The following is a 143,736-nucleotide window of genomic DNA, read 5'->3' as shown; positions in this document are numbered from 1 at the left end:
GAATAAAACCCAATGGTGACTTCTACAGCTTCGACGCAATCTTCTGCAATGTCAACACATCCGGTTACTATCAGATCTATGAAAATTACATGTGCACAGACACTTCTGATTCTGACTTCATGAAGTGCCCAGTTTCACCTACCACCAACTTTCCTTCGACCGTCCTGTTGCTTACCTTCGTTGAAATTGCTACTGCTGCACGGATTTATCTTCCTTCTCAGCAATATCTTTGAAATGGAGAGACGAACCCTTGGCGATGGAAGAAGTGTTAAGTTGGGGGTTTTTAAAACAGTAGGGGTAAGTTACGAATTTTTGAAAAATATAACAGTCAAGTGATATCACGTGTAAACGGTTTATGATGGAAGATTAAAGATGAAAGAGGTTTTAGGCAATTGTCAGAAATAGTAAGTGTTTAACTAGTCAGAATAGAGTTAGTTAATTAATTAAACCATAAGGGTAATTTAAGAAATTTGCCTTTTATTCTGTTATAAATAGGGGGCCAGATGAATTGGGTTTTATCAACCAAAATCTTCAAACCTGGGCCAACCCTTTTAGGTTGAGCCAGCCCGCAGTCCCTATCAGAAAGGGAGAAAAGGAAAGAAAAGTATATAAAAGGTGCAAATGGATTGATCGAATCCAATATAGTTAAATCCAAATTTGATTGGTTTATATTTGAATTCAAATCTGATTCTATCCATTGGGTATTACATAGTATATATAAATTAGAAAAATATTATATATTAATAAAATAAATTTAATATTATGTTTTTTGAACGTAAATACAACATTCAAATCAATTTTAATGATAAATATAACATAATTTTAAGTATACATGATATATTATATCATTGAAATTGGATTATATAAGATCAGATAGGGGTGAATTTGTATTTGATCCAATTATAAATGGACCGAATTCGAATTCAAATTTGAATAATCGGATACTGTTTGCAGTCCTAGAAAAGTGGTTAATTAACTGTTGGAAAAAGCTCATGCCATGCATACAGACACAAGGAGCATATCAAATGTTTATTAAGGAGACAAGCTAGAGCCAGAACTTAACAGTGTTCTACAAAGTAAATCATCCCTCCATGCTCCATGGGGGGAAAACAACTTATGGCTTCCCAGAATTATAGTCAATATGCACCAATTTTTTGTGTGCAATTCTTAAAAATCCCACATATGAATGGATTCTTATTTATTTTGAATCAAAGGAAATTATCCAATGTTCCCAAGCATCTAGAGTCTTGAGAGGGGTGAATTGGATACAGTTTTAAACCTTGACATAGGACTATACAATGGGAGTTGCCCATCCTCCATCCCCTTAACACCCCCCAACCCTGCTAATTGAGTCACCAGAAGTTGGTAATTTGAGATTTTATCATTTCACCAAGTCATGACCCCTGTTTTATGGAACAAAGAGAGTCCTAATTTCAAATTAGAGGGATATCAAATCGGATCTACTTCAATAAGCATTATAACTCTTTAAGACTCTTTGCTTCACAACTTGGTGTATGTCTAATGTTTACATCTCCTCGATTGCAAGTTGCAATTACTAATTGATTCCTCTTTATTGAAGAAACATGAGGTCAGCGATGCTAAGAATTCGTCAAACACGTGCTCTCCTCAGAGTCCCCACACAAAGGAGTTGGGAGTTGGGAGGAGGAGGAGGTTCCTTGCAACTCAACACAAAGGACAAGCTGCAGAAACAATCAAACAAATCTGGCATCTGAGTGAAGGTGACGTTGGGTTTTATTCTGTTCTGTTCTGCCCCTTTTGTTTTAATTTCTTGATTGTGAACCACCCCTTCTGTTGATTCTTGGAAACTTTACTTGTGAAGATTGGATTTTAATTCTACCTCCATGCCTCCATCATCATCAGTTGCTAAGTACATGAATTAAGCTTGTAAAGATTGACTTCTTTCCTGTCTTTGGCTTTCAGTTCACTTGCTGAGTACGTTTATCAAAATTATTGAATCTTTTACAAAAGTCAAGATTCTAGAATGCCTTGTAATTTTGATGGGTTCTTCCTTTTTTGCCAAGTAAAATTTCCATTCAACAGAAAAATCAAGGGAAATTGTTATTTTATTATCCTGAATTTTGGGTAGTGTCAAGTTAGTACCTAAACCTTCAAATATGTCACTGCAGTATCTAAATTCTTAAAAAGTGTCAAGTTGGTCCTTGTCGTTAACCGATCGTCAGTTATCTGTTGAAAATGTCAAAATTATCCTTCAAAATAAGACATTGTTCATTGTCTTTTACCTTGAGACTGAACTGGTTATCTTCAAAGAACAAAAGAGAAAAAACATGAAATATGATAGAGGGAAACAATAACTGAAAGCAAAGAAATAACCAGACAAGAATGTGTTTCAGATCAAAAGGTAGAGGACAATGACTTCATTAGTCTAGAATCTCAAACACCTCAACCGGTTCAGTCTCAAGGTAAAAGACAATGAACAATGTCTTCTTTTGAAGGGTACTTTTGACATTTTCAACAGATAACTGATGGGTGGTTAACAGCAGGGACCAACTTGACACTTTTTGAAAGTTTAGGTACTGCAATGACATGTTTGAAAGTTCAGATACTAATTTGACAGTACTCTCAAAGTTCAAGGTATTAAAGTGAAATTTTCTCAAAAATCAAATAGAGACAGTCCCAACAAATTTAATATGAATTTAGATTGAACTACCAACACACAGTCCCAATAATGTCCCAATCTACCTTATAGCCATCAGGTGCAGAGCTAGGATTTTAAGTTTGGGAGTGGGGGGGGGGGGATACTAATGAGCATAGATTGGGAGCCAAAAGTTAAATAATATAAGGATGAGGGATCAAAGTATAAGTGAAACATCAATAGAAATTGTAAGGATTTTCAAGGCATAGGGAGGCCATGGCTCCACCTCTGGTAGTCGTATATCAGATGTTCCCTGTTGGGAGAGTTAGGAGCGTTTTGTTGGTAAGAGATCCCTACCCAACTAATACAGCCTACCAAACAAACAGAGAAAGCAACAATGCACTAAGGGGGTTTTGCCAATGTGACTTTTTTGTTTTCTAAAATGAAAACAACTGCCACATGAGAAAAAATTGGTCTGATCTGAATTAGGAGTGCAATTCGGGTACCCGAGATGAAGATTTTACATTGCATATGGCTTCCAGGCCCATTCAAATTTTAACAAAAGGCTAAGCCTAAGCATGCTCAAGTTTCACCTCCGAGTACCATGGATGAGATTGAATGTGAAGTCAAATATTAATCAATCAAAATCTGGATCTAGGTTTCTCAGTTTAGTGTATGAGGACCGATATCTAAAGTTACGTATCGGTGACCTTTGATATGATCCGATACTCTTATTATTTTTTTTTACCTTTTCCATTTTTTTAAAGCGTTAGATGGATAGGATTTATCATCCCAAAGGTTTAGAATTTTTAAAAGCATTTTTATGCATCGATGTTGTATCCATGCATATCTAGTTGCACTGATATGGATGTGATACACCCAGTTTGCATCAATATTTTGATCCTTAAGCTGTGTTTGGTTATAATACAAATAAGCTGCATTGATGCAAAACCATGGCAGTGCAAATGATTTAAGTGTAAATTTTGACATATTTTAGTTATAAATTTTAGTTTAATTTGTTTTATTGCAATACAAATGAAGTAAATTAAGACATGAAGCAGAATAAAGTAAAATTCAAAATAAAATTAAACAAGAATTTGCATTCTTATGCATTTGTACTAGTGCAAATAAATTTGCACTGCAACTAAATACAGCCTTATATATCTATTTGTAGTAAGTCAGTATCTGCTACAAACAAGACGTGTACATTTGAGTTACAAAACCCAATTAGAGCTCAACACCATATTACTTATCAAGTGCACATCTATTGTTATCATTCATGGGGATATATTCCCAATGTACGGCTGCAATATAATGTCCTTTGAGGTTGGTGTGAGGGTCTGTTGGTGTATAAGCTGTAAACTTTTGATTGGATTATCAAATTTGGATCTATGCCATTCGATCCAATCTGTTGGTGCTACAAATAAGACATTAGGTTGTGAAATCCAACGAAGAGTGAATACATCAGTGATCTAAACACCGATCAGATTACGGGTTGTTGATGTGTTTTAACATTGATTGGGTTTTGTATCCCCATGTGCACGTCTTATTTGTGGCGGGAGTATTTCATCTCTAAATTAGAATTGTGTCCAAAACCCAATCTGAATTCTGTTGGGTTAAGCTTATTGGGCCTGGGTTGATAAATTTGTATTTGACTGAGTTAGACAAGACCGAGCCCAAGATTTGCATCACGAAGGTTGGACCCGAGTTTAATTGCCTGATTTAGTTATACACCCTACAAACAAAGCGAAGGCAACACACCATAGATCTGAAAAGGGATTTGTGTCAGTTATAGGGTGCTTCAGTCACACCTGATTCTTGTTGGAGATAAAAATTGTCTTCTATTTTTGAACCCTGATAGGGATGAATTTTTTACGGAGACTTAAATCCCCAAAATTCTTTAGTTATATTATTTTTTAAAAAATAAATTTATTTAAAATAAATTTTTAAACTATAAATATTATTTTAAATATATTTTGATACATATAGACAATATAAATATACTATATATAATATATTTAATAAGATTCTGAATAGTATTTAATATTATAATCGGAGTTAAAATGAGACGGGACCTCTTTCCCATTCCGACCCGATGAAGTCGGGTACCCGTCGGGAATGAAAAAATTGCCATCCTTAATTGGAATGTATTTTGTTGGCAGCTGATCCGGACTCACATAGTCACATATTTGAAACTTAACAGGTCCCTTCGTTTTTTGAAAAGTGCCAAACCGAAATCAAATTGAATATGTTTGGTTATACATAACGAAACCAAACCGACAACCGAATTTTTAAAAGAAGAAACCGAAACCAAACCGATTCGGTTGTCTTGGTTTTTCGGTTGTTCATGAGTGCCCCTAGTTTTCGCTCTTACGTCTTATGAATCGTTAACAACCATAGAAAAACGTTTTGACTAAAGCGACTTTAGTTCTTCACTGTTATTCATTTATATTATCGTCGTCGCTCTCCTCTCCCCTTCTCTCCCTCTCTCAGAATAAACAGAAAGGAAAAATGGAAGAGGATTCAGAGTTAATAGCCGTCGACGTGAAGCGGATTCCACTCATGGTGGGCGTTACGTGCAGTACAACGTTAGCGGCTACCTATTCGAGGTCTCTGCCAAGTATGTTCCCCCGACACAACCCGTTGGGCGCGGCGCTTACGGCATTGTTTGGTAGTCTTTGCTCACTTCTTCGTTTTCTTTTGAAATTCTATTTTTTTCTTTTTTAGTTATTACCTCCCGTTTATAGTTCCGAATGACGCATTCGATAGATGGCATAATTGAATTGGTTTGTGTCGTTTTTTATGATTTGGGTTAATATGTTCACACGTAATTTTTCCATATCTAGCTCTTAATTTTCTGTTTCTACTTTCTACTACTTTTACTACAATTTAATTGAATTGTTTTATACGGTTCCTGTGTTAAGGTTTGTTTGGGTGTTTCTAATGTTAGTTCTCCGCTTAGGGTCTTTATATCTCTCCATTTGCTGTTTTGATACTTTCCTTGAGGATTCATATGTCAATTTGCGATTGGTGAGACTCATGATTGTGCATGAACCAAAGCCAAAAATCACAGTGATTGAATGTTCCTAACCATCTAGTTAATCCTTCTATCTAGTGGTATTACGTGGTTCACTAAGCCAAAAATTAAGATCATCCTCAACAAAGACTGTCTTGCTAAAATGCATGTACTATATTCCTTTTTTCTTCTCAACATTTACTGTATTCTTTTTATTATTCATTTTGTTATTTTTTTTATCTAAGCTAGTTTCTCTTTCTTATTACAGCTACGCAACAAATTCTGAGACTAATGAAGAGGTTGCAATCAAGAAAATTGGGAATGCGTTTGACAACAGGATTGATGCAAAAAGGACACTTCGTGAGATCAAACTCCTTTGCCATATGGATCATGAAAATGTACTACTGGAAGTTGCATTTGCTGAACTTAGTTACACTGTTTCCATGTACATCAATTCAAGGTTGGCCTGATAAATTGACCATTGCACTACTGCAGATTATCAAAATCAAGGACATCATACGGCCTCCAGAGAAGGAGAAGTTCAATGATGTGTATATTGTGTACGAGTTAATGGACACAGATCTGCATCAGATAATACGGTCATCCCAACCATTGACAGACTATCACTGTCAGGTAAGTTGTCTCTTTTGCTCTGTAGTAAATAAGCAGTCATTTTAAATGACTAGCGTGATATGATATCCCCATCTGGTACTTGAAATTTCATTTGAAGAAGGAACGAATTTAAAATGCTTTGTATAATTTTGTCTTCTAAAATTACTGTAGTGGCTAACTGCTCTGATAGTATGACACTGGAAATTCGAAAATTGGATGCCTCAATTGGTGTTTCGGTAGTTTTAAAAATCTTATGATTTATGATGTCAAATCATAGTTTGAATTATGGATCCCAAGGGTTTCAATTTGAACCTTATGTTTGAATATTTTCCTGCAAAAAAAGTTTGATTGCTGGTTGAATCCTTGGCTGCAGTTTATGAATTTAACAATTTATTACAATTAATGCAATTCAAATCAGTTGACTTAGTCTGCTCTGATAGTATGACACTGGATTGGAAAATTGCATGCCTCAATTGGTGTTTTGGTAGTTTTAAAAATCTTATGATTTATGATGTCAAATCATAATTTGAATTATGGATCCCAAGGGTTTCAATTTGAACCTTATGTTTGAATCTTTTCCTGCAAAAAAAAGTTTGATTGCTGGTTGAATCCTAGGCTACAGTTTATGAATTTAACAATTTATTACAATTAATGCAATTCAAATCAGTTGACTTAGTTCTCTGCTTTGTCTTTTTTATTTTTCAATAGACTCTTTTTGTAAAGTCCTTACTAGAAAAGGGACTTATTTAGGTCACTTAAGGCCTTTTGGGAACCAATATTGGATTTCATATTTCAAAAAAAAAAAAAGATTGGATTTCTTTTCCATTTTATGTAGGTTAAAGAGCCATTGTATGTGGATTGTTGACTTTGAACTTGAAGTTGATTATATCATATAAGGCTTCTGGTGCACAAGTAGTAGACTCTATTGTTTTAGGTACATAAATGGTATAGGGATAAACCACTTTATATCATGTTTTTCATTTCTGGCAAGTCCATGAAAAACAGAGTCAATCATACGGTTCATGAAACAATTCACAATTTGATTCAATTCAACTTTGTACAGTTCATGACATGATTACGATTTTCAGAACATTCCAATATAAAATGGTAATTTCATTTTTACATACTCATGATAAAGTACCACTGTATGAGAATGGCCAATATTTTTCTCAATGGCATTTTTATATAGAAGATGGCATAGATCTATCAACTTCTCAGTAACCCCTTTCACCTAAGGTGCATGGTTCACTCATTGAAAGTTTAGTTGAGATGCAGCAGCAATTCAAAAACATATTCCATTGGCAATCAAATGAAATTTTTGGCTTCTTACTCTTCAATTATACATGACTTAACCACAAGAATAGTGGAAATGGACATTAGGATAAATTTCCGTGGTCTTTGTAACAATTCAGATGGGGAGTATATTTCATATCTTAGGAGACTTCATTTCAATTCTACCTTCTGTCATTTGTGGAATAGAACATTGTAATTGCTACTTTAGATGCTTCCCATCGCAACCTGCTATAATCTTATATCTAATTCCTAACAAGGTTTCAACTAAGGGGGTGTCCAGTAACACTGAAAGCATGTCTGACATCAGAAAAAAAAAAGTGATTTCCAGAGATTAGGCATGAACCCATTTCCTTTTAGGTTGGAGTTTTTCCTTATAAGATTAAAATTTTTCAGATGAGAACTGCATTTCTCATCTTAGGGGACTGTAGTTGGATGTCATGTTCTACTGTTTGTGGATTGAATATGATTAGCGCAACTTAGTCACTTTCTTGAGCAACATGGTTTAATCTTACATCTAATTTTTAAGGTCTTTTACTGTGAGTAAAGTCATTTGATTTAAGGTTAACAACTGATGTAATGGTGGGCTATGCATGTATCAAAGAGAAAATGATATTTTCTGCTTGGTGGTAAGTCCTGCAAGTTGGTGCCCTCCATTGAGGTGCTGCTGGATGTTGAATTCAAGTAGGTTTGTTGTGGAAAATCAAGCCATTTGGACATCATGATGATAGGCTGTTGGTTCAGTAGCTTTCAGGTACCAACAAGAAACTGATTGTCATAGAGGAGCTTTAAGGCATTAGTTTTGAAATAGTGTGCAAATGTGTGATTGGGAAGATAGTTGACCATTCTCTGTGAATCCAAAAGACTTTATTGTTCTATCTTGAACACCTAGTTGGCCTTGGGTTGCTCTAAATTGGCTTGCTAGGATTGGGCATAACCATTCTGGTCTTCGCAATCACTCTTTAATTTATGGTTTATACATATAGAAATACAATTATGTAAATATGAAATAATGGATTTATTAACCATAAACTTTATATAATTATATTTTATATTTAATTAATCTCGAATCTTAATTGGATTGAATGGGGTTAGATCCGCATCTGATTTGATTATTAAATAGACGCAAGTTTCAAAATCCAAATACAATCTATTCATGTAAACAGATCATCTGAGTCCAAAACAAACAGATTGGATCAAGTAGAATTGCTCATGATCCAGATCCAACTTAATATCTGAACTGACGATACAGAAATGGAAAATTGCCATGTATTTATAAGAAATGTTGGTTTTTATAACATTTTTAACCAAACAGGTTTTAGTTCAAGTCTCTTGGAGGTCAATTTTAGTTTATTTTATTAATGATATATAATACCTGAATCCATTTCAGATCTGACAAGAAAATTTTGATCCAAATCTGAATATTGGTTGGATTGAATTCAGACAGGTACTTTATGAATCAAATGGGTTGAGAAGATCTCACCAATATTGTATATTCTTAATTTCTTACACTGGAAAAAGTTATTTACTTTGTTATCCTGTTGTGTTAGAGCTTACATATTTCACATCATTGATTAACTTGTAGGAGCAATACATTAAATACGTTAGGGTACCAGTTATATGTATCTTTTAGGAACAACAACTAATGAGTTTTCAGCCAAAGACTTCAATTTTTAAGTGGTTATTGGATTAAGTTGTAAAGGGAATAGCTTAGGTTGTCCTTTTTTTTTGGGATTTTGGCAGTTCTTTCTATATCAGTTATTGCGAGGGCTCAAATACATACACTCAGCTAATGTTTTGCATCGGGATCTGAAACCAAGCAACTTACTTCTCAATGCAAATTGCGACCTCAAGATTTGTGACTTTGGGCTTGCCAGGACAACTTCAGAGAAAGTTCCGATGACTGAGTATGTTGTGACTCGTTGGTATCGAGCACCAGAGTTGCTTCTCAATTGTTCTGCGTATACCGCTGCAATTGATATTTGGTCAGTTGGTTGCATTTTGATGGAAATTATCAGGAGGGAACCATTGTTTCCTGGGAATAGCCACGTTCAACAGTTGAGACTTATAACTGAGGTTCGAACCTATTTCCAATTTTTCCAGAAAAATGGATATAGTGTGATGTGGGTACATCTTTCATCGTCAGTTGTGGGCATTCTTAAGTACCATTGCATAGATGGGACATCAAGACAGGTGGCTTGCAGTGGATCAGGACCCAGCATATTGGTGGGTTCAGCATAGGATATTTCCTAATTAAGATTCATTGAACGGGTGGATGCTGATTTCTGCATATCCACTATGCCTCCTGAGATCTACAATAACAATGTCCACAACACTTGGATTATGATGGTTACATTGATGATAGGTGAAACTTTTGTTTACTGAATTTCTGATAACAGATGATAGGTTCACCAGATGACTCAGACCTCGGGTTTCTGAGAAGTGACAATGCTCGAAAGCGTGTAAAGCAGCTCCCAAGAGTTCCAAAGCAACCTTTCTCTCAGAAGTTCCCTGATATGTCCCCCTTAGCCATTGATCTTGCAGAAAGAATGCTTGTTTTTTATCCAAGCAAGCGGATTACTGGTACATCCCATCTGATATTTCCAACTTAATCATTTTCATTCACTGATTCCATAGTTTCTCTCTAAGATGCTTCTTTTTTTCTGTTTTTCTTTTTTCATATCAAGCTGATGAAGCATTAAACCATCCATACATATTGAGTCTTCACAAGATCAATGAGGAGCCCACTTGCTCATCACCTTTCAATTTTGATTTTGAACAGTCAACTTTAAGTGAAGAAGATATAAAAGAGCTTATATGGAGGGAGTCTCTAAACTTCAATCCGGATAAAATGGAGTAGAGCATAATTTTGGATATCTTTCTTTCTTCCCGTTGCTTAATTTTTTTTCATAATCAATGTCTGGTTTGGCTCGTAATGTAAAGTTGATGGATTACATGTGTTTTGGCTTCTGTACGAGTATATTTTTTCATGAGGGCTTCTTACCTGCCGAAAAGATTGTAAATTGAGTTGGTAAAGTGGTGAGTAACCACCACTTGTGCTCCAGTATAATGTGGGGAAGCTTTGGGGTTCAGTTTCTTGGCGAATCCAATGCCCCAACTCCAAGCATCCTTCATCCGAAAATGTTCTGTACATTATGAGTTAAGGTATCAATACAAAGGACTGAAATTGCCAATATTTGCAACATTTTGTGGTTGATCTGAAAAGATGGATGACAACTCTCTTTGACATTGATTTGATTTCCATCTGTCCCAGACAAGGTCCAAAAACTTTTCTTTGTTTCATGCTGTTGACTTGTTAGTTGTTGCTTCACAACTTGGTGCATGTCTAATGTTATTATCCCTTCTTCCCTTCCAAGTCGTAATTACTAATTGATTCTTCTTTATTTATGTTGAAACATGTGATGATGTTGACTGTTGAGAATGTGTCAAACGCATGCTCTCTTTTAGAGTACCCACGTACTCTCGCCAGGGCCTAGGGTGGGAGTAGGAGGTTCCTGGCAACTCAACACAAGGACAAGATGCAGAAACAACTCTGGATAACGTTGGGTTTTACTCAGATGACCCAAATCTATGCTGTTCTTCCCATTGTTTTAATTTCTTGATTGTGAAATGTGAACCACCCTTCATGGAAACTTACTACCTGGCTTTCAGTTCACTTGTAAAGATTGAATCTTTTAAAAATGTCAAGTTCTAAAAATGTCTTGTATTTTTGATGGTTACTTCTTCCAGTGAAATTCCATTCAACAGAAAACACAAACACAGACAGTACAAGCTACATTGCATTAAAACCAGACAAACTACTAAAATTTACCAGACATTCCTACCCACTTAACCAATAAGGGGACCCAACAGTCTCTCCTCTATAAGTAATCTGCAAGAAGCATTTACAGGATTAGTACTTGTATCATTAAACAAATAATCATTTATTCTCAACCAAATACTCCAAGCTATTTCACATGACAGAACTAGCTGTTTTTTATTTTCCTGGATATGGTCATGTCTTCATCCAGCCATCCTTCTGAATCATCTATACTGAGCCCTAAAGGACTCCCAAACATAATGGATCAGACATGATAGATCATGTTCCAATTCTTCTTGGGCATGTCCAAACTAGTTTGAACCGGGCCGGGGTGGAAATGATCACCTCTACTTGCAATACAATGGCACCTACTGAACGAATTAGAAAATATGTATTTATCTACTAAACAATCGACCCAATCAGTTGGATCGGTTGATCCATCACATGGCCAAGAATTCGGGTACCTGAGTTGATGGTTTTCAATTGCATCTGGCTTGGGCCTTCAGGCCAAGCCCTGGCCCATTTAAAATTTAACAAAAGCTAAACCTGAGCCCGCCCAAGTTTAACCCCTTGGTTCAAATAGATAAGATTGAATCTGAGTCCATATACTAACCAGTCAAATTTTGGAACAAGGTTTTCTCCGATCAACAGAAATAAGTCAAATGGTGATTTTAGTTTCAGATACTCTTCTTGTTTTAACGGAGCTCTTCTTGCCAAATTGGCCTAGAAACTTGCTTCTTTGTTTGCAGCTCTAGATTAGAACTGAGTTGGCTCAGAAACTGATAACCAATCAACTGGTATTATCCAATTAGTAACCAATCAATTGGTATTCCTTCAAATTCAGATTCAGGTGGGCCTCTAAAGTTCTGAAAATTTCAGGTATCATACACTTCCCAAATCATTAAAAAATGTTCGGTTTAAATTTCAAAGTTCAAAACTTCAAATCAAAATCAAAGCCAACTAGAGGGAAGTTTATGGTGACGGGTGGCGTGGTGACCACCTCTGACCTCTCCACTGAAGAATAAACTCGATAAAGTTTAGGCCCCTCTTGGCCTCTTCACCTCTCCACTCGAAATCCCGCCTGCTTTCTCTTTTGCTTTCACTCATTCCTTTACAAAATTATTTTTTCCCTCTTTGAGTCTTTCTTTTTCTTTTTTCCTTCTTACAAAGTCTTTGAAACAAAGGCAGCGCACAAATCCCTTTTCACTCTTCTGACTCGTTGGAAAACAGAAATAATGGAGAGCAACGTTTGACTTCAAAGCTCCTTCTTTCTTCTTTTCATCTATATTATCCTCGCTCTACCTCTCTCCCTCTCTCAAAAAGACAGAAAGGAAAAATGGAAGAGGATTCAGAGTTCATGATCGTCGACGAGAAGGGGCTTCCCACTCATTGTGGGCGTTACGTGAAGTACAACATTCTTGGCAACCTATTCGAGGTCTCTTCCAAGTACGTTCCGCCGATACAACCCGTTGGGCGCGGCGCTTACGGCATCGTTTGGTAATCTTTGTTTACTTCTCCGGCTTCTTTTAAATTCGAATTATTTTCTACTTACTGAGTTCGTGATTCTCGTTTTATAAATGGCATAGTTGAATTGATTTTGATGATTTCAGATTTGGGTTACTATGTTCACACGTAATTTTTCTGTTTCTAGTTCTTAATTTTCTGTTTCTCGTACTACAATCTAATTGAATTCTTTTACACGGTTCCTATGTTAAGGGTTATTTGGGTTTCTACTGTTATTCTCCACTTAGGGTGCATGTAGCTCTCAAGTTGCTTTTTTGATGCTTTCCAATAAGGCCCATATGTCAATTTGGGATTGGAAAGGTTCATGATTGTCCATGTTTTTTATGAGGCAATGAGTCAAAGCCAACTTCATAGTGATTGAATGTTTCTAATTTTCTCGCTGGTCCTTCTATCTAGTGGTATTATGTGGTCTACTATGCCAATGATTAGGATCATCCTCACCAAGGACCGTCTTTCTAAGAGCATGTACAGTGGTGCAATTAGCACCATCCACAGTGTCATATCTTTGGTTTACTCTTAATTATGCTTTTCTTCGTCAAATAGTTATGGTATCTTTTTTCTGTTCTTTATGATCTAAGCTAGTTTCTCTGCCTTATTACAGCTGTGCAACAAATTCCGAGACTAATGAAGAAGTTGCAATCAAGAAAATTGGGAATGCATTTGATAACAGGATTGATGCGAAAAGGACACTTCGTGAGATCAAACTCCTTTGCCATATGGACCATGAAAATGTACTAATGGAAGATGCTATTGCTGAACATAGTTACACTGTTTCAATGTACATCAAATCAAGGTTGGCCTGATAGATTGACCATTGCACTACTGCAGATTATCAAAATCAAGGACATCATATGCCCTCCAGAGAAGGAGAAGTTCAATGATGTGTATATCGTGTACGAGTTAATGAACACTGATCTGCATCAGATAATACGGTCATCCCAACCATTGACAGATGATCACTGTCAGGTAAGTTGTTTCTTTTGCCCTGTAATAAATAAGCAGCCATTTTAAATGACTAGCATGATAATGATAAATTCATCTAGGACTTGAAATTTCATTTGAAGAAGGAGCAAATTCGAAGGTCTGTCTATAATTGTGTATTCTAAACCGTTTGCACTGGCTAACTTCTTTGATAGTATGGCATGGAAAATCGGAAGATTGCATGCCTCAATTAATGTTTCTGTAGTTGTCAGAATCTTGTGATTTACAATTTGAATTATGGATCGCAATGGTTTTAATTCGAACCTTATGTCTGAATTGTTTCCTGCAAAAAATGTTTGATTACTGTTTGAATCGTATGATTCAGTTCATGAATTTTGCAATTTATAAAATTCATGCAATCCAAATCAGTTCAATTAAGACTTAGTTCTCTAATTTGTCATTTTTTGTTTCTTTTATTTTTTTTCAAGAGATTCTTGTTGTAAAGTCCTTATTATAAAATGATTTATTGAAGTCATTTAAGATCATTTGGAAACCATATTGAGTTTATTTTCCATCATATTTAGATTTAAGAACCATTGTATTATGTGAATTGTTAACTTTCAACTTGAACTTGATTATATCATATTAGGCATCTGGTGTACAAGTGGTAGACTCTATCATTTTAGTACATATATGGTAGATATGGATTAAAATAAGGTAAAACCAATTTTTATATATAATTTAAATTTTTAGTATATTAGTTGAGGGCGGGCCTCGGTGCAACAGCTTGGTTTCTCCATTGTGACCTGGTTTATCAGTTTTTAAGCTAACTCAGTTCTAATTTAGAGTTGCAAACAAAGAAAGCAAGTTTCTAGGCCAATTTGGCAAGAAGAGCTACATTAAAACAAGAATGGGGATAGGGGTGGTGACTATTTGAACCCAGGGGTTAAACTTGTTCCAAAATTTGGCTGGTTAAACTTGCAAAATTTGACCAGGGTTAAAATCTTGGAAACAGCCTCTCTGTGTATCTACAGGGGTAAGGCTGTGTACATCTCTCTCTCCCTGGACCCCACAGTCACACTGGCTGGAGCCTCGTGCACTGGGCTGCCCTGTAAACAGAAATTAGTATGATTCACTTTTCAATAACCTCTTCAGCTGAGGTGCATGATATGCTAATTGAAAATTTAGTTGAGATTCAGCAACCGTTCAAATGCATTCTACTGGCAGTTGAGTGAATTTTTTGTCTCCTTATTCTCCAACTATACATGACTTAACCACAAAAATAGTAGAACCAGAATTGATCAAAAAAAAAAGTAGAACCAGACATTGACCATTGGGATTATAAATTTCCGTGGTCTCTGTCACAATTAAGATAAAAGTCCATTTGTCTTAGGAGACTTCATATCAATTCTACCCTCTGCCGTTTGTGGGATAGAACATTGTATTTGCTACTTTAGATGCTTCCCATGGCATCCAATGTTATATCTAATTTCTAGCAAGGTTTCAACAAAGGGCATATTTGGTAATGCTAAATGCACCGACCTTGGAAAAGAAAGTAATATCCAGAGGTTAAGTGAGAATCTATATCCTTTTAGGTTGGAGTATTCGTTATAAGGTTCACATCTTTCAGGTGAGAACTCCATTTCTCATCTTAGGGACTGTATTTTGATGTTACCTTCTATTGTTTGTGGATTGAATAGGATAAGTGCATCCAAGACACTTTACTGGGCAACATGGTATGATCTTATATCTAATTTTTAAGTCTTCAACTACAAGTGGAGTCATTTGAATTAAGGTTGGGAACAGATGTAGTGGGTGTGCTATGCATGTATCAAAGAGAAATGATCTTTTCTGCTCGGCAGTTAAGTCCTGCAAGTTGATCCCCTCCATTGAGGTGCTGCTTGTTGAATTCAAGGATGCTTGTTGTGGAAAATTAACTTATTTGGAGATCATGATGATAGGCCATTGGTTCAGTAGCTTTCAGGTACAACAGTAAACTTATTTTGATATTTTCATGTAGGAGCTGTAAGGCATTAGGTCTTGAAATAGTGTGCAAATGTGCGATTGGGAAGATGGTTGACCTTGTGCATCCAAAAGACTTTATAGTAGGAGTGCAACTTGAGCAGGCTTGGGTTGGGGTTTTGTTAAAATTTGAATGGGCCCAGCCCAGAGACCCGAGCCGAGTGCAATGTAAAATCTTCAAATCGGGTACCCAACTTGCATCCATACTTTATAGCTCTATCTTGAACACTTTAATGGCCTTGGGTTGTTCACAGTGGCTTACTAGGATAGCACATAGCCATCATGTCTTGGAAATTGTGATATAAAGCACATCAGGGAATAGCCAATCATCTCGTTCTTTTTGTTTACTTCGTAAGTTAGTAGTACTTCAATGTTTTACTTTATTTTGTAAGGAACTAGATCATATTATTCTGGCCATGCTAGGGGCTATAACTGCAATCTATTTTAGCTGCTTGTCCTCAACTATTTAGTTCTCCCTCCAGAGCAAGGAGTAGAGGTTGTTGTGTCTTTCCTTTTGTCAAGAGACAAACTTTTACTAGCTCAATAAAGATGAAACTTATATGGGATTTAAGCTAACTTGTTTCTGTAATCTCCCTTATGAAGTGGCCAATTTTTCCACTGCACTCGCAGTAATCTGTATTAAGTCAGTTTGAACTCTCCTGCTAGCACATTCTATGTCATTATGCTTGAAACAGGTTAGATTCAGATTTGGATCCTATCGAGTTTTCAGATTTTATCTAAGTCCGTTTCAGCATCTTTGGAATAATAACTTTAAAATCAATAACCAATCACTAACTTATACATATAGAATAAATTTATATAAATATGAAATAATAGATTTATTAATCATAAACATTGTATATTATATTTGTATATAATCAGTCTCTGTTCTTTAATTAGATTCAGTGGGGTTAGATCCACACCCGAACTGATTATTAAACAGTTGCAATTTTCAAAATCTGAATCCAATACATTTATGTCAACAGGTCGTCTTGAGTCCAAAACAATCAGAGTGGGTCTTTCACCTTCAATGGAATGGATCATGATCCAGATCTGACCTTAACCTGATCCAATTAAGGTGGCTGCTGAGTGCAAATCATACATCTGTTTATGATCAGATCTAATCAGCTTCCACCCCACTCTGATCTTATTAATATCTGAACTGACAAGACAGACGTGGAAAATTACCATACATTTATTTAAAAGTTGGTTTTATGACATTTTTAATCAAAGTGGTTTTAGGTTCAAGTATTTTAGAGGTCAACATTGGTTTATTTATTAATGATATATATATATATATATATATATATATATATATACGTATGTAGTATCTGAATCCAACTTGGTTCTGACACGTAAATTTTGATTCAATTCTGAATATTAGTTAGATGAAATTCAGATCTAGGTCCATTTATTTAGTTGATGAATCAAATAGATTGAGAAGATCTCATCATTATTGTATATTCCTAATTTCCTACACTAGCAAAAATTGTACACTTTGTTGTCCTGTTGTATGTTAGGATACCAGTTATTTTTTATTCCGTGAGATTGAATATATGACTTGTCTTACAATCAGTGACACACACATGCACACAACACCCAACCATGCAAGGCAAACATGATTGTATGTATGTTTTAGAAATAGCAACTAATAGGTTTTCGGTCAAAGACTTTTCAAATTTAAGTGGATATCGATTAAAGTGAATAGTTTAGGTTGTTCCTTTTTTGGATTTTGGCAGTACTTCCTCTATCAGTTACTGCGAGGGCTCAAATATGTACACTCAGCTAATGTTTTGCATCGAGATTTGAAACCAAGCAACTTGCTTCTCGATGCGAATTGCGACCTCAGGATTTGTGATTTTGGGCTTGCCAGGACAACTTCAGAGACGGACTTCATGACTGAGTATGTTGTGACTCGTTGGTATCGAGCACCAGAGTTGCTTCTCAACTGCTCTGAGTATACTGCTGCAATTGATATTTGGTCAGTTGGTTGTATTTTGATGGAAATTATTAGGAGGGAACCATTGTTTCCGGGGAAAGACTATGTTCAACAGTTGAGACTTATAACTGAGGTTCAATCCCATTCCCATTCATGCTGTTTGCAATTCTTCAAAATAAAATTGTAGTGTGATGTGGATACATCTTTCCTTGTTGGATGTGGGCATTCTTAAGTACCATTGCCTAGATGGGGCATCAGGACAGGTGGTTTGCAGTGGATCAGGACCCAGCATATTGGTCAGTTCCGCATAGGATATTTCCTAATTAAGAATCATTAAATGGGTGGTGCTGATTTCTGCATATCCACCGTGCCTCCTGAGAAAAACATTCAAGAACAGTGTCCACAACACTTGGATTATGCTGGTTACATAACTTAATTGATGAGATCTGAAACTTTTACTTTTTTATTACAGCTAATAGGTTCACCAGATGACTCAGACCTTGGGTTTCTGAGAAGTGACAATGCTCGAAAGTATGTCAAACAGCTCCCACGAGTTCCAAAGCAACCCTTCTCTCAGAAGTTTCCTGATCTGTCCCCCCTAGCCATTGACCTTGCAGAAAGAATGCTTGTTTTTGATCCAAGCAAGCGGATTACTGGTACATCCCATCTAATATTCCAACTTCTAACCATTTTCATTTACTGACTCCGTAATTTTTTACCAAGTTTTTTTTTTTTTTCTTATCCAGTTGATGAAGCATTAAGCCATCCATATTTGTTGAGTCTCCACGAGATCAACGAGGAGCCTACTTGCACATCACCTTTCGTTTTTGATTTTGAACAGTCATCTTTAAGTGAAGAAGAAATAAAAGAGCTTATATGGAGGGAGTCTCTAAACTTCAATCCGGATAAAATGGTGTAAATCATAATTTGGATGTGTTTCTTTGGTTCATTCAGTTGCTTAATTCTTTATGTTATAATCAAGGTCTCGTTTGGCTTGGAAGATCAAGTAGATATTCTACATATGTATGTGATTTGGCTTCTGTGAGAATATTTTTTACGAGGGCTTCTTACCTGTCGGAGAAGATTGTATTGAGTTGGTAAAAGTCACCGGAAACCACCACTTCTGCATCAGTATATTATGGGGAAGCTTTGGGATTCTGCTTCTTGGCAAATCCAACCCCCAAGCATCCTTCACCGGAAAATGTTCTGTACATTATGAGTTGGGGTGTCAATAAAAAGGACGGAAATTGCCGATGTTCGCCAACAACGTGTGGTTATTCTGCAGATTTGAATGCACAGCTCTCTGGATGGAACCTGATTATGAGCTAGTTTTGGATTTAGTAGTGATTGGATTATAGTAATCCAACTGTATGATCTCTTGTATGTGATTTGTGGCATAAAATTTGTAAACCAGCTGAGAATCTTGGTCAACAATTTACTTCAGTATTCCTTTGGAACTCTCTTATGCTGCATTTGGCATTCCTTATTTTAAGGACTTATCTCCTTTTCACAATTAAAAATTCAGTGTTCATAAGAGCATTTTAATAGCAAAAAAGAGATAAGTAAAATAAGGAAGACAAATGCAGCTTTGTAATCTTGTCAATTTAAGTTTTTTTGGGTATTAATCACTGCTTGACACCCTATAGGGGTCGTTACTCTTTCAAGTGAATAGTACATCACATCAACGGTTCTTTTCTTAAAGAGATGATAATAACAGGATTCAGAACCGCTATTAATTGGGTATAGAAACATTATTTGAAAATTCTAGAACTAGAAGCAACAAAAATAGCTTCCTTGAGGTCTATTTTTTGAGTTACCCTCAGACAGATAGCCTTTTCTCAGGAAAATCGTCATATGCACATCAGTTTTCCAAAATGCCCAAATTACCTCTGGTTCTGCTATCCACAAGTTCACATCCCTGCCTACAGCTCCACCATATATTGGGAACATCCCCCATGAATGACAAGGGTCTCAATGCGCAGGTGTAGTGTAATGTCTTGTGGGTAGAGATGACATGCGAGAACAGCTTGTGGGTAGCTGATCCGAGCCCATATTTGCACTTTCTTTCACTTGACATTTCAAGGAGAAAAGGACTCGTTCCACTCTGCTTCTTTGGCTGGTGGAGGCTTTTGTTTTAAAGAAACCTTGGGTTCTTTTGTTTTATTGGATTAGAGAACAAAATCCTGTCACACGTAGAACAAACAAGGTTAATTCAGTCGTTTTTTGGCCATTAACGCCCTGTGAAAGTTTAAGAGGGGGGGATTGGGTATCTGCAACTTTTGATAGGTAAAGTGACACACTCCGCATAGAGTTTTGGAATTAAACCAAAAAAAAATTACTTCCAAGTTCCAAGGTGGGACTCTCAATAGACAGGAGTGGACGTCCCTAAAAAAAGGTAGCCTTGCCGGTTCTCATGTGTACGAAAAATACAAAACGCAACCAACCAAAATGGCTCCTATAATCCTATTACAACACCGTAGAGAAGACCTTGCATGAAAAAATAGACTCCATTTAGACCCAAATGAAATTTATTATTGCTCAGAACATCGCAAACCGGACACATTAACCAAAATATAAACCTGCACTGTAAATAAAAGATATCTTCCTTTTCACAGGGTCGTTGGCATGGATCCCTGTTTTATACCAAGATTTTGGCACGGAGAATGTTGGTGCTTGGTCGTTGGCATGCAGCAGGGACAATGGCAAAAAAGGCAGGGACGAGGATATGGGTGAGGTCCTCGTTGCTACTCAAGATGATGTTTCAATGCCTGGCTCAGAGATCTTAATTGATGTTTTTGACAGGCTTGCTTCTAGCTCATTTAACTCATCCATGTCCAAATCATCGTCATCATCATCCTCATCCTCGTCAGGAAGCATGTTTACAGCAGCAGGAACTGCAGCAGTTGAGGTACTTGGCTTATCTGTCGTCGATTCATCCTGGGCCTGCAATAAATTGCTAGTACAATGAAATCTGTGGCAAATTGCTAAGAGAATAACCATTTTTTGGTCAAATAGAGATATGTCGTTACAAAAATGTTTTGTATTCCCAAATCACTCGACACCCCCCCCCCCTTGAATGGCGTTCTCACACCATGTATACATGTCCCATCTTCAGCTATGCAACTGTCCTCATGGCTACATGATGAGTACTACACCCTACTTGTTTACAAAACACCAAGTCAATAACGCACAGGATGGTACAAGTAAAACAAAGATCAAACATCAGGAAGACGGTTTTTTATCAATATGCCACAACAAATTGTACAAGTAAACCGCATTTACTTCATTTTAATGGAAAAAAGACCTACAGATCAAGAACACTATGTATAGGATATGCACAAGGATCATAACCTAACAAAACATTTCTTCTCATGGAATCACTGAATCCTTAACTTAAGATGGAGATGGGTATATTTACAGGTCAAAGTCAAACCAGTGTTGAGCGTCATAAATTATGGGATTCTGTTGCCTCACAAATTGAAAGATAACACCTCGGCCTTCATTATATATTTCAGGATTACCAACTCAAAATGTGTAGCACTTTGGGAAGATCAAATATCCTAACCAGGAAATTGGTTGTACCTAAACTAATGCAATGCAATCCATATTGGGGGATTTTGACATGCATTTAGTAAGTCCTGAACTAAAATTTAAGCAGTATGCAGTGTAGAAGAAAATCCGATCACAATTGTTCATGATATTAGGTTGATGAGGTTGCATGTCCTTTCATAGAGAGATTGGACTTCCTAGTGATTAACTAGACTAATTCTTGGAGAAAGTCTAACTCTTGTCCTTTTTGGTCCTTTGTTTTTTCTGTTGATCTCTTCATCCAAACAAAAGAAAAGAAACAATTAAAATGATAAAGAAATTCTAATTTACTTATCAAATAAAAGAAAAAGAAATTCCTATCATAACAACATTACATGTTGAATGAACCAGTCATACTATTACATCAGCAAATCCCAGTATATGCATATGCAAAGTTCAATTTTATTTCTGCACTAGCTCAAGTATGAGGAAAGCTTGGCAATAATGGCATCATATAACACCATGTTTAGAGTTCACAAGGTATGCAAATAAGACTATAATTAACACAAGAGAAATAAGCCTAGCCCCAGAATGAAATATGATGTGTAATAAATGTGACAGCATATGAAAGCAATGCCTGATAAATAAGTATAAACGAGGTAGTACAACTGATGTATCATCAGGTAGAAGAAATGCTACTTTCAACATAGGTTAGAATTTAACAAAAGAATAGTGATTTTTTTTCACATTCCATCACATCATCCAGCTCAGGAATTTGTGAAACTCGTGTGATTTCCAGACAAGAATAAAAAGGAAAAATGGCAGTAATACCTTATGTTCAGTGGCATCAGATTCTTCTTCTCTTTGATACTTCTCACATGCCTCAGCATCATCAACAAACAAACTAGCATCTGATAGAAACAGCTCACGGCCACTGAAATCAAACAAGTTAAAATCAATCAATAATGTTATGAGTGAACTGCACCAGTAAGGAGTAATATTATGCAAGCTGAAGGGCCTAGAAGAGCAAAGAGGCCAAAATGGCATGCATTGAGGAAAAAATATGGCCGTCTAAATTCAACAGCCTGGATTATCAACAGGACTCTCCCTGCATGGCATGTTTGTTCACATAGGCTCCTTGTAACAGTATCAGTGCTGGATGCATTACTGGGTCAACTAACATATTACACAGGGAGAGCCCTGTTGACTTCCCAGGCTGTCAAATATGAACAGCCAGTTTCTCATGCATTGAAATAGTAAGAAATAATTTTGTGGGCACACAACTTAATAATGGATATGGCCCTTGATCATGTGGGATGGCAAAACAGGAGTCATATAGACTCCATATGGTAGAGATAAATTTTGGTTAAATTTCTTAAACCTCCACTGACATTTCTCACAAATATTTAAACCATCCCTGAACATTGACCTCTCCAAAACTCACCCCTTTCCATTAATTTGACACCGAATTCTTAATAGAAAAAGATAATATCTTCTTTTAAGCATAATAACAAAATTCCAATTTGCCTGGGGATAAAAGAATATTGAAATATTCATTTGACCGATCCATTCTACAAGACTTGCAAGAAAGCCTTTCCACAGCAATTTGACCAGAACCCCCAATTCTTAAAATTGGACCTGTTTCTCACCGCTTGAGGAACCCCCCAATTCTTCAAATTGGACCTGTTTCTCACTGCTCGAGGAACCACCAATGTACTCCGGAACTGGTTTTTCCTCAACTATAGACTCTGTTCCCATTGCTACAGCCAGATCAAAGGAACATTCTGAATCAAGATCCTTTTCTACAAGATCATCAGATGCAGAATCTGCTCCATTAAACTCAACTTTGAAGTGCTCTTTTGTCCAAATTCAACCTCAGAAATTGTATTATGCTCACCCATCTCTGCTACCATTGGACAGAAAAGGAACAAAGTAACCAAGGGATTGAAAGGAAATTAATATCAAATAAGTTTGTTCTTTATATTTTCCTTCTCCCTTGTGACCACAGTATGAAACTGGTCCAAATCAATTGAAAAAAGATAAGTCATCCAGAAAGGGAATTAAAGGATGGAGAGACCATGTTGGTTTCATGACCTTTGGGGCTTCACTGGGTTCTTTAACGCCAGGATTAAACCCTACTATTGCAGAAGATAGAGAGAGACTGCTGTGAGAACTTCAGAAGATCTGCTTCCGCATCTCTACTGAGAGAACTTCAGAGTCTTGGTTATGCAAGTGACTACTAATGAACTGAAGTAGTTTGAGAGGTGTATTGTGAAAACAAACCCACTTTAGGTGGGAATGCAATAAAAGAAGTAGGTACATAGATAAATTTATAACTTGTTGCATTGTAAAGGCATAGAGATTCTATAAATCATGGGACAGTAAAATCCATTTGTTATCAAATAAAAGATAGTGAAATAAAAATTTGGTATATTTTTATGAATTCTAATCTAGTTGTAGCATACTGTATATATGTTGTGTCTGCTTTATGTTTTCTTTTTCTTTTTATTTTTCTTGAAAGATGGAGCAACAGATTAACTTGTTTGATTGAGCAACAGATAGAATACATGTTAAATTTTCTCCACAATTTGCGCCTTATTCATTGTCCAAATTAACTTGTTTGTTTATTTTCTTTGCAGCTATAGAGGATAGTAGCAAAAGAAGGGGGGGGGGGGGATAACTTGATATTGTTTCATCCTGCTGATCATCAAACTCTGGAGTTCCACTTGCAGACAACAATGCAAGATTTCTTTTTTTTCTTTTTTGAGAGAGAGAGAGAGATTAATTGATTATATTAAAGAACTTCAAAGGTACATGAGATTACAACAGAAAAACAAAAAACAACAACATTTAGAGATTACAAGACAGATTTCTATAACCAAATAAAGCTTCCCTGTGGGTACCCGACTTGGCCAACTGATCTACCATATAGTTCAACTCTCTAGGAGCCCAATAAATCTTTGCATTCAGTGCAAACAAGATATCTCTGGCCTCGTGTAAAGAACGAGCCAACCTCCAAGGGCCTTATTCCTTCTCCCCTAACCACTTAACGGTATTAGTAGAATCACCTATAGTGGTTAGAGAAGACAAACCCCTTTTGTTTGCTATTCTGAGGCCTGTGAGAGCTTCCAAGATCTCTACTTTAGTTGAATCAGTAGTCCCAATTGGACACTGAAGACCCAGCAAATGCTTCCATCCATCAAAGCTTAAGCTGAAATCAGTCCCTTCTCTTGCAGGAACAAGACTAAACCTGTTAATATAGCTTGGAGACAAAGTGAAGAATCTCCACCACATTCCTTTGAAGATCACCCAAAGAAATTCCCTTAATCTCCTGAGAATTAACTGCCTACAAATTACACAAAAAAGGTGATACGGGAAAGCAGCTCTTCAAACGATCTAGCTATGTTATCAAATAAGCGAAATTTTCTTTCTTCCCACACACACCACATCACCACCTAAGCTACCACATACCAGTAAATTTTTCCTCTTTTGCTTAACCCTTTGCCATGCCACTACCAATTTGCCAAATAAAATCTTCAACATGCTCAGGAGCCACCCAACTAATACCCAACAAGGTTAAGAAAGTGAACCCAAATCCTCCTTGTTACTGGACAGTGAATAAGGAAGTGATCAAGGTTTAAAATGTCGATGTCGATGGAAATGTTGCTTACCAAAATAAGGACATGTTGGAAATGTCGAGGGGAAATATTGTAAAAATTAGAGACATTGTGGAAATATTATGAAATATGTGGAAATATGCAATGATATTTTGTATAATGATAAAAGAAGCATTAATACATATTTCTAGACTATTATCTTATTCCCAACCATTATATAAAGCTAAGAAACTAAGATCAATAACAAATTAGTAAATGATGATTTACTGATTTATTATGCATTTTTATGTTTTTACAAGGTTATCTGATATTTTCTTTTCTTATTTTTAATTCTGATTTATTATAAATTCTAATACATTTATTTCACACTAGTAAATAGAAATATATTTATTCTGATTTTTAAATATTAAAGTTATAATACATTATGTTTTATTATAAATTTAATAAACTGATTCTCCTTTTTGTAGTATTAAGATTATGATAAATTCTGATTTCTTATAAAACTTAATGAATATATTATGATTTTTAATACTAAATTTATAATAAATTATGATTTAGTATAAAATTTAATAAATTTATTCTGATTTTTTATATTAAATGTAGAATATGATTTATTATAAAATTTAATAAACATTTTCTGATTTCAATAAATATTTTAAAAATTACTAACTAGTTAATATTTTATTACTTGAAAAATATTTAATGTTTTATATTATAAAGTAATTAATTTATTCTTTCGTTAATTCTTTTTTATAAATATTTTATTTGAAATATTAAATAGAAATTATTAATGAAATAATTTATATTAATATACTGTATTATATTAATATAATATACTAATATATTATATTATTAATGTACATTAGTCGACATCCTGTCGACATAATAGGAAAAACTGTCTTTTTTTTGGTTATTTGGACCGATTTGGTCGACATTTCCGAAATATAGGAAATGTCGACCGAAATAATGTAATTGTTATATTACCATCCATTTTCATGTCGGTGAGCCTCAACATCAACATATGTCGGTCGACATTTGGCGACATTTGAAACCATGGAAGTGATCAAAAATCTCTATCACCTAGACAAAGGATTGAGAACCTCCCAGCAGGGTGGAGCTTCGTAATATGAATGTCGGGGATTTTTGGGGAGATATAAACCTCTCTTAAGGAGTGAAGGTCTGCAACTTCGGCTAACTCAGCTTCTCTTAAAGGTCTTCTGAAGTCTAAGTTCCAGACTTCCAGTTAAGTCCAAGAGAGGAAAATTGGGCACACAAGGCAACAGTAGCTTCTTGGGAAAGGGATAGGTTAAATAAGCAAGGGTAGGTATTGGCCAAAGTAGTATCCTGGTATCCCCCCACAATGATGCAAGATATTGCTGCCTCATTCTCATTGCTGGTGGAATTTCAAAAGTGGATTTTTCGTGCACAACCTGCTGGAACTATTGTAAAGAAGCAACTAGATTCCCAAGCCAGTCTCAGTTCAAAGGAGGTTTATGTTCAGGTGTCCTAAAGATTTGGAAGCTGTATTTTTGTTCCCTTCTTTCAATATTTTGTTGCCACTTCTCATTTATTTTTGTGTATCTAAGCTCTTTCTTAAACACTTTTGATCCAGTTGTGTAATTTAAATATTCTGATGTTTTGAAACTGCAGGTCATCAAGGTTAAAAAATGGAGGATTGGCCGTGCAAAAAAAAAAAAAAGAAAGAAAGACAAAGGGGGATTATTGCTTGCTGACAAGCTCACCTGTTGATATCGGTGCTCATTACTGTACAGTACTATATAGTACTAGAATTGCCAGGTTGACAAGGGATTATTTCTGGTATGCTGGGCTCTGGTATGAGTGCGGAGAAGACAAAGACAAGAGTGAAGGCATTAATTCTGGTATGCTGGGGCTCTGGTATGAGGGCAGAGAAAAAGGTGAGAGTGAAGGCATGAGCTTGCATTTTGGACACTAGTGATGAGTGTTTCTACCTACCTGACATTGCCCTTTTTTGTCTAAATGGAGACAAAAGGTTAACTTTGTAATTCAACACTCCTGGTCCATTCAAATTAGTGAAAAGGGTAAGTGTAATTTACCCCAAACATCAGGGGAGTTTTAAGTAGTTTACCCATAAAATTTTGGTGAGTTTATGTTGAGAATGATATATTGAATGAAGCATATCCAATGTGAATGAGAAGAAGAAATGAGATTTTTTTTACTTTTATTTTTTGAAAAATTGTGGCATCTACTATTGTAAGCTTTGCTTTGATGGTAACTTGGGGAATTTCTTGGTGAATACAACACTTAAAGTTTGGACTCTGGATCTTGGATTTGAAATACTGTTGAAGAAATTGAAATCCATTTAAATGCTGTTTAGAATTGCTCTAAAAAACTTTCCAATATGCAATTAGTGCATTTTTTTATGGGACATTGGAGAAACCATTGAGTGAAGAAGATGGAGAACGAGATCTGGCGACAGCGATGATCTGAACTGAATCTCCGGCGACAGCGACAACGAGAACTGGTGGACGAAGAAAGAAGATGGGGAAACTTTGGAAAATAGTAGCTCTAATCGGCCAAAAAACTTTCAACTTGGAGCTATTTTCAGGAGAACAAGAAGACCTGCTCGAGGTAATGGAAAGAAGCAGAGGTTCCTGGACGAGACTGGTTCTCTCTATTGAAGAAGCAAAATGGTGGAGAGACTACACTCAAGAGGTACTTAAGAACCAGAGAAGAACACTTGACAAAAAATATCGAAATGAAAAGGGAAGGTTTCTAATCCCTCAACTAAAAGAGAATAAATGGGGGAGAAACATCTGCATCCCAGAAGAACATTCTAGTGAAGGCTAAAAAAACTGTCAACCTGCTAAGTGATTTCGTCCACACAAAAGAGAACCACAGCCCTCCAACCTTAAACCTTTTTCCCCAGCTCGAGAAAAGAAGGTTGTAAAGACTGGAGGTTCCTCTTTCATCTCAGTAGTTCACCAAGCTAAACCATTCGAAAAATGGAAACAAGCTTTCGTTTGCACCAAACCAGAATCCCTGTCGTGGAGAGAAGTCAAACTTGGTCTCTCAGCAAACTTTCGCACTCGAGAGATTTTAAATCTCTTCCCGCTTGACTCCAATAGGGTGGTGGGCATCACTCCTTCTGAGGAGTTAGTTTTAAGATGGGTCAAACTAGAAAAGCTCTCATTGTATGGAAGTTCATCTCTTTAGAACGTTGGGTTCCAATGGTAAATGTGGTTCCAGATCAACTAAACTTCAGTGGCTGGTTAAAAATCCATGGGATGCCCTTGTGTGGTGGTCTAGTGGAGATCGACAGCAAAACTCAAAGTCTTCTAGATTTGAACTCAGCTCAAATAAAGGTGAGAAGTCGTGGAGTTCACTCAATCCCTCAAACGATTCCTCTGCTAGACAGAAACGTCTGGTTTTACCTCTCAGTAGAAGGGGAGAAGATGACTGAGTCTCCTGTTACCCTATCCGAGTCAACTCACCACTCCCTTCCCAAGGAAGGACCCAAAGCTCCCATACAAGCAAGACCCTCTTCAGGAAAATTTCGAGATGCTGAAGCTTTCTTCAGAACAGAAAGCAACCCTCTTGAGAAGGTAATCTCTGCTACCAAGAAATCCCATTCTCTGCCACTAAAAAATAGGAGACGAAAAAGTAAGGTGGGCCTTGCCACTTGTTCAAACACTGTTCAAATTTCAAACAGCTGGCACCTTGTGGACTCACGCTTGGTTGAGGATCAGAATAAAACTCAAAAGACAATGGGCCCAAGCCCACTTCTTGGTCAAGCTTCTTCAAAAGGCCTTCCTCCTGGGCCGCAGAAAGGCTTAAGTGCTCAAAGCACACTTGAGACCCCAAAATTTCTATCAGAGACAGCTCCAGAAACCCCTCTGAGCTCGAGTAGACATCCACAGAACTCCCTCCACTGCAGACAGTTCAAGCTCCACTCCACCCCCTCCATTGACACAAACGATTCTAAAGACACAAAGGATTCAAGCCCTTATGATTCAGAGGCCGAATCAGATCCAAGGAAAACGGCTTTTTCAAGAGCTAAAAACCCATTCGATGGCAAGGAAGCGTAGAGTTGTTCGAACAGACGCACCTGGTCAACCCAGAATATGGAAAGGACTGTGACATAGCTTGCCTTGAAGAAGGCAGAGGACAAGAATCGCTCCCCCATTCAAACTCCCCTCCTATGGAACACCCCTCTTCTTCTAGAGCCCCCATCCCTCTGTCGTCTTCTTACCATTCAACTAATGTTCTCAACTTTCTGTCTCACAGTACCTCTTGCTCTACTCTTTCAGGTTTGAATGAAGTGTTGCCCCAACCATGTGCCAACCCAAACCATCAAGCAAAGTTGAACAGTGACTCCCTCAATTCGGACAGCTACAGAAGGGTCATTCAACCGGACGAAGATACTTTAGACATGGCAAGAAAATTGGGGATAAGCAGAGAAAAGGAAGCCTCCCTTAATAAAGGAAAAGAAAAGGGAAATGATGGCAATTGGAATTCTGAAATAGGGAAGAGCGGGAAAAGGAGCTCAAAAAGAGAACTAAAGAGACTCCAATGGGGATTAACTGACAAGAAAACATCAGGTCTTAGGGCAGATAAGGGAAAATCAGTGACTGGATTTCAATGAAGATATTAAGTTGGAACGTCAGGGGACTGGGAGGCCAAATTAAGAGAAGTCTAGTAAAAGATACTTTAAGAAAAGAAAGGCCAGATATAGTCATTTTGCAATAAACCAAGAAAGAAGCGGTTGGCATGAAACTGTTGAGAGCAACTTAGGGAATCCGAAGAAAAAAATGGGTAGTTCTCCCAGCTATAGGCACTTCAGGGGGAATTATCTTGGCTTGGAACGAAGAGGAGGTTACAGGCATTGAGATAGACAAAAGAGAGTTTACAATCTCAGTTTTGTTCACTAATAAATCCGGTGGTCTCAGTTGGATTCTGACAGGAGAGTATGGACCAAACAATCCTTCGGATAGGCAAAACTTTTGGGAAGAGCTGGATTCTCTGCGAGAGTATGATGATATTCCTTGGGTTTTAGGGGGGTGACTTCAATGTCACAAAGTTCTCCCAAGAAAACTCCAATAGAAGAAAAGTGACTAGAAGTATGAAAGAATTCTCCATATTCATATCCAGACACAACATTTGCGATCTCCCCCTTCATAATGGCCAATTTACATGGTCAAACATGCAAGAAAATATGATAAGGTGCAGAATAGACAGATTACTAGTTTCTCCAGATTGGGCAAAGCAATTCCTAGATCTCATCCAAGAAATCAGACCCCGTTGTACTTCAGACCACTGGCCACTAGTCCTGCGAACAGACAAGGTTCTGAAAGTAAAATCCCCATTCAGGTCCGAAAAAATGTGGACCATGCATAAGGACTTTCACAAGAAAGTAACCTCCTAGTGGGAAGAATATAAAGTAGAGGGTTGGTCTGGCCATAGATTTCAACAGAAGCTGAAACACCTAAAAAGAAATCTGAAAACCTGGGGAAAAGAAGAGTTCAAATCCTTCATAGAGGAAAAAAGAACTATCCTCTCGGAGCTTGAGGATCTAGACCAAAAGGATCAGGTCGGTATCTTGGATGGAGAAGGAAAGAGAAGAGAAGTCTTGAGAAATTCCTATGAGAACGTTGTTAGGAGGGAATAAATCTTCTGGTGACAAAGGTCTAGGATCAAATGGTTAAAGGAAGGTGACAACACTTCAAAATTATTATGCAGGAGAGAAGAGATGAAGAGAGAAGAAGAGAGAAGAGAGATTTGAGAGTCAAAAGTTATGCTGGCGGTGCCAGCTTTAGTATTTATATTAGGGCGACAAGACATAAAAAATAAAAAGGAAGAAAGTTACAATAGTACCCCTGCAATACTATACTTAAATAACAAACGGCTTTTAGCTCTGAACTGCTACATGGAACCTACTAAACCAGGCTCTGGGTGACTGTTTCAGGCCATATAATGATTCTTTAACCTACACACTTTCTGTTCATTACCTTGATCCCGGGAACCAGGGGGTTGTACCATGTATACTTCCTCTTCAAGGTCACCATTCAGAAAGGCATTCTTGATGTCAAGTTGATGAAGATCCCAGTCAAGATTAGCAACTAAGGAGAAAAGGACTTTAATGGAGTTCATCTTCGTAACGGGTGCAAAAGTCTCTGCATAATCTACCCATACACTTGTGTAAACCCCTTTGCCACTAAACGAGCTTTATACTGCTCCACCGTGCCATCAACCCTATGTTTTACTATGAAAACCCATTTACATCCAACTAGATCCTTCCCCTCAGAAAAATCTACTAGTTCTCATGTGCCATTTTTATGTAAAGCATTAATTTCTTCCTTCATAGCATCTGTCCATTCAGGCACCAAAACAGTTTTTGCCACATTCTTAGGAATAGGAACATTGTCAATGGAAGAGAGAAAGGCCCGAAAAGAGGGTGAAATATTCTCATAGGAAACCAAGTGAGAAATGGGGTGTTTAGTGGTGCAATACCTAACACCTTTCCAATGAGCAATAGGAAGGTCAAGGTCATTAGCATTAGAAGTATCAATAGCAATAGGGTCAGGAACATCAATAGGAACCAAGGTTCCTGATTGGGTAGGATCCTCCCCCGGAGAGTTTGATGGCATTGGTGGTACAGCTTCTAAGTGCTCCACAGCTCTTGAACATGGTTGGCCTTTGTGATGACGAAAGAAGACACGAAAGGGAGGAGGATCAGGAAGAGGAGGGAGCTGAACCAGTTTCTCCTCATTCCTACACTCTCCCTGAGGAGACACATGGAAGAAAGCCTCACTCTCAAAGAAAGAGACATCCATAGAATATAATACCTCCGAGAGACAGGATCAAAGCACCGCTATCCCTTCTGACTGAGAGAGTACCCCATGAAGATGCAAGGAATAGCATGAGGATCCAATTTTCCACGAGTGGGTAACAGATTTTGAACAAAACAACGACAACCAAACACATGAGGAGGAATAGAAAGAAGGGGAGTCTTAGGAAAAAGAGGTTGACGTGGGAATTTGCACTCTAACCAACGAGAGGGCATACGATTAATGAGATAGGTAGCACAAAGGATAGCCTCAAGCCAAAAACGTTTCAGGACATTCATATGAATTAGTAACCCCCAGGCCACTTCAAGAAAGTGTCAGTTCTTTCTTTCAGCAACACCATTTTGTTGTGGTGTTTGGGCGCAAGAGCTACGGTGAAGTGAACCCCGCAAAGCAAAAAACTCCGTGAGATCATTATGAAAATATTCTTTGGCATTATCGGATTGAAAAACTTGGATTTCAGTTTGAAATTGGGTGAAGATCATCCGCTGAAAATCTTGGATAATTTTTGGTACTTCATCCCTGGTTCGCATGGGATACACCCATGTATATCCGGAGTAATCATCAATAATGGTAATAAAATGCTTGTAGCCACTCTCAGATGGTAAAGTAGCAAGGCCCCAAATTTAGATTTATAATTCTTTGAAGAAAAATGAGTTCTACACTGCTTACTCAATTGACAAGTTTGATAAGTAAAGTTTGACCTGACACTGACTTAAACAACTCTGTAAACACCATTTTTAAAGACTCAAAAGATAAATGACCAAGACGATTATGCCAATAAATACACACCTGACTCTTACAAGATTGACTTTTCGACTCCGTGACTATAAGACCAACCTTATTCTCCAGCATTTTGAGCCCATCCACCATACATCCTCTACCAATCGTCTTCCCTGAGGCCAAATCCTGGATCACACAGTAAGAAGGGAAAAAGGTCACTGACCAGTTTATGGAATTAGTAATACTACTAACAGAGAACAAATTTATAGGAAAGGAGGTGATAGGTTTGAAAGTAAGAGAATCCTTGACCAGATATGGTAGAGTATGATCCATCAAGTAATCTCACCTTGTCTCTTCTAGAAAGGAGGTGAGATTACCTAATGTAGACGCAAATGAAGTTGAGGGAGGAGCATCCATCTAACAAATTGCTCTACCATAGAGCTCTAAATGGTCACGTAAGGAATTAATAATATCCTCCCTTGGGTTAGAACCAAAGGTGTGTGTTTCAGTCACAGTAGTAATGGGGAGCTGATTCTCCTTGAGTAGCCATGTTTGCCATAGTGTGCTTTCTTGTACCTTGCTGTCCTGACTTCTTATTCAGATCTAAACCTTGCTTCTTACTCAAATCCTGAGCCCATTTCGGCTTTCCATGAAGATCCCAGCATGTATCTCAGGTGTGTCGGGGTTTTTGGCAATGAGTACACCACAGTTTGTCTTTGTCATCCACCCTTTTCTGAAAGCCCCCCTTCTTAAAGGTATTTCCCCCACTTGTAGTAACATTCCCCTTCGCTGCCAATACAATTGCATCCCCTCCAGAGTTATTCATCGAATTCCTTCTACTTTCTTCTAATTGTACTAGTGCACAAACTTCTTGGACAAATGAAAGATCCTTGCTACCTAGGATCAGAACTATGATAGATTCATATGCAGGATTCAAGCCATGGAGGAAAGCAAACATTCTTTGTTGGGAAACAAGTTTCTTGTATGATTTTGCATCTTCATCACACTTCCAGTCCACACTTTGATAATGATTTTACTCCTTCCAGATAGAGGTCAAGTCTGAATAGTACACAAAAAGACTCCTCTCCCCCTGTTTACAAGTGGACGATTGTGCCTGTAACTAGTAAATTTTTGCATAGTAACGCAGCTCAGAATAGGTTGATTTTGCTTGTTCTCAAATCTCATTTGCCATTTCAGCCCACATAAAATTCCTTCTTACTTGAGGTTGCATAGACACTAAAAGCCAGGACATGACCATGTTGTTTTCCTAGTCCGATCTGTCATATTCAGCACTCCCATAATTGAGTTCTTTGGTTCTCCCATTTATATATCCTATCTTTCCCCTTGCAGTAATGTATATAACTTGATCACGCTCGACCACTCTAAATAATTTAAGCCATTCAAGGGAATAACAGCCATGGGAAAGGATAGATCCACACCCCCACTCATTCCATTCTGCATTGAGGAAACACCAGATGTGGCAGAATCTTCACCACCCATGGTTACAGATTCAAAAAACACTCTTAAAGTGGGCACAAAACCTTATAAAAAGGTAGTCTAACACCAAGGAAGATAGGAACCCCTTTTTCCTTCTGAAACACAACTTTTTTTGTTAAACACAGGTGTTGTTACAGCACTAACAGGTCATCCCTTGGCCTACATAATCAAAAAACTGGCTGTTGTCGCAGTGCATACAGGTCATCTCTTGACCTACGCATCAAACACAGTTGTTGTCATAGCATGTACGGGTCACTCTCTGGCCTTCAGGTTCATCATAAAAGCTGTTGTCGCAGCACATAAAAGGTCTTCACTGACCTACATTTTACACAGGGATCAGCCAACCCCACAAATAAGGAAAGAAAGAGGTGCTAATAACCTCACATTCAGCCAGCAGACCTAGTACAGGTTTTGCCCAGGCGCACGACCAGAAAATAAAGGAGAAGGAGAGAAGTTACTTCAGTGCTTGAAAAAACTGAATCTTCAATAACCCAATCAGTAGATGGCAACGGCAGATCTAGAAATCTGGTGCGAAGAAAACAGTTCACTCGATCTCTCCTTTCAGATCTGATAGTCCTGGTCTGATACCATGTTATGTAGGAGAGAAGAAGAGAGGAAGAGAGAAGAGAGATTTGAGAGTCAAAAGTTATGCTGGTGGCACCAGCTTTAGTATTATTTATACTAGAGCGACAAGACATAAAAAAATAAAAGGATGAAAGTTACAATAGTACCCCTGCGGTACTATGCTTAAAGAAGAAAAAACAGCTTTTAACAAAAATTCTTTGACAACTATGCTTCAGGAAGGCATAGGAAAAACCACATCTCAAAAATTAAAGTCGACCAAAGGGAGGTAGAAGATGCACAGGAGATAACAGAGACTTTTCTTAACCATTTTAAAGAGCACTATTCTAAGGAAAGTTTCAGAAAACTAACACTAGGAAGCTGGGATGGGTCGACCCTAACAGAAGAAAAGAGAATTTGGCTTGAAAGAGAATTTTAAGAACAAGAAATAGGGAAGCAGTTTTTGACATGGATGGAGACAGAGCCCCCGGGCTAGATGGTTTTCCTATCTTCTTCTTTCAGACCTGTTGGGATATAATAAAAGAAGATCTTTTGGAGGTTTTTAAGGAGTTTCACTCTTTGGCTGTTGTAAATAAAGGTAATAATTCGACCTTTATTTGTCTCATTCCGAAAAAAGGTGTCTTGGAAGTAAAGGATTTCAGGCCTATAAGTTTAGTAAGGAGTGTGTACAAAATCTTGGCAAAGGTTTAGGCAAAAAGGATCAGAGAAGTCCTAGGAGATTTGGTCTCACCTAACCAGTTTGCTTTTGTGAAAGGTCGACAAATTGTGGACAGTATCCTAATAGCAAACAAAAGTGTTGAAGAGAGAAGGAAGAGTTGCAGGTCAGGTCTTCTTGTCAAACTAGACCTTGAAAAGGTGTATTACAAAGTTGATTGGGATTGCTTCTTTCAAGTCTAGAAACTGAGGGGTTTTGGAGTTAAATGGTTGCAGTGTATGAAAGGATGCATTAGCTAAACCTGGCTTTCAATCCTCTTGAATGGAAAGTCCATAGGTTATTTCAAGGCAAGCAGAGGTCTTCGACAGGGATGTCCGCTCTCCCCTTTTCTTTTTACTCTAGTGATGGATGTTTTCAGCCAGGTTGTATACAAGGAAAAAAAATCTGAATTTAATAAAAGGTTTTGAAGTAGAGGAAGAGGTGCCCTCAACATTTCCCACCTTCAATTTGTAGACGATATTATTCTACTCTTGGAAGCTGATCTGGAGAACATAATTAATGTGAAAAGGGTTCTAAACTGTCTTGAACAAGTCACCGGGCTGAGGGTTAACTTCACAAAGAGTAGTATGGTGACAATCAATTCAGTTGAAGAAGCTCTTGTGGAAAGGTTCAAGGAAATTCTGAACTGCCGAGTGGAAAACCTTCCCCTAACCTATTTAGGCTTGCCTCTGAGTGGGCACCCAAAAAGTCCAAGTTTTTGGGAGCCGGTGTTGGAAAAATGTGAAAAGAAGCTAGCTGCTTGGAAACAAATGTTATCTGTCAAAAGGGGGAAGGCTAACATTCATTAAGACTTCCCTTGCAAATCTGCCCACCTATTTCTTCTCAGTATTCCAAATTTTTGGCAAAATCAGAACAAAGATTGAGAAACTTCAAAGAGACTTCCTTTGGGATGGTGGAGGGGAGAAAAGAAGTCATCTAGTGAGTTGGGCTCAGACTTGTAAATCTAAAGAGGCGCGAGGGCTGGAAATTGGTCACCTAAAAGAGAAAAACACTTCTCTACTTGGAAAATGGTTGTGGAGATACCCTAAAGAGACAAACTCTCTTTGGGCAGGTGTCATCACCAGTAAGTACGGGTTGGACACCAATGGTTGGGACCACAACCTTCATTCAAACCATGTAACTTCATCAAGTCCTTGGAAAGGTATCATCTCAACCTCTAACAAATTCTTTCCTTTCATAAGATTTAAAGTGGGCAATGGTACTAGAATAAAATTTTAAACTGATTTGTGGTGGGGCAACACTACTTTAGCAGTTTCCTACCCTAGACTTTTTAACCTCACCCTAAACAAAGAAGCAACCATCTCCCAATGCCTCCCCTCTTCCCCCACCGAGAGAAACATAAACTTGAGCCTTAGAAGACCCTTAAGGGATTCAAGGATCAATGAGTTAACTGAACTCCTCCTCTCCCTCAAAGAAGTCTACATCTCCCTTAATTCCCTAGACTCCCATGTCTGGAAACCTCACCCTGTAGGCAAATTATCCTCCAATTCTTTCTTCAAGGTTCTGGTTGCACAGGAGCATAAATATCACTTCCCTTTCAAGAAGGTCTAGTGCAACTACATCCCCTCTAGAGTGTGTTTCTTTGTATGGGAGGCCTGTCTGCACAGGATAAACACTTGTGAGCTACTGCAAAAGAAGAATTTTGGCAGACTTTTCATCTCCCCTCATGTCTGCATCCTTTGCCTAAGAGAAGGGGAATCAACCAACCATCTCATCATTCACTGTCAGGAAACCAGGGACATCTGGAGCCGTTTTCTACAGCTAGCTGGGTACAGCTGGGTTGCTCCAAACCACCTCCAGGACTTGCTCCGTCAATGGCAAGGAAAAAGACTGAGTAAAAGAGGCAAGGTATATTGGCAAATAATTCTGCAAGTTGTACTTTGGGGAGTTTGGGAAGAAAGGAACAACCGCTTGCTTGAGAATAAGGCTAAGGTGGCGTTTGATAACACTTTTCAGACCTCTGAAGTCTGAAAATGTTGTTTTTCAAACGTCAGAGGTGTTTGGAAGTGTATCTAAATTTGGGTCTGGAAATTATTTTCAGATCTAAAATAATAAGACCTGAGCCAAGCGCTGAACTCAGATCTAAAATAACAAGACCTGAGCCAAGCGCTGAACGCGTTCAGATGTGTTTCAGACCTGGTCAAAAGTCCAAAACACCCTTAAAAACATGCTTGTGTTTCTCCCTCTCACCGTTCATCTTCTCCACTTGACACAGCGGCGAACCAACAGCGGCAAGTAACTCCTCCAGTGAACCAGCGGCAACGAGTTTTGGCCTCTATTTTTTCGTCTTCCTCCTCCTCTGTGGTCCCGCGGATTTCGTCCTCTGTTTTTCATTTTCGATCGCCGCTGCAACTCTCGACAGTGGCGGCAAGTGACTCCTCCGGCGAACCAGCAGCGGTGAGTTCCGACCTTCTCTCTCTCTCTTCTTCTTCACTGAGTAGATTTTATTTGTATTAATTATTTTAATTTTTATTAATTATTAAATATTTTAATAGTTTTAAGATATTATTTTTCTAATTTTTAAATATTTTTATTGATTTATGGACTTCATTACTATTTTCATGATTATTTTAACTTTTAATAATTTGTTTTTAATTTATAAATTTATATGTATTTTCATTTTTTTCTTATTTTAATAAATTAATTTTCTATTTGTATAATTTATTCATATTTTTCAATATTTTGAATTTAATAAATTATTTTTATGAAATAGTACAAGTTGAACTCAAATTTATTGAATAGTCTAATTTAGGGGTAAAATAGTAAAATTAGTGAATTTCATATGCTAGAGGTTTGATCCAACACAAACAACCTTCTTTATTCAGAGCCTCTAAAAAGTCAAAAAAAAAACTCTCTTTTCAGATTTCAGACACTTTTAATATCTATTTAGCTGTTCAGATTTCAAATTTTAGATTTATCAAACACCACCTAAGACAGAGGCTGGTCTGATCTCTCACATCATCCATGTAATCAATGGGCTTCCAGTTCAGACAAGTTTAAAGGAGTCTCTATAAATGACCTAAACAGGGATGCTGGTTTTCTCCTTTTCTCATCCCCCCACCCCTCTTCCCCATCCATAGGAGGTCCTTTCCCAGGAGGGAAGGAACTTGGACTCTAAGTTTCGATGGAAGTGCTTCAGGTAACCCCGGAACTGCTGGTATTGGAGGAGCATGAAGGGATGAAAACGGGAACACTTGCTGGGTGTACAGCGGACCAATAGGTATAGCTGATTCTACAAAGGCAGAAGTGATGGCTGCACTTATAGGAATCCAATTAATCAGCAAACTAGGCATTCAGCATCTATCCATAAAGGGAGACTCAGCAAACACTATAAAGTGGTTAGGAAGACAGGAGGCTGGGCCGTGGAGACTCAGTCATTTTCTGACAGGGGCAAGGGATCTACTGGTAGCTACAAGCTTACACCTGTGCTGGAGCCTGGATTCCAAGGGATCTTAATGCTCTTGCGGATGGGTTAGCAAAATTAGGTGCTCTTTTAGAAGTGCTGTATTTGATATGATCCCTCCTCTGTAATTTTCAGGGGTCTGGTCCCTGTTCGTTTGTCTTCTTTGTACACCCTCTTGTGTACCCCTCTATTTTCTTAATAATTTCAGTTAACGTTTCTCAAAAAAAAAAAAAAGAAATGAGATACCTCATGCGGTCATTCTTAGCCCTCTCTGCCCGTTGAGCTGCAAGGCCAGCCTCTCTTTCTTCCATCTTTTTCTTTTTCCATTGCATGAACAGCTCAGCGGTCATTGGAGTTGAAGCTGTTACTTTTGCACGCTAACAACCAGGAACAAATCAATATGAAACTACCAGATCACAAATTCATAGTAAAATAAAAGATGTTCTTAGTTCTTACTGCAATATGGCAGGCCGCAGGCAATGAAAAAAGGCTAAATTTGTATATTGCAATTATTACCTGATCTTCAATCTCTTCCTCAACAGATATCTTTTCGGCCTCCTCCTCCAAGAGAGCCTTCATTTGAGACTTTAGCACATATCCTGGTGGAAGAGCATGTCTGTAATGGCAATCTTTGCCACCATTTGGACAAACCCAGAACCAACCATATTGTTTCTTCTCCACAGCTTCCAGAAAGTACTTACAGACCTGCTCATATTCAGAAGAACTGATGAATGAAGCTGCAAAAAAAATCAACCCTAGTCACACAAAATATGTATAAGATGTCTATGATCGTATGCCTACTTGCCTATGATTGTCACCCATTCAAGCTAATGGATAAAATGCTCAGGATAGAAAATAAACCACATTACACCATCATCAACATCAGAGCCTTATCTCAATTATATGGAGCCAGCTACATGAATATAGCATTTCCAAAAAGTAATGGAGAACTACATGGATGCTCCTTTGTCCAAGTAGTGGCGCAAATAGCCATATTTCCAACAAAGAAAACTAATTACCAAAAAAAGTTGTTACTATAGCAATGTCAAACTCATTGTAGAATGTAGATGCTTTTCAAGGGATTTTGAAAAGGGGCAAAGAAATTTTTATCATTGAATGAACACAGGCAAGGACTCCGTTAGAACCCCAATAATCACTTCAGAATACAAAACTCTATATACCAGCTCAATTTTCTAAATGAAACCATATCAAATAAAGCTCGTGACATTCAACAACTACAAAGAAGTTCTCCAATTCCTACATCGCTTGCCTTATCATTCTTAAGGCATCTTTTAAAATTTTAGTTTCCAAAATAGACTTAAATTAAATGGAGTATTTAGAAGGTGTTTTCTCTATATCCGCTGAAGGCATTGGCATTTCTCATGATCTGGACTAAATGGTTTTGTCATTTGGGGTTGAAATTAAAATCCACATGTTCTTCATAGAACTCTGTTCAAAACTTCTATATCCCCTGGGCTGTTTGGGAGCTTCCTCCACATGACGCGTTGCCACATTCAGTCCCTTGCTTGTCATTTTGGCTAAAAGAATATTTAAGGGCAAATATTCTTTTACCCCACACCCATGGCAACATGTCATACAAAAGCAACATCTGAATTCTGAAATTGCAATAGCCGTTTGAATACACCAACTTACATAATATTTTTTGTTCCACAATGTAAATGTGAAACCATGGATTGAAAAACGAACTAACATAGAAGGGAAGAAACACAAATAAAAGTAGATAGACGGAAGCTTACAATCTCAGTAGGTTTGTTCTGGTTATACTCTTTCTTCTTGGACTCCACAACCTTTTCAAGTGTCTCTTGATCCCAATCCTCCATTGTTTCTTAACCAGGCGTAGTGGAAAAGAAAACATAAAGAGAACAAATGGGGAAAAAGAACAGAAGTCAGGCACCGAAATCACGATATAATAACAAAATTAGAAACAAAAAAATGAAAACAGAAACAAACAAATGAACAAACAATGGCATATATTATATCACCTTGATCACGTTTATCACTGTAAAGGTCAATCTTTTCACCCTTCCTCTGAACATTCAGGTCATGTGAGAATTTGCACTTGAAACCTTTGGTGCACTGCCCTACCTTAAAAAATTCGCATAATATGGACTTGGGATCAACACCTGAGAATGAGAAAATGTCAATGAGATACATACGAATTCAAAAACAAGCATAAATGCAGAAGCTTCACAAGATACCGAAAATCCGAAATCACTCGCTGGAGTCATGTAGAATAGATTTTTTTTTAAAGTTCCAAAAGCTAGAACTTGGAACATGCATGCACGGCTTAAAACGGATATGTCATAGGGCGTTAAAATTTAGTATTTCAGAAGATTAACTTATTTTCGATTTCAGTTAACGTTTCAATAGCGAATCCTAATCAAATGATAAGAAAATCTACAATTCGACGATTTGATGCCGTGTGACTTCGAATGCCTACTGACAGAACACAGAAGACAATACCAACTGGAACTTTTGGCTGACTGACAGCAATCTTAAACAAATCATTCAGCTCTTTCTCTCTGGCCTTATCTTCTTCCTTCTTCTTCTGTTCATCGAATTAATTTTGTAAGCAATTGCATCCATCGGCAACATTAGCATCAAACATATAAAAAAGAAATAGAGAATAAAGGAAATAGGGGTTTCGCCGCAGAGGTAGATGAAAAAATAAAAGGAACCAACGTACCTTTGCGGCGACCTTAGAGGGGTCTGATTTGGGTTGTACGGCTTGTTGGAGGCTCTGAACGTATTTCTGGACATTTTTGCTCTTGTTCTTGTTTTTGAGTCCGAAGGTCTTGTCTTCGACAATCTTCTGCTTCTTCGCTATCTCGGCTTTAGAGGGCTGCTTTGGAGGCATCTCTGATCAGCACCCCAACAAAAAACACACCCGTAACACTAGAGCTGTTCTTCGTTTTCTCTGTTCTCTCTTCTGTCTGTTTACTCTGTATCTGATTGAACAAGCAATGGCGATTTTCAGATCCACGTAAGTCTCACTCTGAGATGGGCTTTGCTACAAATTATAATCTCTACAACGACTTAGGGTTTTGTTCCCCTGAGAGGGTTTTACCCAACTCAAAGTGAAGTTTAGGTTCACAATGGAACGCGATCCCACTTTCTCAGTTCGCCCTCCCACTCATGCGTTTATTTGTTCGTATGTTAAGAATTAAGAGTTGCAGGGAGAATACCTCCTTTGATGAAATCGGGCTGGGTATTGCAATGCCAACCATGTGCGTACCGTGGTGTATTCGATCAGAAATTATATTACCAAGGATGTCCTCATGGTCCTGACTCCTGCAATGGTTTTCGCCTTTGGGCTGGATTGGGCTGGTGTTAGTAAATAGAATGAATGGTTTAAACTTTAAAGTAGGCCGGACCCAGGCCCATGCTGGTCCGAAAGCTCCTGTCCGGCGACGGTACAATGTAGAGAATTTAAATGGAGTGATTTGCCCCGATTTCCATTGGCTGTGTTTGTTTTCATTGATACGGATCAGTGTAAAACTCCATTCATGCATTTGTTTTCGAAAATTGGTGCAAATCTCACACACGATTGAGTTTTATATCGATAATCGATTTAATTACACTTTAAAAAGTTCCAATGGTTCGCTCATTTTTAACACATCGGTGTTGAACTCCATCAATGACAGTACACCGAAAATAAATGCAACCTTGGATGCACTCACATAATTAACAGGGCTGGATCGAGACATATCCATATTCTATTATAAATAATTAGATGAAAACATGTTTTTGAAACCAAATTCAAGAACATATTTTTTTATCTCAGCTTTGAAAATAAAAATACATATACAACAAACATGTTGTTTGTGTTTTTGTTTTGAAAAACAATCTGTTTTTTTATTTATTTTTTGAATTAACAACAAAAAAACAATTCACATTGTAGAACACCCCATTAGTTGATATTCTTTTCGAAAAAGAAAAAATTGAGGGCTCATGTCCTTTGAAAATGGAGAGGTTTTCAAATGGAGTGGTTTTAATTAAAGGGTATCCCAAGTATTGGCACTTTTTGCAGTTGCTCTCAGACTCGAACCCACATTTTCATGCTTGACAGCCTGAGATTTTACCATTACAATAAGTAATATACACAACCTAAAATAAATTTAAAAAGAAAGATTGATAAAACGATCATTTTTGCACCAAAAATAGAAGATGTAAAACAAAAAAGAGAGAGGTCAACCATATAACTCCACATAATGGAGAAAATATGAGAGTGAAGTTACTGATGATCAATTGAAATATCTAGGACCGTAGGAAAAAATATGAAAATAAAATAAAATAAAAATATCTAACATAATTGAAGTTTCATTTTAAGAATACTTATAAAAGGATGAAATTTAATTTAAGTAACCCGCCAATAAAATCAACTGCCACAATGAATTGACTTAACCTTTGGGTGAAGCAATTAAGAACCTAATCCAAGGCAATTCTTATATTTGACAAACCAACAAAGTTATAGCTATCAACTGTCTTCTTTTGAATGTGAAAATAATGAAGGCATTTTGCAAAATGTTGGAGTATTAGGTTTAAGGTGTATGAGTAATGGGGTTATTTCGGGAAGAAAATTGTATACTCATGCATGTTAATGCCATATCTAGGTACAGCTTAGCCATATACCACCCAGAACCCATACACATCCATGTTCTGCTGTGTCAATATGGGATGCCGAAGTTCTCTTTACGATTTGAAGTACGGATTCTTATGGGTATGACTTAAACAGTACAGAATAGAGACACTATTGAAATGATAGATAGGGCTACAAAATTTCCTGTATCTGAATGAGACAGTATAAAGGGTCCGTTTAGTTCGTAATCGGAATCGGAATGGTCCATAGTCTCTTTGGTTCAGACGGGAATGGGAATGGGAATTAAAATCAGCATGAATGGGATTTCATTCTCAAGGGAGGGGCAGGGAATGGCCATTCCCTCAAATGGGGGAATGCCATTCCAACAGGAATGGGAATGGGAATCCGATTCCGCCCAACCAAACAGTTGGAATCGGAATAACCCATTCCGATTCCAGACTCCTATTCCTGCAAACCAAACGGACCCAAGGTTTTTTTTACTAACAATACTATCACAGAAATAGCCAGACATGTTTACTTAAAGACATGCTAGAAGGTTTGTTTAAAAACAGCCATTTTAATTATTTTTGTTTTCCTCTTGTTCTCAAATCTTTCCATGTCTCGAGAGGTTGAAGCTCGGATTACCATTCTTGCAGTTATGTGGATGATCAAAGAGAACCATTCAAGCCTTTCAAGGTAGATGATTATTACTTATAAGATGCTTACTGTAACAGAGATTATAAATGCCTTTTAACTTCTCAAAAGGAAAAAAAAAAGGATATTAGAGATATCCCTTTGTATGTTGGCATTTAGGCATAGGGAAACATACTAAGGAAAGAAAAGAGAAACATCTGCATAAAAGTACAGATACGTATACATACAAGAAGTTTTTATCTATCAAAATTAACCGGATGTTCCTCAACTAAGAAAGGTGTGCTTAAACCACAAGTCTTTTAACCCTTCCTTGAAACTAGGTGATGTTGGTATGATCAAACTTCTTCAAGATGAAATGGAGCTTGATATCATTGTTGCAGGACCTAGAGCATCATTTATTAGAAATGATGTTGCAATCTCTTTCAGCTTAAGATCCAGATCATACAAATCTAAAAAGAACAGATTGCTGATGGAATGTGAACCTTTGACCAGACAACCTGTGGTTCTACACATGTTAAAGGTCACAAGGAAGTCATTGTATCATTGGTTACAGTTACACAGAAAAGTCGGTACAATTAAAAGGTAAGAACCACAGAAAGTAACAAAGCCAATGTCTGTATAATACCACTCATGCATATTTGTATTTATATTGATTTTCTAGGTATTACAAAGAGAATACCTCACCTCATTGTAATAGTTATGATGTAAATACAGTAAAAATGAAGGCCCACTGCTAATGCCTAATTGTAGCATGCAAATATTGAAATTGGAATACAACTCTTTTACTGATTTTCCTTCTTTCCCTTGTGTTCTTCTATTTCAGTTAAAAAAAGGATGAAAGTGGTTTTACCAGTTGGCTCTTACAGTTTCTTATATTGGTAACTGAACTATCTTGATTTTATATAAATGAATAATTGATTTACAAAGTCATAAAGGGAACCAATGAATCCTTCTTTTAGTAGGCTAGTCGAAACTACCTACCCTCATTCCAATTGTTATCTTTCAAGGTACAATTCAATCTCTATGAGAAACTCGATCACAAACTCATGTTTAAGAGCCCCTTGCAGCTAAGGTGTAAGCCAATCCATTGGCTAATCTCTTTACCCAATTCAATATGTTCCTATTTTCCTATCCAGCTGCATTACCTCTCTTATGATGTGCCTATACATCAAGGGTCCTTTGTTTTTAACCCATTCCACCACCACCTTAGAATCTCCCTCCACCACGATATTATTGTAGTTAAGGAATTTAGCCATTCTTAATCCTTGCAATACTGCTAACACCTCAGCTCTAGTAAAGTTAACAGGTAGGCACAGAATAGATGGTCAGTATCACACAGCAATAGTCCCTAAACACACTCTTTTGCAATGCTTTTTGTTTTTTTTTTCCCTAAAGGGCAGCCAATATAAATGTGTGCATCCAAATTTTGCCTATTAACATCTCTCTGAAACTTAATGTTTAGCTAGCACTTTTTCATCAGCAACAAGGATAATCCTTTACTGAAAATGAAAGAAAGAGACCTAGAGAGTACAATGCCTACTCTCCAAAGGATGTAGGTCTTCCATCACCAAGAGCTGTTCAGTTGGCAAAACAAATAATGAAGAAACTGGAAAAATTACATGTTAGCATCCTCCATTTTAAGGTCATCTTTATTGACACCTTCCCTATTGTCAGCAAAGCTTTTGGAAAGCCTAGGAATCCACCCAAACAAGTAATTCAAGTTTGAAGCCAAAACTTTAACTTCTCTAATCAGAAATATTAGGGTTCATGATCCTTCCTTTCCTGATAGAAACCAACCTACTGACATCTGACAGTTGTCTTTTACAAGTCATCTACTCCAGCCCACATTGAAAGTTAACTTAGCCCTTGGAGCACTGCAAGAAGTTTGGCTCTTAAAGAGTTTCCAACTCCAGCATGATCTGAAAAGCTTATCAGAATATTTCTTGCATGATCTTTGAAAACACCCCCAAACTTGATTTCCCAGCCCCAGGTTGCCAATAAAGCTGCTGTCAAAATCCAATTTTATGCATCATCACTGGTGCCTCACAAGGTCTAGAAGTCACTTGTAACCCATCTTTGATCAGGGAAGCCCACCACTGTCGACCATCCTTTTAAAATAGAGCCCACCATAATGCCTTTCAACTCTTTCCTAGTCAACGCACACTTTATAACTCTTTCTCTTACAACATTAAGATCAACAATGGTGTTTGTAACTTCTTTTGATTCTGGAATTGCACTCACTACAAGCACTCCAGAGAAGGGCTGTTCTAGTGTACTGCCACAGAAAGGTGGAACATTCTCTCTACTCCTTAGAGAGATGATGCATGTGTGAGGAGATAGGTACCAATTTGCCTATCTACACTGGAGCATTTCATCTGTGTTGATGATCTTCAAGAAAGCTTCTCAACAAATGCTTTAACCTTAGGAGCAGGACCAACCCAAAGGGCTCTAACAAGAAATGGAGGTAAGGAATAGGGAGTATTAACCAGGGCTTTGAAGAATCAAGCACAAGAGAAAGGGATTTAAGGACCCAACATCTTATCAAACTCAATAGGAGAAATAAATGCATGTTTAAGATTTCTAAAAGATGGATTAATGAGAGCATTTTGCTAACAGCACTGAATAATTTATTGGCAAATTTACAGGAAATATTTATGCAGCATTTTCTTAAGGCATCATTGGCTGGAAAACCCATGCTATGGAAATCCCAATAAAACCCATAAAAAGTCTGTTAAAATACTGAGTGGCATAGATACTGAAAGGCAATGAAAGAGAAACACTCAATGACAGAATGCAGACTGTATATTTCTATTTGTGCTCTTTAGAGCATTCATCATTGGCAGGAGAAAACTAATTGACAAAATTAATATGATCTTGTGACTATCGTTTAAGGGAACAGTGCATGTACAACTGTAGCTAGACAGTCAAACAAACTCTTGCATATAGAAAAAAATAGAAAGAAAGGTGCACATGATGCATGCTTTGCCATCTAATTTGTTAAGATGATTAAGCTGTATTAGAATGCAAAATGCATTTGTATGTGCAGCAGTGTGACCAAGAATAGCCTAGGGAAAATCCATCATGTATTATTGATATGGAGCCACCATCAAAGCCGGTGTGGCATATGATAACTTATAAATGACTGGTTTTCAAACTGAATGCCTTGAAACTAGGGGCTGGAACCCTGAAAGTTCAAGATGCACTGCACACAATCTCTGATAGATTGAATTGCTGCTTAATGTGCTATGCATGTAAATCTGCAGTTTAAGGGTCTAAAGGCCAGATTGAGTTTCCAGTAAAAATCTTAGGGTCCTATTATCCTAATTTCCATTTACTGATCTTGATCCTTTTCATCTATATAAGTACTGCCATCAGCAACAAGTTGATGATGAATGAGAAGGCTAATTGGTTTTGTTCTGGACTTTGTTCAAACCATCAAATTGGGATCAAGAACCTGAACATCATAAAAGCAGATTCCCATTATCCAAGCTAGATGAATAGCATTGTAAACAATGTATAGATATTACAAATTGGAACCCTTTTAAACATGGCACAGAATATAACCGGACACATCCTACTATACTGTGGCACTGCCAAACCTAAGTACTGCAGCAATCATGGACACGCATGAGAAGGAACTATTCTTGAATGCAATACAGCACTACTTTGAGATGTCTTTCTGTGTATCTGAATATCCAAATGAAGCTACTAACTATGGTCTGATCTGTTTTACTAAAATACATGTAAGATGATTAAACAGGTCATAAACAACCATTCCATCCCCTGGTCCCCCAATTGGAAAAAACAAGTATGATGACAGCAATGGAAATTGATACACTTCTACTGCAACAGACAGAATTACAAAAAAAAAAAAACATAACTGATGATTTCTTATTTCTCGTGCATTAGGAGAACAGGTAAAACAAGTACCAGTAGTCTCTTTTTCCCACTTAATCATAACCAGTCCTTTTGTTGTAGCTTCAGCGGCAGATACACTTCAGACAAGTATTGAAAACCAAATGAACTCAAGGCCTGAATCTCAGCTTTTTGCTTAGTCTTAACCATCAAAGTTAACTCTTCAACCCATCCTGGATTCTTCTTCACAAAATCTTCCTCTAGCAAATCCTTCCCAGTCTTAATATCTTGCTCTGTCATGGGCAACCTACATTGTTCAGGTATTTTATACTTGTCCAAGTCGCTTGGCCTGATCCCTAACCACTTAATATCAGGTGTGGTCAGATTCGCACTATCATACGACATATTCTTGGATCCACAACCATATACCGATAGAATCTTCAATCCATAGGGGTCACTATCCACAAGTGCAAGTACAGGAAGCTTCAATTCCATTTTCATCTTCCTCAAGAAGAGCCTCGTTGCCACGTCTGGTTGCCCTTTTGCAGTAACTATAATACAGGGAAAGCGATTATAGAACCGATCCTCGGCCAATCTAATATAAGCAGCATCCTTCTCCACGAGAAGAATAAAGAGGGCGTCACTCTGCATATCGCCAACCCTGTCAATATTCGGAGGAATTGCCTTCCCACCCATCCCCATCTTGGTACAATCAATCATATCGCCATTGTCGCTAAAAATGAGCCTTCCAACAACAACCCCTTTCTCCGCAGCGATCACATTGAGACTCGACCTGGTGCATCCAAGCATACAAGCAACGTCATCAAGTACAGCGTCAGACTGCGTTTGATCTTGGAAAAGCTTGACATCCGTGTAGAAGAGGTCACGCTTGGTGACATGAATGCTCTTGATGCAGAGCTGGTGGACAAGCTGGAGAATTCGAGCTGTAATTGTTGTTTTACGAACGGTGGATGCGTTGGAGTAAGGGCGGAGTGAGGTCTTGTCCTTGAGAACAATACGGTCGAGTTCGGGTACGTATAGTTGGTTGGCGTTGCCGCGGGCGGGGACGTCAAAGGCGAAGCCGTTGCCGGAAAGGATTGACTGGGCAACACGGAGGATAAGGCGTTCGATGGTGTCCTGGACGGAGGAGAGGTCGAGGTCGCAAACTTCGCGGCAGGTAGAGGAAAGATCGAGGTCGGAGAGGGTTAGGGTTTTCTCAGAAGTAGAGCTGGACCTAAAGGAATCGGTAAGATCTTTTAGCTCTGACAGGATAACGGAATCAGCCTTCAAGCGTTTCTTGAAGGGGAGGGGTTTGCGTCCTCCTCCTCCATAATCTTCTTCATCATCTGAGCTGGGATCAGCTCGACGGCGTTTCTTCTTGTCCGCCATCAAAATCTCTCAGATGCAGTGGCGGGAAAAGGGACTTGATCCTGCTCTGGCCTCTGAGTGTGAGTGCTGTCTGTCAAGTGTATATACCAGGTAAGGGCTCTCGGGCTCTCGGGCTCTCGGATGGGCCATTCACAGATGCGAGTCATGTGACTCCCATGCCGTGAGTGGACAGCCCGGCCCAGAAATTCCAGGCTTCGCCGCTTGGACCTAGTTATTCGAGTTCGGATCGGGCCTGGACCCGGCCTACCTATGCATATGCTATTTTATATATTATATGTGTATATATTACAATATGATATTTCCAAACTTCACTTGCCTGCAACTACAAGTCCATAAATTGTTTTTTAGGCCGTGTTTGGTTGCAGTGAGCATGGGAGTGCAAATGAAAAGAATGCAAATTTTGATTTGATTTTGTTTTAGGTTTTACTTCATTTTGTTTTAGATCTCATTTCATTTCATTTATATTGCCTTCGGTCTACTTTGTTGTTTGTCCGGTTTTCCCTTGAGAGATAATCCTAATATCTTTGTTTTCAGGTCGCCTTCTATACATTTTGCCACTTGTTGGATTTTCTTTTTTAAGAGAGAGTCCTAACCTCTTCATTTCTAGGTAACGTTCCATCTACTTTGCTATATACGTTTTGTGTGTGTGTGTTTGTCTTCATGTGTAGGCAAATTTTATTTTTGTTTTCCTACAAAAAAAAATATGGTTACTATTTGATATGTGACTCAATCCCAAAATGATTCAGCTTGGTCGAATTTGACAACATTGGTAGATAGGTAGATAGTGGACTTACCTCACCCCATTAGAATTACAAGATCCTGCATACCAGCCTTCCTGTTTTCTCCAAATCCAAGAGCTTTTAATGGCACAAACCTGGTAACAATTACGTTACATATCATGCCCATGTCAAGCCATCAAATGATGCTTTTTGGCCACCTAATGATCAACCGTTTGTAATGGAACTTGAAGTTACTATTGTTAGCAGAACTTTTGGGTACAAAATAAAACAAAAAATCAAAGAAGAAGAAGAGCAAGAGCAAGAGAGTGATGGGAAAAAATCATTTATTGCCGCCCAAGGCAATATTATTTATATGTTCAACATAATATTAGGTAAAAGGACAAAAATGCCCTGCTACCTACAATAGTACATGTAAGCAAGCATAAATGCAATAAATAATAAATAAAAACTGAACTTAGGGACTACATAAACAAGGAACATCATGTCTGGTCCATTTTATCACTACACTCCCTTTAAGTTGGGAATAGATATTTATCATTCCCAATTTACACAAGTCTGATTCCAATTTGAATCTAGTGATTGTTTTAGTGAAGAGATCAGCAAGTTGCATATCAAAGGCGACATAGGGCAAACAAACATTTTGAGAATCAACTTTCTCGTGGATGAAATAATGGTCAACCTCAATATGTTTAGTTTTGTCATGTTGGATGGGATTATGAGCAATATTGATAGCAGTTTGGTTATCATAATACAACCTCAACGGTTTCTCCTACTCAATCCCTAGTTCCTCGAGAAGATATCTCAACCAGAACACTTCAGCCACACCATAGGCCATAGACCTGTATTCTGCCTCGGCACTTGAATGGGCAACAACATTTTATTTCTTACTACGCCATGACACAAGGTTACCTCCAACAAAAGCCAAAATATCATGAAGTTGATCTTCTATCATCAACACATTCAGCATCAGTATACACCTCAACTTTCATATGACCATTATTTTTAAAGAGTATTCCCTTACCTAGACATTTCTTCAAGTAAGCATGGATTATTTTCAAAGCCAATAAATGGTTTGTTCTAGGAGAATGCATGCATTGGCTTACCACACTAACAGCACAAGAGATGTCAGGGCGAGTGAGACATAGATAAAGGAGCTTTCTAATTAGTGGTTGGTACATGGCTTTGTCTTCAATAGGTTCACCCCCTTCAACACTTATCTTATGATTCACCTCAATGGGTGTGTCTGCGGGTTTAACCCCTAGTTTCACAGTGTCCTCAAGAAGATCAATGACATATTTCCTTAGTGAAATAAAGATACCATTTATTGAGCGGGCCACTTCAATTCCCAATAAATAGTAGAGATCACCAAGGTCTTTCACTTCAAATTCCGCATGAAGGAATTGTTTAAGAGAATTAATCTCATCAGGATCACAATCAATCACAACAATGTCATCAACATACAATGCAATAAGGGTGTGAGAAGCACCATTTCTCTTAATAAAAAAAGTATGATCGAAGTGGGCCTATACATAGCCAAACCTTTCAAGAGCCAATCTAAATCTGTCAAACCAAGCTATTGGAGATTGCTTTAAACCATATAAAGCCTTTTGCAATTTGCAAATTTTATTTCCTATAGCAGCATCATAAAAACCAGGAGGTAATTCCATATACACATCTTCCTGCAAATCCCCATTAAGGAAAGCATTCTTGACATCGAGTTGGAACAGAGGCCAGGAGAAATTTGCTACAAGGGATAGTAGAACTCTAATGGTATTCATCTTGGCAATAGGTGCAAAGGTTTCTAGATAGTCAATGCCATAAGTCTTAGTATACCCCTTTGCCACCAGCCGAGCTTTATACCTTTCAACCGACCCATCTGCATTATGCTTTATAGTGAACACCCATCTGCGTCCAATTGCTTCTTTTTTTCCTTATGGCTTGTCAATTAGCTCCCAAGTCTTATTTTTAACGAGAGCACCCATCTCTTCTTCCATTGCATTCTTCCACTTAGGTACTACAAAAGCTTCCTGTAGAGATCTAGGAATATGTGTAGCTGAGATATATGCCAAGAATGACTTATAGGATGGTGAAAGATGATCAAAGGTGATAAACTAAGATATGCAATGGGCAGTAAATGAAATGCACCAACGCTTTCCCTTGCGAACTGCAATGGGAAGGTCAAGATCATACATAGGGGGGAGAGGATCAGAAGATGAGGGTAATGCATCAACAAGCAAGGAGGGAGAAATATCAGAATCTGAAACTGCAGATGATAAAGGAATTGGCCTATACTAGTTACGAGCACCGAAATCAACCTGCCTCCACCTCTTGTGATAAACTCTCAACTCCCTACACTTCTAACAAGCAGCTTCACTACACAACTCTCCTTAAAGAATAGGGATAGGTAGAGGAACTCTGGGACAATGACGATCCTTCTCATTATTCTCCCCCTGAGAAAAAACACCTGAGTAATAGGAGATATCCTAAAAAAATGTAACATCCATGGATACAAACCGAGAACTAGAACTAGGACCATAGTAGCAATATCCCTTTTGTTTCTGTGCATAGCCAAGGAATATACCTTTAGTAGCTTTAGGATCAAACTTAGGACGATGGGGTCCTAAAATTTAAACAAAACAAGTGCACCCAAACATTTTAAGAGGGGTGGTGTACAAATCTTTCTTAGGATACAATAATGAAAAGGAGTTTTCATATCCAGAACACAAGAAGGGATTCGGTTGATGAGGTACACAACTGTATTAATAGCATCCCCCCAAAAATGAATGGAAACATGAGAATTCAGCATAGTGCTTATTGCAATTTCCAGGATATGCCTATTTTTCCTCTCAGCTACCCCATTTTGCTGAGGTGTATGAGGATAACAAGTACTTTGATGAACAACTCCATACTCAAGAAGATATGAATTCAAACATTTAGTAAATATTCTCTGGCATTATCATATATGAAAATTTTGATTCTGACTTCAAATTGAGTGAGAACCATTTGATGAAAGGCACTGGTTAAGGTAAGAACCTCATATCTATAACGCATAAGATAAACCCATGAGAAACGGGAGTAATTATCAACAAACAACAATAAATACTTATACCCCTCATAATAGGAATATGATATGGCCCCCATACATTAGTATGCACAATTTCAAAAGGAGTATTGCTTCTTTTATTACTAAAAAAATATGAAGATCTACAATGTTTTGCAAGTTCACAACTCTCACACTTTAAAAAAGACATATGGACTGACTTAAACAAAGTAGGAAACGAGTTTTTCAAAGACCCAAAAGACAAATGACCTAAATGATTATGCCAAATCATAATCTGACTCATAGACTAAAAAACAAAAGACTTCACAACTCTTTTATCACTTCAGGGGGTGCTCGAACAGGTAGATTCAATTCATCTCATGGCCAGTCCCAATCACCTTCCTTGTCATAAGATCCTGGAAAATACAATGGTCAGGAAAGAAGGTTATTGAGCAATTTTGGCTTTTTGTAAGGCTACTAACTGAAAGTAGATTAGTTCTAAGCTTAGGTACATGCAAAGTTAAGGATAAAGTAATGGCATCAGAGATTCTGATGTATCCCTTGCCATAAATGGGAACAAGAGAGCTATCAATTATGGATACTTTATCACTACTTGAAGACAAGTTGTAAGAAGTAAATAATGAAAACAAATTTGTCATATGATCTGATGCACCAGAGTCAATAATCCAAGTAGGGTTAGTGTTACCTGGAATAGTGGCATGAAAAGTAGTGGCTCTTGTACCTAAGTGGGCAAATGTTGATGTGGAGGAATGAGGTGTAGTAATAGTAGAAACAGACTAAGATGATCCTACAAGCCCAACTTCATTATCCAACTGAGTCAATGCTGCCCTTGATGCAACATTGGCCTCCAAAGAAGTGGATCGAGGCCCCTGAAGGGAAGAACCATCTAATGTAATAGCAACATTTGCATTCCCTTTCTTATTCCTGAGTCTTTCCGGAACAAGATTCGGGTGAAGCTTCCAACAGGTGTCTTTTGTGTGCCTAGGTTTCTTGCAATACTCACAAAACACACCATTCTTTCCTTCATTATTTATCTTTTTCTCCCTCTCATTGCTATACTTGTGTATTACAGCTACTAATGCCACTTCCGTTTGATAATTTTGAAGCCCTTCCTCCTACTCTCTTCACTATATACTAGAGAGTAGGCTTGAGACAAGGTAACATTTTTCCTAGTGAAAAGATGTTGTCTAACAATGTCAAAATCAAAATTCAGACCCACAAGAAATTCAAAAACTCTATTTCTTTCAACCAACTTGTTAAATGTTGCTGCATCTTTATTACTCTCCCACTCGATTGTTTCAAGGTGATCTATCTCATGCCATAGGAATTTCAGAGTGGAGTAATAAACTGATACGGGTTTCTCCCCCTGCTTCAAATTGTTAATTTCAAATTTCAACTCAAAAGCCCTAGCCCCATCAAGTGGCTATGAATAAGTCTCTTTCATATTGTCCCAAATATCCTTGGTAGTCTTTGCCATGTCACCACAAGATAATTTTCTTGAACCCATTTGGAATGGGAAGAGTCATCATTGGCTGGTTTCTTAGTGTCTCCAGTCAAATAGCCTATCTTTCCCCTTTCTCCAATTGCCGTCATGGCAAATTGAGTCCACTTCAAATAGTTAAAACCATCAAACCTAGTTGTAGTAACTTGGAAAGGGTTGTTATCAATAATACTAACAGCCCTTTTAGCATCCTCTCTAGTAGGTTTTTGTTCACCCCCCAAAGAATTCCATGATGAAACCAACACAAAGAATAACAAAACCACACTCGGCTCCCCTTCAGAAACCCTAATAAGTCCAATGAACTTCAAAAAGTAGTCGCACCTCTCAGAGGTTTCAAAAAAGAGCAACATTCAAAACCCTAATCAGTCCAGTAAACTCCAAAAGGTAGTCGCACATCTCAGAGATTTCAGAAAAAAGAACACCCTTCAGTAATAGTCCTTTGGAGGGTTAAGGAGAAAAAAAACTACCCAAAAATTTATGGGCGGCACCTTCAATATGAGATTTAAACCCTAAATCTCACCTCAAAACTTTTCTTTGGTTCTTCTTGTTTGTTGGGAAAACTCCAAGAACATAAACATCTTGGGCAAGGCTTCAAACTCTACCAATCTCCAAGAATCAGGCCACGAATAAAACTAGAACTCCAGTCCTATTAAACTCTCATGTAGCCAGCTGGGAAGAGCCTACATGAGATTCACGAGCAGACCTAAACCTGCTCTGATACCAACTTGAAGTTATTGTTGTTAGCAGAACTTCTGGGTACAAAACAAAACAGAAATCAAAGAAGAAGAAGAAGAAGAGAGAAGAAGAGAATAAGAGAAGAGAAAATGAGGAAGGAAAGGATAGAAGAGAGTAGAGGAAGAGCGGGCGAAAATCACTTATTGCCACCCAAGGCAGTATTTTTTATATATTCAACATAACATTAGGTAAAATAACAAAAATACCCTGCTACCTACAATAGTACAAGTAAGCAAGCATAAATGCAAGAAATAAGAAATAAAAACTGAACTTATGAAACCACATAAACAAGGAACATCACGTCTAGTCCACTGTATCACTACAATGGAGATGGCAGTTAATATATCAGCAACAACCTAACTAATTGAACAACTGAACCAAGTTCCCAAGTTGACAACAGTTTGTTAATTGGTTGAGGAATTAGTCACATGTAATAAGAATCAGTATAAAAGAAAATATGTACAGAACTGATAATAATGAAAAAAGTATGGATTTCTTTCTATCACCTCTCTCTCTCTCTCTCTCATTCTTGAAGGAGGCAGCTCCACCTTGAAGAGGGGTTGAGTTGGGGCAGCAATCCCAATAAGACTCTTTTTAAGTCTACTTTTACAATTACCTTGGTGAAACAAAACTCTTCCGTGTTCCCTAGCCCTTGGAGGAAAATAAGATCCTTATTATAAGCTATAGGGTTCCAATCCTGAGACTGAAATTTAGCTCATTTGGATAAATGAGACTGTGAACAATTAGATTAGATACCATAAGACATATGATGTTTGATGTATTATAGATATAATATTTTGGAAGCAGTAGTGGATGAAGAGAATCACCTTCACTAATAGAATAAATGCAAAGTAGCTAAAACCTTCTAATAGCAATGAATTTTGAAGTTAAAATTGTTGGGGGTACATCTACATCCAACTTTTGAGGAATCTCCTATTATTGTGCTTGATGTCGCATGAGCACTAAGGGATTTCAGTATTATATATGTCATCAACCATTGGTTCCCAAAGTTGACTCCTTAATTCCCTTAAGTCAAGCTGACTTCAAGTTTGCCGATTCAATATGACTGATAAATCCAAAAGGTTGTGTAAATCAATATTTGGAACTTGTCATGTGATTTCTCTCCCTTTATTCAAGTATAAATTCGACCTGACCTAGAAAAGAATCACAATTTTTCAATCTTATCAATTTCAGACCATGACTGTTGTATGGTGTTATAGCAGCTCCACTAGCTTCATGCATTTAGCATCCACAAACCCAACAATTAATTTGAGATCTTGTTAAGGAGCTTAATATGGGAAAAGCATATTGATGGAATTCAATTTGCTTACTCTGAAATCCTTGGAAACAATTGAGAAATATCCATCTTGTTGTTGTGGCTTGAGACCATCTAAGTACAGAATTGGAGCAATAGGAAAAGCCTATTGTATTTGTGGCTTGAGACCAGTACAGAATTGGAGCAATATGTATGTATTTGTACTGTACACACACACATATATATATATATATATACTTTTTCAAACTGAGCCTTCGAAAAGCCATTGACTAATACATTGAGAATTATTTTTCAAAATTACAAGGAAATTAGTCCGGATCTGCTCCTATCACCAGCCTCACGGTTATATTATCATTTATGGGAGATGTTCCCAGTACACGATGGATGTAACTGTGAGGTGTGAGGTCGGTGTAAAGTATGGTATGCCAAGAGCAGATGCCAATTCCAAGGAAACGCGGGGAAATAGACAAGTGTGACTTTTAGTCAAAGAACATACGTTCTTAGCTAAGCAATTCCATGAGCAATCATATTACCTGTACAACAAACAAAAGAAATAGAACTAGAAGTAAAGCTTCCCAAAAGTCTCATGCACTTCCCTATTACAAAATGTAACAACCAAGTAACCTCAACATTTGGGTTCAACCATTACCCCCCTCCCCCCCCAAAAAAAACATCTAGGTTCAACAGGAGATGAACAACCTTCTGGGCATCCCCTTTAATAAGCAACTAGCGGAGGGGGCCCTATGTTGCAGTGGACACAAAAGGTATAGGTTCATCATCATCATCATCATTATTATGGCAAAGTCCTTCATTCTATTTCACGTTCTGTCATATTGCCCTTTATTTTCCTATGCGTGCTTGTGTGTGTTTTTTTGCCCCAACAAGCATTGAAGTTACTGCAACCTTGATTTTGAGATGGTACTTCTTTTATTCTTTACAGCTCCATCAGCCATCTATCTTTTGAAGGGTTTTGGAGATTTATCTAGAGATAAAATGCTTGTACGGGGTAAAAATAGTTAAGTGCCCTCTTATGTAGAACACTGGTAAGATGATCTTCGTGTCAAATCCAATTAGACTTCATACGAGAAGCATGGACAATCAAATAAGTAGAAGACTAATACACCATGACCCATTGTTTATATGGAGCACGTATATATCTGGTTACTGGCTGATATTTCTCAAACCAAGATAGTCATACAGCTTGATAAAATGGATCACTTGAAAGTAAGAGGTTCCAAAGCCAAAATGTTCCAAAATTTACATCATCACAATTCACAAAATTAAAACATACATAACCACAAGTAGCATCTTCATGTCATGTGATATGATATTGTACATCAAGAAGACCAATAAGTAATTCCACCACAGTTTTCAGCAACTAAAATGTAAGAGTGGTTTTTTTATGAGCAGCATGCCTTCAGAACATCTTCAATATCCGGGTCATCCCCAGCTTCTTTGTCCTGTTTAAGCAAAACAAAGAATAATGCATGAGCAACCCATGTTTGGAGAGAAATCCTTAATCATGTCATTGCAAGAGCACTCACTTATGGTATACTACAGGGTTATGGACTTATGACATGGTTTTACTGGATGTTCCTTTTTCCTAATTCACTGCTGCATGAACAAAAGATGGTTTCAATTCCCAAAAAGTATTTGAACAAGTGTTACATCAAGGATACCAACTGATGGTGGCTCGGTTGGTAGGTTCTCTGGCTTGTTGTAGTGGATACCTGGGATCAAATCCCATTGCCATCAAAGGTTGGGGAGTTTATGGGCATGGGTGATAGGCCCCCCCTTCCCCAGTCGTGTAGCCCCATGAAGCCACTAAACAGAGCCTTATCCAAATTGTATTGGGTCTGATTATAGTCAACAATTCTTTACATTCCGAGCATGAATCTAGCCAAATTATTTCAACTCGATTACCTTTTCAGGTGCTGCACAAAAGAGACACTTTTACTCTGCAAAAACTGTTACTTCTCTTATGTTCTAACTTATCTGTTACTTGTGCTATTGCAATTTATAAATTTGACATGGAAGAGACATGTCCACAACTCCACATTGCCTATTACTGTAAGTGGAATTTGAACTTCACAACTGACAAATGTCACTACCCATAATGTAAGAACGGTACTTGCAGAAAGAAGAAAGGAAACAGAAAGAAAAGGGGAAAAATGGAAAACTAACCTTGTGGACGTATGAGATATTATTTCTACCAGGACCTGCAACAATTATTCCTCCTTGCTGCCTGGAAAAAGCAAAGTTGGGTAGCTTTATCTGTCTCTAGATCTAGATTTGTTTATAAAATGAATACAAAGGTAGAGTAGTTAAGAACATGCTCCCTATGACATGCTAACAATAAAAAGAAACTATCCTTTTTCATTCCCCTTTCCGTTGTTGTTGTTTTGATCAATCACATGAAATGTTATAGGCAACAGGAATAGCTTAAAATTTGTTGTGAATATTTTGACCTATCTATTTTCAGCTAGATCTTACAAATGCTGAAAATATAATCACATGGATCTTTTCGGCAATAACTGATATAAAGACAACTTCTAGATGAAACTTTTAAATGCCAATTAATAAATTTCCCCTGATTAAGTGTCACAATCATGAGAAAAAAATACACATTAAGGAAAACTTTCTTAAACAATTTTGGCAGCATTTGATAAATAGGTGAAAAGCAGTATCTTTTTTTTCTATTATTATATCAGGTAACGAGTATGAATCTTTAATTTTAAGGACTTATTTCCAATTTTTATGGTAGTTAACATACCAGCCACCTCTTGTCACAGTATCTTTCTCAAAGGAAAGCCCCCAGTCTTGTCTGTACCCTTCCATGTACAACTGTATTATCTTCAGACCAGCCTACAATATCATGAATGTAATTCGAATAGTGATCCAAGATTTAGTCAATAAACACAGACTCCATAAATTTTGAAAATGAAGTTTACATGTGCATGTGTTTCATGTATCTGATTTTTTCCCTCTACTGATGTTTCTTACATACCCCTGGAGTGAATGTTGTTGAGACCCCAGAAACAAAACTCAATGCCCTATATGACAAGTGACTAGGATCTGCATAAACTTCTGCATTGAACAATAGATTTTGTTAGTGAGATACAGTGGTTAGAAAATGATAATAGTAAGAAATTGAGAAAGGCTAAGAGATAATATTGCCAAGAAATGGCCTTTTTCCAAGTCTTCAACAGAATTCCAAAGGCAGAAAAAGATTGAAAGTTATCTGAGTTGCAATTAGGTTACTTACTAGTCTGCTCTTAGATGCAACAATTATTTCCTGTTCTGGGTTTCTAAGCTGGCATTAAATGGTGCCATCATCAACTATGATTAGTTCTTTTATAGCAAAGCACAGAGTGCCAGTGGATATGGTGTGCAATTTGAGCCAGATTGGGTCAGGTTGAGGTCAACCGATTACTTCTTTTATAGCAAACAACAGAGTGCCAGTGGATAAGGTGTGCAATTTGAGCCGGATTGGGTCAGGTTGAGGTCAACCGAAGCCCAGACCAAGGCAATGGAACCTTGATCTCAATCCAAGCCCAACATGACCCAAGTAACCCCAATTTTTGTAATCAGGTTGGGTTGGGTTAGCCTGATAGATGTGTGAAAAAAAAATCCCTATATTATTTTTTCCTGAAATGACATTTTAGGTCTCATAAAAATTTAATTATATTTCAACAATACTTCAAGGTATAAATAGGGACATACTAATTTATACGTTATACATGTATATATAATAAAATATAATACTTAAGTATATAAGGAGTCAGGTGCCTGAGGCCTCAACCCTACCCAACTCATCCTAAACTGGGTTGGATTGAACTTTATTTTCATCAACTTGATTTCTAAACATCCCACCCCAGTGGGGCCCAATGTTAGTTGGGTTTCAGGTTTATCCAAACCAAAATTGCACCCTACATGTTCTGAATAAGACTTGAATCCCAAGGCATTTTCTGAATGACCAAATGGCATTCTTCCATGGAAACAGAGAATACATAACCCTGATGCCTAATTGAGTAATCTGATGATTTTAGAATGTAAGATAGCCATTGATGTCCATAAGCAAAACTCAGGACATGACAAAAAGTGAATTTCACCTGGTTTCCGGGTTAAATAATGTTTGGTGAATAAAGGACAATGGAAAAACAAATTATTGTTGGGATGGTTTTATCCCACCAAGAGGTTTCCGTTTGGCCAAATTAGGTCTCTCCTTGTTATCTATCAAATGATGGATCACAGTCCCTTAATCTCTAACACATGTCCTAATAATCAATTAAAGATGCTAAGAATTTGCACAATCTTGTAGACTGATCCCCACCTTGTTTTAGTTAAAAACACCAACTGTTATGAATCACATGTAGTATCTCAGGAGATTCCATGTTTTTTGAGAAGCATACCTCCTTTGAATTTTGTCTGCTCAGAAAATGCCTTTGCCTAGAATCATAATACATAACAGTGATAAAAGAAATCAGTCTAGTTGTCAAAAGAAATCAGCCTAGTTGTCTAAAGTAAAAATAAATAAATAAATAAAAGGTTATGTATACAGAAAATGATTCTGATAACAGCTAATAGTTACAATATTTTGTTAGCTATGCTTTGGCCATTAGAAAAACATACTTCTTCCAAAACCCTCAACTTTATTACAAGAGCCACAGATTACTTTATCTTCTGTAGAATAGGGAAAACAAATCCTTCTTTCCCCTTTCTGGGGTGAAGGAATAAATCCATCAAATTCACCTATTTATAAGGCAGTACATACAATGCCATAGGAAAACCTCAGTTTACATATTATCATTTTCATACACGGTCATTAACATGTGGATTGAAGCGCCTGAGCATGCATGTGTTGGAAACTCGTGAAATTTTTACAGCATACCTGATCGACACTACCTGGTCCAATTATAACAAGAGCCACTCCAGATGCATCCATTCTATCCTGTAAAGAACCAATAAAATTACAAGTATGCTGGCTTGATAATGAAAAAAATGTTCCTTTTTCTTTCTGTTCTTTTGATTTTTCTAAAAAAGAACATGTAAACTAGTTGCAGTTCATACATCAATAAATGTGAAGTAATATTACATCTACCAGTGGCACAGTAAGTTCTTTTAGTCAATAAACACACTACACAAGAACAACGCCATTATCCATAGCCATGGTTGGCAGAGTTTTAGCCTCATATAGGTAACCAAAAGTAAAATTCTATGAACTTTTGTAGTAGTAAGAACAATTTTTGGGAGGGGTAGACTGGATATGGACCTAACCTTTATTTATTTCCATGCAAAATGGCCTCGATCATAGTCAAACCCATGTTCTCAAGCTTATCAGCCCAAGATTTTATAATTACACTAAGCAATGACCCCTAAGTCTGGGTTCTTTGAGTATCTTGAACTAAATGATTGGGAAAACAACCAGAAAGGTATCCTAATCAGGCCAATTAAGCTTCTTTTCTAGATGCCCTGACTACTCATGCCACATGCCTACAAGGGACCTGGACTGTCCAGATTTGCACTCCCTAGCCCATTGCAGCTCCTTAGCGTCCCTGTAGTGGAGTTTTTGTCAGGTGATATTAGTCATAAAAATATTTTATTTTTAACTTAAAGAATGCATCCAAGATGGCTTATTCTGGATGTAAGGCCAATCTTTTTTCGACTGAAATTTGCTCTATGACTGAAGAATTATAAGAATAGCAGAAGGCCATATTGCTACTAGGAACATTCTTAGGCTGTTATTGACATACTCTCTACACAACCCAACAAAGATTGTATTTCAAATTGCAATGTTTTTTAACATATTGTGAAAATGCAGAATGAGCAAAATTATTGAGGTAGATTAGTCGTTTCTTAGATTCATTCAGTACACTACATTCAATGTTGATATATACATTTCAATGATATCATGAACCTTTCTCTTTGATAGCAACATAGTTGAAGATAAAACCCTCTAGTGGAAGTTGTGATTGGAGAAGGAAATCTAAAAAGCCCACATCAATTATTATTCTCAAATGAATTGATAACAAAATGACGAAAAATTTTCTCTTGGATTCTACATCATTACCTTCTTAGAAGCAAGAAAATCAGCACGCCGACGACAAAAGACACACCTGCGTCGACAGAAAAGAAAGAAGCACTAAGAAGGTATTACCAGATTGAATAAGTTGCAGCAAAAAAGAACAAAATTTCTCTGCCAAAACATAGAACATGAAATCAAAAAACCAAAAGATGATCACCCGAAATGACGAGCAAATGCAACAACTGCTTTCCTATCTTCCCACAAATCAGATATTGGAATTGATTTTCCATTCAAATCAAACACTTCCACCGTATCCAACGAACTTATGGCGTCTTCACTGACACCAGAAGATGCAATTCCTATCCATATCACACATGAGAAAAATCAGATTATATTTGATAGGAACTTCATTAAAAATGGTTTCCAGACAACTTTTTTCCTACACAACATGAAACTTGCCAGGAGAGCCAGCAGTTGCGAAGACAGTGAAGCGGCCTCTTCCTTCGGAGAATTTCGACAGTTTGCCGATCTCTTTGAGTTTGAGATCAACCGAGAAACCTAGATTCCGTTTTCTTGTAGCTTTTAGTACACTAGTTGCAACGGGATTCTTCCCATGCGAAACAGCACTCTGAGTTTGAAACACGATAGTTTGGATTGAAGCCGCCATGGGTGCTCGGAGAGGGAAGACAATCAAGACATACACGAGAGTTTGGATTGAAGCACCTAGGCTATGTTTCGCCACTCTTATTCCAGTGGACGACGCTATTACTGTTAATGATATTGAAACGTGGAAACCCAAAAATTATACACGTGGCACATAATCAACTCACATTTTGAGTTGGGATTTACTACCAACAAGACACGTTCCAATAGCGGTGATGGGATCTACTCTCACCAATGGGCGCCTCACAGGTACATCTACTGTGCATTGAAACATCTCCCGTGAATAATAACAAATAAGTACGGGAGATATCCCAATGCATGATAGGATGTGCGTGTGAGGAGCAAATCCAGTATCTAAATAATTATTATAAAGAATTGGGAATTTGGGATCTGTTCCTCACGGAGCGTGTCTACATCGACCTCATAGCTATATCCCTTAATAATAAATACAAATATGAAAGATGTTCTCAATGTGCAATGTGAGAAGGAGATCCGGACTCTCTTTAGAGTCTCTCCAACTCATAAATATATTAATCTGAAATGTGTATGTAATAAGGCCTAATGACAAGGGAAATGGAATCTAACAATATTTTTTGCCTTTTTTCTTATAAATTATAAGAATGCCACTTTCTATCAACTCTCTATTTTGCTTTTTTCTTTCTTTCAAATTACAATAATACCACACTCTCCTACTAACTTTCTATCTCTTGCTTTTTTTTCCTTTCAAATTACAAGAATGCCACCCTCTCTCCTACCAACTCTCACTATTTTTCTTATAAATTACAAGAACGTCATCTCTCTCTCCATATAAATTATAAGAATGCCACTTTCTCTCCAATTGAGGGAGACCTCAGCTCGGCATCTCGGATACTAGGGGACCTGTAATCAAAGGTAGTCGAGCTGAGCTCGAACTTCTGAACTCGAGCTCGAGTCTCTAATTCGAATCGAGCTCGAGCTAGACGACACCTCGAACACTGAGGGAGACCTTGGCTCAACACCTCGGTCACTGAGGGAAATCTCGGTTTAGCACCTCGACAACTAAGAAAGACCTCAGCTCGACACCTTGTGTCTCTAATTTGAATCAAGTTTGAGCTAGATGACACCTCGACCACTGAGGGAGACCTCGGTCACTAAAGGAGATCTCGGCCCAGCACCTCGACAATTGAGGGAGATCTCAGCTCGACACCTTGTCAACTAAGGGAGACATTAGCTTGACACCTCGCCTACTAGGGAAAGCTCAGCTCGACACTCCAGTAGTTGAATGAGACTTCGGTTTGGCATCTCAGCAATTGAGGGAGACCTCGGCTGCTTGAGAGATATGCAATCAAAGGTATTCGAGATTTTGACTCGAGTTGAGTTGAGCTCAATCTCAAGTCTCTAATTCAAATCGAGATCGAGTCTGATAGTTTATGAGGGAGCCCCTGCAACGTAGAGCCCCCTCCGCTAGTAAATATATTAAGCTTAAATGTGTACATAAGAAGGCCTGAGGATGAGGGAAATGGAATCTAACAGTAATTTGTGCATTTTTTCATAGAAATTACAATAATGCCATTCTCTCTTACCAATTCTCTCTCTCTCTTGCTTTTTTTTTTCTTTCAAGTTGCAAGAATGCCACTCTATCTCCTACCAACTCTCTCTCTCTCTCTCTCTCTCTTACAAATTACAAGAATGTCATCTCTCTCTTCAATCGAGGAAGACCTCAGCTCGACATCTTGGCTGCTAGAGGACCCGCAATCAAAGGTAGTTGAGTTCAAATTAAGTCGAGCTCGAACTTTTGAGCTCAAGCTCAAGTCTCTAATTTGAATTGAGCTCGAGCTAGACGACACCTCGACCACTGAGGGAGGCCTCGGCTTGGCACATCGGTCATTGAGGAAGATATCGGCTCAACACTTCGACAACTAAGGGAGACCTCAGCTCGACACCTTGTCAACTAAGAGAGACCTTAGCTTGACACCTCACCTGCTAGGGAAACCTCAGCTCAACACTTCAGCAACTAAGGGAGACCTTGATTTGGCACATTGGAAATTAAGGGAGATCTTGGCTCAACACCTTAGCTGCTTGAGAGACTTGTAAATATAGTAAGCTAAAATGTGTACATAAGAAGGTCTAAGGATGAGGGAAATGGAATCTAACAGTACTTTTTGCCTTTTTCATATAAATTACAAGAATGACACTCTCTACCAACTCTTTCTCTTTTGTTTTTTTTTTCAAATTACAAGAATGCTACTCTCTCTCTTACAAATTACAAGAATGTTATCTCTCTCTTTCCTTATAAATTACAAGAATGCCACTCTCTCTCCAATTGAGGGAGACCTCAGCTCGGCATCTCGACTGTTAGGGGACCCGCAATCAAAGGTAGTTGAGTTCGAACTGAGTTGAGCTCGAACTTCTAAGCTCAAGCTAGACGACACCTCAACCACTGAGGGAGACCTCGGCTTGGCACTTCGGTCACTGAGGGAGATATCAGCTTAGCACTTCAACAATTGAGGGAGACCTCAGCTCGACACCTTGTCAACTAAGGGAGTCCTTAGCTCAACACCTCACCTGCTAGGGAAACCTCAGCTCGACAGTTCAACAGTTGAGGGAGACCTTGATTTGGCACCTTGGAAATTGAGGGAGACCTCGACTCGACACCTCAACTGCTTGAGAGACCTACAATCAAAGGTAGCCGAGCTCGAACTTCCAAGCTTTTGACTTGAGCCGAACTTGAGCTTGAGCTCAAGTCTTTAATTCAAATTGAGCTCGAGCCTAATAGTTTATGAGCAAACCCCTACAACGCAAGGCCCCCTTTGCTAGTAATATATTAAATAAAATTGGACGGTTCATGTTAGCATGTTTTTACATTGAGAAAAGTTATTTATCTATTTTTTCATTTATTGCAATTTTTTCTATTTTATTTTATTTTAAATATATAAACAAGTAATCATTGTCAATTTTGACTATATTAATCAAACTGCACACTATTAGAGAGAGACCTTTGGGTTTTCCAATGCCTCTTATTTTAATGCATGTTATTATTATATTTAAAAAAAACATTTAAAAGATAGAGGGAGAGAGAGAGAGAGGGATGGAGGGAGTAGTAATAATAATTAGTGTATTTTAAAATTTACAATATTAATGACAATTAACAATATTTTTATTAATTAATAGTATTAACCATGTTCATTAAAAATAATGTATTTATTAATTAACTATATTTTTAATAATTATAGTATTTTTAAATAATCATTAGTATTTATTCAAAATAGTAATAAATACAACATTTTAATTAACATAGTATTTTTAGTAATTACTTTTAATAATCACAATAATTTTAACAATTACTGAATTTTAATTAATTTAAATTATTTATTTAAAATAATTTATCATTTATTAGAAGTATTTTTAATTAACCATGTTTTGTAGTGTTTTAAATAATTGTAGTATTTATTAATTAATAGTGTTTATTAAAATACTATATTTATTAAAAAATGTTTACATTTTCAAATCGTTAATTATTGTAAGTTATAATTTAAAATCTATTTTAAGTATTGTTTTAATTATGTTTAGTTAAATTTTAAATTGTAATTAAGTGCGCACCGTCACGTCTGTCAGCGTTCGTAGGCAGGTCGGCACGTCTTCCGCCTTTTGGGCGCTCGAAGAAACCCAAGGAACCCTAACAACGCACCTCGCGCTATCAGAGCCAAGATTCAAAGTACGGGACAAATCCACATGCCACCTTGCGAACTTCCCGCGCCAGGGCAGAACCCTTAGTGCGAGGAGTGGGGGGCAATTGATGAAGGAAGATTTGGCCCAACCTCGCAATCACTCCACGTGGCAAAAGCAAACAGCTCGGAACAACAGCGCGCCCAAGGCGCGAGCATCAAAGGAACCAGCGGTCCGAACTCCCTACTAGGAGCCCAAACTCCCTACTAGAGGCCTGAGCTCCCTACTAGGAGCACGAGCTCCCTACAAAGAGCCCGAGCCTCACAAGGCAGTGACCCGAACTGGCCCGCCTCATGGCAGTTCATGACACTCCCCTATCCGAACTCAAGACCATATCGCTCACCACTCTAGCACTTTGCCTCCAGGACGCCAGACTGACCAAACGTACCATACTTGACACCGAGGATGTCCGTATCCAAGGGTGGCGCACCTGATTGACTTGGGATTTGACACTTGACAGCCGCACTTCAAACGACCACCTGCCACCATCGTCACCAGCCGCAGAGACGGCTCCAACAAAGGGAACAGTGGCGGTTCTGCCCAGCCAGAGGGGATGACATCTGAACTGGCAGGAGTGCGCAAGGTGGTTATAAAAGGCCCCCTACCTCCCAAGAATGAGGTATGCAAACTTTGCGCCATCTGGTTTTATCTTGCCTTTGAAGAATTATGACTTGAGCTTCGGAGCCTTCATATCGGGTTCCCCCCGGAGCTTCCTCATCTTCTCCGTTTTCAGGTTCCCTGTAGTTCCGTTTAGAGGCAAGGTCGTTGACAACTAGGACCAGCCGGATTGCGCACCATCAGGAGCTATAGTCAACACAGAAAGAGAAGATAAGCAAAGGAAGAAGAAGAAGAAAAAGGAGGACGAGAAGAGAGAATGAGCGAGAACGAAAGAGAGAAAGGTCTGAGGTGGGTTCACACATTTATTGCAGTGGAACAGAGAAAGAAAAAAAGGGGAAGAAGAAGAAGGAGAGAGAGAGAGAGATCATATTGCCGCTGCCGCCTTGGGGTTTAGATCCGCCCTGGGAGATTGAAATCTCATATTGTTACTGCTGCTGGGTTTTCCTTATGGAGATGCATTGGTGCTAGCGAGAGAAAAAATGATAGGAAAGAGATGTTAGTTTTACATCGACAATTTTGATGTATATTTTAATTGATTATCGGTATAAACAAATTTAAAGATAAGTTTTACACCGATTTACAATGTAAAATCACACTCTTTTCAAACATTTGTAAAATCAAACCAGGTGTAAAGTTTACCCTGTTAGATTTTCCACCCCAAACAAACGTGGCCTTAACCTTTTTTTAATTTTTATTTTCAATTTTGAATTCCGCAATCGGTAATTTGATATCCATCTAATCCGAAATTCGAATTCAATCTGTTTAGATTAAATACGGATCAATTCCTATCCGATCCGAAATAATCCGATTCAGTTGAAAGTAAAAATAAATATTTTTTAATATTTAAAATTTATTTTTAATTATTTTTATCAATTATATAAATATTTATCTCATTCGAATCCGATTTCAAATATAAAAGAATCCGATTTCAATCTGATCTGGTCGGAATCGTGAGCCCAAGCATTACTGTTGAAGAGAACATTTGTTCAGCTTAACAGCGCTGATGGCAATCCTTTAAGCATCGAGAAGGGGAAGAAAATGAGAATTGCTACCTTATTTAGGGTTTTGCGGAGTAGAAGCAGAGCGCCATTATCACTGCTTCACACTGTTGCTTCACGCTCGTTCTGTCAACTGCTATATCGGCCCGAAAGGTTCGTTTCTTCTCCATTTTCTTTAGTCTGTTTAATCTCCTGCTTGTTGCATCCGTTGGCTTCTCAGTTGATTTGAATACTAGCAGACCTTCTTTTGGGATCGCTTTTGATATCGATGGAGTTATAATTCGAGGCCACACTCCTATCGGAGGCTCTCAGCAGGCACTAAGAAGATTATACGGTGATTGTGGTAATTAGACCTTAACATTTAATTCCTATTATTTGTTACGTACTCGTCAAGCACTCTATATTGTTCTAAATGCGAATCTTATCGCACTTGCTAATTTCTTGTTTTGTTTTACCTCAAACAATTTAGTTGCTTAACCTATAAAATTGTTTTCTATTAACAAAAGTTTAGGATGATGTAATACTGATGATTCTTATGGTCTGGAATAAATGTGGTGATTCTAAAACACCGGATCCTAGATTATGATTATAAAAGGGAACTAGAGATTCCTAATTGGGAAGCCAACAATATTCTTATTGTGTGTGTGTGTGTGGGGTGGGTACTTGCACCTTCTATCCTGGGGATTAATGATGCTAATGAATAATTAGATGCCATGGCCAATTGGTTAGTTTCCTATATATAGCACAGTGACTTAGTGAACACCCTGTTGATCCTTGTGGCTTGGAGTACCTACTAGAGATTCTAAAACAAGGATCCCAACCAATGTTTCCACCTGTGTACTGCAATGTGGAACTAGATAATTTGAATTGGACAGCCACAAGTTTTTCCCACTATTTTCTTTTGTGAAAGGTGGGGAGGATAGGTGTACCTTGTTTATCTTTCACTTTTGAGGATTAGTATTGCTAATGGTGATTAGATGCTATTGACAAGTAGTATTAGTTTCAAACATATAGAACATTGAACACCCTCTTCTAGTCTAAACTCTCTCTCTCTCTCTCTCTCTCTATATATATATATATATTTGTAACTGTGGGAATTTTAATGATTAAGTGAAAGAATGAATGTTTATGAAATGCTGAGAATCCTCAAGATATAAGTTGTCCAGCACTCCATTGAGGCAATTCCTCACCCGACACTTATTCTCTTACAACAAGTTGCCCCAAAAACATCAGTTTCCTGTTCTCCCCTTGCCTAGCCATTGCATCAGCTAGCACATTTTCTGATTTGTAAGTCTAAGTGAAGCTTTACATTCATTTAAGTTTCAAAATATCACAACGTATCAGTGTGCATTGTACTTATTGTTTTTTAAACCCACTGAAATGCTGAATAGAGATACTTATGGGGTTTCTATGGGTGTAAACATTAGAAACCATCCTAATAATATCCCTCCTGAAAAGTCAGACAGAGAAAAGTACAGAAAACAACAGAATCACACATTTTACACGTTCAGTATTGAGTGTGTTGATACTTTGAACCTTGCATGCATTTTAGCTGCCAAGGTTCTCAGCTCCTTGGCTATCAAAAACAGAAAGGTTCTCAGCTCCTTCAATTAGTACCAATATTGCTAAGGGCCCTGTTTGCTTTTCTGTAGCCAATGCACTGCCACCTTTGAGCCCCCCTTCCACCACTAGGTTCCTCAATCTTAGTATCCTTTCCATTCTTAGACCTTGCAATGCTGCTATCAACGCAGCTCTGATTGAATTGCTCTCCTCTATGGGTCCATAGAATAATGCCAAGATGCTCCCACTTTAGTCTCTAAAAGTACCTCCTGTTCCAGATGTTCTGGGGTTTCCCATGCTACATTCATCAAAGTATAATTTGACTCACCTTCTAATGGAGGAACTTACATGATCATGGATGTTTTTCTCCTGCTTTACTTGGTCTTCCTTTCTAGAGCTAGGAAAGAAAAATCTTACATGATCATGTTTGTTTTTTTCCCACATGACTAGGGGTGCAACTTGGGTTGGCCCAAGTTAGCATATTACACTGCTTCTGTCTCAGGTTTCTGGGCCAGGCCCATTCAAGTTGTCACAAAAGTCCAACCTGAGCCCACCTAAGTTGCATGCCTACACTTGACCACCCAACCTTACTTAGGCCAAGATTTTCTCTTCATTGACTTGATAAATGTTGATACAATGTGATCAAAGTGTCATCCACACATGCTACAAAACCAAGGATGAAACTTTATAAAAAAATAAACAAAATAATATTAATTATCATTATCATCATCTAAGCCTTGTCCTAGCTATGAGTTGGTTAAATGGATCCTTTTTCACCATTCTGTTCTATGCAATGCCATATCCATTGTTAGAAATAATATTAATTGTTATATTATTAAAAAATCCTTGGTATGCATTCATCATTTGTTTAAATAGAAAAAATGACGTCTAATTTGTCCACAGATTGCTTGTCTCTTGGTCACTGGATTAATCTACACCTTGAAGATTTTCAATCAAGGATCCATGTTCACTCCTTCTGATCTCTTGCCAACTAGGTCAAAAATTGTCAGCTTGCCTTTAACCCCATTGACTTCATGTGCCTTCTACAATCTATAGCCCTACAAGTTTTGTCAATGAGATTGCAACCATCATATCTTTTGGCATTTGTTTTACGAGGATCTTTTTCCATTGGTAAGCATTCCCCAAAGCAGTCTCCTTAAGCTTTGCTAGCTTTGATGGTGTTTTGCACAATAATAAAAGAAAATAAAGAAGAAAAGAAAATAGTAGAATAAGAGAAAAAAAAGATTGCTAGGAGAGTCTCACTACTAGATTCTAATTATTTACTTCAAGTCTCACTAACCAAGAGAAGAGAAAGGAGGGGACTTGTCACCAGGAGGGAGAAAAAGTCTCTCTTCTCCAAAGAAAACAAGTTGATAAAGCAAAGTTGGCAAAATTTCATTAATTTGGTAGAGGGATATATCACTGTTTATAGGGAAGGCTAGGAAGGAAGAGTCAACTCATTGTGAGGGTGTGGGGGAGGAGGTGGAGAGAATATGGAAGCTGATCTGTACAGAATCTGATGAAATCAGAATGAAGGTTACTTGGAAGTGAATCCTCAGAAAAATGGATTGTCTAGTGAGGAAGGAGAGGGTATTGAAATAGAAGTTGATAAGGAGACAGAATTGAATCCTAAAACAGGAAGAGGTTATCAAAAGGTTGACCTTGGGGTGGGGAAAAAAGTAGCTAAAACATACCATAGGAAACCTGAGGAGAAAAAAGAGGAGAAAAAGGAGCATAAAAAGAAGAAAAGAACTGAGGTGCAAAGGCTAATATCTAACATTGAGGCTGATCTTGAGTTTAGAGGAAGGGGAGAGAGGAGGAAGAACTCTAGGTGAGGAGTCGACTTCAGGAGGGACTTTATCCAAAGTGTATCCATGAGAATTATCAGCTGGATTGTGAGAGGATTGGGAAGTGCTAGGAAAAGGAGGGTAATAAAGGATTTATTCACAAGAGAGAAGCCTGATATTGTGATGGTGCAAGAGACGAAGCTCTCTGAACTGGATGGAAGATGGATAAGAAATTTTTGGAGGACTAGGGGTGTTAGTTGGTCCTTGGCTCCATCTTGGGGAGCCGCTGGAGGAATTGTCACCGTCTAGAAGAATGAGGTAATGGAAGCGGTGGAGGAGCTAGTGGGTAGATGCTCTGTCTCCATTAAATTCAAGAATTTGGAGGATGGATTTTGTTGGGTACTTACCAATGTGTACGACCCTAATACCTATAGAGAAAGGAATGAATTGTGGGAGGAATTGTATGCAATTCGAGGTTTATGGGATGGGCCTTGGTGTTTAGGAGGGGATTTTAATGTCACAAGATACTCAAAGGAATCTAGTAATCATGTACGGTCAATTACAACAAGCATGAGGAAATTTAATGGGTCTATAGAAGATTGTGAGTTAAAAGAAATTCCCTTGATGCAAGCTAGATTCACCTGGTCTAACTTTCAAGATAATCCTCTGTTCAAAGCTGGATAGGTTTCTATTCAACCTAGAATGGGAAAACTACTGGGGAAATCTAGTCTCTAGTGCTTTGCCTAGGGTCACTTCAGACCATTGTCCCATTAAGATCGGTGTGGAATCCCTAATTAGTGGACCTAAACCATTTAGGTTTGAGAATATGTGGTTAACTCATTCGGATTTTGAAAGCTTAGTGAAGGATTGCTGGAACGAGGAATTAAGGGGAATAAAGTGGAAAGGAATTAAATTCCATCAGGAGCTGAAGAGACTGAGAGTTAAGTTGAAGGAGTGGAATAAAGATCACTTTGGTAGGGTAGAGGAACAAAAGCTGAATCTGTTCACACAAATTGAAAAGCTGGACGAGAGGGAAGCCCAAGGGCTGTTGAGTGTGCAGGATAGAGAATCAAGAAGGCAATTGAAAAAGGATCTAGAAGAGGTTTTACTCAGAGAAGAGATTTGTTGGAGGCAGAAGTCAAGGCACAAGTGGATTAGGGAGGGGGATGGGAATACTAGGTTCTTTCATGAGTTGGCAAATGGTAGGAGGAAGAACTTAGTGGCTAGACTAGAGTTAGAAGGGCAGGTAGTTACCAATCAAGAGGATATAGCTAGGACCTTTGTAGATCATTTTAAAGCTGTCTTTAGAAGGACATTGAATGAGAGGGTGCCTATGGAAGGATTGGAATGGCCGAGTTTAGATGGAGAAAAAGCAAGGTGGTTAGAAAGGAATATTGAAGAAGAGGAGACCAGAAGGGCAATGTTCATGATGGACAGATCTAAGGCGCCAGGTCCGGATGGATTTACTATGGCTTTCTACCAAGATTGTTGGGACATTTTGAAAGAGGATTTATGTGATGCTGTTAAGGAATTTGTTGAGAATCATATAGTAAGTCCGGGAGTCAATGCCACCTTTTTGGCCTTAGTCTCTAAAAAACCAGATGCTTTTCAACCTAAGGATTTCAGGCCAATTAGTTTGGTAACTAGCATTTACAAAATCTTGGCTAAGGTGTTGCCTTTGAGGCTTAAACTAGTTCTCCCATCCCTAATAAGCCAAGCCCAAGGGGCCTTTGTACAAGGGAGACAAATAGTAGATCAGATCCTAATTGCTAGTGAGTGTGTGGAGGATATGAGAAGATCTAAAAGAAAAAGGCTTTGTTTGTAAGTTGGATCTAGAAAAGGCCTATGATTTGGTGGACTAGCACTTCTTGGTACAAGTATTGAGAAATTGTGGCTTTGGGAATAAGTGGTGCAGTTGGATTTTTGGATGTGTTAGTTCCTGCCATTACTCTATCCTAGTTAATGGAGTGGTGAAGGACTTCTTCCTAGCTTGTAGAGGTATCGGGCAAGGGGACCCTCTACACCTTTCCATTTCACTCTAATAGCAGAGGTGCTTAGTAGAATGATCTCAAAGGCTGACAGAGAAGATGCAATTAAAGGGTGGAGAATAGGTAGGGATGGTATTCTAGTCACCCATCTCCAATTTGTAGATGATATTCTGATTTTCTGTGAAGGGGATGATATTGAGAAAGTGAGAAATCTCAAGGATCTGGTTAGAAGCTTTGAGAGATTGTCAAATTTGAGTGTCAACTTTGAAAAGAGTTGTGTAGCTAGTGTTAACTTGGAGGATAGGGAGGTGGAGGCTATAGCAAGAAGCTTAGGGTGTTCTATCTCGTCTTGGCCTATGACCTACTTGGGGCTTCCGTTAGGGGCAAACCCTAGGGAGAGTAGCTTTTGGTGTCTAGTGGTAGAGAGATTCTAAAAGAAGTTAACCTCGTGGAAAAAAAAACTATATATCTTTGGGGGGTAGAATCACGTTGATAAGAGCCACACTTGCTAACTTACCAACCTATTTCCTGTCTGTGTTTAGGATACCACCTAGGGAAGCTAAGAAGCTAGAGAAGTTGATGAGAGATTTCCTTTGGGAGCCGGGGGAAAGTAAGAAGGATCACTTGATAAAATGGGAGGTGGTATGATAGAATAAAGAGGAAGGGGGATTAGGGTTAGGGAATTTGATTAAAAAAAATAAAGCAGTGCTGGGGAAGTGGTTGTGGAGGTGGCTAGTGGAGAGAGAAAGACTTTGGTATGAAGTGGTGGGCATTATTCACGGTCATGGTTCAAAGTATCAATACGCCTTTGCGTATCGATAGAGGTGTATCGGTACTTTGAACCATGCAAAAATATGGTTTATTTTATTTTATTTTCAAAATTTGGTTTTTTGGTAGTTTAGTACCCATATTTTTCATTAAAAAATAGTGGGGTCCTGAAACCCCTGTAAATAGGCGTATCGGGACCCAAAAGATACGATACGATACGTCCGATACGGGGAATATCGTATCGATTTTTTGAACCTTGTTCACGGTCGCTCAGAAAATGGATGAGATGCTAGAGTATCATGGCGGACAACCTTGGCAACACCTTGGAAAGCTATTCATGGCATTCTTCCTTAGTTTCTCAGTTTTGTCAGGTATGATGTTTGCAGTGGTAACTCTGTCCTATTCTAGGAGGATACTTGGGTTGGAGAGGCTCCATTGAAGGACCTTTTCCCTTCTTTGTTCTCTATTTCAAGGTATAGAAAGGATTTTGTGTCAAAGTTTTTTTTTTTTTTTTTTTTTTTCATTATGAATAATCCATTAACACCAAATTGGGACTTTGGGTTTTGTAGAGGTTTAAGGGAAGAGGAAATTGTGTCTCTAACAACTCTGCTAAGCCTACTTGATATAGTGTGTTTGGACCCTTTTGAACCTGATAAACAGATTTGGATACCCCAGCCGAATGGATCATTTTCATGTGCTTCTTTCTTTAAATCCACATTACTCAGTCTACTCCCAACCAGCCTTTCCCTCTTAAGGAAATCTGGTGTAGGCCTGTCCCCCCTAAGGTTATGGATTTTTGCTGGGAAGTGCATCATGGGAAAATAAACACCTTAGACATTCTACAAAAGAGAAGACCTTTTCTTTGTCTCTCACCTTCTTGGTGTATTCTCTGCAGGTCACATGGTGAGGACTGTAAGCATATACTAATTTCTTGTTTATTTACTGCAGAGTTATGGGAGTGGCTCTTCTCATTGTTTGGGTGTAGATTGGTTAGGCCAGCAGAAGAGGAAGAATTATGTGGAGGTGTGCAAGAGCAACGCTGATCTGGTCCGTGTGGGAAGAAAGGAATACCAGAATTTTCCAAGAGAAAGAGAGAAGCCTAGAAGAGATGAAGGACTGCATTCTAAATAGGGTGATCCTGTGGCTAAAATCACTGGACCTATTCCATCAATTCTTGTTTAATGATATTTGGAGGAATTTGTTAGCAATGGCTAATTGTTCATCCATAAATACTAAAGTGAGTATGGCTTGGGAACCCCCTCCTGAAAGCTTCTTGAAGCTGAATTTCAATGGAAGTAGTCTTGGTAATCCATGTCCGTCAGGGGTGGGAGGGGTACTGAGGAATGAGACTGGGAATGTGGTTCTTATTTACTCAGGACCTATAGGAGTTGGGAACTCTACTAGGGTGGAACTTGCTCCCGCTATCCAGGGAGTACAACTAGCAATGCAGATAGGTGTGGAATAGTTGATAATAGAAGGGGACTCCTAGGTGGTATTGGGCTGGCTACAAAACCCGGACTCTATAGTGTGGTGTTTTAAGAATGAAATTAAAAGATTCTACAAAACAGTAGAATCTGGACAGTCACCCCCTTGGGTTCTTTCACTTGTGCTTCTTTCTTTAAATCCCTAACACAACCTTCTTCTTTGGGTTTGTCCTTCCCTGTTAAAGAGATGTGGTGTCTTCCTATACCTCCAAAGGTTGGGAGTTTTTGTTGGGAAGCCTTTCTGGAAAGAGTTAATACAGGAGATTTACTTCAAAGAAAAAGACCCAATAGTTGTTTGTCTCCTCACTGGTGTGCTCTTTGTAAAGCTGATGGTGAGTCTGGATACCATTTACTAATCTCCTGTCGGTTTACTAAAGTCATTTGGGAATGGTGTACTTCTTTGTTTGGGTGCAGGTGGACTCCCCCTTGAATGGCAAAGTTTGTTCAGTTCCATGTCGAGTTGGTCAACAAAAAGGGCCAAGATTATGTGGAGATGTATGAGGGCTGCAGTTTGTTGGACTGTTTGGGAGGAGAGAAACTCACGGATCTTCTCAGAAAAGGAGAGAAGCTTGGAAGTAATATTGGAGGTCATCCGTTATTAGGGTGATACATTGGTTGAAAACTTTGGCATTGTTTGCAGATTTCTCAGTCGATGAGATGCTAAGAAACTGGAAGGAGATCGCAGAATTAGCTTCAACTAAGAAGGCATCAATCTCTTGTTGGATTCCTCCACCTCATGGCTTCATTAAACTGAATTTTGATGGCAGCAGTATGGGTAACCCAGGGCCATCCGGTATAGGGGGAGCAATAAGAGATGAACAAGGGAATCTGTTAGCTATGTATTCTGGACTAATAGGGGAGGGAGATTCCTTGAGGGCTGAGATTCTTGCAGCTCTTGAAGGGGTACAAAGAGTCAGGAATATGCATTTTAATAAGCTGATCATAGAAGGAGACTCTGAAGTTGTGGTGAACTGGTTAAAAGAGGATAACTCTAGGATATGGAGTTACAGCAATGAAAAGAGAAAATTTAAGTGGCTGACTAAGGATATTGAAATTCAATACAAATGGGTTAACAGAAGTGCAAACTCACTGGCAGATGGTCTAGCTAGACAAGGGGTGAACAGAAACTCTATATTTTGGGCTGTATTGTAATTGTATCTTGGTGTTCAATGGTTGTACTCGGGTGCTAAGATTGTTTAGCCCCCTTGCTTTGTAATTTTTCATAATCACAATTCAATACAATTCACAGTTATTGATCAAAAAAAAAAAAAATTCAACTGCCTAACAAGGAGCTTGACAGTGAGAATACAATGGGTGGGGAGATCAGCAAACTATATGGCTGATGGTCTTGCAAAGCAAGGGGTAAATAGGGAAAGTTTGTATTGGACTCAATTGTAGACTGAATCTGTTTTCTGTCTTTTGTCTTTCTTCCTATTGTTAGGAGAGGACGCAACTCGTGCCTCTCCACAGGAAGCTTGTAACTGCATTAGTTTTCTATTTGTAAAATTTATCTTATCTTATTTATCAAAAAAAAGTCACAAATCTCTTCATAGAGCATTCTTCTAGAATACTCCCCCTCTTGGACTCTGGTTTCTTAAGTAATACACAGTGGAGTTGGCTTCAACTTTTGGCCATGGATATTGGGCTTACTAGAAAGCCCACTTAGTTTTGGGAAATATAAGTAGTAAAGGAATTGGAATGAATCTAAAGCCACATGGCGAGGTCTATCTGTGCTGTATTAATAGTGAAAATTACTTCATAGGATTTGCAAGGAAGTTATCCATGTCTAGTTGCGAGCTCAAGAGTGTTTTGAGCTCCTTGCCTACTTATGTCCTATCTTTATTTCCTATCCCAGCTAGTATAGTAGGGAAATTGGAAAAAACTGATGAGGGATTTTTTATGGAATGGTTGGAAGGAGGGGGGAAACTTCATTCAGTGGGCTGGAAAAAGGTTTGTTAACCCAAAAAGAGTGGTGGTTTGGGGGTAAGAAGCTTGAAGCTCCCAAACAAGGCACTTTTAGGGAAGTGGCATTGGAGGTATAATGAGGAAGTGGGCAGTCTGTGGAGGGAAGTTATCCATGACAAATATGGCCAAAGGGGAGATAGCTGGGATCCATGTGGTGTTGTTCCTTATGGATGTATTCAAAGTACTGTGGAAAGGTATTCAAAGGTGATGTTGTTGTGCACTGTGGAAAGGTATTCAAAGTACCAAATCAGAATTCTTACAAGGAATAAGATACAAAATTGGGGATGGTATGAGAATAAGGTTTTGGGAGGATCTCTGCTTTGATGAAGTTAGGTTGAAAGATTTATATCCTGGATTGTTTTATTTAGCTATGAACAAGGAAACTTTGGTGGCAGACCGGTTGACGTTTTAAAATGGGGCAGCAGTTTGGTCTCCTACTTTCAGGAGGAATTTAAATGATTGGAAGGTAGAGCAGTTGGCTGACATGCTACATAAGCTGTATAGTTTTATACCAAGTAGACTAGGGGAAGTTGATAAAAGAGATTGGAGATGGTGCAAGGATGGCTGTTTTACAGTTAATTGTTTTTATAGTAAGCTGGTAGAGAGGGGGAGAGAAAATTTCCTTGGAGAGTGCTTGGTGCACAACTGCTCCAAAGAAGGTTGCTTTTCTTATGTTGACGACCTCTCTTAACAAATGTTTGACTAGAGATTGTAGAGAAGATGGGCGAATGGCCCATAGGCTGTTTATCTTTTTTATCTTTTATGTTCTTTGTTGTAATGGGCCTTAATCTGGGCTTTATTCTTTCTTATGCTATTTTTTTAATTTTCTGCCCAACTAGGGGTATTTCTGTAAATTACTAAAGTTTAACTTAATGGAATGGAATTAGGGGTGAAAGAGAGGAGGTTATGTTCGAAAATCTCTCTCTTTGAACCCTAGTTGCCGCCACCTTCTTCTCTCTTCTTGCAACCTGATTTCTGCTACTTTTTAATCAGTCCTTTCTTTTCAAAAGGCTGTTTTTCTTCTTGGTATCAGAGCAGGCTTGACTTTTCCCTCTTTTCACCTCTTTTTTCCCATACACAGTATGGAGAACTGAATCGTATGAATAGTTAAAGAAACCTGTTTCAGCCTAGTTGTTAGTGGTTTCTGGAGAGAAGGGGACTGGTTTTGTTGTCCTCCTGACAGATTCAAGTGTGTTTCCCGAAACCCTAATTTTCTAGAGAAATTTGATTGCGGGCCCCATAGGGAGTTTGACCTGGGCGCTCAGTGACTGAAGGTCTTATCATCCTTCATCTTGAAGATTGAATCAAGTGGATTGGTGTTCTGTGAAGTCTACAAGGAGTGGCTGAGATTTCTTTGTTTCTCCCGACTTCCGGGTGTGATGCAGGTACCTGGTACGACTGCATAGAGGTTGGCTCACAACACAGTTTTTGTTCTGTCTTATTTGTTGTTATTCGAAGTTGTTAGAAGTTATTTTCGAAGTATTTAAGAAGATGAACCCTTCAGAAGTTGAAAACAAGTATGTTGCTGAATCTAGACAGGTTCCGGGAGCCTCTGTAGACTCTCTACCGGCTGTGACCACAATCAAGCTGGATGGAACTAATTATCTAGCTTGGTCACAATCAGTAAAAATTCAATCTGCAGTAGAGGCAAGTGGGGTTTTATCTCTGGGAGCAAGAAGGCTCCTCCGGAAGATGATCCATCATATGAAAAATGGATGCAAGAAAATTATACGGTTATTGGATGGCTTGTGAATTCAATGCAACCACATATTAGTCAGCACTATTTGTGGATGAATTCAGCAAAGGAAATTTGGGATAGTGTTGCTGAAACCTATTCCCAGAAATTAATTATTGCCAGGGTTTACAAGCTGTGAAGTGATGTGAAGAATTTGAGACAGGGGGAGAAACCATTAGCTGTGTATTTCTTAGTCTGAAGTCTTTATTGGCAAGAAATTGATTTGATAGAAGCTGTAGCTTGGGACACCACTAATGATGTTGAGACCTATAGGAAACTTGTTGAGAGAAATAGGGTGTTTGAGTTTTTGACAAGGCTGAATCCTGAGTATGACATCACAAAGCAAAATATTTTATCCAAGGATAGTGCTTTATTGTCTCAAGCCTATGCCTTGGTAAGTAGTGAAGAAAGCAGGAGACTTGTCCAGGTCCAAGGGGCTGGTCTAAATGATCACTTTGCTAATATGGGAGTGAAACCCAAGGGAGTTGCAGGGAATCCAAGTGGCTTAGGGAAGAAATAAATTATTTGTGAGTACTGTAAGAAGCCAAAACACACTATAGACAAGTGTTGGAAATTGCATCCTGAGCTTCTTCCTCTTCGGTTTCAAAAGAAGACTGATAATATGAAGGCAGGGAGTGCCAATATTGCTGTTGGTCAAGATAGTGACAGATACCAAACTAAAGAGATGATTGCTAGTGAGCAGTTAGCAGCTATGAAGGCAGAATATGAGAAGTTTGGGAGGATGATTAGTCACTTAGAGGGTGTGGCCTCTTCTTCCAACCCTCCAAGAAATTCAACCTCTTTTGCATTTGCTCATTCAGGTATACGGGCTTCTGCCAATCATGCAACTATTTCAGGTAATCGTAGGATCCCTTAGATTATTGATTCTGGTGCTTCTGATCATATGACTGGCCTTTCCACTTTGTTTGTTTCTTATGGTTTACTTCCTGGCCGTGGCAAAATAACCCTAGCCGATGGCTCTCTTGCCCCTATCTCCGGCAAGGGAACCATCAAGGCTACAAATTCCTTGGTACTTCCTTCTGCTCTTCATGTACCCAAGCTAAATACAAATTTGTTATCTATAAGTAGCCTAACTAAGTCATTGAACTGCTGTGTAACCTTCTTTTCTTCCTACTATGTTTTTCAGTATCTGGAGTCTCAGAATGTGATTGGGAGTGGCCATGAGGCGAATGGAATATATCTGCTGGACATTCCTGGACAAAGCCATGAACAACCTGGAAAAGCTTCTTTTGGGTCTACATCTACAGAGTCCATCAGTCGAGTCATGTTATGTCATTTTCGTTTGGGTCATCTTTCTTTTTCTGCATTAAGTCATTTATTCCCAGAACTGTTTAAGAAAATTAGTCTGTCCAGTCTTCATTGTGAGTCGTGTGAATTGTCAAAACATTGTAGCAGCAATTATCCTTTGAATAATAAAAGATCTTCTTCTCCTTTTCATATTGTGCACTCTGATGTGTGGGGGCCTTACCAACTTACCTTCTGTAGGTGGTTACAAATATTTTGTCTTGTTCATTGATGACTTTTCTCTCGGTTCACTTGGATATTTTTGATGAAGTCCCGTGATGAAGTTCCCTGACTTGTGAGGCAATTCCATGAATTTGTCCTAACCCAATTTGATACCAGAATTAAAATTTTTAGATCCGATAATGCAAAATAATATTTTGAGAAAAACCTGACCTATTATCTTACTGATTTGGGGGTTATTCACCAAAGCTCTTGTGTTAGGACCTCTGAACAGAATGGAGTTGTTGAAGAAAAAATAGGCATATTGTTGAAGTTGCAAGAAATATTCTATTTGCCTCACATGTTCCTACAAAATATTGGGGTGATGCTGTTCTCACTGTAACCTACATAATCAACCGTATGCCATATAGGGTTTTGGGGTTTAAGTCTCCCTTCAGTCTTCTTCATCTGGGCAAGGATCTTTTTCCTATTCCTCTTCGTGTCTTTGGCTGCACTTGTTATGTACATATCCCTAGTGTCTAGAGACATAAATTTGAACCAAAAGCCCACAAATGTATCTTCCTTGGTTATCCCCCCCCACAAAATGGTTGTTTTGATTCGAAGACTGGCACTTGGTATGCCTCTATGGGTGTCACCTTTGATGAGCTCTCTTCCTTTTATGGTTCTTCTCAGGAGAGGCAATGTCCAAAGGGGGAGAATTTGTCAAAGTTGTTTGCTCTTCCCCTTCCTGTCTCAGTTGAGTCTTATGTTGAGACTCTTCCTCCTTCAAATGAGTCAAGGGAAGATCAGTCATTTCATTCTCATTCCAGTGTTCCTATCCCTCCTCCTTTACCTCTTCGTCCCTTTTTAATCCCACGTTGTACCAAAGGCAGAGAACCAAAAATGAACAGATTGTTTCCCTTACAACACATGAGCCTCTTGCACTTCCAGTCACAGAAGAGATAACAAGTATTGATATAACCCCTTTGGAGTCATCCTTCCCAGACCTTGATATCCCCATTGTTATTAGGAAAGGAAAAAGGAAGTGTACTGCACATTGCATTTCCAAACATCTTTCTTATAGTTTGCTCTCTCCTTCATATTTTGCCTACCTTTTTCTGTTGCTTCTAACCCAATTCCTAGGTCTGTGTTAGAAGCTCTTACTATTCTAGAATGGAGGATGCTATGAGAACAGAAATTGATGCCCTGCACAAGAATGAAACTTGGGAAGTGGTTGATTTGCCTAAAGGGAAGGATCCAGTAGGTTGTAAGTGGGCTTTTACTATTAAATATCATGCTGATGGCACCATTGAAAGGTACAAGGCTAGGCTGGTTGCTAAATGTTATAAACAGACATGGGATTGATTATTTGGAGACCTTTGCTCCTGTTGCCAAGATGACTTCTGTGAGAGTTCTGCTATCTCTGGCTGCACACTCAGACTGGCCACTTTATCAGCTGGATGTAAAGAATGTTTTTCTGAATGGGGAGTTACATGAGGAGGTCTATATGTCTCTTCCTCCAGGGATGTATGAAACAAATATGAAAGGGAAGGTCTGCAGGCTAAAGAAATCTCTTTATGCACTTAAATAGTCCCCTAGAGCATGGTTTGAAAGGTTTAGGGCTTCCCTTGTTAGCTTTGGCTATGTATAGGCACAGTCTGATTATACCCTCTTTGTGAAGAGGAGAGGATCCTTGGCCGTTTACTTGATTGTGTATGTTGATGATATTGTTGTGACTGGTAATGATGTATCAATGATTAATGATCTCAAATCCTTCCTTCATATAGAGTTTGAGATCAAAGATCTGGGGGAATTGAGATACTTTCTTGGCATAGAAGTTGCTAGATCCAAGGATGGGGTCCTTATCTCTCAGAGAAAGTATGTACTTGATTTACTCTCTGAAACAAGAAAGATGGGTGCTAGACCAGTTGCTACTCCTATTGATATGAGTCATAAACTCTCTGCCTTAAATGGAATATTGTTGAAAGATAATGGAGTCTTCCAGAGACTACTTGGAAAACTTCTCTATCTATGCATGACTCGGCCAAACATTGCATATGCTGTCAGTTGCATTAGTCAGTTCATGCATGCTCTTAGGGATACTCACATGGCAGCAGCAGAGCGGATTCTGTGTTATTTGAAGGGTTCCCCTGGAAAGGGAATTCTATTTGCTAAGCATGGCCATATGAAACTTGAAGCCTACATAGATGCTGATTGGACCGGAAACATTGATGGCAAAAGATCTACCTCTGGGTACTGTAGCTTGGTGGCAGGTAATATTGTCTCTTGGAGAAGCAAGAAACAATCAGTTGTTGCCCGATCTTCAGCCAAAGCTGAGTACAGAGCCTTGGCTCATGGAATTTTTGAACTACTGTGGCTTAGATCCTTGATGGAGGAATCGGGTATTGAAGCCAATGATGTTATACTGTGATAATCAGACTGCCGTCAACATTGCTCACAATCCAGTACAACATGACAAAACTAAACATTTTGAAGTTGACAGACACTTCATTCGAGAAAGAGTAGCTTCTGGAGAGTTGTGTCTACCTTTCATCACTTCTGAAGGATAGCTAGTTGATTTCCTCACCAAGGGCATTTCCAAAGCTAAATTTCAGCATGATACTGGCAAGCTTGGCATGATTGACATCTATGCTTACCTTGAGGGGGAGTGTAGAGAAGATGGGCCGAATGGCCCATAGGCTGTTTATCTTTTTTATCTTTTATGTTCTTTGCTATAATGGGCCTTAATCTGGGCTTTTTTCATTCTTATGTTATGTTTTTTAATTTTCTGCCCAACTAGGGGCCTCTCTATAAATTACTTAAGTTTAACTTAATGAAATGGAATTAGGGGTGTAAGAGAGGAGGTTATGTTCGAAAATCTCTCTCTCTCTGAACCTTAGTTGCCGCCACCTTCTTCTTCTTCTTCTTCTTCTTCTCTCTTCTTGCAACCTGATTTCTGCTAGTTTCTTTTGATTTTCTCCAACTTTTTAAGCAGTCATTTCTTTTCAAAAGGCTGTTTTTCTTCTGAGATAATTTACTGAAAAGGGGGATTTTATTGTATAGTACTATGTTTTCTGTACTGGGGAAGTGGAATATGTTGACCCCTTATTTTTGCCTTGTTGTTTTTCTAGAAGGCTGTAGTCCAAGGTTTTAGACATTTTTGGGCTACACTTTTGTTTTTCAAATTCTGTGCTGCAGCTTCTAACCAGTTGGCATTTGAAGGGACTGAGTGAAAAAAGGGATAGTAGTTTGGGAGGTGATTCCTATGACAACTTTTTGGACTGTGTGGATGGAAAGAAACAACGGAATTTTTGAAGCTGTGGAGAAATCAGGAGTTTTAATTGTAAAGGAACTATGGGGTAGAATTCACTCTTGGTTTGCAGTGAACAGAAGTTTTTTAGATGTTCCTCATAGCTCTTTTCTGAGTTCCACTTTATTATTTTGTAATGGTTGAACTTTATTTATTTATTTATTTTTGTACAGATGGTTATATTGTATTCACGACTTCTTGCTGTGTAGAGTGGGGGTGTTTTTCTTTAATACAATACAAAAAGGACATAAGCTAGTGTGACACAAGTTGTTATTCCTGTTTATCTTTCTGTAATACCCGTATGAAGATGAAGAGTTCTATGTAAAAGAGGATTCAATGTCCTCCTCCTTTTGTGTCTTTGTCATACTGTATATGTTTTGTTGTTATTGGTGAACATAGCCCCCCTCAGTACAGCTCATCCTCTCAAGCACGACCTAGAAAGGTTGTTTTATTAAAAGAAATTAGCAAACTTGAGAATACAAAATATTCACTTTAGAAGCACTTCTACCCTTCAGTTTTAGGTGTCTAAGCTTCATGGGCTATTGGAACCTTTTGGCATCCATCCAATAAAACATGAGCATCCCAGCCCCATTGCTATTTTCTTGGAACTTCTGTTTTGGATATCGTGGGGTTACTTTTACATGACTTTTATTTTAGCTTAAGGCCATTTCTCCCTTTTAAGTTGTTATCACTTTATTTTTACTATTAATAAAATTTTTAGGTGGCCATACCTTCACCCAGAATAAAGTTAGGGGCTGTCAAATATTAATTGTTATAAGTGCACTTAGAACCAATTTCTGACCTATATTGGAACTGGTTTTCTTGCCTTATATTGTCTTTATATATTGCCAGAGTAAATACAAATAAACCAGTGACATTTGCTCAGAATTTGCAGTGCTTTATGAACTAGTTTGCATTATATTTTTTTCAAATCACATATATGATGGCTTTGTGAAATGTTCAGTTCCTTTTGATCACTGGATCAGTTCTTTTTGTATGTGAACTGAATTCAGAGCAAGAAGAAAATAGATCTAGGGCTGTCAAGAATAGTTGACCTCCACCCCAAAGAGTCTCTTTTATACTAAAGAGATAAAAAGTAAGTACAGTTATAAGAATGCCCTTACAGGGCTGAAAGATAAAAATAACAAATAAAATAATAAGAACTATGATACTGTACAACAAAAACTACTCTAATAATGTACATCAAGATATATCTTCACGCTCCCCCTCAAACTGATGCGTAGACATCAGCATCAGTTTGCCTACAAGAATGAGATGTCGACTTTTAGTCATGGCCTCGGTGAAGATGTCGGCAATCTGCATGTGAGAGGCAACATGAGGAAGAGATACAGAACCTGCAACAAGGTGGTCTCTAATAAAGTGACAATCCACCTCGATATGTTTAGTCCTCTCATGAAAGACTGGATTAGATGTGATCTTGATAGCGCTGGTGTTGTCGGCATAAAGAGGGATAGGAGTAGGAAGAGAAATACCAAGATCAATGAAAAGTGACTTCAGCCAAACAATCTCGCTACATGCAGAAGACATAGCTCTATACTCGGCTTCAGTGGAAGACTTAGAGACAGTTTGCTGTTTCTTGCACTTCTAGGAGATGAGAGAGTCACCCATGAAGACACACCACCCAATAGTGGATCGCCGAGTGTTAGGGCAACCAACCCAATCAACATCAGCATAAACCCTCAACTGTATGGATGATGAGGAAGAGAAAAACAGTCCCTGAGAGGTTGTGTCTCTAACATAACGGATGATGTGGTGTACTGCAGTCATATGAGGTTGTCTTGGGGCAGAGACAAATTGACTGGCGACCTGAACAACATGTGAAATATCAGGCCTGGTCATAGTAAGATAAATCAAAGAGCCAACAAGCTGACGGTACAAGGTAGCATCAAGAAGGATGAGGCCTTCGGATTTAGATAGCTTGACATTCAGCTCCAGGGGATATCAACATACTTCTCATCAGTGATTCCAGCTAGTTTGACGAGATCAAAGGCGTATTTTTGTTGGTAAACAAAATATCTTCGATTGCTATGATGAACCTCCAAACCCAAGAAGTAAGTGAGAGGACTTAGGTCCTTCATGTGAAATGAATTATGAAGTAAGGACTTCAGCTCACAAATGCCGTCATGGTCATCCCTCGTTAGGAGCATGCCATCAACATATAATAGAAGAATAGTAATACCCTGGGGTCTTCTCTTAACAAAGAGGGAGTAGTTAGAGGAGCCCTGATTATACCCAGCTACAACAACAACATCCCGGAAGCGCTCAAACCAAGACCTAGGTGCTTGCTTCAGGCCATATAAAGACTTCTTCAGGCGACAGACACGTGAATGATCACTGCAATATCTAGGCGGAAGTTTCATGTAGACTGTCTCCTTTAATTCACCATGAAGGAACGCATTCTTCACATATAATTGGTAAATAGTCTAGGAATAAACAACAGAAATGGCCATAAGAGTCTGAACTATGGTGATCTTAGCAACCAGGGTAAATGTTTCTTCATAATCAATCCCATATTCCTGATTGTATCCTTGGGCAACTAACCGAGCCTTATATCGATCAAGAAAGCCATTTGATTTCAGTTTGATTGTATAGACCCAACGGCTTCCAACAATAGAAGCATCTGGAGGAGCTGGCACAAGATCTCAAGTGTCATTCTCATGGAGGGCTTGAATTTTGGCATCCATAGCTTCTTTCCACTGAGAACTTCTAATGGATTGCTGATAAGATCTAGGGATATCTATGGAAGAAAGTACAACAGAAAAGGAACTATGGTTTGAAGGAAAACCATAGTGGTTAGGAGGTCGAGAGATATGGGTAGAACGACGAAGTGGAATAACCGAACTACTATCTCAAATAGGAGGATCTTGGGTCAAGGTATTACTTACAGAGGATATCTGAGATGAATGCTCTGGACCGGGTGGAAGGGAGGGCTGTAGGCGCAGGAGCTGGGACACGTAGCCGCTTGTGGGTGAAGACAAGAAGATCTCTCTTAGTTGAGGAAGTAGTAGTGTCATTTGAATCAAAGTCCTGCAAAACAGAGATGAAAGCAACAAACAATCTAGCAACCCCAACAAAGGAGATATGTTCAAGAAACACAACATTCCGAGAAATCCGAATATGACGAATAGCAGGATCATAACACAAAAATCCTTTGCGGTCAAGACTATACCCCACAAAGGCACACATAGCAGACTAAGCAGTTAATTTAGATCATTCACGAACAGGAAGATGAACAAAACAAAGACAACCAAAAACATGAAGGCTAGAGAAATTTTGGGGATAACCAAAAAATTTTTGGAAGGGAGAAGTGTTGCTTAGAACAGAGGATGGAAGAAAATTGATCAAATACACGACTGTACTGGCTGCTTCTACCCAAAACGAAGTTGGAGTATGAGACTTCTGTAGTAATGTCCACACAACATTTAGAATATGCCCATTCTTCCGTTCAGCCACACCATTCTGTTGTGGAGTGTCTGGGCAGCTGCGTTGAGACTGAATTCCATAACTCCTCAAGTAGGCCTGAAAGTCTCTGTCTCTATATTCTCCCCCTGAATCTGAGCGGAGGATAGTCACATTGCACTTGAAATGATTTTGCACCATAGTATGAAATAATTTAAATGTGCCAAAGACTTCTGATTTGCGCTGCAAAAAATAAATCGGAGTATATCTGGTACAATCATCTATAAATAATACGAAATATCTATACCCCAATCGTGAAGTAATAGAAGCAGACCAAACATCACTATGTATTATCTCAAAAGGTTTAGTGGCATGTTTAGATGTACGAAGAAATGGTAAAACATGACTTTTACTCAAACAACACGTAGTGCAAGAAACATCAAAAGTATCATCAGGGGGAATTTTATTCTTAATCAAACCAAAGTCAAACAAAAATTTTAATTTTTGGGAATATGGATGACCCAATCGTTTATGCCATAAATCCCAAACATTATTTCTATCTCAATAGAGAATCAAACAAAGAAGAACTAAGTAAAGCTGAGGATGCCTCGGTTGAGACTTCTCAAACTCCAGCGCAAACAGACGGCCTAGCCTACACCCCTTCCCTTTCACCTTCCCAGTGTACCGGTCCTGTATCAAGCAACCATCATGAGAAAATGTGAGGACATTTCCTTCATCAACAAGTTGGCCAATAGAAATCAGATTAGTAGTAAGGTTGGGTACTAAGAGGGTTTTGGAGAGAGGAAAGGATCTGGTTGGTGACAGTTGAATGGACAAATCATTACTACCAATGATGTCTAACTTTTCACCATTAGCAGTAATAATATGTTCATGGTGAGTTTTAGTGGAAGGGATTGGGTGATTGAGGTAGGCTCCTATCATATGGTTGGTGGCACCTGAATCTATAATCCAAGCATGTGAAGGGGAAGAACAATATGCAGAGAACTTACCAGACAAGCCAATAGCAGAGAAAGCAGAGGAAATAGCAGAAGATACCGGTTGCCGAACTCTTTCTTCATCTATGACACCTGTTGATTCACCTTTCATTGAAGACTCACCCTTGGTAGATACAATGTCTGTTGCTGGTCCATCTGTTGCCTGATAGGTCCGGGGCTGAGTCTTTTTCTGAGAGCCCTTAGCTGGTCGGACTGGACAGTCTGGAATGATGTGACCATGTTGCTTGCAATAGGTACACACATTCTTCTTCTTACAGTGAGATGCAATATGTCCAAAACCCTTACACTCATAGCACTGGGTTTTGGAGAGGTCCTTGGGGGTTGGCTTCTTACCCCCATGAGCAATAAAGGCTGTTTCAGCCCCAACTTCAGCCATCTTCCCATCAAACCCGACTGCAGTGAGAAGTCTAGTCTCTTCTCTCAGAAGTTCCCCTAAAACAGAATTCATATTTGGTAGTGTTCCCCTACTTAGAATGTTGGACCTGATTATCTCATATTCAGGTCTAAGTCTCATCAAGAACTGAGTCACCTTTCTCTTCTCAAAGTGCTTCTGAAGATATTTCACACACTCCACTGGATCCGAGGGTTCAATGTGAACAATCTCATATTCAGCCACTAATCAAGAAAACCAGAATAATACTCCTGTATCCTCCTATTTCCTTGGCTGTAAGAGAATATTTCTGATTCTATCTGATATTGCTTAGATACGTTAGACTGTTGATAAACTTTTTCTAGATACATGTACATCTCATATGCTGTTTTCATTCTCCTCATAGGTATAGATATATGATAGTCAATAGGACTCAGAATCCAAGAAACAAGTTTACCATTATCCAACTTCCATTGTTGTAAAGCTTTGGCCTCGGTCTCAGATACCGTTCCATTCAGATATCCTTCTGAACCCTTTCCCTCAACATAAAAGTCGAAGTGGAACTTCTACATCCCATAGTTCTGTCTACTCATCTTTACAGGAATGATATCACCTTTGTATGAAGCCATTACAGCAAGAAAATAGCACAAATAGGGTTCGACTGAAGTTTAAAGAAATTAATCTGAAGTAAAACTTGATCCAAAGACAAGTGAAATAGGCTGTAATCAATCCAAGAGAGTAAAAAAACTGAGATAGAAACCCCTTACTTTCACCGGAGATTGTTCAGGATCCAAAACAAAGAAAAGCTGAACACAGTCTAGAAAAGGAAAGTTTGGGTGCAGCCGCCAAGAAGGAGAGTCCAGATCTCTCTCAAAACTTCACGGATCTCTGTAAAAATTTCAAAATATGTTGAGAAGGGCTAGGCGACAACTCCTTTCAATTCTTGCTGCAAACGGAGGTCAAACAAGAGAGATCCAATAAAATCTCTCTCTGGGTGCGCAGAAAACAGAAGAGTTCCTGGATAGATCAAAACAATCCAGGACCACTCGGCAGAAATGTAGGTTCTCAATAGATCACGAAGACAAGATGGATCAGAGAGAAGGAAGATCAAAGAGCAACAACCTGCTCTGATACCATGTGAACTGAATTCAGAGCAAGAAGAAAACAGATCTAGGGGTGTCAAGAATAGTCGACCCCCACCCCAAAGAGTCTCTTTTATATTAAAGAGATAAAAAGTATGTACAGTTACAAGAATGCCCTTACAAGGATGAAAGATAAAAAGAACAAATAAAATAATAAGAACTATGATACTGTACAACAAGGACTACTCTAATAATGTACATCAAGATATATCTTCACATTGTCAATGCATCTTTTTATGCTATTGAGTCTTGTTGTATGTTGTTATGGTGCACTTTTAAACTATTATATTCATCATTCTTTATTCTGTCAGTGCAGCTTAGTCACCACAAATTTTCTTGTCTGCAGGCATGTTGAAGATTCCATTTGTATTCTTGACAAATGGTGAGTCTCTCTCTAGCCAAAAGAGCACATTAAGCTATCTTCTACTTTTTTTTTGATAAACAAATAAAAAGAAACTTTATTAATTAAAAGGAAAAAAGTACAACTTAAGTACCTATCAAGAAAAAGTACAACCACAGAGAGGTAATGGGGCAGCACCCAAACAACAAAGAGAAGAAGCACCATACATTTTTTATTACAATTTATAATTGGCTGCTGAAGCTCTAAGCAGGCCCAAAAGAGAGATCTAATCCACTACTTTTCATTATCTATCAAGATCTAATCCAATATTTGTTGTTCTCTTACAAAAGCACTGTGGAATATAATATTGTTGCAGCTTAGTATATCTCTGATTCTGAATGTAGTTGTTCTGAAAGGACCTTTCACACACTCCCATTTAGAATTGTTGGTCTAATGTCTTTGGGCTCTTCAACTCCAGATTTCTTTGGGATCAGAGAGATGAAGAAGCGATATTGCTGATTAAATTTAGACACAACTCAGTAGGATGCTGGACAGAATTTTCTGGATGCTTTCTGTTTTATTCGTCTTGCATATTATCATCAGTTAGATGTCTTTTGAATGGATCAATTCAGTGAAATTGTGCTTGCATGTACGAGCTTTCATCCTTTTGAACTTTTCTTATTGCAATTTGGACATTGTTTCGAATTATTTCCAGATAAGGAATCCTCTGGGTACTTGTCTTATAATTGTGGTTTATATGTGAACTAAAATAGGGTAATAGGCTAACACATATTGCCAAACTATTTTAATAGGAGGTGGTGTACCAGAATCTAAACGAGCCTCTGAGTTAAGTGAACTTTTGGGAGTAAACATTCTACCTTTACAGGTATTATTCTGAAGATCCAAATATCTTTCTGTGGCCATACGACAGTCATAGGACTTGGCATCTCCATTGGTATTTGTTCTTCTGCAGGTTGTACAGGGCCATTCACCTTTCAAAAACCTAGCAAAGAGGTATATGTCTTGATTGAATTATCGCATTACTGAAATTCACCATCTAAAAATGCATTTGTTCAGGCACATTATTTACATTGTTCTCTTTTTCGCTTAGGTTGCAAAATGTTCATTATTCTACTAATTAGTGGAATCTGGAAGTGTATTCGATGTGTTATGTTTTTATTAAAGGTTATTTGCTTTTAGCAGATATGAGAATCAACTCGTTGTTGCTGTTGGAAAAGGGGAACCTGCTACAGTGATGTTTGAATATGGTTTTAAGTAGGTATTCGCATGATTGTCATAGTTCAGTTATTCCTTGATCTTTTGAGTTGAGACTTTCTATTCCATTAAACTATTACATATGCTATCCAGCATGCATCTTCCCTATAGTTATACCTGCTTAATTGATTTTATTTGCAGAAATGTACTTTCAATAGATGAGTACTCTTCCTACTTTGATGGCATTGATCCCCTTTCTCAGTTTAAAAACTGGGAAATTAATGGGGAAATTAAAAAGAGGAGCACCTCCAAGGAGATCACTGCAAGACACAATATTTTCTCTGAAAGAGTTAAAGCAGTTTTTATTGTTAGTGATTCTGTTGACTGGAGCAGGGACATCCAGGTCTTCTTCTTGAGCTGTAGCTTACCTCCTTCCTCAGCAAGACTTATTTTTTGGCCATGTGTCTTTTAAGAATATTGTTGAATACATCACTCAAATCAGGTGCTAATTGAACATTCACTGGTGAAAACATAGCAAGGATTCTCCTTTACCAGTATAAGCGATCAAAGGACTAGATGAATCAATGTCTACTTTAAAAATTAGAATCCATTTGTGCCACACCATGAAGTGATTCTTATTTTCATTTTCATTTTCTTTCTTTTATTTTTTTAGCGAGAGGGGGAGAGAGTTTCAGGGAAATGCTTCCAGTGGGAAATCCCATCTGGTTGGAACTTACCAAGGAAACATTTCTGCTCAAATACAAGGTAACCTACTGGAATTGCATGTAGGAAGAGGACAGTGTTTCTTTTTTCTAGATTGAATAGGACAATGTTTGTTGCATCCATCCACCCCCTCCATAAGAAAAAAACAGAAAACAAAAATTAAAGGGGAAGCTCTTGATAATAATGATAACAACAACAACAACGACAACAACAACTATTATTATTATTATAGAAAACTAAATTTTCTTATTTCTTAGAAGTCTCTTGGGCCAAAACCAGTGAGGTGCATGCCTTTTTGAAGCAAGGTGCAAAAATACAAAAAAAAGCTAAAAATCAAAATAAAAATGTCAGAAAATTAAAAAAAGCCAAAAATTTAAAAAATGCAAAAAATTCAAAAATATTAAAACATAATGTTAATAAAAAAATATAAACTTAAATTTTAAAATAAATGTTTTAAATAACCTATTATCTAAAGTTAAAATACATAAACATGACATGTAAAGTGTATTCAAATGAAAATTTAAAAATAAAAGCAAACATATAAAGCATTTTCAAGCATGTAAAACCCACAATCTCTTTTTTTTTCTTCAATTGCATTACTTCAAGTAGCTAATGTGATGTAAAACATATTGCATTCTTGATTCTACTGCCTTTGTACCACGCCCCTCGAGGCAAGCCCAATCAAATCCATGTTAGGGTCTTAAATTATTATTCCTTACATAAAAAATAATGATTTTATAACTTGAATTGCCTTTTAAGAAGATATATTTTTTTGGAATGAATGAATGAACAACATTAGCAAATAGGGGGTTCTTGGAGTCAATGCTGTTTTTTCCAGCAAAAAGCATTGGGCTAATAATTGGAAATGATATCAGGTTCTCTGTGACATTCTAAGAACTGGGGGTCTTCCTGGGCGGGAGAATGGGCAGCAACCACGACTGTATTTTGCAAATGATGATCTTGAGTATCAGGTTAGTTGAAATGCTAATTTGGAGATTTTGTTTTGAGAAAGCTAAAAATAGTCATCTAGACAACAAAAGGTCAATCAACATCAAAACAGTAGGAATCTGTTGAATTAAAAAATATGAAAGAAAGTAGTTTCTTGAAGAGAGAATGAGGAGAGAAGGAGAAGAGAAGAAGAGAAGTTGAAAAGAAAAGAGAGCAATAATCTGGCCGCCCCCTTCACTAAAATAATAGAACAGTACAAAGATAATTATGCCCTTATAGGGTGGCAAAACATAGAACATCATATATAACACTCCAAAAAGATAATAAAATTTGGACTCACATAACTACTGTGGTCCCCACCTCCTATCTAACAACTAGCATAAAACATCTACTCAGAAAAACATCATAAAACTAATTAATCTTCAACACTCCCCCTCAAGTTGGGAGTAAATGTCACACATTCCCAACTTGCGTAGATCATGTTCAAGCTTGTTCCTTGCCACCCGTTTAGTGAGAACATCAGCCAGCTGCAACTCTGAAGAGACATAAGGAAAACAAACTTCTCCGGTTGTTACCCTTTCTCTTATAAAGTGTCTATCAACTTCAATGTGTTTTGTCCTATCATGCTGAATTGGATTGTGGGAAATATTGATTGCAGCCTGATTGTCACAGTATAACATCATAGGTTCCTCTGCTTTCACCCCAATCTCACTCAAAAGAGATCTAACCCAAAGAAGTTCTGAGACACCATGAGACATGAATTTATACTCAGCTTCTGCACTTGACCTTGCCACAACCACTTGCTTCTTACTCTTCCAGGAGCAAGTTTCCACCTACAAAGGTACACACTTCTGATGTAGACCTCCTGTCATCTAAGAATCCTGTCCAGTCTACATCTGTATAGGATTCTAGCTTCAGATTCTCATGATTTGAGAAAAGAGTGCCTCTGCCAGGGGGCTTTTTCAAATATGCAAGTATTCTCTCAATAGCTTCCCAGTGCTGAAATCGAGGTGCATGCATGTACTGACTCACAACACTGACAACATAAGAAATATCTGGTTGTGTCATACACAAATACAACAGTCGGCCCACCATTCTTTGATATCTCCCTACATCCTTTACCAATTCACCGCCCACACCATTAATTTTGTGATTTGGATCAATAGGAGTGTCTGCTGGTTTGGTCCCCAACTTCCCAGTCTCTCGCAGTAGGTCAAATACATACTTTCTCTGTGAAATGAAGATCTCATGCTTGGATCTTGCAACTTCAATCCCTAAGAAGTATTTGAGCTCACCAAGATCTTTGATCTCAAATTCTTGCTGCAATGATTTTTTGAGATCATCAATCTCCACCAGATCATTTCCTATCACCACTATATCATCCACATACACAATCAGAATTGATAGCAAAGCATCTCTCCTCTTCACAAAGAGGGTGTGATCAAACTGTGTCTGTGTGTATCCAAAACGGACGAGTACCCCTCTAAACCTATCAAACCAAGCTCTAGGTGATTGTTTCAGTCCATACAGAGATTTTCTGAGTCTGCACACCTTTCCTTTACCAACATTTTCATAAAAGCCTGCTGGAATGTCCATATATACCTCATCCTGTAAATCACCGTTGACGAAAGAATTTTTGACATCAAGCTGGAACAAGGGCCATGAAAAGGTGGTTGCTAGAGATAAAAAGATACGAATTAAACTCATCTTAGCTACTGGTGCAAAGGTTTCCAGATAATCAACACCATAGGTCTGAGTATACCCTTTTGCTACCAACCTTGCCTTGTACCTCTCTATCTTGCCACCGACCTTATACTTCACTATGAATACCCATTGACATCCGACTATCTCCTTGTCTGGGGGGAGATCAACTATTTTCCAAGTTTGGTTTTTGACCAAAGCATCCATCTCATCTTGCATGGCGGTTTTCCTCTCAGGTTTGGAGAGAGCCTCAGTAACATTCCTAGGTATAGACACAAAATCCAGGGAAAAAAAGAAAAGCACGGTAGGAGGGTGATAAGGCACTGTAGGAAAGATAGTGTGAAATGCAGTGGGCTGTACACTTCTCTTCCCCTTACGAAGTGCAATGGGAAGATCAAGGTCAGTGGGATCAACTGCAACAATGGTGCTAGGGACAGAAACATTATCATCAGAAAATATAATAGGCTCAGGCTCAAGAGGAATACCTGGAACTGTATCTACCAAATCTAGAGTTTCAGGACTTACAGAGAGTGATGTGGGTCGAGGATGTGTCGAGTCAACCATCATCTGCCGGCGTTGATATTGCTGTGAGGCTGCCTGTAGTGGCTCAGGTAATGAAATTGGAGGTGTAGGTGCTGGCTGAACCGATTGTGCAGGTGGTGGCTGAACTGATGGAGGCACCACAAAAACAGGAAGAAGAACAAATTGTGAGTTCTCCTTCCCAAAACTCTCCTCCTGAGGAGAACCACTCGAGAAGAAGAATGTGGATTCAAAAAAGGTAACATCCATAGTGACAAATCTGCTCCTCGACACTGGGTCATAATAGCAATACCCCTTTTGGTTCTGAGCATACCCAAGAAAAACACATTTCTTGGCCTTAGGATCCAATTTCTTGCGATGAGGGCCAAGAATGTGAACAAAAGAAACACAACCAAAAACCCTCAGAGGTATATGAAATATTTCTCCATCTGGAAAAAGAAAGCTAAATGGCACCTTAAACCCCAAAGTCCGTGAAAGAACACGGTTAATCACATGTACGGCTGTAAGAACTGCATCTCCCCAGAACTGCACAGGAACTGAAGCACACACCAAAAGACTCCTTGCCACCTCCACAATGTGTCTGTTTTTCCTCTCAGCAACTCCATTTTGTTGTGGTGTATATGCACAACTGCTCTGATGAACTACACCATGTTCTAAGAGATACGTGGTTAGGTCCTTCTCAAAGTACTCTTTGGCATTATCTGATTTAAAAGCCTTAGTTCTCACTCCAAATTGTGTGAGAACCATTTGGTGGAATTGTCGTACTAAGTTAGGAACCTCATCACGTGATCTCATCAAATATATCCAAGAATATCATGTATAATCATCCACAAACAAGAGAAAGTAACGGAATCCTCCCATGGAAGGGATTTGATATGGCCTCCATACATCAGTGTGAACAATATTAAAAGCAGAAGTACTTTTATTCCTTGGTTTAAAAACTGTCTACAATGCTTTCCTAACTTACAACTCTCATACTCCAAATTAGATAATTGAACAGACTCAAATAACTTTGGGAAAAGACATTTCAAAGAACTAAAAGAAAGATGTCCCAAGCGATTGTGCCAAAGCATAATCTGGTTCACCGACTCTGACCCACTACTACTGTTGCTGCTAACATGATGGCCCTGATGTCTCGGAATCTCATCCAGAAGGTAGACTCCATTCACCTCACGACCACTCCCAATCATCTTCTTTGACTCCGGATCCTGCAAAACACAATTACTAGGAAGAAAGGTCACAAAACAATTCAAATTTTTTGTCAAAGAACTAACAGACAGTAGGTTGGTATGAAGTCTAGGGACATGTAAAACAGAAGACAAAATTGTATCATTGGTCACTCTAACTGTCCCCTTCCCAGTAATGGGCATATGTGAACCATTTGCTGTACCAGAGCACAACTGATAGGAACTGAAAATGGTAGGGGCATTAGTCATATGCTCAGATGCTCTTGAGTCTATAATCCAGGGAGGTCCCTCCTTACCTGAAGTGGATGCAAGATTTGCAGTTGGCTCCTGCATTTTGCTGTCCATCTGGAAGGCTAGAGTTGGGTGAATCTTTCTTACTCATAAGCTGTCCAAACCTCTCCAATTCTGTTATCATTGCTGCTACTACAATGGATTCCCAATCAGTTTGGGAGAGAGGGGCTGAAGAGTTTTCTGTAGTGGCTATATTTGCATTTCCCTTCTTGTTTCTTATCCGAGCAGGCATAAGATTTGAATGAAGCTTCCAACAAGTGTCCCTGGTATGCTTAGGCTTCTTGCAATAATCACACACCAAGTCCTTATCTTCCCTTCTAGTCTCACTACTCCCCCTGTCTCCATTCGGCTTAGGTTTTGTTGTACCAACCATAGCCGATTGGTTAATCCCAGGCTGTCTCAGCATTACATTCCTCCTACTCTCCTCTATAGAGACAAAAGCATAGGCCTGAGAGGGTGTCACACCCTCCCTAGAAAAAATATGCTGCCTAGCAATGTCAAATTTAGGGTTCAACCCTGCCAAGAACTCAAAAACCCTATTCCTCTCTACCAGTTTGTGATAAGTTGCTGCATCATTTACACTTTCCCATACCACAGTTTCTAAGTGATCTATTTCCTGCCATAGGGTTTTCAGCATGGAGAAATACACAACAAGAGGTTTTTCTGCTTGTTTCATACTTATCACCTGATTTCTTAACTGATAGGCTCTGGCTTCATTTTGCTTCTGAGAGTAGGTTTCTATCACTCTATCCCAAAATCTCCTTAGCAGTATTAGCCCATAGGAAATTTTTTGTAATATGAGGTAACATAGAATTACAATCTAGTACATTACCTTGTAATTCTCTTGCACCCATCGGGAAAAGTCTGTACCAGGTTTCTTCTCCTCCCCAGTGAGATACCCTAATTTTCCACGGGCACCAATAGCCATCTTAGCTGATTGTGCCCACTCCAAATATTTTGTACCATCAAGTTTTACTGTAGTAATGACCCCAGACCCAAAAATATCACTACTATTTCCAACACCCAGTCCCACAATACTGGTAGATTTCATCTCGGTATTCCAACTCTCCATTTTACTTCAAACAGTTCAATAGTAAGAAAAAATAGATTGGAGACCTTCAAAAAATAATTTAATACCTCACACACAGAAACCAACCCTTCCGGAAGAAGAAAACCCTAGCTGGAGGGACATCTCTCTCCTCCCCACGCCTCCCAATAGAGAGAAAAGTGAATCGATCACTCCGGGAGGCCTAGAAATTTTCAGAAACCAAACCACCCTCTTCAGAAAATCGAAAGAAAACTAACAATTCCTGGGCGCCCAAGATCAGATAAAAAACAAAGAGTCCAACTTTTCTGGGACTCTTCCCCGAACTCCAGTTCTTCCTGATTTTGATGCCGAACAGTAGATCACCTTCCTGATGTCTAGATCCCACCAAAAACTCCAATAACTGGGCAATCTATAGCAGATTGATCAGCCCTTTACTACTTCATGCAGTCGGCTGATCTAGGGCTGCATGAGAATGCTTCAAGAAACCCTAGCCGATGCTCTGATACCAAGTAGGAATCTGCTGAACTAAAAAATATGAAAGAAAGTAGTTTCTTGAAGAGAGGAGGAGAGAAGGAGAAGAAGAGAAGAAGAAAAGTTAAAAAGAAAAGAGAGCAATAATCTGGCCGCCCCCTTCACTTATTATTTATACTAAAATAATAGAACAGTACAAAGACAACTATGCCCTTATAGAGTGGCAAAACATAAAACAGTATATATAACACTCAAAAAACATAATAAAATTTGGACTCACATAACTATTGTGGTCCCAACCTCCTATCTAACAACTAACATAAAACATCTACTCAGAAAAATATCATAAAACTAATTAATCTTCAACAAAAACCATAGATAAGAACTTGACAGAAGCCAGGATTTAACTTTTTATGGGTCCTATTTATGCCAAAACTCAAACTACTTAGATGATCTTAGTCATATTTCTGTTGAATCATCAAGTAGGATCTAAAGACACATGGGTATATGCCATGGATTTTATATTCGATGCTTCAACTAAATTTTTATCAGGTTGAAATTGGCTAGTGGAATATCTTTGTGTGACCCATGAAAGTGGGGTTCCATTCGACTAGTATTTGCATCATATTGGTGGCTATTTTATATTTTACACTGTAACTAACACATAAAAAATATGGAGTATAGTATTAGGTTATCTTACCGCAGGGACTTTTCTCCACTGAATTTAATGATAGTGCTTATAAATAGGATTCTAGGTTCTCTAGAGACCAGAATCATGTTTTGGCTTATAAATATTACCAAAATTATGGAAGTACTGATTGCTTGCTGCTCAAAGCAGGGTGCATTTCCTTCTGAACGTCTTGGCATGGGTGCTTTCAGAATTGCACTAGAGAGCATATTTAACAGGTAAGGCTGAAACACTTGTATTTGCAGAGTCGGGTAAGAGCCATGAAGCCATAAAGTAATTGTACCTGTCAAAACTCTGAATATTTAGTGTAATATGGGCTACAGGGGTACTGTGGTCTTTTTACATGTTTTTTTTTTGTTTTATTGTGTTGCCTTAGTATATAATAGAAAGCTGGTGCCGCCAACCAAGACATTTGACTCTCCAATCTCAGTTTCTTTCTCACTCTTCCTGTTTTTCTTTATTTTTTATCAAGAAAACAAGGTATCAGAGCAGATTTTGTGGGCCTGAAGACAAATCGAACTATTTTTCCCCCTCTCTTGCTGATTACCAGATCGATCTCAGAAGAAATTACATTAGATTGATCTGGGAGTAGTTCCTTTCCTCCCCTTTTTATTTCTTGGTCGTGTGCCAAGATAAGGCTGTTTGTTTGTGGTGACTAAATGCTGTTAAGGTTTTGGTGTTGTTTAACACCTATATGGATCGTGTGATCCTTTTGTACCTAGATGGGTGGAGGATTTAGATCAGGTATGACTGGTGGTGGCTGTAACAGCAGTGGTAGTTTTTTTTGGTGACTGTGGTAACTGTGTGACCATTTAAGTAAATGACTGTGATTGTAGGGCCTGTTCATCTTGGTTTTTTGGGTACCTTGGCAGTGCTGTCCTATTAGGCTACCATAGCAGTTCTTGATAGTTATAGTACTGTGTCTGTCCTATTAGGTTACCTTAGCAGTTCTTGATAGTTATAGGCGGGTAGTAGACCTCGGTGGAAACCTTAATTTTTCCATATGTTAGAGGGTTGTTTTTATTTCGTTTGGAGAAGGGGAAAAGATAGTCACTCACTAGGTAATTTTATTTTACACTTCCTTGTTAGCATTTCCATGTTTTTGTTGCTGGGTTGTGAGAAACTGTTATCACCATGTTAACTCATCGAAACCAAATAACTCAGGCATGCACTCATTGGATGATTTGATTTTTCACTTTAACGAATCTCTTAACATGTTAGGATAGTTTGATATTTCTAACTTGTCTTGCTAAGATAGTATACGATGTCAGCATGCCATTGATAATAATGGAGAATCTAGTTGATTGTTTACAACCCTTCATCCAGCAAATCTATTTCTCGCCAAAACCTTTCAGCTCAAAGATTTTCCATATGCAACTTCTCCACTTTACCGTTGGTCTTTTCCAAGTCCATCTTACAAACTACACCCCCAAAACTTATTCTCTGCAACACATTTGTTAGCAATCAGCACACCATCCACTTTTTGTCTTCTTTCAATGGAAGCACTCTGGGAGGGAGCAGCAACCACATTTATTACTTTCATCAACCTATTATTCAACCTTTGCCACTATTTTGTAAAGACTTACAGTGAAGCTGATGGTGCAGAAATCTTCAACACCAAGAGGTTCAGATTTTTTTGGGTTAAGCTTGATGAAGATCGCAATATTGCTTATGTTAATATTAGCAAAACTATAGAAGTCTTCAAAATCCTCCACAAGTCTTCTTTAATATAATTTCCCGACATTCCTAATAAAACACTATAGAAAATCTCAAGGAACTGTTCAACCTAAAAGCTTAAGCTGTTAGGTGAGGCCCCTGAATAGGTTTTATTCTCTAAAACGCCCCCTCACATAAAAGCCCATTGGGCTTGAAATGTGGTCAAGCACAGACCCACCCATACTTTGTTTTGAAATTTAATTAATTATAATGGGACAACGAGGATTGAACACTAGACCACTTTGTCAAAGTGATGCTAATACCATCTCAAGGAATTGTTCGACCTAAGAGCCTAAGCTGTTAGGTGAGGTCCTTGAATAGGCTTTTATTCCCTAACAGAAAACACATCTGGGCCTGGAGTCTTGTCCTCATCCAAATCAAAGAAAACTTGCCTGATTAACTCTTCATAGAAGCAATTTTCCAACCAATTTCTTTTATTTGCCGAGAGGGAGGGATCTTCCCAACCTAATAAGGAAGAGTGCTAACACCTATAAGTATAAAGCTCTTTGAAGTACTCAATGATCTTCATTCTTATCTGTGATGGCTCTTCAATCTCTTGACCCTCCACTTGAAGCTTTGAGATGTGGTTCCTTCTATGTGTTTAGTATAGCTTACGTTTATTAAATAATTTGTACTTGATTTGTCTTCAAAACCGAGAAAAGTACTGGAAAGTTTTTTCTTGGGATGGAGTTCAGGGCGGCGACTACATGGAGAAGAAGGCTGGAGGTCGAAGCTAAGAAATGTGTTTGGAGCTTGCAGAAACATGGGACAAGAGAGCTTGAAGATCAGAGAAGAGAAGAAGACCACCATTTTTCTTTGCAGGGACACAGTGTTCTGGCTGAAAGGTTTCGTTGATGCAGTTACGTATAGCATGAAACAAATCGGATGGAAAGGGCAGTTGAATAGGGGAAGGAAGAATTATGCAGCGGAGCTGAGAAACAATAGAAATGGGTGGTTTGTGGTAGTTACAGAGAGCTTTGGGAAAAGTAACAGGAAATACATGTGTATTCCGGAAGGTAAAAGGAAGACAGGGTGGAAGGGTTATGCAGACAAGTTGCAGGAGTATCTGGTAGTGATGGAGAAGGAGAAGAGTCAGCAAAGGATATCAACTGAGAAAACAGTGGATGGGGTGGGAGATAACGTACAGAGTGAAAAGGGAGAGTAGAAAACCCAGAAGGTAGTGGATGATTATGTTGCGTGCTCCGTTAAGTCGAGCAAAATGGAGTTCGAAGTGGATAGGCAGGATTGGGGGAAAAAACTCGTGCTGATAGCTAGGAGGAAGGTCACAGATTGGCAGTTAGTCGCAGAGGAGATAAGGAACAAATTTGATATCAGAGCCCCTGTGTTAGTGTTACCTTTTTGCAAAAACAGAGCCATTCTCGACACAGGGGGGTGAAGATAGAACTCTTTGCAGTTGAAACGAGGGAAGGTCTTATTGTGGTTGAAGAATGGCGTATGTCTTGTAATGAGCGAGACATTACTGTTGCGTGTTTTGGAATCAAGCTCCTTGGGGTGCCTTTCAACCTCTGGAGCAACTCCTTCTTTGGAAGACTTATCCATACGATGGGTGGTGCAATGGAGGACTGTAACTTCAGGGACTTGAGGGCGATCGAGATGAGAATTCGAGGGTTGAAGCCGGAGGAGGTTCCACGGGTGGTCACGTGTTACTCGGAGGGCCTCTGGAGGAAGATCTGGGTCTTGACAGAAGTGGAAGCATCGCTGTGGAGAGAATGTTCGAAGGAGGAAGAAGATGGTGACGTGGATGAAAGTTGCTTACGTGGCAGAGCATTAGTGGGAGGGAAGGGGGAAGAGTAGGGGGGATATTTTAAGGAAGGGGAAGAATCAGATCTGGAGGGGAATTTGGGCGGCCACATCGAAAAAGGCAATAATTCAAAAACACAAAATGAATTTAAAGTCGGTCGGCCCATCATATGCTGATGTGGCGAACTGGGGGGTTTTAAAAGTGGGACACGTGATAACTTAACGTATCACGTGGGAAAGGGAAGGGGCGGTCTGAATAGCGAACCGGGGGGACGAGTCAGCAACCCACGTGATCACTTAAGGCCTCACGTGGGTCGGGTTAAGGGGCCAGCATGTGGGGCGATGATAGACGATGGCAACGGTCTATCATCGTCTACCTTGGGGCCTGTAGAGAGGAGAAAATCGCAGGGGCGGAACTCGGCTAGTGAACTGAGGTGGGTACCTCTCCCTAGTATACTAGGGAGAGAAATGATGAAAGAGAGGACTGGGATGAAGACTGGATGCAATGTGGAGCAGGTAATGAAAAGATGAAGAATGCGAAATAAGTGATTGGGGTGGTTTGAATATAACATGCTTATTTCAGGAGGACGCAAAAGAGGATTGGAGACTGAATCTAGCCGATCAAAGGAACCCAACAGATGGTGGAGGAGGAGTGGAGTCAAGTAAGGGGAATGAAGACATCAGTCAGATAGGCGCGCTCCCAAAGCTTGCAATTGTGCAAGATGCAACAATAGGGGTTAACCCGGAGAACCTGAGGCAGAGCGGAAACATGACAATAAGGGACAAACAATGGGTAGAGAGGGCAGATCACCAGAGCATCCAATGGACAGAAAGGTCTACCAACCAACTCAGGGAGACAGAATTTGACCAACCCTCTGAACAAGGGTGGGCGGTGACAACATCCCCGGTCCCCACTCGTCACCTCAGTGAAACCCAGGTAACCAATTGAATTCAGTTTGTGTTACTAATGCGCTCTCGTTGTCCTATGTCTCAGATTCCGTGCCTAATCCAAGCTCAATAGTTCGTGTATGTGCTGCCAGTCAGGGTGGCAGGCTCTTAAAGGGCGGGGAGAAGAGAGGGGTGGACACTGGACAGCGGGGAGAGACTGGAAGGAAGGTATAGGAATGAGAGAATTTTGGAAATTATAGAAAAAGTCTTTAAGTAGAACAAGAGATGAGATGGACAGGGACTTTAGAGGAGAGAAGAGGTGAAGGTTCAGGTGGAGTGGAAGAAGGAGAGGAGGGGAGATGTGGAGGGGCTTTTGCAGTAAGGAAAGTGGAGGAGAATCCTAATAAAGAGGACATGCTAGCAGATTTTGTGGGGAAATTGGGGTGCAGATTGGAAGATTTGAATGTGCTGAAGGAAGGCCTATTGTAGAGGCAGAAGGAAACTAGAACAAAGAAGAAGAAATTGAGTGAAGTTGAGAGATTGAGAAGAGATGTGGAGGGTGACAAGAAGTTTGGGGTAATAGGGGATAAAAGGAAAGGGGTAAGGTAGGGGTTAGGTGAAGAAGGGGCTTAAGAAACAAGTGAGAATGAAGATACATAGCTGGAATGTGAGGGGAATAGGAAGCGCTAGGAAAAGAGCATTAATAAAGGAAGTAATAAAAAGGTATGACCTAGGCATTGTACTTTTGTAGGAAACCAAGAGAATGGAGTTTGATAATAGATGGGCGAGGAGTGTATGGAAAGCTAGAGGGATTAGTTGGGTGGCTGCTCCCTCGTGGGTTGCATCAGGAGGGATAGTAACAATGTGGAAGAGGGATGCGGTGGATAGAGTGGAGGAATTGATTGGAAGATACTCAGTTTCTATGAAGTTCAAACAACAAGAGGATGGGTATGTGTGGGTGCTCACAAATGTATACGGACCAAATGATTATAGGGAGAGACGGGAGTTATGGGAGGAGTTGGCTGATGTTAGGGGGTTGTGGGATGGACCTGGTGTGTGGGTAGAGACTTCAATGTGATCAGATACTCAGAGGAAACTAACAAGGCCAATTAGAGGGTGACAACTAGTATGAGGAAGTTTAACAGGTTTGTGGATACCTTTGAGCTCAAAGAGATACCCCTCGCCCATAAGGCTTTTACCTGGTCCAATCTCCAACCTAGGCCCATCTGTTCCAAGCTGGATAGGTTCCTGTTCTCCTTGGACTAGGAAGAACATTGGGGAAATCTGGCATCTAGAGCTCTTCCTAGGGTGACCTCTGATCATTGGCCCATAGTAATTGGCAAGGAGGAAAGGAGTGGAGGCCCTGTCCCGTTTAGATTTGAAAATATGTGGCTACTTCATCCTGGGTTTACCGAGAGAGTTAGGGAGTGGTGGTATGAATGTAACCCAATTGTGGAATGGGAGGGGACAAGATTCCATAAGAAATTACAATTTTTGAAAGCAAAGATTAAGGAGTGGAATCTTTTAGAGTTTGGGATGCTAGAAGAAAGTAAGAGAGCTTTGATGGACCAAATTGAAAGCTTGGACTCTAGAGAAGAAGGGGGAGAACTTGGAGAGGGAGACATTGAACTTAGAAGAGACTTGAGAAAGCAATTAGAGGATTGCCTACATAAGGAGGAAATTTGCTGGAGGCAAAAGTCTAGGTGTAAATGGCTGCAAGAGGGAGATAGGAACACCAGGTATTTCCATTCTTTGGTAGTGGAGCTAACACAACAAGAGGAGATTGTCAGGGCATGTATTGAGCATTTCAAATCCATTCTAAGAAGGCTTATAAGTGGTGGGCTGTGGGTAGAAGGGTTGGATTGGCTAGATGTAGGGATGGACAATAGGAGAAGGCTGGAAAGAAGGTTTGAGCTGGAAGAAATCAAGGAGGCTGCATTTTCTATGGATAAAACAAAAGCCCTAGGGCCGAATGGATTCACAATGGCTTTTTATCAGGATTGTTGGAATATTTTGAAAGATGACCTTCTGCTGGTGTTCGAGGAGTTTCATAGGAGAGGCATTGTTAACCCAGGAGTGAACTCCACCTTCATAACTTTGATTCCAAAAAAGAAAGAGGCCTCCCGCCCAAAGGATTTCAGACCAATCAGTTTGGTTAATAGCCTATATAAGATTATTGCAAAGGTGTTGTCTTTAAGAATGAAGGAGGTATTGCCAGACATCATTGCACAAAATCAAGGAGCCTTTGTGAGTGGAAGATAGATTACAGACCAAATCCTCATTGCTAATAAGAGGGTGGAGAGTTTTAAGAAGGATAAAAAGAAGGGGATGGTGTGTTAGTTGGACCTAGAAAAGGCTTATGATTTAGTGGACTGGGAGTTTTTGAGGAAGGTTATGACTAAATTTGGGTTTGAGGCTAAATGGTGTAAATGGATCATGGGTTGTGTTTGGAACTGTCATTGTTCAGTGCTAGTGAATGGGACAATGGTAGATTTCTTTCCAGCCTATAGAGGTATAAGACACGGAGACCCCCTTTCTCCCTTCTTGTTCATTCTGATTGCTGATGTTTTGGGGAAGTTGATACACAGGGTAGATTCTAGGGGTCTTATCAAATGATAGAGAGTTGGAAGGGAGGAAACACCCCTCACCCATTTACAGTTTGCTGATGACACAATCCTATTCTATGAAGGAGGTAATGTGGGTTTTATCAGGAACATGAAGTTGGTGTTACAACTTTTTGAGCAAATGTCAAATTTGAAGGTGAACTTTGGGAAAAGCTGTGTAGTGGATGTGAATTTGGAAGAGAGAGAGATTAGGGAGTGTGCAGAAGTGCTTGGGTGTGAAGCTTCGGAATGGCCTTTAAATTACTTTGGGTTGCCTCTAGGTGATAACTCAAGAGAGAGCTTTTGGAACCCGGTGGTGGAAAGATTTGAAAAGAGACTTGCATCCTGGAAAAAGAACTACCTCTCCCTTCGTGGAAGGATTACACTGATTAAGACCACACTAGCAAACTTACCCATCTACTTCATGCCAGTATTTAAAGTCCCATTGAAGGTGTCTAGCAGGTTGGAGAGGATGGTGAAAGACTTCCTTTGGGAGCCGGGAGAGGAGAAGAGGGATCATAGAGTTAGATGGGAGGTGGTGACTAGGAGTAAAAGCTGTGGTGGGTTGGGGCGGGCTCGGGAACATTAGAAAAAGAAATATGGCTCTTTTGGGGAAGTGGCTGTGGAGATTTCCTTTGGAGCAGAAGCTGTGGGCTAGGATAGTGGCAAGCATACATGGCTGGAGCAAATTGGAAGGGATGCTGGAATCAGAGCTAACCACAAGTTCCTCTCCTTGAAAAGCAATTCATGATTTGCTACCAGTTTTCTCCCCTTACATCAAGTATGACTTGAATTCGGGTAATTCCATAAAATTTTGGGAACAGATTTGGGTGGGGTCTGTACCTTTAAAAGATTAGTTTCCTTCTTTGTATGCTCTTTCGGACCTTAAGAATGAGCCAGTTTCTTCTTTCATCACTCCTTCCTCTTCCAATTCTGGGCCTGGGTGGAACCTATGTCTGAGAAGGGTTGTGAGGGACTCAGACCTAGACAGTATCTCGAGCCTCCTTGATCTCCTTGATAATGTCTTCTTAGACCCCTCAAACATGGACTCTAGAATTTGGACCCCTACCCCAAGTGGATCTTTTTCTTGTGCTTCCTTCTTTAAAGTTTTAAGCCAGTCCACTGATCTTGTTACCCCCCCCCCCCTTTCCTGGTTAAGGAGGTTTGGTGCAGACCAATTCCTCCCAAGGTTGGTAGTTTTTGTTGGGAAGCCTATCTGGAAAGAATTAATACTGGTGATTTGCTCCAAAAAAAAAGAGACCCAGTACTTGCTTGTCTCCTCATTGGTGTGTTCTCTACAAAGCGGAGGGGGAAACTGGTTTCCACTTACTGGTATCTTGCCAATATGCAAAGTCTGTTTAGGAGTGGGCCTTTTCTCTCTTTGAGTGTAGCTGGAATCCCCCATCAAGCATGCAGAGTCTATTATCCCCTTCTTTTTTCAGGTGGACAGTGAAAAGAGGAAAGATTATGTGGAAGGGACTGAGGGCTGCAGTATGTTGGTCACTATGGGAAGAAAGAAACTCCAGGATCTTCTCAGAAGTCGAGAGGGGGTTGATGAACTGAGGGCCACAATTCATATTAGGGCCGTACAGTGGCTGAAATCCTTAGTGCTATTTACAGATTACACAGTGGATGATATGCTGAGGAAGTGGGGAGAAATTGCAAACTGTTCGCAGAGCAAATCAGCAATGAGTGTGCCTTGGACCCCCCCCCCCCCCCCCCCCTACTTGCTGGATTCTTAAAACTGAATTTTGGTGGCAGTAGAAGAGGGAACCCTGGACAGTCAGTCAGGGATTGGAGGTGTTTTCAGGAATGAGAATGGGGTCATTTCTGCATTATAATCGGGTCCAATTGGAGTGGGGGACTCCCTTAGAGCTGAGATTTATGCAGTTATGGAAGGGATACAGAAAGCTAAAGAGATGAATATCAGAGAAATCATAATTGAAGGGGATTCGGAGGTGGTAATAGGGTGGCTGAATAAAGACAACAGTAGCCTATGGAATTACAGTAATGAGAGGAAAAGGTTTAAGCGGCTTGTGAGGGAGATGGAAGTGAAGATGAGGTGGGTTCAAAGATCAGCTAATTCCTTGGCTGATGGATTACCTAAACAAGGGGTAGAAAGGGACTCAATGTTTTAGGCCAATTTGTAAACTACTGTTTCCATTTCCTTTTCTTTTCTTAAGTGCTCTAGCTGTATGTTGAAGACAAGAGTGCTTGTCTTCTTCTTTGTAATCATCTTTATCCTGAATTAATGAAATTGCTAATGAATGCGTTATTGATAAAAAAAAAAAACTTGTTTATTGACAACTAGGCGCCATTAGGCATAGTTGTCGCCTAGGTGACTAGACGGTTTTACAGTGTTGCCTCACTCAAATGCCCATAGTTTTGTATACTAGGCAACCAACGCAGAGACTTAGGTGGGCCCCTAAACACAAGGTGGGCGCCTAAATCTAGCTTCAGTGCTCTTTATTTTTTGAAAAAACAGGGGCTTCTTCTCTTCCAGCCCAACTTCAGTTCTTTTTTTCTTCGAAAAAACAGGGGCTCTGCCCCTATTCTCCTCCCTTCTTCTTCTTCTTCTTCTTCTTCTTCTTCCAGCCCAGATTCAATGCTTGTTTTCTGAAAAAACAGGGGCTCCACCTCTATTCTTCCTCTTCTTCTTCTTCCAGCTCAGATTCAATGCTTTTTTTCTTTCGAAAACCCTATTCTCCTCCTCCTTCTTCGTCTTCCCTTCCTAGTTACTGGCTTCCTGTACTTGTTATTTTTAACAGCCGAACCTACTCTACTCCCTTCCTAGTTCCCAAATTTATAAAACAGTTTAGGTCAGATTTCATCGCCTAGGTGATGCCTAGTTGCCCCATGGTCGCCTAGCCTCACCTAGTTGCCTTGACAACTATGCCATTAGGTGCCACATCAGCAGAACAGTGAATAAACGCTCAACCGTTGGGGGAAGCGTTAAGACGAAGCTTCCCCCAATGGTTGGTGCGTACATAAATCAAAATCCACTTTTGTGAATATCAATGCCTATGGATGAACATGATGGAAAAATGTTGATTTGGCGATGACATGGTGGCGTTTTGATAAATGCCTATCACGAAACGCCCATGGAACAAAACACACGCTTAGTCTTATCTGATAAGGGAGGTTTTGGTGTTGGGATAATATGAAGTTGCCACAAACAAAGGGCACACCAAATAGTCAAGGTTGCACTCTTTTTCTGAAAAACAAAGACTGACTACCTAACTTGGCCTATCCAGCCTTCCTTTTCTATACTTTCCAAACAAAATTTATAAGCTAAATGTTCTAAGACTGCAGCAATATCTTAGGTTTAGAATAGTCCTTTTTTACAGTCTATCAGTCGGCACATTCATACACTAGTCATTGCATCAACTAAGGAAGCCAGAACAATTAATCATTATTGCCTCACCTCATTAACTACACTAATCCTATCTTATGTTTTAAGAACTATGTTTGGCATCACAAAAGTTGAAATTTTGGAATTATGCTCTGTGCCCAATGTGTGTTGTCTGAAAACATGCAGAATTCACCCTCATGCTTTGGAGTATACATGTTTTGGAAAACCAAATCCTTTTGTATTCAAGAACGCAGAAGCTGTATTGAGACAAGTTCAGCTATCCTCTCATCATGACCATCAGGCTGTGAATAATGGCCTTGCTGGAGGTCATCCTTTCAGAACCCTATATATGATAGGAGATAATCCTTTAGTTGATATAAAAGGTGCAAGACAGGTTTGTCCCTGTAGAACTTTAGTTTTCCTGTTAGTCATTCATGTACACCATTGTAAGATTTAAAAAGTTCATTAACTTGTATATTATGTTGAGGATACAAGGATGAAGGTTATAGTTTTGGCTTTTCAGGCAGGACACCCATGGTTTTCTATTTTGACAAGGACAGGTGTTTTCAGGGGAAAAGAAAATCATGCAGAATTTCCAGCAGATCTGGTGCGTTCTGACATCAATGATATATTCTTATAGTTGAAAAGCAAGTTATACTACTACATAATATGAAAATACATAGTTTTTCTGAGAGGGTTTGCAATTTTCACTTTCCCTACGGTGAAGTGCAAGGATGTTCCAAAAACTTTAAGCCTCCCATGCTAAAAGTTTATTCAACTGTGAATTTTTGCTAATATATTGCTGAAGATCTTCAATAGAGCCAGAGGGAAATGAATATACCCTTTATAACCTGTGATTTGCATGCTATCACAATGTACATAACAGAACAAAAGCAATGGAATCCATCTCTAGTTTATCTGGATTGCCTGCTTCATCAGCATTCTCCAATGGTTTTTTTCCTCATGCATACAAGGCATATTCCCGATTCATGTTATAAATTTTCTGCTTCAAGGTGCATGAACATGAGTCTAATATATAGCTGTACAGTATCTAGAGACATAAGGTTAAAACCATGTAGATCAACCTCTAAATTTATCTCATGTATTGCATGTTGCAGGTTGTTGACACTGTTGAAGAAGCAATGGACTATATTTTGAGAAAAGAGTTCTCATGAAGCCTTTGTGTTTTCATGTTTCCATTCATTACTTTCCTTTCCAGGTCTTTATTTTTCTTATCCTTTTTTCCTTCGCAATTTTAAAATGTGTGCAACTCGTTTGAAAAGTGGAAGATCTGGGAAGAACTTGAGTCATAGAGCATTTGATATGCACAAGTATGGCTAGGTGTACAAGTCAAGCGCCTGAACCTGATCTGAAGATTTTCCTCTGCATTGGTCCTGAGCCCTTGGCTCGGGCCCTAGCAAATGTTTAAACCCGAGCCTGCCCAAATTGGACCACTAAGCATGGGTTTTTAGCTATTTGTTAGGTGTGCAAGTAGGTATTGAACCTTGATGGACCTCCTTTAGTCCTGTAACTCGGAGTTATTTTTGTGAACCAAGTTGAATAAATTAGTACTTTTCTTTTCCTTTGAACCACTGTGTATCCAGTACTTGACCATGCTGCTGTTTGCACTTGTGCAGTTGTGCCTAGGGGCAGCAAGCAAGATATTAAAATTGATGGTTTTCTATGATTAATGTGAGGAATATGAAATAACTTACATAGATCGAGCTCTTTTACATGCTTGGACAAATGGGCTAAAAAAGCATCATGTATTCTATTCCCTATCAAATAAGATAAGTAGCTATTAGTTGAAGACCATGGAATGGAATGGTGGTTTCTAAATTCTAACCACACTATGGCAATGCGTAGCTTAAAGGTTCTGGAGTTTTCGGCTTACTACACCCTATAGATCATTTCAAGGTTTCAAAAACCGACCCAGAACCAGAACCGACCTGGTCACCGGTTTCCAGGTTGATGATTCCACTGTTAGGTTTGAACAGATGGCCTGTTCCAACTTAAAAAGTAAAAAATGGCTGAAACTGTTGAACAGGCTGCACGGGTTGACAGTTTGACCACTGGGTCAGCGGGTTGTTGACTAAACCAATGGTTTTTGGCCAAGAACTGGGTTAAGGGTGAAACAGAACTGATTGCCTGGATGGTTTCCAGGCTGGATGGTCCAACCATCTGGGTCAATGGTGGTTCAAAAACACTGAATCATTTACCTTGAATGCTGGATTGAACGAGTTACCAACTTGGATGCTTGTCTAGATTTCTTGTGGATGGATTTAAGTTTAGCCATTCATGTATTACACAACAATTGAACCACTTGAACAGCTTTATGCAGTTTTAATGTCGACGCAAGATGACGAGGAGGATGTAAGCGGTGGTAGTGACAAAAGATTTGCGCACCTTTCTTTCGACAAGGGATACAATCTTGGGTATATAGTAAAAGGTGAAAATGTGATACGTAGTCAACTGTGAACAGTTGAAGGGGAGGGCTTCTCAGGTAGTTTATTATGCTGTTGGAAGTCCGATGTTCAATGCAGCCTAATCAAGTCCAATAAAAGATTAATCCATCTACAGCTCTTGGATCATCCATCTGGAAAGAATTGGGATCTTCTATTCATTTATGGACATCCTTCCGAAAACCAGCGTAAAAAATTCTGGTTAGACCTCTCTAATGATCTATCACTAGGAGACTCACCTTGGTTGGTAATGGGAAATTTAAATGATATAGTCTCTTATCATTATTGCAAGGTCATTTGAAGAAAAAATCAAAATTCTCTAAATCATTGACCCGTCTCATTGAATTGAAGAATTTATGTGATTTGGGTTATAAGGACCTTACACTTGGTTAAAATGTTAAATGGTCAAGCAGGATCACATAAAGTGCAGAAAAGGATAGACAAAGCACTAGCTACATGCCACTGGTTGGAAATATTTAGTGATGCGGAATTATACCACCTTCTTCCAATTCACTCTGATCACTCGCCTATATTATTAAGTACACACCCTATGAAGAAGAAAAGGAGAGCCTAATTCCACTTTCAGCCATTTTGGACTGAACATCAAGAATGTTCAAAAATCATTGATGATACTTGGAAAGAGCAAGTTAGTGGAGATCCAGCATCCTAAATTTTGCAAAAACTTAAAACTTTCCAAAGTAAATTAAAGGAATGGAAAAAAAAAACCAAGTTTGGGTGGATTGAAGATCAACTCTTAAAGCTCCAATTACAAATTCAACAAATGAAGCAAAAGGAGTCTGGCCTGTCAGAGTAAGAATTATCCACCTTGAGCTCACTTCAAAATCAATATGACAAGTGGTTGCTAGTTGAAGAGCAGCTATGGAAATTAAAATCAAGAGAACTTTGGCTACATGAAGGAGATAGAAATACACGCTATTTTCAACAAATAGTAAAGGCCAAGAGAAGAACACAAGGAATTAACTGGCTGAAAATAGAAAAGAGGGAATGGATATCAGATAAAGAAAAAAATAAGGAATTTCAAAATTTTATTGAGGAATATAGGCAACAAGAGGAGAACTTTGATCCTAGCTTCATTTTAGATTTACATTTTACTCAACTTTGAGAGGCTCAAAGCCAATCACTCATGCTACCTCTTAGTTTTGAAGATAACTGAGGTAGTGAAAAAAAACTCACCCTCATAAAGCTCCAGGTTCTAATGGCTTTACAACTTTATTTTATAAAAAATATTGGCAAGTAATAGGCCTAGATGTCTATGAAATGGTTCTTTCATTTTTTTCACACAAGAATTTTTCCCTAAGAAATGAATAATACAAATTTCACCTTTATTCCCAAAAGAAGAGCACCAAAGACTCCAGCCCACTATAGGCCACTAAGTTTATACAATGTGCTCAATAAGATCATTTCAAAATGGATGGTGGGTAGAATGCAACCTTTACTACAAGATCTTATTTCTCAAAATGAATCAGGCTTCTTCAAAGGCAGACAAATTTCAGACAATGTCACACTTGCTAGAGAAATTATTCACTTTCTAAGAAAACAAAGAAAAGGCAAAGGTTGGATAGCAATCAAGTTGGACATGTCGAAGGCTTTCGACAAAATGGGCTGGAATTTTTTTTATCAACAACACTTTCATTAACTCATCAATAGAAGATTTACAATAGGAAGACAAACACGCTTATCTTCCAAGAGCAACAAAGAACCTCAAGAAAAGGAAAAAAAAAAGAAAAAAAACACACTATAGTTACAGTTTAGCCCAAAACAGCGAATCCCTTTCTACCCTTTGTTTAGCTAAACCGTCAATTAGGGAATTAGCCGATCTTTTAACCCAACGTATCTTAACTTCCATCTCCCGCACCAGCCACTTGAATTTCCTCCTCTCATTATTGTACCTCCATAAGCCACTATGATCTTTAACCACCCACCCTATCACCACCTCTGAATCCCCTTCAATTAAGAGTTTCCTGATGTTCAACTCCTTAGTTTTCTGGACTCCTTCCATAACTGCAAAGATCTCAGCTCTAAGGGAGTCACCCACTCCAATTGGGCCTCAGAACATGGCAGAAATGACCCCATTTTCATCCCTAAAAACACCCCCAGTCCCCGATTGTCCTGGATTTCCCCTGCTACACCCATCAAAGTTTAGTTTCACGAATCCACCAGGTGGAGGGGTCCAAGTCACACTCATTACTGACTTGGTCTGTGTGCAATTTGCAATTTCACCCCACTTCCTCAGCATTCCATCCACAGTGTAATCTTTGAAAAGCTCCAAAGATTTCAGCCACTGTACCGCCCTAATATGAATGACAGCCCTCAAATCTGTTGCTCTTCTTTGAGCTTCTGAGAATATCTTGGAGTTTCTTTCTTCCCAAAGTGTCCAACATACTGCAGCCCTTAGTCCTCTCCACATTGTCCTTCCCCTTTTTATCTGCCACCTGAAAAAAGAAGGGGAAAAAAGGCCTTGCAAGTCTGATGGAGGATTCCAGCTACATCCAAATAGGGACAAAACCCATTCCCAAATTGACCTCGCAAAATGGCAAGACACCAGTAGGTGAAAACCAGTCTCCCCATCCGCTTTACAAAAAACACACCACTGAGGTGACAAACAAGTATTGGGTCTCTTCTTTTGGAGTAGATCAACAATATTGATTCTTTCCAAATAAGCTTCCCAACAAAAACTACCAACCCTAAGAGGTATTGCTCTGCACCAAACCTCATCAACTGGAAAATGGGCTGAAATTTTCTCTTGGTCATTTCAGAAAAAAAAATGACTTTTCCAGCACAATGGAGAAAGTTAAATGAGTAATGTATTAAATCTCCCACTATCTCTATAAAAATCAAAGCACAAGGTCATTTCAAACTTAGTAGAGGTCTCAGGCAAGGAGATAGAGGATCTCCTTACCTTTTCATCATTGGCATAGAGGCTTTATCCCACCTCTTTAATTCAGAAGCTGTGTTGAACAACATTGAAGGCATCAAGATTAGTAAGTTGGCTCCACCCATTGTTCATTTGCTTTGTGCCGATGACTGTTTTATATTATGCAGGGCACACCTTGATCAAATCAAAACTCTCAAGCACATTCTTGAACGCTTTGAAGCAATCTCGGGTCAAAAGCTAAATTACTCAAAGTCATCGGTCATGTTCAGAAAGAATATTCATAGACAACATCAGAAATTCATATCTCATGTTCTCTCTAATCCCAAGTCTAATGACAAGGTAAAATATCTTGGAGCTAAATTATGGTTAGGAGGTAACCTCTATTCCTCTCATCTTGAAACTTTAAAGAGAGTAAAGAGCAGAATTGATTCATGGAAAGCTAAATTGCTTTCTCAAGCTGGGAGAGCCACTCTAATCAAGTCAGTGGCCCAATCTATACCTCTATACTCTGTGTCTACTACCATATTCCCGGTTAGAGTTCACAAAGAGTTGAGCAAAATACAAAGAGATTTTTGGTGGAATGGCTCGAGCAGCCAAGATAACAAGCACACCATTTCATGGGACAAACTTTGCATTCCAAAAGCTAAGGGAGGTCTTGGTTTCAAAAACTCCAGTATGAACAAGGCAATGTTTGGGAACCACTCAAACACATATAGAGATTGATGAAGCATCCCAATTATCTATGGTCTTGGCGTATCAAGGCCAAATACTTTCCTCATAATAGTAGTTTTCTTGCAAAACCAAAAGCTCACCACTCACTTTGGCGCAATCATGCAGTTGAGATTGTTAGTACTTTAGAGTGAGTTGATATGGCTAGTCAAAGATGGGTCAAAGATTGATGCTCTAAATGGTCCCCGGGTGCCCACTATCCAAGGAGGAATTCCAATAAGAAACAATCATAATGAAGTTTTAAATGTTAACAAATTATGGTGGCAGAATTGCTTCAACTTGATGGCACCTGGAACCTAAGCTTTCTCCTTCAGTTCTATGACAGGGAGTCTGTTGAAATATTCTACAAACACAACCTGACCCCTCCCTATCATCTGATACCTTGTTATGGAAAAAGAACAATTCAAGTGCTTTCACTGTTAAATCAGCATATCAAACTTTTCAGAACATCCATTCATCCGCATCAGCAACCAGTTTCAAATGGTCACATTTGGAAAACTAAAATTCCATATCATTATCAAGTTTTTCTTTGGAAGGCACTATAGGATGGAATATTAACCAAGGATAAGCAGGCCAAGTGGATACCCAATGGACAAACCACCTGTATTCTATGTGAAAATTCAGAAGAATCATTTCATCACCTATTCTTCAAATGCCCTTTCGCTAGGGCTTTATGGTGTGCTTTACAAATTGGTATTAACCCAAAGGGATTCAAATTTGGCCATTACACAGAATTTTCACCAAATGGCTATCTAACCCCTCTCTCATGCTGAACAAATAACAAGTGAACAGGTACTTCTTTTTTTACAATTAGCACTATACCATGTTTGGAGGGCTCGTAATGACAAGCTGCATAATAATATCCACCTTCAACCCCACGACATCTTAAATCAAATCAAGAGGTTTATGGGAACTCATGAGGAGAACACTTTGCATCTCAGTGGTCCATCAACAACATCTAATCTTCCTTGTAAAAGCGAAAATGCTTACTTTTATTTATTTACAGATGGATCATACGACCCTAACACAGGTACAGCCGGAATTGGGTATGTTCTCCAGCATGCTTCAACAAATGTTTATATTGCTTCAGGAGGCTATCGAATTAAAGCAATCAACAGAAGCAAATCTCAGTTTTTTCTGATGCCAAAGAACTTATAGATAAACTAAATGACTCCAACAAGGATTACTCGTGGATAAATCAAATTTATGCGAACATTTTCCCTACACTGCTAAGACGTTTTGACCTTGTAAAGTTTCAGTTCATAAGTAGGGGTGTTAGCTCACACCTTCGCTTTTAATGCCTGTAAATATAATATGCAAAGCTCACATGAACGATCTGATGTTATATTAATGTTAAATAATTAATATACTTTTTGCCTAGGAAAAAAAACGGGCTCAACCCTCTGTGAGGTTTACGAGAATAACTCTCCCTACTTTACACTAGATACGTTATCAGTATGATAGTTTGGCATGCACTTGCACGCTTAGCGTTCTGCAGTCTGACGCCTGCCAATTGATGTATGTAGAAATCTGGAACATAATGAACACTTTGTTTCTCAAAGAGCAAATCTCAGGAAAAAAGGAAAAGAAAAAAAGAAATAAGAAAGCATTTAGCATTTTATATCTGCATCAACTTTGTTTCTCCAAATATCTACAGAAAACAAGAAACATGAAGTTCTCTGCCTGCCTCCCCATTTAGAATCTAAGAACTTGTTTAGAGTGGCTTCCTAGTTTTCCAAGTGCCTTATCCAGTGCCACATGGAAATCATCAAATGGTACTAGCTCCATCCTGCAAAAAGAGTGTTCCAACATATCAATCGACTCTATGTGACACCAAAACGAACGAAAATCAACAAACCAGAATATACCTTACATATTGTTGGATAAGAATATAGAAAGCTAGTCATCTTAGATACTTTCTAAGACCATTACATGGATAGAAAATTTTGGGTCTGACACCGCAGGGTCCAAGATCCCGTCCATGCATCTGTACCTCACTAAGTATCATCACATAGGCAAAATAAGGATGAAGGCCTGCCCCATATGGTTCCCAGTTCCCACCTTCCTAAGCCAAAATTCAGCTTGATGTTTTTATCTCTACAGCTCTTTATTTAAATAAAATTTCCTTTATTTATCAACCAAATAAATGCAACAAAATTACAATAGGCTGTGTTTGGTTGCAGTGCATATTTATTTGCACCAGTGCAAATGCCTGAAAATGCAAATGTAAAAGATGCAAATTCTTGTTTAATTTTGTTTTGGATTTTACTTTATTCTGCTTCATGTCTTAATTTACTTCATTTGTAATGCAATCAAACAAAATAAGCTAAAATTTGAAACAAAAATAGGTCAGAATTTACACTCAAATCATTTGCACTGCCATGGTTTTGCATAAGTGCAAATTTATTTGCATTGCAACCAAACACAGCCCTAGTTGCAATCATCAAAGATGAAAGCACGCAGCACCAAAAAAAAATCACTGCTTTAACTCCCTTCAAACCAACCCCTACCATCATATCAACAAAATTCAAAACATTAAAAACCTTGACCGCCCTAAAGAAAAAAGAAAAAAAAAACATAAATGGATTGAACTGAAGCATTCACCAACCCTTAAAAGAAAGCAAAAATAACTAATACAAGACATATGCCAAACTGGAAGCCTGTAAACCAAACCAAATAGACCTAAAACATGATTGACACTTGAATCCACACTCCAAAACATTCACCAACTTTGGCTTAACAAATTAACCAGAACTTTCATACGAGTGAATGAATCACTTAAAATCCAAAAGTACCAACTTTCAAATATTAAATATCCATCTCTCTCTCTCCACACACTGTCCATTTGAATCAACTTATGTGGCTTCGGCATCTTTAGTTCTTTCTGCTTCTTCTTTAAAAAATCCTTTCTAGCAGATTCTTCCCCACCTAAAAAGAACAAACCCAAATTAACAATTTGAACTTCTCGTTCCCCCACCACCTCAACACCTACTTTTTTTTATCTAGGCTAGAAACTTCACTATCATCCTCTTGATCCACAGCTTCCCCACCCAGTAAGTACCTATTTTGGGGTCCATTCAATGGTCTGAAGGACACATGTCCAATTACGAGCTCCCAGAGCCTAAACACTAGGTGCCAGGTTGCCAGCACATAGAATTTAACCAACTCGTTGATGCCACTGTGATCCTTTTACAAATAAAATACGCCTCTGGAGATGCCATAATGAGGCCGGCCTAACTTCATGGTGTTGGCATATACATGTAAACCAACTGATTAAACATCAGTGTTCCTTTTGAATCCACACCTCTAGGTCACACCATGGCCAAGACTAAGTTCTTGGTGGCACATGCAGGTTAGCCAATTCATTAATGCCACCATGTTCTTTCTGCATACACCTCTAAGAGATGCCATTAGAAAGCATATTTGGATGGATAATAAAAAATGTGATCATTGGACCAGCAATCTGGGTTTACCAGATGAACATGATTTTGGGGGCATTGCATATCTAGTAAGTGGCTCATTAAACAGGCAGCAGAATCAATGAGTTGGTGGATGCAAGTACAGTTAGTTGTGTCTGGTATTAGCAACCTCTACTGCTAGCACTAGAAATATGGTTCTTGTTCTTTGAAGAAAACATACTCGTATTTGAATTTTCCCTTGTGCACTAGGTCCAAAAGATAATCTATCATAACTCTGCAATCTTTTGCTCTTTCAGAACCCATCCATTTCTGCAACCAAAACCCACGCAAGGAAAGATCCTGCACATAGATTAAAATGAAGCCTATGAGCAAATAACAACATACTTTTATTGATTTCAGTGACACATAAGAATTTTATCAGAATGATACTTGTTTGTCTCAAATACCAGGTCAATGATACAAAGTTACCCAAGAAGTGAAAACCTACTTAACATTGAAAGAATTGAAAGAAATGTGTAGTACAAGATAAGGATGATAATACAAATCATACTAACAAGGTGTATAGAAATAATGCTTTGAGTGAAGATTTGAATAAAAATTTTAAAGAGGTTATTAGGGTCAAGAGAAGGTAGGTTTGAAATAAAATAGCATGAAGAAATCAGGATAGCATCAACCAAGGGTTAATGTTTTTCAAGATTAAGTGCCTGTTTGGGAGGGCTTCCAGTGGCTTATGGCTTCATGAGGTGGGCCCATACAGACAGCCTAATAAGCTATGTTTGGTGAAAAACCTGAAAAACCCAAATACTCTGTCCTTCAGCCCCAAAAAAATTGGATTGCTGGTGAAGCTTGTTTCAGTAGCTTATTCAAAGCCGCTCAGTGAAAGTAGCTCAATCAAAGTTTCTCTTGGAAGATAAGTGTGTTTGTCTTCCTCTTGTAAATCTTCTATTGATGATTTAATCAAAAAAAAAAAAGTAGCTCAATCAAAGCTTCAGCCCTCCCAAACTCGCCCTAAGAAAAACAAGGCTAAAAATAGAGTTTCTGCTGTAGAGAATAAGGGCATCCCAGTGCGCAAGGCTCCCACCAATGCGGGGTCTGGGGAGGGACAGATGTATGCAGCCTTACCCCTGCACATACAGAGAGGCTGTTTCCAAGAATTGAACCCTAGTCACCCAGGTCACAATGGACCAACCCAACCGTTGCGCCATCTTATACAAAATTACAGCTCCATTGAGCCAGCCCCTTAATGTCATCAAGCAGAGAAGCCCAAAAAAACTGTTCCCTAGATACCCCTTGTTTGGTGAGAGCATTTGCCAAACCATTTGCTGATCTATATAACCCATCTGAATGATGCCTCAACATCTCTTGCTAACTGTCTAATTTCTCTCAAAACTTGTTTGAAAACCATTTGCTGATCCATTTTTGACAAGAAATTAGTCTTAAAATGGACAGAAAATAGGACACAATAAATTAGATCAGGAAGGGATCAATCCATTCATGGACAACCATCGGTTCATATTTAAATCAAGTATATAATCAAAATAGCATTAAATAAACAATAGACAAGTGCACTATGAAAACCAAACCAATAATTTCCACAAAAAAAAAATAGAAAAGAGGGCAAAAAGGTTATGTAATATGTATCCTAGTGAAGATTTAAATTACACTTTGTATTAAATTTTAAATGAATCTCGTTTCAGTATTGACAAAGTAGGGCCATTTATTAGCAACACCGATCAGAATTTATTAATGAAGTGTGAAAAAAGCCTATCATACCAAATAGATTTGGAGTGAAAGGAACAACTAGAAAATAATAGCTGAAGCTAAACTATAGATGAAACCTCATTAAAACAAGAAGCAAGATTACAAATTCAACCCCAGACCTCCCGCTCTTAAATCAGATCGTTTCCTCCCTAGCTAAGGGATCAGCTAGGCTATTAATAGATCAAACGATTGATGTTAACAAGCAGTCCATGTTAATACCAAAACCTTTGCCTGTCTTATCAGGCACCTAGGAATCATGGTCTGTTAACCATCAAAGAATGGCCATATAGGTAGTACACAGCAATCACCTTCTACCACCAAAACAGACCAGCTGAGGGAGAATGTTAGAATTAATCCATGAAATAGTTATGGTTCATCTTTGACCTCAATATATGTCTCTGTAATTAAAGTCAAATCCTACTGGACATTTTTTTATCAACAACAGGAAGCATTTCATTAATATAAGAGGTTAAAATACAAAGAAGGGGAGATAAAATATCTGAACTCCCTGAGGGATCAGAAAAAACACCAAGTAGACTACAACGGATTTACTCAAATCCTACTGGACATACATTTAAACATTTAAATCTATTTATCAAAAAAATCATTTAAATCAAAAGCCTTCTAAGCAAAGTTAATTATAACATAATAAAACACAATAAACTAAACAACTAGATTGTGACCTGCCTGAGAGATAAAGAACTAAGAAACAATTTTAATACACCAAGGATTGGCCATTTGGTGTACTTAGGTAGGAGTGATTAAGAACTAAAAAAGAACTTTAACTTGAGTTTGAGAGACAATTAGGTTTGTCCATATTAAATATTTATGTAGGACCCTATAAGGGAAAGCATCATAATTATCTAACAACCATGACCTTTTTTTTCCTTTATTTCTGGATTCCAAGGGAGACTTTTGGTCCAATCCCATGATAGGGATTGGTCACCATCTAATCACTCAAGATGAAAAAGATTGTATGCAGTTGTTTTGGGGGTTTTAACATGGTAAGCATCAATATGTTTATCAACCACTACATCATCAGTGGAGAAGTCTCTAAACACCTCTTTGCTAATAACGTCATTGTGATAAAATCCATCAATTTTTAAGATGCGTGCACATGGAATTCTAATTCTTGAGCACATACACCCCATGGTCCATTATATCTGTAACAAGACTTTGATTGATTCCCAAATGGTAGAATGTCTGACATCATGCTTTATGCTATTGTTAAGAATGACAAGGTAATGCTCACAAAATTTATTCTAAGGCATTACCTTGAAAATGAAAGAGGAAGTTGATACTGTGACAGGTTTCTTAGACATTCCACCATATGTTACCATGGTTCCTCCTTGCCTGCATAAATATAATTTCATCAGAGAAGGAACAAATTGATATGGGAAAAATACTTAATTTTATTTAGGAATTAAAAGCAAGATTTACCTTAAGAATTTGAGGACTAAAGAAGCAGAATTTCCACCAACACAGTTGAATCCCAAGGCAGGTTCAGGTAGATTACCCTATGAAAGTAAATTTAAACATGAGTAAAAAGAAAAGGAATGAAAGAAACTTATGTAAAATCTAATAAAAATATAAACAGAACATCAATCTCAATAAAACATAATCTGAGGCAAAACCATTACTGAAGCTAAAATGCATCAGACAAACCCCTTCCAAATATAATATTGTCAGCAATACCAAGTCAAGCAATCAACAATACCAGGAGACTCTTGACATTCTTCATTTCTAACTGACTCTCGGTATATACTTCATCTGCCCCAAGTTCCTTGAGTCTGTCTTTAACTTCTTCTGAACCAGCCCTGCCATAGATCAGGAGATAGAAGCTATAGGTACAATCCTTGAAAAAGGATATGTTCACAATTTGTAAGAAGATTTGTTGCATCAAACTTACATGTCAAACATCCATCCTTTATGAATACTCATTTTCTTTATTTGGCATATAGTATATATTCATATCTTGTGCTTCTATTCAATATACAGTATATTTTTTCATGCAGAATTTTAAATACATTCCTCATATAGTTGAGACAAGGTTTGGTTGAGTTGAGAGTATTCTAAACACATTGATAGTGATGTGTCTCCAATTTGGGCTTTTCACTGTATCTAAAGACATTGAACTGATTCTCAATATTTACCTTGTCAGCCAAACTGTTCAAAAAGAGGGCCTTCTTGGCATTCAGTTTGAATCCAAAATAGAAACTAATAAGAAAACACTGAATAAAAATTGAAGGATGATGATCATTAGGCCTTACTGTTTGAGCACAACCACTGACTTCTCCTAAGTCAGGCTACAAGACATCCAGTTTTTGTGGGATTTGTTTTACATTCTATTTCTGGATTGTTGGAACAAGGTTACCCTCTGTTTGGTGTAGCATTTTTTCATCCTACCAAAAAAAATCAGATACTCTGGTGCATTGACCTCCACTTTATGAGATTATTAGGTATATCATTTAACAGAAGATTTTATCCCAATTCCCAAAAAGAGTTAATGGCTGAGCAAGATTTGTGGAGCCAACCCAAATTGTTGCAGTAAGGCTAAGGTACTAGGGTACATCCTTGTTACAATGGATTAACTCCATTTAAGGTTAACCTTGACAAAGACAAGTTTAGTTTGAACCCCCAAATGCTATATCCTATATGTTTATTAGACCTTGTTGAAACTGGAGTTTAACAGAGTTAGATGAAATTGTTCATAAAGGAATTGAATTAAAATTTCCAAGTTGCACCTGTCTCTGATGACATTAATGCTATGGGTGCCTCGGATTCGTGCGAGCTGAATAATGCACTGCCCCACCATACTTGTAGCACCATTTTGCACAATACAATCTCCTAGTCACGTCAGACTGATCAGAGAAAAAAAAGTAAAAGGAAATGTACAGAACTGAGTTAGAAACATTGGGACATGATAAACATGATAACCAGAAAGTACCTGGCTTCAGCTCAGTAAAGTCTTCAAGCATGCGTAAAGCCGTCAAAGGATTTACAGTTACTGTAGCAGCATACTCCATAGGTATGTCTTTACTAATTTTGTGCCATGCATTTTCCTCTTTCACTATGTAAGTCTGCCATGTCCCTAAGAAGCATATACTTGTCATTTTCAAAGAAGATCAAGTACAAATAGGTGAGAAGGTAAGGCAAATTTATTAAATGGAAACAAAGATTACAAGGAGTCCTCTTTAAGAGCAATAGACCAGGTCCAAGGACCTAAGAACCGGCTTACAACTCAAACAAACTACAAGACCCCAGCTGAGACCCAAGCACCCTATGGAGACCTTTTGCAGCTGCTGTCCAGGAGATCAGCTTCCCATAGGAAATGGAAATCAAACTGTTGACTTCGCTGGAACGGTTTTGAAAAATTCTTTTATTTCTTTCCTCCCAAATAGTATTTATTACAGCAGCCAGGATTGTCTTCCAAACACCCAAATACAAATAGGTGAGTTTGGAACAGCAGAAATCTTATGCAATAGCTGGAAAATAATCGAAAAGACTAGAACAGCTTCATTAAGAAAAAGGGAAAGTGGGTTATTGATTTTTAAATATTCTCACAATGTTGAATACAAGGACAACTCGGGTCCTTTCACAATGGAGGCCACCTGATATGAATATGATAACATTGCATTCTGATGGCGCAAGGTGCCAACTAGCTGGTTAGTAAGGTCTCCTGCTGGTCGTAGCGGAGACTTTGGACCAAATACCACCTGCACCTGGGTTGAGAGGGTTCAGGGGATGAGCTATCCCCCATTGTGTAACCCTTCAAAAGAAATTAAAAAAAAAAAAAAAAACATTGCATCCTGATGTCTGCACTAGAGGCAATCTAGGCTCCACAGACATAGGAGGGATTTACAGAGATTGTAAGGGGATCATCGCTGCCTTATTTTCTGGACCCATTTGCCATGGAAATTTTATAAAAGCAAAGATAACAGAAGTGCTACAACAACTGATACTGGCGAACAAGGTTCAAAGAATCGATACAGTCTGATACGCTGGCGTATCAGACTTTGTAACAGCATGCTATATATTTCTTTTAGTTCTTTTTTTTAACCTATTCAAGGGGTTTGGTATAAGGACTGTCTAGCCCCTGAAATAGGGGTTTACCCCAAAACACCAAGGATTTCATGTACCAGTGACCTACTGATACAATACATATCGGCCGATATGGCCCGATACGTTGCAAAATTTTGATCTTTGCTGGCAAAAGCTTTTAATTATAGAAATTTTCTAGTGAAAGGGGATTAAAAAATGGTGGTGAGTTGGCTCAGAAATGACAGTTTACTCACATGGCAATATAGAAAGATTATGAGGGAGGTAAAAGAGTTGGAAAGAGATATAGCTATCAATGTCAATTGGATCCATAGATCAGTCAATGAGCTGGCTAAATGGCAAAGCGAGGGGTCAATAGAGGTCGCTTATTTTTGAGACTGGCGAGGAATAAATATAAAAGCAATAAAAAGAAATATAGAGCATAAGGACTATACCAAAAGATGGAGGAGATGGGATGACCCAGTCACCAGGGGAGAGACCCCTTACTGCAGATCCCAAAGAATGTACTTCCCCTACTCCTTCATATCCTCCAATTGCAGGCAATGGAGGCCTCACAGGGTAAACACCTATAGTAACAGATGAGATGCAAAGTTATTGAAAGAGAGCCCATTTATTATAAATAATAATAGGTAGATCTAGGTAAGGAAAACAAAGCAAAGAAACAACATGAAAAGAAAAAGAATTTTTAATTTATATGTCATTGACAAAATGGAGTTACATAATAGAATCTGAGGCGACAATCCACAGTCAATAAAAATTCTTTGAAGAAATAATGTAGTTAGATTACTAAAATAACAAATTATGATAAACCTACAAAACAAAGAAAAAAAAAATAAAAGGAGCAGAATCAAGAGAGACACGTGATAGTGTGTATGCTATGTGTCATTGTGTGCATGTGCATGTGTTTGTGTGTTTTAGAGGAGGGGTGCCACTGAGTGAATAGTAGTCGATCTAGACTACAATCAGTCTTGAATTAAAAATAAAAAAGGATGAAAAATTGAAGAGAAGAAGAAGAGAAGAGAGGAAGAAAAGAAGTACATGAAGAGAGTTTCAGAAAAGAGAGAGAGTAGGTCATAATTTCTGCCGACCCTCTCTTAGTATTTATATAACTATTGGCTAACTGTAAAAGGGCTGAATTGCCCTTATTGCTTACATGGCAAATAGAATAAGAAATAACTACTAATAAAGCTGAAATAACTACCAACTAACGTCATATCTAACAGAAATATTGCTGCCATACGAACATTGTGGGGACCACATCAGTGTTCTTTACACTCCCCCTCAAGTTGGGAATAGATATTTGTCATTCCCAACTTGCATAGAGCTGCCTCTAACTTCTTCCTTGGAACAGCCTTGGTGAGAAGATCTGCAAGCTACATGCTGGAGGTGATATACGGAAGACACACTTCTTGAGATGAAACCCTTTCTCTAACAAAATGTCGGTCTACTTCAATATGCCTAGTTCTGTCATGTTGTACTGGATTATGAGCTATATTAATAGCAGCCTGATTATCACAATACAGCATTAAGGGCTTCTCATAAGCAATGCCCAACTCCTCAAATAGTGATTTCAACCATAGGATTTCAACCACACCATTAGCCATGGACCTGTATTCAGCTTCTGCACTAGAACGAGAAACAACACTTTGCTTCTTACTCCTCCAGGAGACCAGGTTACCTCCTACAAAAGCACAATATCCAAAGGTAGACCTTCTATCATCAATACTCCCAACCCAATCAGCATCTATATAAACCTCTATCTCCATGTGATTATTATTCTTGAATAGTATAACTCTACCTGGGCACCTCTTCAAATATGCTAATATCCTCTCAACTGCAAGTAAGTGAGTAGTCCTAGGAGAGTGCATATACTAACTGACAACGCTGACCGCATAACTGATGTCCGGTCGTGTGAGACAAAGATAGAGGAGTTTTCCAACTAACCGCTGGAACATAGCTTTATCTTCAAGTGGCTCTCCACCCCCTACACTGATCTTGTGATTCTGTTCAATAGGTGTATCTGCAGGCTTAACACCTAACTTTCCAGTTTCTTCCAACAAATCTAGAACATACTTTCTTTGGGAAACAAAAATCCCATGTTTAGATCTAACTACCTCAATACCCAAGAAGTATCGTAGCTCTCCCAGATCTTTCACCTCAAATTATTGGTGAAGAGTTGTTTGAGAGACTTAATCTCACCATTATCATTCCCTATCACTACAATATCATCCACGTATACAGCAAGCAAGGTCAAGGAAGAGTCCACTCTCTTAATGAACTATGTATGGTCTGACTGGGCTTGTACATAGCCGAACCTTTCAAGGGCTTGTCTGAATCTATCAAACCAATCTCTGGGGGACTGTTTTAGTCCATACAAAGCTTTATTCAACCGGAAAACCTTCTTTCTTGTGTCTGCATCATAAAATCCAAGAGGCAATTGCATGTAGACTTCTTCCTGCAAGTCTCCATTGAGGAAGGCATTTTTGACATCCATCTGGAACAAGGACCAAGAGTAACTGGCTGCAAGGGACAATAAAACTCTAATAGTGGTCATCTTTGCTACTGGAGCAAAAGTCTCCAAGTAGTCTATACCATAAGTCTGAGTAAATCCCTTTGCAACTAACCGAGCCGTATACCTTTCAATGGAACCATCAGCATTATGTTTGACAGTAAATACCCATCTACATCCAACCGGTTTCTTCCCTTTAGGCTGGTCAACTAGCTCCCAAGTATTATTCCTTAAAATTGCATCCATTTCAACCTTCATTGCATCTTTCCACTCAGGAACTGACAAGGCCTCCTGCACTGTTCTGGGGATAGGAATATCAGTAATAGATGTGAGGAAGGACCTGTAAGAGGGGGGCAAGTGATCATAGGTCAAGAATTGGGAAATGCAGTGGGCTATGGATGTGGTGCAATGCCGTTTGCCTTTACGGACTGCAATGGGGAGGTCAAGGTCATCCAAAGGAGGTAAGGGCTCAACAGTGGAAGGTATCTCAGTGGAACTCAGATCCGATAACGGAACTGTAGTACTTGGATCTGGATCCGCAGAAGAAACTAGGGCTGGCCTGGACTGCTGATGACCGAAATCAACCTGCCTCCACCGCCTGTGATAAACTCTCAAATCCCGGAACCTCTGACACCCCTCCCCATTACATCCCTCATCACTCAATGGAACAGGTAAAGGAACTTCTGATGAATTAACCCCACACTCACTACTCTCCCCCTGAGGAGAAACCTTAGGGAAATAGGGTACATCCTCGAAGAAAGTAACATCCATAGAGACAAATCTTTTCCCATAAGTGGGTTCATAACAGCAATATCTCTTTTGATTTTGTGCATAACCGAGAAAAATACATTTGGAGGCCTTATGATCAAATTTGGAACGATGAGGTCCAAGAATCTGAACAAAGCAAGTACAACCAAAGGTTTTAAGGGGAATAGTAAACAAGTCTTTATCAGGGTATAGGAGGGTAAATGGTGGCTTCATGTCAAGAACCCGTGAAGGAACTCGGTTAATGAGATACACTGTTGTAAGAATAGCATCTCCCCAGAAACGAATAAGCACATTGGAGTTAAACATGATGCTTCTGGCCACCTCCAATATGTGCCTATTCTTCCTCTCAGCAACCCCATTCTACTATGGTGTATGAGGACAAGTACTTTGGTGGATAATTCCATGGTCAAGCAAATAGGAGGCTAATTGGTTGGCAAAGTATTCTTTCGCATTATCGGATCTGAGGATTTTGATTTTGACCCCAAATTGGGTTAAAATCATTTGATGAATGATCTGGGTCAAAGTAGAAACCTCATCTCGAGAACGCATAAGGTAAACCCAAGAAAACCGGGTATAGTCATCAACAAACAACAAGAAATATTTGTACCCCCCCCCATAGCAGTGATGTGATAAGGACCCCAAACATCAGTATACACAATATCAAAAGGATTATTACTCAATGAATAAGATGTTCTACAATGCTTTGCAAGCTCACAACTCTCACATCTCAAATTGGACATCTGAATAGACTCAAATAAATCAGGAAACAAACTCTTCAAAGACCGAAAAGATAAATGACCCAACCGATTATGCCAAAGCATAACCTAACTAACAGACTGAGAAACAAAAGACTTCATATTTTCACTATCTTCCCAATGTGAACTTTCTCCAAGCAGATAGATCACATTCGTCTCACGGCCAGTCCCAATCACCTTCCTTGTCTCCAAGTCCTGAAAAACACATCGGTCAGGGAAAAAGGTTATTGAACAATTCTTATGTTTTGTAATGCTACTGGCTGAAAGAAAATTAGTATTAAACTTAGGAACATGCAGAACTGAAGATAAGGATATGGCATTAGACAACTTGATATCTCCCTTGCCAGAAATGGGAACAAGGGAACCATCAGCAATGGACACCTTATCTCTGCTAGAAGATAAGTGATAGGTAGTGAACAGTGATGGCAAGCCAGTCATATGGTTAGATGCACCTGAGTCTATTACCCAACAATGTTCAGTGTTACCTAGATGAGCAAAAGCTGATGTGGGAGCTGATGGTGATTAAGATGATTGAGTTGAACTGCCAACTTCCTTTTCCAACTGAGTCAAGGCAGCATGGACAGCAGCTAGGGTGTCTAGGGGTGTGCCTTTTGTGCCTGATAAGGAAGCACAATCAGTATTAACAGTCATATTAGCATTACCCCTTTTGTTCCTGAGTTTTGTAAACAGGTGTCTTTAGTATGCTTGAGTTTCTTGCAATGTTCACATACTAGATCCCGCTTATCTTCCTTCTTTATATCCCTCTCTGTATCACCCTCGGACTTAGGTTTGACTGCTGCCAAGGCTGTGGGAAGGGCTGATGCTGCATCATAACCTTTCTCCTAGTCTCTTCACTATGCACTAAGTAGGCTTGTGATAGGGTCGCATTGTCTCTTGTCAGTAGTTGTTGTCTCACAATATCATACTCAGGATTCAGACCAGCTAGGAACTCAAAAACCCTATTAGTTTCAACCTGCTTTCTATGAGTCTGTGCATCCTTCTGGCTTTCCCACTCAAGTGTTTCTAGGTAATCAATTTCATGCCACAAAGATTTCAGTGTAGAGAAGTAAACCGAGACTGGTTTCTCTCCTTGCTTAAGGTTGTTAACCTCACATTTCAGTTCATAATCCCTAGCAACATTAAGGGGTTGGGAGTAGGTCTCTTTCATGACATCCCAGATTTCCTTAGTTGTTTTCACTCACAAATAGTTTCAGCTGATATGTTGCTGCATAGAGTTGCACAGCCATGTCATAACCAAATAGTTCCCTTGAACCCATTTGGTATAGGTTTGGTCCTCCTTAGTTGGTTCTTTCACATCTCCCAACAAGTAGCTCAGTTTTCCCCTACCCCCAATGGCCATCATGGCCGATTGAGCCCATTCTAGGTAGTTTGATCCATCAAACTTAACTGTTGTAATCTGAAAGGTATTCTCAGACATGTTACCAAAATTACTAGTCCCAAAAACACCTTCCCCTTGACCCTTGACTCCATTCTTGATCAAGAATTAATTAAAAAAAAAAACCTTTTTTAATTACTGTAATAAGAGAAACAGCACCCAAACAACTTATAACAGCCAGCCTAGTTCTTCCAGAAAACAGAATTCCGAATGAAACCAATTCAAATTCTGATCTGAAATAAATAACAGTTCTGAATTTTAGGGTTTTCTCTCAAAACCCTAAAGAAAACATAAAAATTCTGAAGCCGCACCTCTCAAACTAAACCAAGATTATCTTTTCTGAATAGAATCACAAGAAAAAGCTTACTTTATGAAAAAATCTCTGGCCGCCACCTTCTGGTTGATGCAAATCCCTAATCTTGAGGATCTGAAGCTTCTTCTGATTCTTCCTAACTACTGGAACTCTCCCAAACTTCTACAATCTCTTTAGTAGCAGCGGCACACTACCAGTAACCTCCAAGAATCAGCCAATCCTCCTTCCTTGTTGAAAAACTTCCAAACCTAAGTGGTTCTCATGCAGTCGGCCTAATCAGACTAGCATAAGAGCTCCTAGGTCGGCTCTGATACCAAGTAGTCGATCTAGACTACAATCAGTCTTGAATTAAAAAGAAAAAAGGATGAAAAATTGAAGAGAAGAAGAAGAGAAGAGAGGAAGAAAAGAAGTACACGAAGAGAGTTTCAGAAAAGAGAGAGAGTATGTCATAATTTCTGCCGACCCTCTCTTAGTATTTATAACTATTGGCTAACTCTAAAAGGGCTGAATTGCCCTTATTGCTTACATGGCAAATAGAATAAGAAATAACTAATAATAAAGCTGAAATAACTACCAAATAACACTGTCATATCTAACAGAAATATTGCTGCCATACGAACACTGTGGGGACCACATCAGTGGGGTCCACATCAGTGTTCTTTACATGAATAAAACAGAGCCAGGCAGATAGAGAAATGAACACGTGTAAAGAACAATCAATATTTAAAAATCTAAAAGATGACAACCTTCTATCCGATTGATATCTGAAGGATTTATTGGAGCTGCAAGCATTCTGACACATACATCATTGTCCTTAAGCTCCACTGGGGGAAGGTTAATAAGCCTGCAGGTAATGCAATGAAGATTCACACTCCTTAGGAAACAAGGCTAACTTTTGGTGTTTCTCCTGATCCATTATGAATAAATTTCATTAAAAACAAAGAAAAGGAGAAAGGGAGAAGAGTTTTCCACAAGAAGTTAAATCATAATATAATTGGTCACAGTGATCAATTAGCTGATAGAGATGAAAGCATATTGGTTGAATCGTACACCTCTTAACACTGACAAATGCTCTTGGGAAACCCAAGTCCTTAGATATCAATGTTAAAAATAAATAAAAAAAAGGCCTTCTGAGATAGGAGTCATCAGAGATAGCACAGGGTATAGTGGTGAAAATGATGGCAGTTTAGTGAGTGGAGCTTCTCGTCCTTCTCCAAAGTCTTAGATTGCTATTCTCCATAAGTTTTGTGGCGAAAATCATTGAGGCTAACACCTAAATGACAATTGGATAGATTACAATTACAAATCATTCTCTAAGCCTATTTGGTACTCCCTTCTTTTCCAAAATAACAAGATTACTTTAAATCATAGAAGATTTTTACATGGATTTCAAAGCAGTGCCCACTATGGGGGTTAACCACAGTTAACACAAAAAACAGTCAAGTACAAAGATTACAACTCCCCCAGGGAACTAGTCTGCAATATTAAGTGATTCCTCTTTTTTTTTTTTTTTGAGAAAAGTTAACTGATTATATTAAAAAGAAGAGGGGTACACAAGGAGATGTACATACTGCAGCTAAACCAACAAAAGGATATTACAGAGGCAGATTTCTTTCACTGTACATATTGCAGCTACACCAATTGGGCCACTATATGCCCACATGATGCTTTCCTCCCTCCCTCTAAAACTCCACCAATTCCAGCAACTCCAGGATTTCCCAAAGCACTGCCATCAAAATTTAGAGTCAGCTCTGATATCAACCTTGCAGGAATAGCAATTGACCTGCTTGAAGGTGCAAGTGAGGAGAACAGGATTTCCCCCAAGTTTCTTTAAAGATCATTCAGAGAAAAGCCTTTGAACTTTGCAGAAATAGAGACCCACAGATTACCCAAGAAAGTAATGTGGGAGAGTTATCTTCAATGGTTCTGGTTTTGTTTTCAAAGAGGCAATTGCTTCTTTCTTCCCAAACACACCATAACACTCTTAGGCGATAGTGCACCAATAAATTCCCCCCCTGCTTCCATGACCACTGCCCCTCCATACCAAATGAAATCAATTAAGCTTCTAGGAAAAACCCAGTACCCTACAAGATTTAGGAAGTAATACCAAAGTTTCCTAGTTTCTGGGCAGTGAAGAAAGAGGTGATCAGTGGATTCACCTTTTTTCAAACATAAACGGCAGGCATGAAATAAACAGTTTTCCTTTATTCTTCTTCTAAACCAAATCGCAAGTGTTGATTTTGTGGAGGCAGGTCTCCCAAACAAAGAAAGAGACTCTAGGGGGAGTGTTGGAGCACCAGACACCAAGGGGAGTGATTCCTTGTTGCCCCTTGCTTGGCTAATGAATTTGCTAAGGCATTTGCAGATCTTGGTACCAGGCCACTGTGGCACTGAGAATATTCGATATTTCTTTTGCTTCCCTTATTGTGTGTCTATATTTCCAAGGCCCTTCTTGGTTTCTCTTTAGCCACCCTGTCACCACTTTTTAATCTTCTTCAACTATGTTTGCCTTAGGTTCAAGGACTTAGCCCTTCTTGTCCTTCTAGAGCTGCCCAAAGTTATTCTCTAGTTTAACCTCTATAGCCTACAGGTCCAGAAAAAAGTGCTATAACATGCCCCTCCTCATTTCTAAAAACACCCCCAATACCAAATTTCCTGAATTGCCCAAACTGCACCATCAAAGTTCATTTTGATAAGAGCAACTGCTGATTTCTCCCAGTGGATTGTTAGAGGTAGTCTTCTCGAGAATGACGGTTCAGCCATTGACTTCCAGTTTGTTAGTATATCATCAGTTGTATACAAACTGAATTGCTCACTTGTTTTGACCCAGTGTGCCGCTTTGATTAAAATGTTTTCAATGACCTATCCTGCACTTCTCTCTTTATCCTTGAACAGCCATGCATTTCTCTCCTCCCAAATGCACCATAACATTGCCAATCCTAGTGCATCACCATAATATCTTGCCTCTTCTTTTTCTTGGGCAGAAAAAAGATTGGCAGAATAAGCTTCTTAGATCAGAGGGAGGGACCCACCTGCATCCAAAAAGATCAAAGCAAAACATCCAAATCATAGATACATACACACACTAACACAGGAGATTAGCAAGTGGAAACAGTTTTCACCGTATGATTTACATAAGGGGCAGCAATGAGAGGAGATACACCAAAAAGGTCTTCTCCACTGTAATTGCTCACAAGTATTAATTTTATCATGATAGACCTCCCCGTAGAAGGCTGCTTTATCTTTGGCAGCACAGGACCATTCCAAATGTCCAAACCCTGTTATCATCCTTGAGGCATCTAGGTGGAGATATTTGAGGCTAAGATGTGTTTCCAGCAGATGTAAAGGGACACTTAGAAGCTTGGTGGTTGGGAGGTCTTAGTAAGGCTGGCAAGGTGGCATGGAGTATCATCACCGCTGCTGTTATGTGGGCAGTGTGGAGTGAAAGAAATAACAGATTATTTGAGGGAACTCAGAACTCAAAAGAAGATGTTCTAAGGAAAATTCTGGGAATGATCCATTCATGGCTGGCAATACACCTGATGTTAAAAGGCAGATACCCAAGTGTAATTTTTTATTTTTTTTTAATTTTCTGCTTGTAAGGAATGGATAGTTTTTTTTTGTTTTCGTTTGGGGGGATTAAGGCTGTTAGAGATAAGATGGCTTTTTGTATATCCTCTGTTCATTTCTCATTGTACAGGGGTCTTTATTATGGATCTTTTAATTAATGCATTTTACTTTACAGTTTTCAAAAAATAAAAATCCTTGAGGCATCTAGGAAAATCCCTTCTTAGAATTCAACAAAGAGGTCACAACTGAGGACTCTAAATCCCTTAAACCCCTTCTATCATATATTTTCTCAAGAATCTAGATTGATGAATACTATATGAAGACCCCCTGCCCCTCCCCCAATTCAACTTCATTCAGGTGGGAACAAAGTGGGCATGTGTATTTACAAAGATGTCTCTCCCCCTCCTCTTCTTTGCATTGGACCAAAACATAAAAACAATCTAGAAACCCTGTTGTTCTAGAAAAGAATGACTTGTAATTGCCAACCTCATTTCACTTATGGATAAGAAGATTAAGACTGATCAAAGAGTAGATAGCTTCCTTCTTCTCTTCATCCCTGCAGGACGTCTATAGGAAACGGTAACTTTCATTAAAGAATTGAAAAGATTACATATTTACCACCCACAAAATGGATGAAATATCAAAGCAAAAACTTACAAACAAGCCCAAAACAAAGCCTCCCTAGTAGCTCCTTGCTTAGCTAAACTGTCAGCCATTTCATTTGCTGACCTTCTTACCCATTTAAAATGCACCCCAATCTCCCTTGCTTAGCTAATAATCTCTCTTAGAAGCTGCCTAAGAGACCAAACTCCCAAGTTTCCAGATTGCATCCACCCTATTACCAGCTCGGAGTCTCCTTCCACTTCTAATTAGGGGTGCAAGTCGGGTTGGCCCAAGTTAACAGTTTACACTATTTCGGGCTCAGGTTTCAGGTTGGGCCTATTGAAATTTTTACAAAATCCCAACCCTAACCCGGAAAAGTTGCACCCCTACAATTCCCCATTGTTTCGCCAGTCTCAAACCTTGAAGTAAGGTCATTACTTCTGCCCTTAATGAACCTCCCACCCCAATTGGGCCCAAGTAAAGGGCCAAGACTTTTCCTTCCTCGTTTTTGAACATACTCCAACTCCCGACTGACCTAGATTACCCAAGGAGCTTCCATCAAAATTTAGCTTCACCCTGGCGTTGGTACCCAACTTTCTTGTACCACAGGGGAGGAAGGGGAGGATACAGCTATAGCACTCCAATTACTAATTAAGTCAACTGAGAAGTCCTTCAAGAGATGATGTAATTTCAGCCAATGCATAACCTTATGATGATAACCTCAGTTGAGTGCTTCCTTGGAAGAAGCTAGAGTCAAAAAGTTTCAGCACACCAAATGCCTTTTGAATTTTCAATTAGCAGTACATACCAGAAATGAAAAAAAAAATGGTCAGGAGCGCAATATCCACTAGCCCAAGCGTGAACAACTATTGTGCTCTACTAAAATTGCAACCAGTAAAGCTCAACTACGCAATTTCGCAACTGCACATCGATAGCCGAATCTGTTAAATATGGACGAGTCGAATTTGCAACTTGCCAAGCGGGAGAAGCGGCGAAGGGAGAATTTCACCTGGTAACCTGGTCAGGTGACCCGTGCTGTTCATAGACAACGGCCTTCGAAGGTGGAGACATAGTAGCAGAGTACGCGCGAATGCTGACTGTTTCATTGCGCGGGAAACCGCTGGGCAAGCCATTGAAGATGGAAGGCGCACGCAGAGCCTTCGGGGCTACTAGTCTCAAAAACCCCATACCAACTCTTTCTGTGTGAGACTCGGAGATTACACTGTATGTCTCCCGGTCTTAACTCTTAAGATTGTTGAAATTTTACTGTCGAATATCGATCGTTCTCTCTGGAGTCTAGAAGTTCCTGACCGGAACTCTGGACTCTGCAGTGTATCGATGTTGTCGCGTAAAGACGAGAAATGCTAGCACCACGACCTACGAATGCCTCTCCTCCATTTTATTACTGTCATTTATATGTATGGAGCCTAGATGACTAGATCATATCTAAACGGGAACGGTGATGGTCTGATGGGAATCTCGTAAATCCGCATATCGTGGCACTAGCATTCTCCGAGAATATCGTGGCACTAAATTCTAACCGTAGATCAGAGGCTTTTGTTTCCCGTAGCTTTTACAAGAAAGCGTTAAAGGACATGAATCCAAACAGTACCTAATCGCTTTTACTCTTCCAAATAACGAAAACGCCCTTTCCGACGACGTTGGCGATTATGAAATATGAAAAGATAAGAGACCCCTTCTCTCTCCCCCATTCCCACTCCAGAGTAAGGTCTATAGAGTCCGTACTCCACCCTTTCCTCTCCCAGACCTTCCTCCGCAATGGAAGCTTCTCTCTGCACATTCCCCTCCTCAAAGCCACCTTCCTCTCAGAAGCTAACCCGGACCAATTTCACAACAACAGTTTTTAAGCCCAAAACCGCTTTTCCGACAACCCACAGAACCTCTCACTTCCCTTCAATCCGCGCCGCTATCAGCCGAACCAAGAAGGAAGAAACGGTGGAAAACGTTAGGAAACAGTTGGAGAACTGTTACCTTGTCGCTGGAATCAAATACAAGGGCTTCACAGTGAAGCAATTTCAAGAGCTCAGACGGAGTTTTCCGGAATCCGTCAAGCTCGTTGTTGCCAAGAACACGCTTGTCGGAAAGGCTATCGAAGGCACGCCGTGGGAGGCTCTGAAGCCTTGCATGAAGGGCATGAATGCCTGGATCTTTGTCCACACTGAAGAGATTCCTGAGGCGCTGAAACCGTACAGGAATTTCCAGAAAGAGAAGAAGTTGGAAGACAATGACTTCACGGGGGCGGTGTTTGAGGGAAAGTTTTATGGGCCCTCTGATTTCAAGGCTCTAGAGACAATGCCGACGAGGGCTGAGATTTATGCCAAGTTGTTGGGTTCGCTTCAAAGCCCTGCATCTGCATTGGTTGGTACGCTCCAGGCACCGGCTAGGGATTTGGTGATGACTTTAAAAGCATATGTTCAGAAGTTGGAGGCGGATGGTGGACAATAGAAGTAGCAGACGCTTCTTATGGAGCTGTAAGTTTTTCTTATTTTTTGTATGTCTGTATGTGTTGGGTTGATGTTAAATTCTCTAATTTTTAGCTGAATTCCAACTGTATCAAATTTGCAGATCTCTGTGTCATTAATATGAGGCTTTATGCTTTCACTTTCTTCTTAGTATTGTTTTGTACCCAGAAGATTGTAATTCCATGGTTATCAGCTTTCAATGTACAATTCACACACACGTACACACTTTGTGATCCATTATTTTATTTCTTGATGAGCAATTTTGTCATAGATGTACGAGAGTCTTGCAAAGGTATGGAACCACGTTATCCCCGTTTTAGTTCTACACTTCTACTTGGACTGCACTTTTTGGATATCATTGACCTCTTCTCATTTGAAGGATTGTGTATCAGTTCAGGTTGGGTGTATGTATGCTAAAAATGCCTTTTTGTTGGGGACATATGATAATGGACTTAATCGTGATCCCCATCCCTTAAACTGAGAACGAAAGGCTAGGAATCCTTCAAATCAGTGTTGATGTGATTAATCTGAAATGCTAGGTTGTGACATAGGCAAACTTCCTTCTAAATAATTAGGCTTACCCTTGAGAGCTAAGCCCTAAGTGCATTTCAAAATCCATTAGGGGCCAAGCGTCTATCTGAAGGAGGTTGTCTACTTGGGAATACAAGTGTCTATCTGAAGGAAGCAAAGCAACTCTCATCAATAGTCTGCTATATTATCACTGCCCACTTACTACCTATCCATGTTTCACATTCCTCCAGGTGTAGCCAAACTTATAGAAAGGAAAATGAGGGACTTTCTCTGGAAGGGGTAGAGGTATGATTTCAAGTTCCACCTAATCAATTAAAAAAAAAAGTGTTTTCTCATGGAAATCCAGGTGAGTTAAGAATAAGAAGGTTGAAAGATATCAAGTTATCAACATTGCTCTATCAGGCAACTGGTTTTGGAGATTCAACACTTATAAGGGTGGACATTGGAGACAAATTGTTGCAGAAAAATATGGAACAAAGAATAAAGATTGAGATCCTGGCTTGGTCAACTCACCCTATGGTTGGCCAATTATTCAATTGGTATCCAAGAGCTATAAGAAAAAGGGCCATCATTTGGATAATCTGGGGAGAGAGTAATGGTCATATTTTCAGAAGACAAAGTCTGCCCTCCAGATGAGAGCTACAAGGGAAACTCGGGCACCCTCCATTAATGGTTGGCAATACCCCATACCTCTTACTTTAATGCTTATAGTCTGTTTGCGCGTGCATAAACTCTTTCTTCACATTTGTGTATTCCCATTATGCAGTCTCTTGGGGTGCATAGGTGCTGATGTAATTTTGTTCTTATTTTAATGCAATAGAATACTTAAAAAAAAAAAAAAAACATGTACTAAATCTAATTTTAACTACTAGTCTGATGGAACCGATCTTCTCTTGATTATTCTGTATCTATTCCTACAATACATTTCTTGCTTAAGTGAGCAACAAACGACCAGCATTCTTGAACTTGATACCATAACTACATGATACAAAAATTGCAAAAGATAAAAGCCATTAAATGGCAAGACTCAACCTTTTTTGAAGATTGAATGTTGATTCTTTGTAGATTCTGAACTCAAATGCTCTAGCAAATAGTTTATGGTAACACGTGTCTGTTGAACAGAAATTCGTCCAAAAGCTTCTGTTGAAGGATGTAGGAAATTGAGATGACACCCACGTCCAGTGTAGTTGAGATGTTGAACAGAAATTCATCCCAACTTAAGAAGAATTTGCTTCAGCCCCTAGAGATAAGTGGATAACACCCATGGCAAGAGACTTGTTATATGATTTAATTGTTTTGAAAACTTAACCTATGATCGGATTGAAATCTTGCCAAATAGATCAACCTGAACCCAACCTTGGTTTGACTGATTGGACCCATTCCCATATATTGCATAACTTTTAGTCTAGTATTATACAAACAGAGCATACATGATTTTTGTACATATATAAAATTGTAGACATAATAAATACATATGGCCTAATAAGCTTCCTCTCCTTATAAGAGAAATGGGTTTAAATCTTAGTGGTCTGGTATCGTAGTTTGAATAAATCATTTCATTAATTTTCAGTGAGTTTCTCAGCAAAAAATTACATTGTGAAGAAAATGAAGCATAATAAAAGACCACAAATAGAAGAGTATGACACTGCCTGCCGAGACATTAAGGTTGTGTTTGGTACCATGGACACTTTTACTGGCAAGGCTTTTGGTTGTTCAATACAAATTTTTGATAAATTTGTCTTGTCACATCACACCAGATAACCACTTCCACTAAAAAGACCACAAAATCATTTCATTAATTTTCAGTGAGTTTCTCAGCAAAAAATTACATTGTGAAGAAAATGAAGCATAATAAAAGACCACAAATAGAAGAGTATGACACTGCCTGCCGAGACATTAAGGTTGTGTTTGGTACCATGGACACTTTTACTGGCAAGGCTTTTGGTTGTTCAATACAAATTTTTGATAAATTTGTCTTGTCACATCACACCAGATAACCACTTCCACTAAAAAATGTAAGCATTGGATTGGGTTTTGAAACACCAAATTTGATGTTTTATGAAGAAACAACAATGATAGCATTGTAACGTTACAAGTAGTAGCAATTATACCAAACACAACCTTAATGAGCTGCTTGATTACCAAGCAATGAATATGCTTCATTGAACATTGAGTGAATTTGTCAACCAGATTCTTGCAACCGGCCATGATATAAAACATGAAGTGCATCTCCCTCAAGGATAATATTAAAAAGGGAAAGTTCCCTATTAGTACCATGTATCTTGGGCCTAGTGCCGCTTTGGTCTACAAACTTTAAAACGTGACAATTCAGTACCTGAACTTTCAAAATGTGTCAATCCAGTACCTGCTGTTAACCAGCTGTTAAGTGGCATTTAAAAAGACACCAATGCCCTTGAAGTGTCATCTAATTCTCTTTATCAAACATCCAAACATTGAAAATAAATGAACAATTCCAAATCCTTGTCTCTTCTATTCTACAATGTTCTGGTGACCCTAATTTCTTGAATAGATGTAAGGATTTGGGGCTGTTCATTTTTTATTCATGTTTGGATGATTGATAAAAAAAAATAAAAAAATAGATGGCACTTGAAGGGCATTTGTGTCTTTTCAAATACCACTTAACGGCAACTGAATTATCGTGTTTTAAAGCTCGGAGACCAAACTGACACTACATGTTACTAATCAGGAATTTTCTCAATTTAAAAAAAAAAAAAATCCCCACTCCATTGCTAATTTCAGGACTTCAAAACATGCATGGGCATTTGTTTCCTCACCCCGAAGCCTTGGCTACTCTTATGGTTCGGCCAAGCCTGAACAGGTTGAATGAACAGCCCTGTCTACATTAATATCTTGTACGTAGGAGCGATTGGTTTCGCCCACCTTCAAAAGTATCCCACTGAGGATATACCATTTTATCCTACCCACAACACTCAAATTTGGTGTTTGGGTGTAGAATGTAGACTATCCACCACAATTGATTGCTTCCCAGTTCCCAATACGGTCAATGAGCTATACAACCAGCTCTCTAATTGGGTGGTCCTGACAGATCCTATGGATGTCAATGCAGTTTTGCCTCTGTACATTGGGAACATTTTCTTATGAATGATAATATGCAAATATGAAAGATGTTCTCAATCTAAGATTGTAATGAAGTGTGAATAGGTTCTTTACTTCTTATGGGCAAGAGATTCAAACTTCTGATTTTTGATAGTATTATCATGTGACATATTTAAAGGCAGAAATCTGTTCCTCACAACATGCCCCAGTCGTGCATTTTCTCATACTTGTGTGTATTGTTATTCATGATGAGATGTTTCCAGTACATGGTGGGATGTGCTGTGACGTCGGTGTAACATGCGTTCTGTGAAGATGATATCCCGATTATGCAAATTGAAAACTGCTCTTTCATTTCATAGTAATTTATCATATATCAAGTTATTAGCCATTGGCATATATTTAAAATGCTGAATTATTAAAATATGTGAAAATATATGCGAGTAACTTCCATGGAAATGAATAAAATGGTAACGATATGGATTTCTAAGGATACGGTGATAAAAACAAAAATGGAAAAAATTTCGATATATTTTATCATTTTATATTATTGTATTTTACTATTTTTAAAATGCATAATACGAAATGTTATACTATTTTTAAAATGTAACGCATATTAACATGTGATGGGGTCGAATTAATCTCCAGTAATGCCATGACACGTGGTGATAAGAGGGGTATTTGATATTTTGATTGCACCACATCGTGATACGTGGCAGTACAGCACTTGACAACACCTTGGAAGTCATTGGTTGCAGCCCAACCTAGGGTCTTCCGACAATAGCCGACCTGGGATGTGCCCGAACTTTTTAATCTTATTCAAATCAATCTTTATTCCCTACACTATCATTTTTTTTTCTGTAATCCCAATTGTGGAATTCAAAAAATTTCGCTAATAACTGTTAAACCCCAGTTCTACACAACTTTTCTCTACGTACGTTTGCCCCAAAACCACAAGCTTGCATTTTCTGCAACCATCATTTTTTTTAATTAGTTTTTGACTTTTTTCATAACCAGTAATTAAGTACGTGCATTTGCACCTATACGTTTTAAATTATAAAAACAATTGTTGTTATCATCATTATCATCATCATCATCATCATCATCATTATTATTATTATTATTAAACTTTGTATTTCATTTTTTGAATAAATAAAAATAATTTTTATTTTAATAATTATTTTATTTAATATGATGAATATACAACATTAGAAATGTTCTCAAATGTTTTGATAAAATTTTATACTTTTTTCATTTTTTATGTTCTATCTTTTTTAAAATATCTATTATTCAATTATGGCATCATGAATTTCTTTGAAAAGTTGGATTATTGACCCACCATCTAAATAATAAAATAGCTTTACTTTCTGATCAGTTTTAAATTATATATTTCATCTATATTATATAAATAATTATTTATCACACTTGACTTTTGTTTGACATAATTAATATATATTATTTTGATTATTTGTACTTTTTATTTTTTTAAGATTTATTATTTAACGATCATATCATCGATTAATCTATTTGACCAAACCACTAACCCACCACCCGAAAATAAAAAATAGTTTGATTTCTAGGTTGACATTAATTTTTATATTACATCTCCATCATTGATAAAATTATTTCTTATGCTTATTTTAGTTCAATACAATAACTGCATAATATTAGAGATATATCCAATATTAGTTTTTATAAATATATAACATTAAATATGTGCCTAAAATTTTTTCTATTTTTTATTTTAGTGATTTTTTGTAATTTTTATTTTTTAAATTGTATTATTTGATTATGACATCATTTTATTTCTATGTTGATTTTAAATTTAGCATTCCATTTTCATCATTAATAAAAATACTTCTTACATTTCATACTTATTTTTGTTTAGTATAATGAATATACAATATTAGAGATATGCCCAATTCTTTATTTTATATTATATTCTATTATTTAATTACGACATTGTTTATTAATTCATTTGACCCCAAATGATTGAATACTTGAATTGCTTACCCACCACCGGGAGGAAAGAAAATGGATTTGTTTTTAAATTACTTTTCAAATTATTTATTTTTATATTATTAAAATTAATATTGTAGATTTAATTAGTTTAACTTAATGATAAGAAAAAAATATATCTTAAATATAGGATTTAATGAGAGAATATACCTTAGATATGAGATTTAATGAGAAAAAATAGGAAAATAATTTTATTTCTAGTTTGTTTTAAATTTTGCATTCCATTTCCATCATTAATAAAAATATTTATTATTTATCATACTTATTATTGTTTAATATGTTGAATATATTATGTTAAAAATGTTTCCATTTTTTTTTAATTTCAAGATTTTTTTTTTTGCATTTTATCTATTATTGAATTTTATTATTTAATTGTGACAACATGGATTGGCCCATTTGACCCAAAGTGGTTTAATTTCTTACTACCACTTAGATGAAAA

The 143,736-nt window shown here is 38.5% G+C and overlaps 8 protein-coding genes across 18 annotated transcripts; 4 read left to right on the top strand and 4 right to left on the bottom strand.

Moving 5' to 3' along the window:
- The first annotated feature begins 5,039 nt into the window (after positions 1-5,039).
- LOC104594987 (mitogen-activated protein kinase homolog NTF6-like) lies at positions 5,040-11,801 on the top strand. Its single transcript, XM_019197289.2, has 6 exons — positions 5,040-5,285; positions 5,899-6,028; positions 6,126-6,263; positions 9,276-9,608; positions 9,932-10,115; positions 10,220-11,801. The coding sequence occupies exons 2-6, from the start codon at positions 6,014-6,016 to the stop codon at positions 10,390-10,392; spliced, it is 843 nt and encodes a 280-aa protein (XP_019052834.2). The 5' UTR covers positions 5,040-5,285; positions 5,899-6,013; the 3' UTR covers positions 10,393-11,801.
- Positions 11,802-11,989: 188 nt separating this feature from the next.
- On the top strand, positions 11,990-19,201 carry LOC104594729 (mitogen-activated protein kinase homolog NTF6). Its single transcript, XM_010255171.3, has 6 exons — positions 11,990-12,849; positions 13,478-13,607; positions 13,705-13,842; positions 17,559-17,891; positions 18,231-18,414; positions 18,505-19,201. Exons 1-6 carry the CDS (start codon positions 12,689-12,691, stop codon positions 18,675-18,677), a joined length of 1,119 nt encoding a protein of 372 aa, XP_010253473.1. The 5' UTR covers positions 11,990-12,688; the 3' UTR covers positions 18,678-19,201.
- Positions 19,202-20,035: 834 nt separating this feature from the next.
- Positions 20,036-41,995, bottom strand: LOC104594728 (Zinc finger C-x8-C-x5-C-x3-H type family protein). Of its 2 annotated transcripts, XM_010255169.3 has the most exons (9): positions 41,854-41,995; positions 41,355-41,616; positions 41,132-41,216; positions 40,651-40,791; positions 40,405-40,493; positions 39,164-39,352; positions 38,894-39,024; positions 22,118-22,220; positions 20,036-20,701 (listed from the first exon to the last, which is right to left on the bottom strand). In XM_010255169.3, exons 2-9 carry the CDS (start codon positions 41,523-41,525, stop codon positions 20,507-20,509), a joined length of 1,104 nt encoding a protein of 367 aa, XP_010253471.1. In that variant the 5' UTR covers positions 41,526-41,616; positions 41,854-41,995; the 3' UTR covers positions 20,036-20,506. The 2 variants fall into 2 exon arrangements, with proteins under 2 accessions (XP_010253471.1, XP_010253470.1); XM_010255168.3 differs by lacking the exon at positions 41,854-41,995 and having other exon boundaries at positions 41,355-41,846.
- A 1,930-nt stretch (positions 41,996-43,925) lies between these two features.
- On the bottom strand, positions 43,926-49,216 carry RHL2 (Spo11/DNA topoisomerase VI, subunit A protein). Of its 3 annotated transcripts, none has more exons than XM_010255167.3 (2): positions 47,832-49,216; positions 43,926-44,406 (listed from the first exon to the last, which is right to left on the bottom strand). In XM_010255167.3, the coding sequence occupies exon 1, from the start codon at positions 49,143-49,145 to the stop codon at positions 47,856-47,858; it is 1,290 nt and encodes a 429-aa protein (XP_010253469.1). In that variant the 5' UTR covers positions 49,146-49,216; the 3' UTR covers positions 43,926-44,406; positions 47,832-47,855. The 3 variants fall into 3 exon arrangements, with proteins under 3 accessions (XP_010253469.1, XP_088755605.1, XP_088755606.1); XM_088899479.1 differs by having other exon boundaries at positions 43,926-44,398; XM_088899480.1 differs by having other exon boundaries at positions 43,926-44,284.
- An 8,460-nt stretch (positions 49,217-57,676) lies between these two features.
- On the bottom strand, positions 57,677-63,482 carry LOC104594725 (thioredoxin-like protein AAED1, chloroplastic). Of its 2 annotated transcripts, XR_734772.3 has the most exons (10): positions 62,943-63,481; positions 62,701-62,842; positions 62,529-62,574; positions 61,350-61,409; positions 60,871-60,907; positions 59,466-59,545; positions 59,232-59,323; positions 58,643-58,703; positions 58,003-58,072; positions 57,677-57,918 (listed from the first exon to the last, which is right to left on the bottom strand). XR_734772.3 is itself a non-coding variant. In XM_010255166.3 (9 exons), the coding sequence occupies exons 1-9, from the start codon at positions 63,148-63,150 to the stop codon at positions 57,859-57,861; spliced, it is 786 nt and encodes a 261-aa protein (XP_010253468.1). In that variant the 5' UTR covers positions 63,151-63,482; the 3' UTR covers positions 57,677-57,858. The 2 variants fall into 2 exon arrangements, 1 of the variants encoding a protein (XP_010253468.1); XM_010255166.3 differs by lacking the exon at positions 58,003-58,072 and having other exon boundaries at positions 62,943-63,482.
- A 4,896-nt stretch (positions 63,483-68,378) lies between these two features.
- LOC104594724 (hydrolase family protein / HAD-superfamily protein) lies at positions 68,379-111,537 on the top strand. 5 transcript variants are annotated; one of them, XM_010255161.2, is made up of 12 exons: positions 68,381-68,620; positions 68,707-68,810; positions 90,823-90,858; positions 91,629-91,702; positions 91,790-91,830; positions 92,017-92,091; positions 92,233-92,434; positions 93,630-93,725; positions 99,779-99,846; positions 110,135-110,342; positions 110,472-110,555; positions 111,067-111,537. In XM_010255161.2, exons 1-12 carry the CDS (start codon positions 68,508-68,510, stop codon positions 111,121-111,123), a joined length of 1,158 nt encoding a protein of 385 aa, XP_010253463.1. In that variant the 5' UTR covers positions 68,381-68,507; the 3' UTR covers positions 111,124-111,537. The 5 variants fall into 5 exon arrangements, with proteins under 5 accessions (XP_010253465.1, XP_010253467.1, XP_010253463.1 ...); XM_010255162.2 differs by having other exon boundaries at positions 68,382-68,620; positions 92,020-92,091; XM_010255163.2 differs by lacking the exon at positions 90,823-90,858 and having other exon boundaries at positions 68,379-68,620.
- Positions 111,538-117,529: 5,992 nt separating this feature from the next.
- On the bottom strand, positions 117,530-136,577 carry LOC104594723 (Polyketide synthase, enoylreductase family protein). 3 transcript variants are annotated; one of them, XM_088898287.1, is made up of 11 exons: positions 136,198-136,320; positions 135,997-136,109; positions 131,762-131,859; positions 125,709-125,840; positions 124,163-124,306; positions 123,960-124,062; positions 122,933-123,032; positions 122,656-122,732; positions 122,490-122,568; positions 119,675-119,793; positions 117,530-117,824 (listed from the first exon to the last, which is right to left on the bottom strand). In XM_088898287.1, exons 3-11 carry the CDS (start codon positions 131,805-131,807, stop codon positions 117,731-117,733), a joined length of 894 nt encoding a protein of 297 aa, XP_088754413.1. In that variant the 5' UTR covers positions 131,808-131,859; positions 135,997-136,109; positions 136,198-136,320; the 3' UTR covers positions 117,530-117,730. The 3 variants fall into 3 exon arrangements, with proteins under 3 accessions (XP_088754413.1, XP_010253462.1, XP_088754412.1); XM_010255160.3 differs by lacking the exon at positions 135,997-136,109 and having other exon boundaries at positions 136,198-136,577; XM_088898286.1 differs by lacking the exons at positions 135,997-136,109; positions 136,198-136,320 and adding an exon at positions 132,587-135,978.
- Positions 136,578-136,848: 271 nt separating this feature from the next.
- Positions 136,849-138,451, top strand: LOC104594722 (large ribosomal subunit protein uL10c-like). Its single transcript, XM_010255159.3, has 2 exons — positions 136,849-137,680; positions 138,433-138,451. Exon 1 carries the CDS (start codon positions 136,968-136,970, stop codon positions 137,652-137,654), a length of 687 nt encoding a protein of 228 aa, XP_010253461.1. The 5' UTR covers positions 136,849-136,967; the 3' UTR covers positions 137,655-137,680; positions 138,433-138,451.
- Positions 138,452-143,736: the final 5,285 nt, after the last annotated feature.

The sequence above is a fragment of the Nelumbo nucifera genome, chromosome 2 (genome assembly GCF_055504915.1).
Source record: "Nelumbo nucifera cultivar China Antique chromosome 2, China Antique-T2T, whole genome shotgun sequence".
NCBI lineage: Eukaryota > Viridiplantae > Streptophyta > Magnoliopsida > Proteales > Nelumbonaceae > Nelumbo > Nelumbo nucifera.
The sequence above is the reverse complement of the archived record's forward strand: the minus strand, read 5'-3'. Positions and strand labels throughout refer to the sequence as shown.

Coding starts and splice junctions, on each gene's coding strand:
- LOC104594987 (XM_019197289.2), top strand. Junction 6,264..9,275: donor TGACAGACTATCACTGTCAG/GTAAGTTGTCTC, acceptor GGATTTTGGCAG/TTCTTTCTATATCAGTTATT. Junction 9,609..9,931: donor AGTTGAGACTTATAACTGAG/GTTCGAACCTAT, acceptor TTCTGATAACAG/ATGATAGGTTCACCAGATGA.
- LOC104594729 (XM_010255171.3), top strand. CDS start 12,689: ATGGAAGAGGATTCAGAGTTCATGATCGTCGACGAGAAGGGGCTTCCC. Junction 17,892..18,230: donor AGTTGAGACTTATAACTGAG/GTTCAATCCCAT, acceptor TTTTTATTACAG/CTAATAGGTTCACCAGATGA. Junction 18,415..18,504: donor TCCAAGCAAGCGGATTACTG/GTACATCCCATC, acceptor TTTCTTATCCAG/TTGATGAAGCATTAAGCCAT.
- LOC104594728 (XM_010255169.3), bottom strand. CDS start 41,525: ATGCCTCCAAAGCAGCCCTCTAAAGCCGAGATAGCGAAGAAGCAGAAG. Junction 40,792..41,131: donor TCAGCCAAAAGTTCCAGTTG/GTATTGTCTTCT, acceptor TCTCATTCTCAG/GTGTTGATCCCAAGTCCATA. Junction 39,353..40,404: donor AGAACAAACCTACTGAGATT/GTAAGCTTCCGT, acceptor GAATATGAGCAG/GTCTGTAAGTACTTTCTGGA.
- RHL2 (XM_010255167.3), bottom strand. CDS start 49,145: ATGGCGGACAAGAAGAAACGCCGTCGAGCTGATCCCAGCTCAGATGAT.
- LOC104594725 (XM_010255166.3), bottom strand. CDS start 63,150: ATGGCGGCTTCAATCCAAACTATCGTGTTTCAAACTCAGAGTGCTGTT. Junction 60,908..61,349: donor GACCAGGTAGTGTCGATCAG/GTATGCTGTAAA, acceptor TTATGATTCTAG/GCAAAGGCATTTTCTGAGCA. Junction 59,546..60,870: donor GCAGACAAAATTCAAAGGAG/GTATGCTTCTCA, acceptor TGTTCAATGCAG/AAGTTTATGCAGATCCTAGT.
- LOC104594724 (XM_010255161.2), top strand. CDS start 68,508: ATGAGAATTGCTACCTTATTTAGGGTTTTGCGGAGTAGAAGCAGAGCG. Junction 91,703..91,789: donor TAAACATTCTACCTTTACAG/GTATTATTCTGA, acceptor GTTCTTCTGCAG/GTTGTACAGGGCCATTCACC. Junction 110,556..111,066: donor CAGAATTTCCAGCAGATCTG/GTGCGTTCTGAC, acceptor TGCATGTTGCAG/GTTGTTGACACTGTTGAAGA.
- LOC104594723 (XM_010255160.3), bottom strand. CDS start 136,376: ATGGGGTTTTTGAGACTAGTAGCCCCGAAGGCTCTGCGTGCGCCTTCC. Junction 124,307..125,708: donor CCCATCTCCTCCATCTTTTG/GTATAGTCCTTA, acceptor TATGCTTCTTAG/GGACATGGCAGACTTACATA. Junction 122,569..122,655: donor TTAGTCCTCAAATTCTTAAG/GTAAATCTTGCT, acceptor ATATTTATGCAG/GCAAGGAGGAACCATGGTAA.
- LOC104594722 (XM_010255159.3), top strand. CDS start 136,968: ATGGAAGCTTCTCTCTGCACATTCCCCTCCTCAAAGCCACCTTCCTCT.